Source organism: Salvelinus fontinalis, chromosome 5 (assembly GCF_029448725.1).
Source record: "Salvelinus fontinalis isolate EN_2023a chromosome 5, ASM2944872v1, whole genome shotgun sequence".
Classification (NCBI taxonomy): domain Eukaryota; kingdom Metazoa; phylum Chordata; class Actinopteri; order Salmoniformes; family Salmonidae; genus Salvelinus; species Salvelinus fontinalis.
The window spans coordinates 49,978,171-50,103,863 of record NC_074669.1 but is presented as its reverse complement, the minus strand read 5'-3'; the positions used below and the strand labels follow the sequence as shown (position 1 = coordinate 50,103,863).

At 42.4% G+C, this 125,693-nt stretch overlaps 3 protein-coding genes across 3 annotated transcripts; 2 read left to right on the top strand and 1 right to left on the bottom strand.

The window, feature by feature from the left end:
* Positions 1-30,577: 30,577 nt before the first annotated feature.
* On the bottom strand, positions 30,578-40,942 carry cnga1a (cyclic nucleotide gated channel subunit alpha 1a). The gene is given in 10 exon segments (XM_055921943.1): positions 30,578-32,228; positions 32,392-33,003; positions 33,203-33,508; positions 33,694-33,998; positions 34,137-34,243; positions 37,432-37,536; positions 37,701-37,841; positions 37,929-37,997; positions 39,103-39,165; positions 40,831-40,942. Coding segments are annotated over 10 exon segments (2,055 nt in total). The 5' UTR covers positions 40,929-40,942; the 3' UTR covers positions 30,578-31,979.
* Positions 40,943-53,083: 12,141 nt separating this feature from the next.
* LOC129855786 (zinc finger protein RFP-like) lies at positions 53,084-55,351 on the top strand. The gene is made up of 2 exons (XM_055923809.1): positions 53,084-53,247; positions 53,463-55,351. The coding sequence occupies exon 2, from the start codon at positions 53,465-53,467 to the stop codon at positions 55,097-55,099; it is 1,635 nt and encodes a 544-aa protein (XP_055779784.1). The 5' UTR covers positions 53,084-53,247; positions 53,463-53,464; the 3' UTR covers positions 55,100-55,351.
* Positions 55,352-74,262: 18,911 nt separating this feature from the next.
* dchs2 (dachsous cadherin-related 2) lies at positions 74,263-125,402 on the top strand. Its single transcript, XM_055923808.1, has 20 exons — positions 74,263-76,334; positions 83,376-83,567; positions 90,053-90,284; positions 93,013-93,249; positions 95,080-96,147; positions 97,274-97,464; positions 97,870-97,969; positions 101,447-101,604; positions 101,913-102,789; positions 103,549-103,788; positions 109,311-109,445; positions 112,264-112,473; positions 112,570-113,430; positions 113,777-113,890; positions 115,756-115,970; positions 116,340-116,491; positions 117,804-117,934; positions 118,613-118,899; positions 119,268-119,409; positions 121,557-125,402. Exons 1-20 carry the CDS (start codon positions 74,586-74,588, stop codon positions 124,148-124,150), a joined length of 9,885 nt encoding a protein of 3,294 aa, XP_055779783.1. The 5' UTR covers positions 74,263-74,585; the 3' UTR covers positions 124,151-125,402.
* The last annotated feature ends 291 nt before the right edge of the window (positions 125,403-125,693 follow it).

Below are 125,693 nucleotides of genomic sequence, written 5' to 3'. Positions count from 1 at the left end.
ATGCATGCGGTTTTCGGATACAGGTATGAAGACATATGTTTGAATAAATCACATGTGAAAAATGTCACCAATCAGACACATGATTTTTGGACACCTGTGAAGTTTCACATGACTCAGAGGTTGTTTCCCAACATTTCACATGTGATATTCTAAATTTGACATACTGTATATGCTTTGTAAATGGCAGGATTTAGCACCCAGGTCTCCCACTGGAGTAGCCAATGTCTTGACCATTAGACCAAGAGGGCCAACAATGGGTTTCTCTTCCAATGTACTGTATTAGAGTTAATGGAGTTAATTCCAAATTCAGAATTTGCTCGAATTGAGCTGTAATTTAAGATTTTTTATATCAAAAGCATTTCAAGAATATGTCTTGATTTTGTGTAAAGTATATGTTAGCAAATTTTGGTAAATTGATAAAGCACACTTTCTTTAGACTCCATGTCCATTTTTTCCCATTGCATCATTGTTTTTTGCTCTATAGATTATGTATTTTGGATGTTTTCAGTGTCTTTTAAATGCTTTCAGACCATGTGATTAATCACGATTAAAAAAGAGTGCACTAAAATTGAGTGCTGAGCAATTACCCGAAATCTTGGTTATTTTAGTTTTTTTAAATAACTAATGGACCGATGTCGGTTCTATTATTTTAATTCCATTTCGCTAGTTTTTTTTCAGTGACCGCAATGCGCAGTTTCTCAAGAGATAAATCAGATCAAGCCCAAACTGTGCGATGTAGTAGGGAGTTGTAGTTTCCAAAAGGCCAATATTCTACATAGTTTATCCCAGAAAACATGGTAAGTAATTATTTTATTTATTTATTTTATTTCATCTTTATTTAACCAGGAAGGCAAGTTGAGAACAAGTTCTCATTTACAATTGCGACCTGGCCAAGATAAAGCAAAGCAGTTCGACACATACAACAACACAGAGTTACACATGGAGTAAAACAAACATACAGTCGATAATACAGTAGAAAAATAAGTCTATATACAATGTGAGCAAGTAATTACAATGACCATAGTCCATTGCGCCCCTACTTGTCCAGTCTGAGACAGAGAGAAGAAGCTCAATCGAGAGGGATAGAATAGTTGCTTCGTGAGGTATCTCTACCTGAAATGACTTGATCTAAAAATGATAGTTGGTATTCAGCAGTCATAAAAGTATGCCTTATTTACTTTAAAGAACTACTAAAATAGGACATTTTTGTCAGGCAGCATAAGAAGCATGTCTATAGAGATGAGATGATGACTTGGAATTAAATAACATCATCAAACAGGCCTAAAACAAATGTAATATACACAACTGACATTTTTTATCAAAGTAAAGTCATCTGAATAAATGATGGTTGATAAGCAGACAGTAATGTGCAGTCACTACTATCATGGGACTGTTAATAATAGTTTTATTATGTGTAACGGATTTCGTCGGTGGAAGAAGGAGCGGACCAATGTGCAGCGTGGTAATTGTTCATCTTGTTTAATAAAAGTGAACACTCAAAATACAAAAACAACAAATGTGAAAAACCGAAACAGTTCTGTCTGGTGCAGACACACGAAGACTGAAGATAACCACCCACAAAACCCAACACAAAACAGGCTACCTAAATGTGGTTCCCAATCAGAGACAACACAAAACACCTGCCTCTGATTGAGAACCATATCAGGCCAAACACAGAAATAGGAAAACATAGAAATACAAACATAGACTGCCCACCCCAACTCACCATACTAAATAAAGACAAAACAAAGGAAATAAAGGTCAGAACGTGACATTTATGTGATGTTGCAGCATTCAACCCACGTAATGCATAGGGCATTTATTGTAAAAAAAAAATTGCGAATACCGTGTTTATTTTCTTTTAATCGAACCGAAACCGGGCCGACTTCAAAAAGCACTTATCGCTTAGCACTAACTAACTTCAATTAACAGATTAATTTTGACAGCCATAATTCAAAATTATTTATTTGCAGAAAAGCATCTGTTCACATTAATTCCAGTAGCAAACACACATTTTCAAATACATTCAAATCCATTTTATGCCTGAATATTAAATATAACAAAAACCAATGGATAGCTAACAATAACAGAAGCTAAAAATAGCTAGCTAGGACGAAATGAAAGACTAGCCGTCGCATATCACAAAGCTAGCTAGCAGTTAGCAATTAGCATGCGACAACTAGATACACATTTCTTAAAAAGTAACCTTCTAAAAAACATATCATTAACGTGGTTCATATGTGCACATGTAAATACACTCATACAAAAGTGAGCTAGCTAGTTAGCGTAGCTACACTCAAGTACAGTGCATTCAGAAAGCATTCAGGCCACTTGACGTTTTCCACATTTAGTTACGTTACAGCCTTATTAAATAATGTAATAAATACTTTTTTCTCTCATCAATCTACACACAATACCACATAACGACAAAGTGAAAACAGGTTTTTAGAATACTTTATTTATATATGCTACCGGTCAAACGTTTTAGAACACCTACTCATTCAAGGGTTTTTCTTTATTTTTACTATTTCCTACATTGTAGAATAATAGTGAAGACATCAAAACTAGGAAATAACACATATGGAATCATGTAGTAACCAAAAAAGTGTTATTCCACAAATTAACTTAAGAAAAATGCATTCCAGCTGACTACCTCATGAAGCTGGTTGAGAGAATGCCAAGAGTGTTCAAAGCTGTCATCAAGGCAAATGGTGGCTATTTGAAGAATCTCAGATATAAAATATATTTTGATTTGTTTAACACTTTTTTAGTTACTACATGATTTCATATGTGTTATGTCATAGTTTTGATGTCTTGACTATCATTCTACAATGTAGAAAATAGTAAAAATAAAGAAAAACTTTTGACCGATAGTGTAAGTGTCTACCTGTTTTCCATTGTTTTTGTATGTGTTTAGTTGGTCAGGGCGTGAGTTGGGGTGGGCATTCTATGTGTTGTGTTTCTATGTTGAGTTTAATGTGTTGCCTGATATGGTTCTCAATTAGAGGCAGGTGTTTGACGTTTCCTCTGATTGAAAACCATATTAAGGTAGGCTGTTCTCACTGTTTGTTTGTGGGTGATTGTTCCTGTGTCAGTGTTGGTGCTACACGGGACTGTGACGGTTAGTGTGTTTTGTCAGTTTGTATAGTGTCTTGTTTTGTTTAATTCAATTCATTATGTCTAATTACCACGCTGCACATTGGTCCTCTGATCCTTCTCGCCTCTCCTCGTCCGAGGAGGAGGAAGAGCTAGACTGCCGTGACAAGTTCTCATGTTTTAGGTCAGTCTACGTTGTTTATTTGTTTTGTAGTTTGTTAAAGAGTTTTCGTGTTTTGTCGTTCTGTTAATAAATATTCATCATGTATTCATCACCCGCTGCGCCTTGGTCCACTCATTCACCACAAGACGACCGTTACAGTAAGTATTCACACCCTTTGCTATGAGACTCGAAGTTGAACTCAGGTGCGTCCTGTTTCTATTGATCATCCTTGAGACGTTTCTACAACTTGGAGTCCACCTGTGGTAAATTCAATTGATTGGACAGGATTTGGAAAGGCACACACCAGTTTATATAAGGTCCCACAGTTGACATTGCATGTCAGAGCAAAAACCAAGCCATGAGGTCAAAGGAATTGTACGTAGAGGTCCAAGACAGGGGCAGGGTAGCAACACATTTCTGAAGCATTGAAGGTCCCCAAGAACACAGTGGCCTTCATCATTCTTAAATGGAAGAAGTTTTTCAACCACAAGACTCTTCCTAGAGCTGGCCGCTTGGCCAAACTGAGCAATCATGGGAGAAGGGCCTTGATCAGGGAGGTGACCAAGAATCGGATGGTCACTCTGACAGAGCTCCAGAGTTCCTCTGTGGAGATGGAAAAACTTTCCAGAAGGATAACCATCTTTCCAGCACTCCACCAATCAGGCCATTATGGTAGAGTGGCCAGACAGAAGCAACTCCTCAGTAAAAGGCACGACAGCCCACTTGGAGTTTGCCAAGAGGCACCTAAAGGACTCAGACCATGAGAAACAAGATTCTCTGGTCTGATGAAACCAAGATTGAACTCTTTGGTCTGAATGCCAAGCGTCACGTCTGGAGGAAACCAGGCACCATCTCTACGATGAAGTATGGTGGTGGTAGCATCATGTTGTGGGGAGGTTTTCAGAGGTAGGGACTTGGAGACCTGAAATAGCTGTGCAGCGACGCTCCCCATCCAATCTGACAGAGTTTGAGAGGATCTGTTGTGAAGAATGGGAGAAACTCCCCAAATACAGGTATGCCAAATTTGTACCGTCATATCCCAAGAAGACTTGAGACTGTAATCGCTGCCAAAGTTGCTTCAACAAAGTACTGAGTAAAGGGTCTGAATATGTAAATGTTATATTTCAGTTTTACATTTTTAATACATTTGCAAAAATGTTTAAAAACCCGCTTTTGGTTTGTCATTATGGGGTATTGTGTGTAGATTGATAAGTAAAAAATACAATTTAATAAATTTTACAATTAGGCTGTAACTTAACAAAATGTGGAAAAAGTCAAGAGGTCTGAATACTTTCTGAATGCACTACAAATGGGAAAATCTGGTAATTTTTTCACCCTGTGGAAACAAATAAGTTATACACCAAAATGACCAGGAAACTCAACACAGTTTAGTTAAACATGCTATATATAGATTTGTAAAACTTAACCATGTGCACAAACCGGAAAACAGGATAAAAAATAAGAATAACATGTGAACGTGAGGTTTTCATATGGAGTTTTCTTACATGTGAAACTGCAAATGTGATTTTCACGTGATTGTTTTACACACGTGAACTTGCAATTTCACATGTAAAAACATGTGATTCTCCTCACATAAGAAAAGGTGATGTTAAAACTTCTTGACGCTCGGATCCCTTTAGCGGGATCATTTTCATCAACAACCGCTGAATTGCAGAGCGCCAAATTCAAAAATAATTGCTAAAAATATTTATATTCATGAAATCACAAGCGCAATATAGCTAAACACAGCTTAGCTTGTTGTTAATCCACCTGTCGTGTCAGATTTTGAAAATATGCTTTACAGCGAAAGCAATCCAAGTGTTTGTGTGAGTTTATCGATCACTAGACAAAACATTAAGAACACCTAGCAGCAATGTAGATTGGTCACGAAAGTCAGAAAGGCAATAAAATTAATCGCTTACCTTTGATGATCTTCGGATGTTTGCACTCACGAGACTCCCAGTTACACAATACATTTTCCTTTTGTTCGATAAAGATAATTTTTATATCAAAAAAACTCCATTTGTTTGGCGCGTTATATTCAGTATTCCACAGCCTTAGGCAGGTCATCAAGGCTTGACGAAAATTCCAATAGTATTCGTAGAAACATGTCAAACGTTTTTAATAATCAATCCTCAGGTTGTTTTTAACATAAACAATCGATAATATTTCAACCGGACTGTAAACTATTCAATACTGGAGAGAAAGAAAATGTCTAGCTACCAGTGTTGCGCGCGGGAACTAATGGAAGGACATCGGCCACCCACTGACGCGATTTGATAAATCTCTGTAGCAGTTTGGGTCTAGAGTGTCACCCCCTTTGAAGAGGGGGAGGACCGCGGCAGCTTTCCAATCTTTGGGAATCTCAGACGATATGAAAGAGAGGTTGAACAGGCTAGTAATAGGGGTTGCAACAATTTCGGCATATCATTTTAGAAAGAGACGGCTGATTTGTAGGGGTCCAGATTTTGCAGCTCTTTCAGAACATCAGCTATCTGGATTTGGGTGAAGGAAGGAGAAATGGTGGGGGCTTAGGCGGGTTGCTGTGGAGGGTGCCGGGCAGTTGACCGGGGTAGGGGTAGCCAGGTGGAAAGCATGGCCAGCCGTAGAGCAATGCTTATTGAAATTCTCAATTATAGTGGATTTATCGGTGGTGACAGTGTTTCCTAGCCTCAGAGCAGTGGGCAGCTGGGAGGAGGTGCTCTTATTCTCCATGGACTTTACAGTGTCACAGAAATGTTTAGAGTTAGTACTACAGGATGCAAATTTCTGTTTGAAAAAGCTAGCCTTAGCTTTCCTAACTGCCTGTGTATATTTGTTCCTAACTTCCCTGAAAGTTGCATAGCACTAGGGCTATTCGATGCTAATGCAGTACGCCACAGGATGTTTTTGTGCTGGTCAAGGGCAGACAGGTCTGGAGTGAACCAAGGACTATATCTATTCCTAGTTCTTAATTTTTTGAATGGGGCATGCTTATTTAAGATGGTGAGGAAGGCACTTTTAAAGAATAGCCAGGCATCATCTACTGACAGGATGAGGTCAATGTCATTCCAGGATACCCCGGCCTGGACAATTAGAAAGGCCTGCTCACAGAAGTGTTTTAGGGAGCGTTTGACAGTGATGAGGGGTGGTCGTTTGGTCGCAGACTCAGTACGGATGCAGGCAATGAGGCAGTGATCGCTGAGATCCTGATTCAAAACAGCAGAGGTGTATTTGGAGGGCGAGTTAGTTAGGATGACATCTATGAGGGTGCCCATGTTTACAGATTTGGAGTTGTACCTGGTAGGTTCATTGATAATTTGTGTGAGATTGAGGGCATCAAGCTTAGATTGTAGGATGGCCGGGGTGTTTAAGCATGTCACAGTTTAGGTCACTTAGTAGCATGAGCTCAGAAGATAGATGGGGGGCAATGATGGGGGACATGTGGTATCGAGGGCACAGCTGGGAGCAGAGGGAGGTCTATAGCAAGTGGCAACAGTGAGAGACTTGTTTCTGGAAAGGTGCATTTTTAGAAGTAGAAGCTCGAATTGTTTGGGTACAGACTTGGATAGTCAAACAGAACTCTGCAGGCTATCTTTGCAGTAGATTGCAACACCGCCCCTTTTGGCACTTCTATCTTGGCGGGAAATGTTATAGTTAGTGATGGAGATTTCAGGGTTTTGGGTGGTTTTCCTAAGCCAGGATTCAGACATGGCCAAGACATCCGGGTTGGCAGAGTGACTAGGTATCCCCCTTTCCCTTTCCTTTCCTTCCCAATCAGAGCAGCAGCATCAACGTACAGCCAGCCCTTCTGTTTACAGACAGGCAAACTAGCCAGTTGAGTTATTTAGATCACGTAGAACCTCGCACTGACATGAGAAAGCTGCGTGCTTTCACCCAGAAATAAATGTTTTTCTCCATCATGGATAATTACAAAAAATATTCAGATAATAATCAAATCCAGAAAATTGCCCACATCCGTGACGATACAAATTATGTCTGACTACTCGGCACACCCCTAGCTCCAACCTGCACAACCTGACTCCAGATTGAATCAGTCAATGAAGTAAAACAATAGTAAAACATGTGATATTCAAGGTGGAAGCCAGGCCATATTACTGCACCTCCCTGAGAGAGTAAGGATTCTGAAAGCTCCAACCTGCACAACCTACTCCAGACTCAATCAGCAAATGAAGTGAAGCAGTAGTTAAACAGAGCAATATTCAGGGTGGAAACTAAGCTGTAGTACTGCACCTCCCTGAGAGAGGCAGCATCATGTCAGCGTCAACCGGCACAACCTGACAGAGTCCCCTCTAGACACATCAACCTTTCACACCAGCTCAGTCTCACTCAACCACCTATGTGCCCTTTGGTACTACCAACACCACAGCAACAGCTGGAACTGAATATAATTTGCATATCAACTAAGTGTACAAAACATTAAGAACACCTGCTCCTTCCATATGACCAAGGGAATCCAGGTGAAAGGTATGATCCCTTCGTGATGTCACTTGTTAAATCCACTTCAATCAAACCATGGAACCGGATGCTCCGAAAGACCTTCGCTTGACAATCTCTGCCTCAGTATAGTATGATCAACTGTATCAAAATCAATAAAAAGTGAGACACTGTGCTGGTTTTTGTCAAGGGCATCAGTGATATCATGTAAAACCTTCATGGCTGCTGTAATTGTGCTATGCTTCTTCCTGAAGCCAGATTGGTACATTGATAAATAGAGTTACTATATAAAAACTATTTTAGCTGTTCACTAACAAGGGTTTCAAGATGAAGGGGAGGAGACGGGTTAAAGAAGCATGTTTAAGCCTTGAGACAATTGAGACTCGGAATGTGTGAAATTAGAGGGTGAATGGGCAAGACAAAAGATTTAACATAACAGCCAGCTCGAAAAAAAACTGTGTGAAGCATTGGAGTCAACACGGGCCAGCATCCCTGTGGAACGCTTTCGACACCTTGTAGAATCCATGCCCTGACAAATTGAGGCTGTTCTGAGGGCAAGGGGGGAGGGGGGGGGGCTCCTAATGTTTGGTATACTCATTGTATCTCTCGTGTCGCCTTTTCCCCAGGCAAAGGATATATCAAATCCAATATCTGTCAGACTAATTAAACAACTAACACATGAAGCAAAAGGACATGGGCATAGCATAAAGAAAATACAGTTTGTAGTGTAAAAGTTAGGTAATAATTGGCCTATGGGCTGGTCTGGTTATGCATCCACCGTCGTTGCTGAAACTGTGCTGAAAAACTTAATGTAGCCTATAATCAAAAGTAAACCATCACAATCTCCCAAAGGGTTAGTACAACTAGCGAGTATAGATTTACAAAGCTCTTTATTTCTTTTTGATTTGTAAAATAATGTTTTACTGCAGGGGTATAGCATACACGGACGTTTCGGCTAACAAGTCTATTCAGTGTGTAGGTTCAGTAGTAGTTTGGTAAAAACAACACATTTGATATAGACTACTATTGAACAACAGGTGAGCAACATGTGCTACAGTTAGCTGATTTAATTAGGATTAGGTCCTGTATGACATACAGTATTACAGACAAAACACAAAATACAACAAAAGGATACTGTGAAAAGAAATTACCCAAGCCAGCCAGCACAGTTTGGTTCAGGTTCTCACAATGGTTTGAAAAGGGTATGATTAGAATTATTAAAATAATGGAAATAATAGGGAAGATTTATTATGAATATGATAATCAAGGCAATGATTAGGGCTGTGATTATACATTTTGAAAGGTGTTTCTCAGTGCTCAATTCCGTGTAGGTATGAATATTATGGACTCACTAAGTTTCATGGTAAAGTGCTACCAATAGTGTTTTACCATTGGAATAGAGAATCTTTAGTAGTCAGGAATCGTAACCTCACTCCCCAGCTTGAAATGTCTCCACCTGTGCTATGGAATTGCTATCTTTTTGCTGGCGCAGCTGGCTAGTGGCGAAGACGTTGTGAAGCGGGCAGTCACGTGTTTGCAAGACAGAGGATGTGAGATCAAGGACAAGTGCGGGCATCGCCAAACTATCACACTAACACCAGCATGCTGGTATCTGTTTTTTGTTGTTGTACTTTTTACCCCTTTTTCTCCTAAATTCCGTGATATCAAATTAGTAGTTACAGTCTTGATCCATGCTGCAACTCCCATATGGACTCGGGAGAGACAAAGGTTGAGAGCCATGCGTCCTTCTTGACACACTGCTCGCTTAACCCGGAAGCCAGCCGCACCAATGTGTCGTAGGAAACACCATACAGCTGGCCACCGAAGTCAGCGTTCATGCGCCCGGCCGCCACAAGGAGTTGCTAGAGCGCGATGGGACATCCTAGACGGCCAAACCCTCCCCTGACCCGGATGACGCTGGACCTGTGTCACGGCCGTCAGCAACACAGCCCGAGATCGAACCCGGATCTGTAGTGATGCCTCTATAGCGCTGCGATGCAGTGCACCACTTTTTTACACCACTTTTCGCCAGGCATAATGGGACCCATGTCATCCAAAAAGTTAGACTTTTTACTCATCTGTCCATAGACCGTTCTTCCAAGAATCTTGATGATCATCCAGGTGCTTTTTGTCAAACTTGAGTCAACTTTTTGGACGAAATGGGTCCCAGTATGTCTGCCAAAATCAAACATTGCATTCCACAGTTCTTCCAAGACTCTTGATGATCATCCAGGTGCTTTTTGTCAAACTTGAGTCGACTTTTTGGACGAAATAGGTCCCAGTATGTCTGCCAAAATCAAACATTGCATTCCACAGTAAGAACCTCATACCAATGTTCAAGCATGGTGGTGGTAGTGTGATGGTTTGGGGATGTTTTTCTACCTCATGACCTGGACGACTTGCCTTAATAGAAGGAACCATGAAATCTGCTCTGTATCAGAGAATTCTACAGGAGAATTTCAAGCGCAGCTGGGTCATGCAGCAAGACAAATAATCCAAAACACACAATCAAGTCTACATGAAAATGGTTAAAAACTAACAAATTTGAAGTTTTGAAATGGCCTAGTCAAAGTCCAGACCTAATCCCAATTGAGATGTTGTGGCAGGACTTGAAACGAGCAGTTCATGCTTGAAAAAGTCGCTGAGTTAAAGCAGTTCTGAATGCAAGAGGAGGCCAAAATTCCTCCACAGCGATGTGAGAGACTGATCAACAACTACAGGAAGCATTTGGTTGCAGTCATTGCAGCTAAAGGTGGGACAACCAGTTATTAAGTGTAAGGGGGCAATTACTTTTTCACACAGAGAAATTGGGTGTTGCATAACTTTGTTAATTAAATAAATAAAATAAGTATCCATTTTTTTTGTTATTTGTAAACTCAGGTTCCCTTTATCTAATATTAGGTTTTGGTTGAAGATTGGATAACATTAAGCATAAAAATATGCAAAAATAAAGAAAATCCGAAAGGGGGCAATACTTTTACCCGGCACAGTAAATGATGTGCTCTTCTGGCACGAGACTATCTAAAGATACAGTACATGCATATTTCATATATTAGTTAAATTATATTAATATATTTTATGTTATGTTAAACTGCTTCCCATTCTACTAGCATAGATGCAGCACCCCCTGAAAAATCTGATAAAAAAAGGGTTTGCAAAGCTGTCATCAAGGCAAAGTGTGGTTACTTTGAAGAATCTCCCATATAAAATATATTTTGATTTGTTTAACACTTTTTTGGTCACTACTTGATTTCACATGTGTTATTTCCTAGTTTTGATGTCTTCGCTATTATTTTACAGCGTATAAAATAGTAAAAATAAAGAAAAACCCTTGAATGACTTGGCGTGTCCTCCACATTCGAGTATGACGTTTCTCTAATCTAGGACTTCACATTAGTTTCACAAATATATTTTAGCCTATGAAATTTCTGCAATTAACTAGAGCAGTTAACTTTGTGAGTACGTAATTGTTCCTTTAGGAATGTTAAACCCAGTGGCGTCATGCGCCAAAAGATGTGAAGGGGCCCAGATGCCAAAATGCAGTTCTTTGCATTCATTCTGTGTATTTCTTGTATGTCTCTAAAACAAAAATATACATGTATAACAAGGTGAGGGGCAACACTGATCAAGAGGTTTGGATATTGTTGCAACCTTAACCCAACACCTAGTGACATCATCATGAGGTTTGGATCTATTGGCATAATGGCCAAGGCAGAGGTGTCATGCCCCAAGGGGCACAGGGGCACGTACACCCATTAGATTTGTCCTGTTTACAAAATATATACAGTATACACTGAACAAAATTGTAAAAGCAACATGCAACAATTTCTAAGATTTTACAGAGTTACAGTTCATATAAGGAAATCAGTACATTTAAATACCTTCATTAGGCCCTAATCTATTGATTTCACATGACTTAGAATACAGATATGCATCTGTTGGTCACAGATACATTAAACAAATGTAAGGGTGTGTATCAGAAAGCCAGTCAGTATCTGGTGTGACCACCATTTGCCTCATGCAGCATGATACATCTCCTTCACATAGAGTTGATCAGGCTGTTGATTGTGGCCTGTGGAATGTTGTACCACTCCTCTTCGACGGCTGTGCAACGTTGCTGGATATTGGCGGAGACTGGAACACGCTGTCGACCCAGAACATCCCAAAAAACATACTCAATGGGTGACATGTCTGGTGAGTATGCAGGCCTTGAAAGAACTGGGACATTTTCAGCTTCCAGGAATTGTGTAGAGATCCTTGCAACATGGGGCTGTGTATTATCATGCTGAAACATGAGGTAATGGCGGCAGATGAATGGCACAACAATGGGCCTCAGGATCTCATCACAGTATCGCTGTGGATTCAAACAGTTGAAACTGGGATTTATCAGTGATGAGCACACTTCTCAAGCATACCAGTCGCCATCGAAGGTGAGCATTTGCCCACTGAAGTCGGTTACAACGCCAAACTGCAGTCAGGTCAAGACCCTGGTGAGGACGACAAGCACACAGATGAACTTCCCGGAGATGCTTTCTGACAGTTTGTGCAGATATTCTTCAGTTGTGCAAACCCACATTTTCATCAGCTGGTCTCAGACAATCCCGCAAGTGAAGAAGCCGGATGTGGAGGACCTAGGCTGGCATAGTTACACGTTGTCTGCAGTTGTGAGGCCAGTTGGACGTACTGTCAAATTCTCTAAAACGACATTGGAGGTGGTTTATGGTAGAGAAAGGAACATTACATTTTCTGGCAACAGGTCTGGTGGACATTCCTGCAGTCAGCATGCCAATTGCAGGCTCCCTCAAAACTTGAAACATCTGTGGCATTGTGTTGTGTGACAAAACTGCACATTTTAGAGAGGTCTTTAATTGTCCCCAGCACAAGGTGCACCTGTGTAATGATCATGCTATTTAATCAGCTTCTTGATATGCCACACGTGTCATGTGGATTGTCTTGGCAAAGGAGAAAGGCTCACTAACAGGGATGTAAACAAGTTTGTGCACAAAATTGTAGATATAAGCTTTTTGTGCGGAAGGAAAATTTCTAAGATCTTTTATTTCAGCTCAGGAAACACTTTACACGTTTATATTTTTGTTCAGTATGTATATATTTTTTGTCGTCATTTCTCTGTAATACTACTAGCATACTATTACTATCCACCTAGCAATTTTATGAAGTTGGCTTTATCTAGCCCAGATAGGGTCCCAATCTCCCAACCTCATAAGTAGCTACCAATAAGTAATTTCAGGCTATCAATCAAGTTAGAGTAGGTAGCTTGTATAACTATCTTAGCTGGCATGCCTACTGGTAGACTTACTGCTGGTAGACTCACTAGTGTAAGTCGCTCTGGATAAGAGCATGTGCTAAATTATATATTTTTTATACTGAATAAGAGTCACATTCCTTTCAATATTTTAAACATATTTTAGCAGAGATGCAGAGAAGCATGTTTAGTTTCTCCCAAAAAATGACCACCAGTCAGGACGATACAGACATCTCAAGAGGTATGCTTAGATATACAGAAAAATTAACATATTTCTGACATAGAATTCAGCATAATGATTATGGATCTAGATTGCTGGAAAAAGCTGGTTCCGGTGTTTGAAAAATGTGAAATTCTCCAACTTACGGCAGGGGTGTCGTTTTTAGATGTGTAGTATTTAGAGGTGTAGTTTTTAGCTGTGTATTTCTTAGCTGTGTAGTTTTTAAAAGGAAGAAACCTCTGACCTTCTTATCCAATGGGTTTTGAGGAGATGAGGAGATGAGGAGAGAGGATGCGAGGAATCAAGGAAATGCAATTGAGAGTCTCCTCTTGTATATACAGGCCTGCATAAGGATGCATACTAAGTCACATTGAGGTCAGAATACTTATTTTACAAGAGACCTGGCCAAGAAGGTAGCTCAATAAAAAACTCATAGATCAAACAGATTTCAGTGCATGCACAGCACCCAAAACATATTAAACTCAAACTATTGAGTTGACAGTCGACATGTCTGTCAAGTGTCTACATCCCAGTTGGCCTTCGATTGGCCCCTCAGCACAACCAAGGCAACTCTGCTGCTTAGCTACAGAAAGCTAATTAAGGTTGAGAAAAACTGAAATGTTTGTGTATCACAGGAATGCATTTCCTTCACTGTCTGCCTGGCTGCATGCCTCTGGTCAAACCCGCTGGGTTGTGGGTCAATTACTCAGGATTATTCCAACATCATCAAGAGGTCCAACAGAGCAGATATGGGGGGGGGGGGGGGGTCTGATTTACGATCACAAGGTTTGAGTGCACGTGATGGATATTATCTGGGTTCAAGTCGTTATTTGTTTTCTTTAAAATACTTAGAGAGTTTCAATGAGCCTGCCTGTAGAGCCAGATGGGAGGGGTTTGCACTTTTGGGAGGATTCAACTGGTTCAATTGCAGGAGGCATGCTCAACCAAATGCAGATATTGTGTTTGAAAGATAACCAGAACGATTTGAACCCAGGTTTAGACATATGACGGTTCTTTTCAATCATTTTGGTGTAATTTTTTACAAGTATGTGATACATTTTCACAACTCTAAGCACAAAAATCGAAACAAAATGGCATCAAACGAATTCACAAAGTCACTTTTTCACTGCACCATATCACTCTTTCAATTTGGATATATATTCAATAATAGGCTGTGTTTACACTGGAAGCCCAAATCTGAACTTTTTTTCAATTATTGGCAAAAGATCTGATCTGATTGGTCAAAAGACCAATTAGTGAAAAATATATTTTAAAAACTGGGCTAGTAGCATCTGCTTTTCAAAATGCAATATTTCCTTTACTTTCGATATGTTAACAATACAATTAACTATCACTTAATCAAACTGCTCAAAATGTATAACTACTAAAGCAAAATGTAGTGCCTAGTTAACATATCTAGGTCCGTGGGGCGACGCACAATTGGCATAGCGTCGTCCGGGTTAGGGACGGTTTAGCCGGTAGGGATATCCTTGTCTCAGTATGTAAATGTAATAAAATGTATGCACTCTACTGTAAGTCGCTCTGGATAAGAGAGTCTGCTAAATGACTAAAATGTAAATGTAAATATCTAGTTTGATAACTTCTGAACACTGTAAATGTCTATATTTTTACCATAAATGTATCAATTTGGCATAATTTATTTTGGAAGGTAAAACCAAACCATATATGGATATGGCAGTAAATACTACATCCATACAGTATATGCCAGCAGCATACCACCTGTAACGTACACGCAGGGAGTCAGGAAGCAGAAGGTAATAATAAACATGACGAAAATCCCAAACAGGAGAAGCGTACTGAACATAGCCAAAACCAATACTGCTGATGACTGGATGGTGATGAAGTCCAGGTGTGCTTATTGATGGTGAGCAGGTGTGCGCAATGATGGTTGCCAGAACCTTTGGTTAGTAGACCGGCAACGCCAAGCGCCAGAGGGAGGGAGCAGGAGTAGGCTTGACATCACCCTGCATCCCACTGCTGACTTCCCTCTGAAGCTCAACAGGGTCGGTCCTGCTTGGTTCCTGGATGGGAGACCAGATGGTGTTGGAATTATAGTGTGGTGTACTGAAATGAAATGAATTTCAAGCAGAGAGACAGGCTATACTGCATCAGTTGACATGTAGAAAAGGGGATATTGTACAATGTTGCACAGGGCAGAAATGGCATACAACACTGTGTTATGTTTTTACAGTAGCCAACTGCTTTACAATACTCCTATTTCTGATGATTTGTCCTACGTTCAGTATGTATTGTTGGGTTCTGAGAATATGAAATATACTTATGCATGTCACTGAGGGTGAGAGGGTAATGTATAACGTTTACATTATGTCAGGATATGTTATTGTTAGCCATCAGGGATCCTATGGGAGGGATCCTCCCGGAGGAGAAGAGACACAGTCTGGTACCAGGCATCAGTTGGGGAGGAGTGAGCACTTTGGGGTAGAAGTTAGGTCAGATGAAGTGAGGAAGAACAGATATCACTAAGGTTCTGTCTAGCAACAGAGATGCGTTGGCTGTTCAGATGTGTAGGAGGAGACTCAGGAGGAAGGGTTAAATATCAGTGCTTGTGTGAAATGTCGTCAAATGCAGCTGGTTTTATTTTTTTACCAACAAGGGCTCATAGTGTGTATTTATTTGCATTTACACTCTTCTTATATATTTATTTTCGAAGGTTAATTTTATGGAATTTTTATCTAATGGTTGCATGCTAATTGTTAACCACTAGCTAGCCTGCCATGTTGTCGAGCTAGCTTTTTTACCTTCTGATATTGTTAGCTGTCCATTGATTTTAATGCACATGCCTATTTTAATGTATTTTTAAATGTATGAATGTGTTTTCTATTGGAGTGAATGTGAACAAATACTTTCTACAAGAAGATTAACTTGAATCGAACAGTCAATATTTTGAGATTGAGCGAAATTGATATGTGATTTTTTATGTAAAAGATACATGTGAAAACCACACGTATTTATTTATTTTAAATCTGGAGATTTTTTAAAAGTTTCACATGTGATTGTTTCATGTGATGTTTTGTGTAAGGGCAAAAACATTAAACTTAAACTGTGTTGAGTTGACCTGTCTGTCAAGTGTCAACATCCCAGTTGGCCTTCTATTGGCCCCTCAACACAACACAACCAAGGCGACTCTGCTGCTTAGCTACCCGAGGCTAATTAATTGATGAGAGTTATGAACACTATATGAGAGTATAGTGTTAGGATGAGGATGAGAGTTACAACACTATATAGACATGACATTTCAAATGTCTTTATTCTTTTGGAACTTCTGTGAGTGTATTGTTTACTGTTCATTTTTATTGTTTATTTCACTTTTGTTTTATCTACTTCACTTGCTTTGGCAATGTTAACATATGTTTCCCAAGCCAATAAAGCCCTTGAAATGAATTGAAACTGAAATGTGTACGGCCTGGGTGTCGGAGTGTGAAGGAAAAGCGCAGGAGCAGCAGGTGCAAATACAAATGTTCTTTAATGAACACGGAACAAACTAGGCCACCCTACTAACACACTGGGAGTCCACTATAAACTACCCCAGACACGGGGAAAATGAACACAGTCCAGAATAACGTGAAGCACGAAACCAACACCACACTTACATACAAACAATCCCGCACAAAGAAACGTGCGGGCCGGCTGACTAAATAAGCCCAACTAATTACATCCTCATACAAAACAGGTGCACCCAATAAACACATAGGGAGGGGGAGAAAAGGATCAGTGGCAGCTAATAGGCCGGTGACGACGACCGGCGAACGCCACCCGAACGGGAAGGAGAGCCTGCCTCGGTCCAAGTCGCGACAAAATGTTTGTGTATCACGGGAATGCATTTCCTTCACTGTCTGCCTGGCTCCATGCCTCCGGTCAAACCCGATGGGATGTGGGTAAATTATTCAGCCTTACTCCAACAATCATCAATAAGTCCAACAGAGCAGGGGGTTACTGATTTTTATGAATACAAGGTCTGAGTGCACGTGATGTAGTTATTTGTTTTCTTTTAAATACTTTGTGAGAGTTTAATTGAGCCTGCCCACAAAGCCAGATGGGGGGGGATTTGCACTTTTGGGATGATTGCATTGGTTCCATTGCACCAGGCAAAGTCAATCAAGCACAGATAAAGTGTTTGAAAGAAAACAAGAACTATCTGAACCCAGGTTTAGACATAGTAATAGTGGATGCCAGAAGATTTGCTCATGATGTACTGAATCAATGGGGTTTTGCTGTTAAATTGCCTGATAATGAAACCCATAATAAGGTTTGATGGTGTGTGAATACTGAACACAAACTCAACCAAGAGTAATCCTTAGAAGAGTAGTGCAACTATGCCAGGTGAGGAATGTGTGCATGCATGTGCATGCAAGCGTGAATGTGCATATGAGCGTGCATGTGAAGTTTCTGTAATCTGGTTTTGAAATAGCAGAATCTTCTCTTATTGTGGATTTCAGTCACACTTCACATTAGTGTCCCAAAAACCTGTGGGCCTATGCAATTAACTGGTGCAGTTAACTTAACCTGTTTGGCGTGCAAGCCCGACGTCGGTACACTTATGACAACAGCCAGCTCAAAGTGCAGGGCGCGAAATTCAAAAGATATATTTTTTTAAATATTTAACTTTCACACATTAACAAGTCCAAGACACCAGATGAAAGGTACACATCTTGTGAATCAAGCCAACATGTCCGTTTTTTTTAATGTTTTACAGGGAAAACACAATATGTAAATCTATTAGCTAACCACGTTAGCAAAAGACACCACTATTTTTACTCCATCAGTTTTTTACTGCATCAGTAGCTATCACAAATTCGACCAAATAAAGATATAAATAGCCACTAACCAAGAAACAACTTCATCAGATGACAGTCTGATAACATATTTATTGTATAGCATATGTTTTGTTAGAAAAAGGTGCATATTTCAGGTATAAATCATAGTTTACATTGCAGCTACAGTCAGAAATTGCACCGAAAGCAGACAGAAAAATTACAGACACCAACGCCAAATAACTAAATACTCATCATAAAACATTTCTGAAAAATACATAGTGTAAAGCAATTGAAAGACAGGCATCTTGTGATTCCAGACAATATTTCCGATTTATCAAGTGTTTTACAGCGAAAACACAATATAGCGTTATATTAGCGTAGCCACAATAGCCAGAAACACTTGGGCGCCGACGACCAGTTCACATGTACGACAGATATTAGAAATAGCATCATAAAATGTTTCTTACTTTTGGTGATCTTCCGTCAGAATGTTGGACAAGGTGTCCTTTGTCCAGAACAGTCGTTGTTTGGATCTGGAACGGCAAATTTCCCTCTTGATTTAGCATGGGCACTTGCCAAGTGGCACGGATCTCTCCAACGTCAACAAAGTCAGAGAACGGAACACGGCAAAACTCCCGAAAAAAATTCAATAATCTGATTAAACTATATTGAAAAAACATACTTTACGATGATATGGTCACATGTATCAAATAAAATCGAAACCGGAGATGTTAGTCGTCCATAACGACAGCTAAACAGAAGGCAAATCCATGTCCCCTTTCGCGCGCTCCAGAAACAGGAAATGGACGCTCACGTCATACAAAGAGCTTTAATTCCACCTCAGACCAAGATAATCACGAAATTTCTTCTCTCACCGCCTCTTGACAAATAGGGGAAGGTGTATGAAGTGTACGTAGACTCTTACGTATCATGCCCATGTATAGGCAGGAAGTTGAACAGAGCATCGATTTCTGACATTCCACTTCCTGGTCAAGAAATGTGCTGCAGAATGAGTTCTGTTTCACTCAGAGAAATAATTCAAACGGTTTTAGAAACTAGAGAGTGTTTTCTATCCAATAGTAATAATAATATGCATATTGTACGAGCAAGAATTGAGTACGAGGCCGTTTGAAATGGGCACGATTTAACTGGCTACTCAATACTGCCCCTTGCAGCCATAAGAAGTTGCATAATTGTTCCCTCTGAAAACAGATAATGCATTTGTACTTTAGAATTACATAAGATGTACACCAGTCCAGGCACAGTATAGGCGCTTCTCCACTAAATGAGTGTTATCTGTTCCTATAGACAAGAAAGTATATTACAGTAACCATGCTGTGACTTTGAGGTCCATTTACAATGAAAGTAATACTATTCCCTGTCCATACCTGAATCTCCTTGTTACGCCCTGACCATAGAGAGCTGTTTATTCTCTATGTTGGTCGGGGCGTGATATTGTCTAGGGTGGGTCATCTAGGTGAATTGTATTTCTATGGTGGCCTGATATGGTTCCCAATCAGAGGCAGCTGTTTATCGTTGTCTCTGATTGGGGATCATATTTAGGTAGACATTTCCTCATTGTGCTTTGTGGGATCTTGTCTACAGGTACTTGCCTGTGTGCACACCAGTAGTGTTTTGTTTGTGCTTATTTGTTTTGTTTAGTGAGTTTCTATTCATTAAAATATGTGGAACTCTACGCACGCTGCGCCTTGGTCAACTCATTATGACGAACGTGACACTCCTGCTTTTCTCTCTGAGGAGTTGTATGACTTACTGTGACATTAAGGAGAATACCCCAGCAGCCTGAGAACAATAAAATATAAAAATTCAAAGTACTACCAGCATACGTATTCAAATGGCTTTCTCACTAACAGAAGAGGTACTAATCCAGAATTCCATCAATGTGTGCGCAATTACAATGATAATTTAATATGGTAAATTTCAGAATTGTATATAACATAAACATAGTGTTGACAAGTAGGCTATGGTGTAATAATGTTTTGCCTTGTGTGGTAGGTTTTGTTGGTTTTTCCACTCTTATGTAGGTGTCATAACCAGCCATAAAACACTGCAATATATGTCACAACAGGCAGAAATATACAGTTGGAGTCGGAAGTTTACATACACCTTAGCCAAATACATTTAAACTCCGTTTTTCACAATTCCTGACATTTAATCCTAGTAAAAATGTCCTGTCTTAGGTCAGTTAGAATCACCACTTTATTTTAAGAATGTCAAATGTCAGAATAATAGAGAATTATTTATTTCAGCTTGTATTTATTTCATCACATTCCCAGTGGGTCAGAAGTTTACATACACTCAATTAGTATTTGGTAGCATTGCCTTTAAATTGTTTAACTTCGGTCAAATGTTTTGGGTAGCTTTCCACAAGCTTCCCACAATAAGTTGGGTGAATTTTGGCCCATTCCTCCTGACAGAGCTGGTGTAACTGCGTCAGGTTGTAGGCCTCCTTGCTCGCACATGCTATTTCAGTTCTGCCCTCAAATTTTCGATGGGATTGAGGTCAGGGCTTTGTGATGGCCACTCTAATACCTTGACTTTGTTGCCCTTAAGCCATTTTGCCACAATTTTGGAAGTATGCTTAGGGTCATTGTCCATTTGGAGACCCATTTTCGACCAATCTTTAACTTCCTGACTGATGTCTTGAGATGTTGCTTCAATATATCCACATAATTTTCCTGCCTCATGATGCCATCTATTTTGTGAAGTGCACCAGTCCCTCCTGCAGCAAAGCACCCCCACAACATGATGCTGCCACCCCCACCGTGCTTCACGGTAGGGATGGTGTTCTTCGGCTTGCAGGCCTCCACCTTTTCCTCCAAACATAATGATGGTCATTATGGCAAAACATTTATATTTTTGTTTCATCAGACCAGAGGACATTTCTCCAAAAAGTACGATCTTTGTCCCCATGTGCAGTTGCAAACCGTAGTCTGGATTTTTTATGGCTGTTTTGGAGCAGTGGCTTCTTCCTTGCTGGCCTTTCAGGTTTTGTCCATTTAGGACTCGTTTTACTATGGATATAGATACTTTTGTACCTGTTTCCTCCAGCATCTTCACAAGGTAATTTGCTGTTGTTCTGGGATTGACTTGCACTTTTTGCACCAAAGTACATTAATCTCTAGGAGACAGAATGCGTGTCCTTCCTGAGCGGTATGACGGCTGCGTGCTCTCATGGTGTTTATACTTGCATACTATTGTTTGTACAGATGAACGTGGTACCTTCAGAAGTTTGGAAATTGCTCCCAAGGATGAACCAGACTTTTTTCTGAAGTCTTAGCTGATTTCTGTTGATTTTCCCATGATGTCAAGCAAAGAGGCACTGAGTTTGAAGGTAGGCTTTGAAATGCATCCACAGGTACACCTCCAATTGACTCAAATTATGTCAATTAGCCTATCAGAAGCTTCTAAAGCCATGATATCATTTTCTGGAATTTTCCAAGCTGTTTAAAGGCACAGTCAACTTAGTGTATGTAAACGTCCTACCCACTGGAATTGTGATACAATGAAATAATCTGCCTGTAAACAATTGTTGGAAAAATTACTTGTGTCATGCACAAAGTAGATGTCCTAACCGACTTGCCAAAACTATAGTTTGTTAACAAGAAGTTAGTGGAGTGGTTAAAAAACAAGTTTTAATGACTCCAACCTGAGTGTATGTAAACGTCCGAATTCAACTGAATGTGTCATGACAGTGTGATGACCAAAATATGACATGTTATGACAAGTTAGGTCAGCTGTTATGACATATGACATGGTTATGACTGTGTCTTAACATGTTATGACACTGGGTGTCAAGTAAAGTGTCACCGAAAAGACAATTGGAAATTAGGAGAAAGTTGGTGAGCTAAGAATAATAAGAAGAAGAAGCATAAATTGATTTACAGCAACACCTTTGGTGCTCCATTATCTAGGCAGTGGTAGGGGCTGTCTAATCAAAACATAAACCGGTTATGCATACACTACAGGCATATAGTGGTGAGATGTTTTACTCCGCCCAAAATCTGTCCACCAAAATAAGCCCACGAAGTGAAGTCAATGAGAGAGTGTCGAATTTGGTCAACAAAAATTGTAATTGCTCATTTGCTACGTGAGGCTCATTTGATCGAATAGAAGTTTCGTAATGGTTAGATTGTTAGAAATGCACTGATATAAGTGGACTCAGGTGGCATTTCGGCAACTTTGAAAAAATGTACATTATATCGGGGTTGTGCCTGTTGTCATAGAGATAGATAGAGGACTCATCATGCATATAACTTATCTATCTTTATGACAATTTTTTCTTTATGACCTTTTTTTGCATGGACATTGCCATTGAGGGCTTTCACCATTTTAAAGTAGTCAACTGGGTGGGGATTCTTATGAGTTGGGAGCAATGGGCCAATGAAGATTGAATACTATAAAATGAGATTGGCTCAATGGCGCTGCCCATGCTGTCACAGCATTTTCATCTCTTATCAAAATGAAAAGAAACCAATAAATACATGTAATGAATAAAATGTTATATTTTTTATATTTTGGCGACCTCACTGCTGTTCCCCCACAATCCCAACTTTGAATACCACTGCCTTGGAGTGAAGCACTGTATTGGACCCTGCGTTCTATGTGGTAAGTCTATGCAGGTATGGACATTATTTTGTAGCCTGGAGGGCATCGGGTTTGGTAGGGAGTGAACATATCATATTGCCTACGTATCCCTATCTTTGTATCTGAAGTCAAGCATATTAAGTTTACCGTTACTTCCATCTCTTCTTCCCGCCTTCTCTCTCACCACCAATCAATCAGTCAATCAAATGTATTTATAAAGCCCTTTTTACATCAGCAGTTGTCACAAAGTGCTTCCACAGAGACCGAGCTTAAAACCCCAGAGAGCAAGCAATGCAAATGTTGAAGCTCGGTGGTTAGGAAACACTCCCTAGAAAGGCTGGAACCTAGGAAGAAATCTAGAGAGGAACCAGGCTCTGAGGGGTGGCCAGTCCTCTTCTGACTGTGCTGGTTGGAGATTATAAGAGTACATGGTCATTAAATAAAGGTTACATTTAAAATAAATTTTAAAAAGGCTAGATTGCTCTTCAAGATGTTCAAACATAAATAGATGACGAGCAGGGTTAAATAATAATCACAGTAGTTGTAGAGGGTACAACAGGTCAGAACCAATACATTGATGAACAGAATAGGGTCTACCCACTTCACCTAAATCAGACTTAATGAATTCATAAAAAATGCATCAGCTGTTTTCTAATGCAATTACCGAGTAGCCTACCCTAATTACAATCTCAGATTTAGCATACCAGGAGTGATGCTCACATAAATTGAATGATTACACAAGAGGGATCAATGTTTCACTGGCTCAAATGTCTTTTTCGACCAGTTCGATGGTAATGATTTGAACAATAAGCTACACGATTTAATGATTTGAACAATAAGCTACACGATTTGTAAGAGGAAAACCAATCATCAAGCACTTTAGTAAAGCAGCGCACCTGCGCTGGCTGGGACTCGTCGGGTGGAAGGTTTAACGCCATGACGACCTGTGTGCAAAGGCTTATGCCGAGCAGGTCGCGGCGGGAACTTCCCCTCCTTTCAGAAACGCTCTGGTAAATGCAAGTGACAGGGGCATTGGCAGAGATTTCATGGCTGTCACTCGGGTTCTGATGAGGCGAAGAGTTTTCTCCCTCCCTGTCTCGTTCGTTACGCACTGACTGCCCAAAATGGATATTGCCAAAGTGGAGGGGAGTTAGGAGAATAATTGCTTAAATCCCCCTGATCTAATATCCACTTACTTTGCTGCAGTGGCGCAGTCGGGTTTAAACCCATGCCTTCTGGGTCAATGTGTAGTCCATAAAGGACCCGGTACTTTGGGAGAAGCCATGCTGTACTTGCGTATAGCAGGGACAATACAATAATCTGATAAGAATCTGTTATTTTTTCTGCAGTCTGAACAGCCAAAAAGCACATGGAATCAGATATTTCAAGCCACATTTCAAACCACCTTCGTAGGTGGTTTGAAATCAGATACAAATCTGATTCCTGGCCTTGTGACTTGTGTCTGAACAGTCAAATCGGATTTAATTCCCCTCAAGTGGTTTTAGCATATCTTGTTGCTTCCTAGTTACTCTGTTGACAGTTTTGACAAGAACATGTGGTAGCTAAACTAGCTTATTAATTGTTTACAAACAAATAAGTCAATGTGCTAGAAAGCAAAACAGCTACCTAGATAGCTAGTTGACTGCTGTGGCTAGCCAAAAAGGAATATTTTTGAAAGTTGGATTATCTTATCCTTTGAGGCTTTAAAAGGGTTTTTACACTATGGTTTTGAACATACGAAGCTACTGGGAAAAGTCCATGGCAGGCATTGTTGTCACCTTAGCTTGCTACATAACTTCTGAGTGATAGGAAGCATGAGCACCACCACCAATCAGCCTACACCACTGCGCAAACACCCGTTGTTACTATGACAACTAGCGTAGCCATGTCGGCAGTGACTACTGTCTGAACCCAGATAAATCTGATTTGGTCACTTTTAACTTGCTGTTTGGACAGTCAGTATTCCAAAATGTGTTTGAAAAACAAAACTTATTTGAGCATTAAGGCCTGCAGTGTGAAAAAGGCTTAACTGGTCTTGCACCCCACTACAAAAGTCAGATTTTCAGTCCACTTCCAAAATGCTACGGTCATGTTATATTTATTCAATACATTTAAGACTCCTAAGGCCATATTGTGCAGCGGTGTGTGTTAACTCTGGTTTTCTCGCAGATATTTCAATAGTGTGATATTGCTCTAGACGCAACACCCAATCATATCCATACTTTAGGAGAACACAATTAGGTCTCCTTTGGGAAATCACCTTGTGCATACCATTTATCCTATCCACACTCTAGAGAAGCCATGATTAGGGTTGAATCGATTTGTGTCAAAAGGGGCATTTCTCAATCAGTTAAGAACACATTATTATTTACAATGACGGCCTAGGAACAGTGGGTTAACTGCCTTGTTCAGGGAAAGAACGACAGATTTTTCGCTTGTCAGCTCAGGGATTCAATCTAGCAACCTTTCAGTTACTGGCCCAACGCTCGAACCACCTGTCGTCCCTATTACCAACACAAAGGCTACTGTTCCTTTCCACAAGAAGTGTGCGAACGAAACAATGTTAGCTAACTAACCAACACACAAAAGTATTTAAATGGTTTGGGTCCTTTGCACCAATGCAGAATTATAGGTCTGAAAAAAAGTAGTTTATCGTGATGAGAATAAGGGCCGAAGAATAGGCTAGAACAGAGCCAACTAATTACCTCTTTCTATATTGTGTGTACTTTATGTGGGCGTGTATACTGTATAGCCCAGTTGTAAGCCTACATACAGTACCTATGAGAGCCTTGGTTCTATATTAAAGAAGTAGTCAAGCATAAGGTTGTGTTCCTCAGAAAGCGGACTGAAATAGGGAGGGACTACCTGGACTAAGAAATCGTTTTTTATTCTTAAAAAGTTTTGCTTTTACTGAACACCACACTTTGGGCTCCCGAGTGGCGCAGCGGTCTAAGGCACTGCATCTCAGTACTTGAGGCATCACTACAGACATCCTGGTTCGATTCCAGGCTGTAAAAATAACCGGCTCTGACTGGGAGTCTCGTAGGGCAGCATACAATTGGCCCAGCGTGATCTGGGTTTGGCTGGTGCTCTCATTGTAAATAAAAACTTGTTCTTAACTGACATGCCTGGTTAAATAAATAAAAAATCAGTGGAGGCAAATGGGTCTTCCAGGAACCACATACACTCAATCTAAAGGTGGCCTCTAGATGAACTCTTTATCAAGGGATAATATGAATGTTAATGTTGAGCTTGAAAGGGAAAAAGACAAATAAGGAGGTCTGCATAACGCATACGTAAACTGACTATTTACAGAGATAGGAGCAGGTCAGGTCTCCCTAATCCAGCGTTGAGTTTGAAAATAATTAGGATAATGACACTGGCATCCAATCCCTGCAGATAGATACGGTTGAAAGGTTCTTTCAATGTATTTTCTTGTTAACTAAAATATAATTTGGACACAAAAGAAAAGACAGATGAAGAATTAGCCTAGTCCGAGATAACAACTCTCTTCGAAATACATTTAATTCACATAACAAGCTACTGCAATCCACATGGATATGGCACCTCGGAGAACTATGTGAACCGCACTTGGCCCCAAATGAAACGTGCTTCTGATCTTAAGACTCCCTTCTAGGCTGCTTTTCATTTTGTGCTTCTGTGGTTATTACTGCGTCTCAAACGACCCCAAAACGATACATTTGTGGAATGAAATGAGTGTCCCTGTGTGTATGCTCCTTTTCCTGTCTGTTTCATTACCGTACCTTTAGCCTAGGCTAGCCTACTTCTCATTATGTCCTGCTGTGCTTAGTTATTAGGCCTACTGTGGCTCAGTTAGGAAGCTAAAATGCTACATTGGTGAGTGGAGATTGTTGTATGCTCCCTTAGGGTCTGTCTCCTGTCTGTATCATTACAGGGATATGAGATATTTCAAAGCAAGAGCTAAATTGGTAGTTTAAAACTATCTGCTTGACGCCGCTATCACCAGTCTGATTGCTGCAGAGAGACTCTGTCGGTGGAGTCTCACTTCGAGCCACCGAGAAATCAGGGATAAATGTCCAAAAAGGCTGTTAAATAGAATAGGCGTTCTTTCTCTCATAGTCAATGCTCGGCTGCACTCACGTCGGCCACCGTTATCTATACTGAACAAAATTATAAACGCATCATGCAACAATTTCAAAGATTTTACAGTTCATATAAGAAAATCAGTCATCTTAAATCAAGTCATTAATCCCTCATCTATGGATTTCACATGACTGTGAATACAGATATGCATCTGTTGGGTATTAACGGGAACTGGAACACGCTGTCGTACACGTCGATCCAGAGCATCCCAAACATGCTCAATGCTTATATGTCTGGTGAGTATGCAGGCCATGGAAGAACTGGGACATTTTCAGCTTCCAGGAATTGTATACAGATCCTTGTAACATGGGGCCGTGCATTATCATGAAATATGAGGTGATGGGGGCGGATAAATGGCCCGACAATAGGCCTCAGGATCTCGTCACGGTTCTCTGTGCAGTCAAATAACCATAGATAAAATGCAAGTATGTTTATTGTCAATTTATGCTCTGTTGCCATCTGTTTCGTTTTTCGGTCCCATGGCTTGGACCTCCTGGGTAGTGCAGCAGAAGTGCGATGCCATCTCTGATAAAATTGTGTTTTTAACCACAGTGGTGGTGGGAGATGTAATCACTCTTTCTGTTTTCTTTCATAGTCTTTGTCCTGAAGTTACCTACACATGTCTGTAACAAACTCAGTGTTGAAAATGTATTTTCCTACACTTGTCTAATGACAAAAGCAATGTACACACCTGCACAAATCTGCACAGATAACATACACACACACTGAAATAAAACACGCACACACACATTTGGCCTACACCAAGGCTAGAATAAACAATCAAATGTTTCCTTGAACAGGAAAGAATGCAGCCAGGGTGTCACCACATAAAGCAATGTACTTGTACATATTTTTTGCTGGGGGAAATGGTTTTAAACAGTCATGTGAAGTGCAAAATAATATACACACACACACACACACACACACACACACACACACACACACACACACACACACACACACACACACACACGCACACACACACGCGCACACACACACACACACACACACACACACACACACACACACGCATGCACACACCAGTTTTTTCCCTTTCTTCATTACTATGTAAACTTTAACAAGACAATTATTTGAACCAAAGGGCTTTCTCTGGTTTCTATGAATAATGATAAGGCAATTGAGGAAAAATATAGATTAATTAATGAGATTCATCCTGGGGCTTCCCATGAGATGTGAGGCAGGACCTAATGCCCTGTGTCACGTCTGTCATCATGGGTAATTGTTTTTCTCCTTTCTTCTCTCCCACCTATCAGTTCTTGCCTCTAAACACATTAAAGTTAATGGCCAAATACAGCATGACAGTAAAAGGATGTGGAGCTGAGGATAGTTACACTAACAATGGAAGCATTACCATAAGGTAGAGGTCATTATACTATGTTATTTACAGTAAAATGTGAGGCTATTCGAGCAGCATATACAGTGCCTTCGGAAAGTATTCAGACACCTTGACTTTTTCCATATTTTGTTACGTTACAGCCTTATTCTAAAATGGATTAAATAAAATAAAATCCTCAGCAATCTACACAAAATAACCCATAATTACAAAGTGAAAACCGTATTTTTAAAATGTTACCAAATGTATTAAAAATAATAAACAGAAATACCTTATTTACATAAGTATTCAGATCCTTTGCTATGAGACTCGAAATTCAACTCAGGTGCATCCTGTTTCCATTGATCATCCTTGAGATGTTTCTACAACTTGATTGGAGTCCACCTGTGGTCAATTAAATTGATTGGACATGATTTGGAAAAGCACACACCTGTCTATAAAAGGTCCCACAGTTGACAGTACATGTCAGAGCAAAAACCAAGCCACGAGGTCAAAGGAATTGTATGTAGAGCTCCGAGAAAGGATTGTGTCGAGGCACAGATCAGGGGAAGGGTAACAAAACATTTCTGCAGCATTGAAGGTCCCCAAGAACACAGTGGTCTCCATCATTAAATGGAAAAAAATTGGAATGAACCAAGGCTCTTCCTAGAGCTGTCGGCTCAGCCAAACTGAGCAATCGGGGGAGAAGGGCCTTGGTCAGGGAGGTGACCAAGAACTCGATGGTGACTCTGACAGAGCTCTAGAGTTCCTTTGTGGAGATGGGAGAAACTTCCAGAAGGGCAACCATCTCTGCAGCACTCCACCAATCAGGCCTTTATGGTAGAGTGGCCAGACGGAAGCAACTCCTCTGTAAAAGGCAACTAAAGACTCTCAGACCATGAAAAACAAGATTCTCTGGTGTGATGAAACCAAAAATTAACTCTTTGGCCTGAATGCCAAGCATCACGTCTGGAGGAAACCTGGCACCATCCCTATGGTGAGGCATGGTGGTGGCAGCACCATGCTGTGGGGATGTTTTTCAGTGGCAGGGACTGGAAGACTAGTCAGGGTCGATGCAAAGATGAACGGAGAGCTCCTTTATGAAAACCTGCTCCAGAGCGCTCAGGACAACGACCCTAAGAACAAAGCCAAGACAACGCAGGAGTGGCTTCGGGACAAGTCTCTGAATGTCCTTGAGTGGCCCAGCCAGAGATAGCTGTGCAGCAATGCTCCCCATCCATCCTGACACAGCTTGAAAGGATCTGCAGAGAAGAATGGGAGAAACTCGCCAAATACAGGTGTGCCAAGCTTGTAGCATCATACCCAAGAATACTTGATTCTGTAATTGCTGCCAAAGGTGCTTCAACAAAGTACTGAGTAAAGGGTCTGAATACTTATGTAAATGTGATATTTCCATTTTTATTTGTAATAAATTTGCAAAAATGTAAATCATTGTAGGGTAATAATAATAATAATTGTGGGGTATTGTGTGTATTGTGTGTAGATTGATGAGGGAAATAGCGATTGAATCAATTTTAGAATACAGCTGTAACATTACAACATTTAGAAAAAGTCAAGGGGTCTGAATACTTTCCAAAGGCACTGTATATTAAATTCAATAACATCAGCCCAATTCACAATTATAAGAGGAAACCATTGGGAGGGGTTGAGATTAAAATCAGATTGAAAATGTGAGTTGAGGAGTTATAGAAGTTCGTTCAATCTAACACGCACCCACAATAAGAAATTACTGGAAAAAGCAACAATAATAGCAAAATGATCAACTTAATTCTTATCAAAACATCATTAGACATGTAAATAATGTCATCTAAAATAAAAATGTACCAAAATACACAGTTATTTTAGAAAAATTCTGTCAAATGAATTCTGTCAAATGAAATATATATTTTTCCTTTATATAATGTGCAGCTTTTTTCCAAAGTAGAATCCACATAAGTACTATAAAGAAGATTTACCATTATTTGATTGTTGTATCATTTAGTTTTTAGAATTTTGTTGTAAAAACACATTTTGTTATATTTATGTGGTACAAAGGGGCGGTACACCAACATTTTAAATACACTTAATTTTATTGATCCCTCGAGACAATGACCAAATATATGTCTTAGTTTTCTTTATTTACTGCTAGTGAAGCAATGGGAGTAGTATGGTCTATGGCAGGAAGCTTCAAAAAGCATGCCCAAATCCTCAAAGTCACTTTAAACCAAATGTTATAGCAACCAAAATACCATAACAAGTTTCATATATAGAATGTTGAAGGGTATTATAGGAATTCGGGTATTTTTTTTATGAATACACACCAATACAGCACTATGTCTACATTCAGAGGGTAGTTGGTTATTGTATCACAAGTATTTATGCCATTGACAGACATTTATGAGCTGTTTTGACTGCAACTAAGCATATATCTAAGGCAATTTAGATTTTTTTTTACGCGATCGTACTTAGTTATAACCAAAGGTGAGTACATAACATGCTCCAACAGACCCCCCACCCCACCCACCCACCCTCTGAGGACATGTATAACTTAATAATATGTCTCCAATGAAACCAGAATTCAAATAAATACTTTTTTAGATTTGCCCTAGAATAACTAGTTTTCAGAGAATACACATCAATACAGCTCTCTGTGTAGATTCAGAGCGTATTCGAGTTCTGTACTGCAGTTCTATCATTTATACAGTATATACCATTGGAAGACTTTGTATACCATTGTCAGATTTTTATATGCACAAAAATACGATAATCTTGGCTTTGTACACGATATGTGGTTGTAACGGCCGTCGTATGAAGAAGGTGTAGACCAAAGCGCAGCGTGGGAAGTGTTCATGATTATTCATTTAAAAAACTGAACACTGAGACAAAATAACAAAATGTAACAACACGAAACAGTTCTGTCTGATGAAGACACAAAAACAGAAAACAACTACCCACAAAGCATCGGTGGGGAAAAGCTACCTAAGTATGGTTCTCAATCAGAGACAACGATAGACAGCTGCCTCTGATTGAGAACCACACCCGGCCAAAACCAAAGAAATAAAAAACATAGAATGCCCACTCAAATCACACCCTGACCTAACTAAATAGAGACATAAAAAGCTCTCTACGGTCAGGGCGTGACAGTGGTATAGAAAAGTACATTCTTAGGTGAGTACATGGGGAGCTACATCTCTGCAGATGATCTGTCTATCTGTAAAAATCACTGATACAGGTCCCCCTCCAACCTCTGGTGTTATTGATAACTTGTTATTATATCTACAGATAAACCTAGATTCCAAACAAGGTCCTATCTATCAAATTACTATAGGTGTAATTAGTTGTTTTTGGCTGGGGTCGAAATTACCCCAAAATACTTGCATTTTTTTAAAGTCCATATTGATACAGAAACACGTATACATAGATGTATTAAGAAAACATTGATTGACAAAGTCATGAAACATTTGAAGAATTTAATAAACTAACTTTGGGCTATGCTAAAAAATATTGATAGTAGTTTGAGAGTTAACTACAGCACAATAGTCAAGCTTGGGCAGTATTTCTTTCCAACTGGCAGTTTGCCATTTCATATCATATACTTTCTTCATGTGGTCAATTTGTGCATTACACATGGGGTCCAAACATTTAAAAAAGACCAGTGTGAAAGTGATACATGTAGTTTTTTGGCCTCTGGTGCCCTCTAGTAGTTGAATTATCTTAATAAAAAGAGTGTAATAAGTCTGTTCTATCAGGTTTCAATAATCATAGATTTCCCAAAAGCTGAAAACCCTTCAACAAGCAAAAATAGCCTTTTGTTTTGACCAATATTCAAGCAGACTTCAATTCAAGCAGTTTTTATTTTTCTAATAGTCTATATCCAGTTAGCTCAAATTGTGTTAAGACCACACAGAAAAAGTGTTTGTTTTTTCCTCACAAAAACTCTACTTCTTCTCCTCCTCCTCCTCTTTCTTCTCCTCATCCTTCTTCTCTTCTGCCTCCCCTTCTTTTTTCTCCTCCTCCCCTCCCTCCTTCTCCTCCTCATCTAGGTCCTCCTCGGCTACAACCTCTCCAGTCAGCCGCTCTATCTCAGCGATGCGTTCCCTCGTGGCCCTCTGGCTGATGCTGTAGTCTCCCAGCAGCTTCTTCAGCTTGGTCTGCATCAACTCCAGGTTGCTGTACATGCGGTTCACCTTAAATAAAAAATAATAATAATAAAATGTCACATTTAGAATGCACTTTACGTTGTACAACATTTTTTAAGTTCTACAGTTTATGCATTAAAATACTAATAACGAGAAACAGATAACTCTACAAAAAGGCAGTTATATAAAGGAAAGTTTTAAAAGTTCCAACCTTTTCCTCGATTTCTGTGGTTTCGGGGATAATTTTGGAAGGGTCCAGTTCCAGCAGGCCATCCTTCAGCAAGATCTGACGACCTTTCTCCTCCAGCATGCCCTTGGCTTCCGGGTACTCGGTCAATGACTCCATCAGGTCATCCTTGGACAGGCAGAAGAGATCTGAGTAGCCAATGCTGCGGATGTTGGCCGTCCTCCGGTTCCCTGCCTTAGAACCCTTTATCGCTAGGATACTGATCTCCCCAAAGTAGCTGCCGTCTCCCAGCACGCAGAACTGCTTGACGCCATCATCAGCCACCACCGCCAGCTTGCCCTCCTTGACAATATACATCTCACGGCCGATGTCGCCCTTCTTACAGATGTAGTCGCCAGGGCTGAAAACCTGGGGCTGCAACTTGAGCACCAGCTCAATCAGCAGGCCCGCTTCACAGTCAGCGAAGATGCGGACCTTCTTGAGAGTATCCAGGTGGACGTTAATGGCAATTTCGGCCCTGAGCTTGTCGGGCAGGTACCGCAGCGTCTCCCTTTCGTCCTGAGCCTTGTCGTTGGTCCACAGGTAGTCGAACCACGTGATGACTCGCAGCTCCAGTTCCTTGTCCACCTTCCACTTCTGTAGAGGTGTTATAGGGAGAAATTGACTCGTATTCATGATATATAAGACAACTACCTACAGTTGTGACGCACCACTTGCCCTTCCAACCCCACAACGGGCGCTAACATAATTTCTATAAAGTGTAATAGTGCACCAACATTTGAGTCAACAAATCCTCAGTACTTTGATGGCTCCATTACGAATCCCACACACGCACCTGCATGTACTGCTTGATGTTGTCGATGCGTGCCTGAAACTCGACCCGCGCGGCGCTGATGTTGGAGATCATGGAGCTGATGTTGCCCACCAGGGTGGCGAAGATAAGCACACCCACAAGGAAGTCCAGCACATGGAAGAAGAACTCTGAGTCCAGCTCCGGTGATGGCGTCTCGCCGATGGTGGTCAGCGTCAGCGTGGACCAGTAGAGGCTGAAGGAGTACTTCCTCCCCAGTTCGCCGAACTCTGGCTCTTCTGGGTCATTCAGGTCCGGGTAGACCCAGGGGTCAGAGCCGAAGCCGATGGACTAGATTCATTGATTAATTGATTACCCGATTTTTGTATAATAAATGTACACCATAAAAGCACAAAGAAATAAAAGCATTAAACAATTATTATTGGGCATAGGACAAAACAGGTCTAAGAAATGCATATGATGAGCAGATATCGACATCACAATAAATATATCCAGCAGCTGAGAAACTCAAAGACCTTAGAGAAGGAGTAGTAGAGGCAGGCGTTCCAGTGGATGATGATGATGATGTACATGACCAGGTTGGAGATGCGGAAAAGGTTGGTGTAATTGGTCTTGGTCTCGGTGCGGGTGAAGAACTCCATCATACGCGTGATTCGGAGGAGCTTGTTGAGGCGGATCTCGGGGTAGTTGATCCCCAGGTAGATGTAAAACACATCGGTGGGCAGCATGGAGACGGCGTCCAGCTTGAACTGGAGGCTGCTGATATAACGCTCCCACAGCAGCTTCTTGTCTTTGACCAGCAGGCCTTGCTCCAGGTAGGCTAAGAAAATATATTGTAAGAAATAATAAAAGTATCATGCATAATAATAGAACTGCGACATGCGATGTATCAATTTGAAAGAGCGGACATAAAACATAAAAGGAAAGGAAATTAAAACACACTCATACACACACACACCTGTCCTGGTCCTGAAGGCCATGTCAGCCAGGTAGAGGACATCAGAGATGTAGTCCAGAATCATCCAGGTGACTAGGTGATTATGCTGCAGCTCCTCAAAGCAGGCTCTGACACACAGGAGACAGAGCAGAGAAAACTGTTAGATGCTCAACCATGCTTTAATACAAGCATCTCAAACAAATTGTGACAGTGTTTAAAAGGAAATGCACTCAGTACTTCAAGTGGGAATTTACTTGCAGGTGAGTAAGAAGATAATATGAAGTTACACAAAAGAAGAATTTGGAATCATGTAGTAACCAAAACAGTGTTTTATATTTGAGATTCTTCAAAGTAGCCACCCTTTGCCTTGATGACAGCTTTGCACACTCTTGTCATTCTCTCAACCAGGTTCATGAGGTAGTCACCTGGAATGCATTTCAATTAACAGGTGTACCTTGTTAAAAGTTAATTTGTGGAATTTCCTTCCTTCTTAATGGATTTGAGCATATCAGTTGCTGTGTGACAAGGTAGGAGTGGTATACAGAATATAGCCCTATTTGGTAAAAGACCAAGTCCTTATTATGGCAAGAACATCCCAAATAATTAAAGGGAAATGACAGTCCATCATTACTTTAAGACATGAAGATCAGTCAATGCGGAAAATGTAAAGAACTTTTAATGTTTCTTTAAGTGCAGTCGCAAAAATCTTCAAGCGCTATTATGAAACTGGCTCTCATTAGGACCGCCACAGGAAAGGAAGACCCAGAGTTACCTGTGCTGCAGAGGATAAGTTCATTAGAGTTAACTGCACATCAGATTGCAGCCCAAATAAATGCTTCACAGAGTTCAAGTAACAGACACATCTCAACATCAACTGTTCAGAGGAGACTGTGTGAATCAGGCCTTCATGGTCGAATTGCTGCAAAGAAAATACTACTAAATGACACCAAAAAGAAGAAGAGATTTGCTTGGGCCAAGAAACATGAGTAATGGACATTACATCTGCCCTTTGGTCCAAATTTGAGATTTTTGGTTCCGAACACTGTGTCTTTGTGAGGCGCAGAGTAGGTGAACGGATGATCTCTGCATGTGTGGTTCCCACAGTGAAGCATGGAGGAGGATGTCTGATGTTGTGAGGGTGGTTTGCAGGTGACACTGTCAGTGATTTATTTAGAACTCAAATCACACTTAACCAGCATGGCTACCACAGCATTCTTCAGCGATACGCCATCCCATCTGGTTTGCGCTTAGTGGGACTATCATTTGTTTTTCAACAGGACAATGACCCAACACACCTCTAGGCTGTGGAAGGGCTATTTGACCCGTACACAGATAATGTGCGGTCCTCCACGGACACTTTGAACCATACTGGAGAAATGAGAAACTGCGACTCTGAGGCCAGGAGGATGAAACCTGAGAAACGCTTTGAATTTGATACCATTGTGTAAAATAAAATCATGATTTAGGATAATACATTTCATATTGTTTTCACATGTTTGTTGCGCAGAACTGTCAATGTGGTAATGGCCCTGTCATTGTCAGTTACAATCAGGGTAATTACCACTCCTGAAGGTGTTACGCAATTGGGTAGCTTTGACAATCAAATGAGTGGGTATTTAAAAGGCATGCAATTGCAATGCGTAATGACGCACAATGGCTGTTTTGGCACTGTTGGAGGATTTGACGGATGGAAGAACTCTGAGAGAGCAAATTTCCAGAGACTAAGATTTACTGGCCAATGATGATGAGTGGCTTATGAGCCATTTCCGATTACCAAGCGCTGTTCTCTTGGATCTCTGTGCTGTAGTGGGCACAGCTTTACTGAGAAGCACCAGCAGAAACCAAGCCGTGCCTGTCCCACTTCAACTCCTTGGCAACCTCGTTAATAGCGTCGATGGTGTCTCTTTGCGTTTGCAGGACTGCATCTGTGAGGACATGGTCGCTGGAAGGTTGTGACACACAAGGTGCAGTGGAGACACCGAGGCTGGGCGCACTCAGCTCCTGCTCAGCTGCAGCACCACCGACCCCACTGGATCACGCAGTGACAAAAAAAAAAAAACAATTGTTTGTGTAAATAAATGTATAGACACCAACTTCAATGCATTTGGTTTACTCCATTCAAACAAGAGAATACGAAATACATACCTGGATCATGTGATGCATCTTGCGTGCCCATGTCCCCCTCCACCTGTCACTACTCCGCTCAGGAGGGATTCCCCTATAATACCGGCAAGTCGCTCAAAAAGGGGGTTGAGCTCCGGTGTCCTCTTTCCCCTGCTTGTGGCACAAACACTTTGTCTGTGTAAGGCCTTTTGGCCTCCACTTTTATGTCGGACCACTTCTTATTTCTGAGAGGGTCCGACCTTCTGAGCCAGCAGCATTCACAGCATCCACCACATGCTACCACTAACGCCTTTTTGGCATTTGTAATGCCCACACCAAACAATATAACTTTTCTTGGTTCAACTTCCCCTACAAGAACTTCCATTTCACACTGGGTGAAATTTCTTTTTTTAGCCTTTCTGTCGGGATTTGCCGTCATTGTCGTCATGCAGTCAGTATGGATGAATATTAATTAGGGGTGTTTCACTGACTATTTATAGGCAACTATGGGAGTTAAAAAGGTGGGACAAGATGCTCGCTCGCGCCAAATTTCGAGTTGATTATGATTTATGAAGGGAAACCAGCGTGGGACGTGCGTGTGCGTTGTTATCAATCAGAGTATTTTTGTGTGTAAGCAATTTGTGTTTCGTCCGTACGCCACCTTTTGACGTGAAACCTACACACAGTTTTATAAATGAGGCCCCTGGCCTCCACAATCACCTGACCTCAAGCCAATTGAGATGGTTTGGAATGATTTGGATCGCAGAGTGATACAAAAGCAGCCAAAAAGTGCTCAGCATATGTGGGAACTCCTTCAAGACTGTTGGAAAAGCATTCCAGGAGAAGCTGGTTGAGAGAATGCCAAGAGTGCCAAAGGGTGGCTACTTTGAAGAATTTCAAATATAAAATATTTTTCAATTTGTTTAACCCTTTTTGGTTACTACATGATTTCATATGTGTTATTTCATGGTGTTGATGTCTTCATTATTATTCTACAATGTAGAAAATAGTAAAAATAAAGAAAACCCCTTGAATGAGTAGGTATGTCCAAACATTTGACTGGTACTGTATAAAAGGGGAAACTTTGTAAAAAAAGAACTTAAAAACTTGTTTTATAACCTCAGAATTGTTTTATAACCTCAGAAGCCATTCCATGCCACTAACTAACTATATATTTTAAACAAACTATATATTTTAAACAGTACATTTTTACCTGGCTATTATCATGGTCCAATTGTACATGACTGGTATTGTGATAATGAACAGCCAGTTGTAGTACAGACTGCCCGCTGGATTGATGAAAAACACTTCTTTGGGCCTGCAAGGAAAGGAAGATGGAGAAGTTAATTTAATACTTAATACTTAATACATTATACCTAATGATAATAATATACTTCATATTTAATTTAAACATAGTCATATACAGATATCAATGTTATTATCAGTATATCGCTTCGGGTGAGATATTACTATCGTACACACCCCTCCTTTTTCTCTTTCTCCTTTTTCTCCTTTTCCTCTTTTTCCTTTTTTTCTTTCTCCTCCTTTTCTTTCTCCTGCTTTTCTTTTTCCTCCTTTTCTTTCTCCTCCTGCTCTTTCTGCTTCTTCTTTTCTTTCTTTTTCCTGAGAAAACAAATACAAGTTTTTGAAGCTTTTGTGCATGTAACCTCTCTTATATCTAACTATGCAGTATTCATGGAAATGAGCGACAACTTAGGTGCTTACTCTTTTTTCTCTTTCTTTTCTTTCTTCTCCTTTTTCTTATTTTTCTTCTCCTCCCTGGGGTAAAAGGACACATCTTATGACACACACACACAGACACACACACACACACACACACACACACACTGAGAGTTGCCATGGCAGCCGTAATGGCTACCAGACTGTGCTGCTGTCTCTCTGTAAATAATTTCTGATACATTGTAACAGGCAGGAGATCCAAAAGGGTGGGCTTATTTCAGGAAAAGTGAGGGCTGCCCTTGGGGCCACCTGCTGTGGGGCCAATGTGGAGACGATAAGCAAAGGCGCATATGTCCAATGTGGGTAGCCTACGCGGAGACAATATTTTCACCCACATCGTGCCATTGTGGACATTTGCCAGGTAGCTACTATCCTGCAAACTGACTAAATAGCAGTGTTATATTTTTAAATGCCGTGGCTTGAGGTTGAGGAGAAGTCCGAAGCGGAAGGACAGTTGAGATGGCTTGCGGCGATGGGAGAGGCTTGAGGACTGTAATAGCCAACTTTGCACTACTGATAAGGGGTGAGCTTCCTGACGCCAGCGACATCACCCAGGTGGGTGCTACTTTTTGGTAGTGGAGGAGTAGCTGTCAAAGTCAAGTGGCTACGCTACGGGGTGCGCTGCTTAATGACTCTGGACCTATCTGATCCCTGTCCCGACGACTCCCCCCTGGCTGTGACCGCCATGCTTCATCCCTGTGACCGTGATGCTGCCTCCCACCACTCAGGAGGACATTGACGCTAAAAAACCAAACTGCTTCAGCTCCCATCCTGACGTTGGGGCGGCAGGTGGCCTAGTGGTTAGAGCATTGGACTATTAACCAAAAGGTTGCAAGCTCAAATCCTCGAGCTGACAAGGTAAAAATCTGTCTTTCTGTCCCTGAACAAGGCAGTTAACCCACTGTTCATAGGCAGTCATTGTAAATAAGAATTTGTTCTTTACTGACTTGCCTAGTTAAACAAAGGTAAAATAATAAATAAACTTCCTGATTTGTTTTACTGTTTTTGCTTACTTGTACGTGCTGGGTACGAATTTAGCTTTTAGTTGCCATTTATGGCCAACATGTAATGTAATAAAACTACTACTACCACTACTACACACACACGCAACACACACACACACAGTATATGTGGACTGACTCACTCCTCATTGTTGTTACTGTTGTTCACATTGAACAGACGCCCTGGGCCAGGAGAAGTTTCATCTCTGGAAACAACAAACAATGTTTAAAATACAGGCAATAAAAACACGGCGACATCAGACATACAGTTATACAGTTATACAGAAGTTGGAAGTTCATTGAAACTCGTTTTTCAACCACTCCACAAATTTCTTGTTAACAAACTATAGTTTTGGCAAGTCGGTTCGGACATCTACTTTGTGCATGACACAAGTCATTTTTATTTCACTTATAATTCACTGTTTCACAATTCCAGTGGGTCAGAAATGTACATACACTAAGTTGAGTGTGCCTTTCAACAGCTTGGAAAATTCCAGAAAATTATGTCATGGCTTTAGAAGCTTCTGATAGGCTAATTGGCATCATTTGAGTCAATTTGGAGGTGTACATGTGGATGTATTTCAAGGCCTACCTTCAAACTCAGTGCCTCTTTGCTTGACATCATGGGAAAATCAACAGAAATCAGCCCAAAAATTGTAGACCTACACAAGTCTGGTTCATCTTTGGGAGCAATTTCCAAGCGCCTGAAGGTACCACATTCATCTGTACAAACAATAGTATGCAAGTATAAACACCATGGGACCACACAGCTGTCCTACTGTTTAGGAAGGAGACGCGTTCTGTCTCCCAGAGATGTACATACTTTAGTGTGAAAAGTGCAAATCAATCCCAGAGCAACAGCAAAGGACCTTGTGAAGATGCTGGAGGAAACAGGTACAAAAGTATCTACAACCACAGTAAAACTAGTCCTATATCGACATAACCTGAAAGGCCGCTCATTAAAGAAGAAGCCACTGCTCCAAAACTGCCATTAAAAAAAGCCAGACTACAGTTTGTAACTGCACATGGGGACAAAGATTGTACTTTTTGGAGAAATGTCCTCTGGCCTGATGAAACAAAAATAGAACTGTTTGGCCATAATGACCATCGTTATGTTTGGAGGAAAAAGGGGGAGGCCTGCAAGCCGAAGAACCCCATCCCAACCATGAAGAACGGCGGGGGTGACTGCATCATGTTGTGGGGGTGCTTTGCGGCAGGAGGGACTGGTGCACTTCTCAAAATAGATGGCGTCATGAGGAAGTAAAATTATGTGGATATTTTGAAGCAACATCTCAAGACATCAGTCAGGAAGTTAAAGCTTGGTCGCAAATGGGTCTTCCAAATGGACAATGACCCCAAGCACACTTCCAAAGTTGTGGCAAAATGGCTTAAAAGCAATAAAGTCAAGGTATTGGAGTGGCCATCACAAAGCCCTGACCTCAATCCCATAGAACATTTGTGGGCAGAACTGAAAAAGTGTGTGCGAGCAAGGAGGCCTACAAAACATGACTCAGTTACACCAGCTCTGTCAGGAGGAATGCGCCCACATTCACCCAAGCTTGTGGAAGGCTACCAAAACATTTGACCCAAGTTAAACAATTTAAAGGCAATGCTACCAAATACTAATTGAGTGTATGCAAACTTCTGACCCACTGGGAATGTGATGACAGAAATAAAAGCTGAAACAAATCATTCTCTCTACTATTATTCTAACATTTCACATTCTTAAAATAAAGTGGTGATCCTAACTGACCTAAGACAGGGAATTTTTATTAGGATTAAATGTCAGGAATTGTGAAAAACTGAGTTTTGTTTGTATTTGGCGCTAAGGTGTATGTGAACTTCTGACTTCAACTGTATGTATTGTTTACATTTCATCCTCACTGTCCTCCTCTGTGTCTGTGGCCATGTTTGGAGAAATGCGAGGCGCAACCGCCAGGAACGGACGAGTGCTTGATGTGCTGATCATGGCAGCCAATCTGGGTAGCCTATCAAACACAAAGCAAATGGAGACATATTGTCCTTATGCCAAAAACATTAATGTTCCTGCATCGTAAAACTGCATGTTTAGATATAATGAATGTATTCAATACAACATGGTTTACATAATGACAACAAAGTAGATTTTTTTTTTAAAGTGAATTATAGAGGCATACTAGACATCCATATATTACTGCTAATGTTGTTATGGTTTTATCTTGACAACAGATGAAAACATATCCCAATTACAAGGACCACAACTTTGTTTACTGAATAAAATACTACATTCAGTTTCATGTAGCCTTACCTTGACGTCTAGTCAGCATAGTGCACCGTCCATAGTCATCACAGACCTCAAGATAAGCAGTCCTATAGTTCCCACTCCACACAGACACTTAATCCAAGTGTAATGTAAATATAGATAAACAGCCTATCAAGTTACATATCACACCGATATACAGCTAATTTGATGAATGGATACAAAATTAGCATGGTGCAGTAGTGGTGTCATTGAGTCCTCCTGACCCTGAGTGGGATTTGAGGATTATGGAGATGGATGAAAGTGGCTGTGGTGGCAAAGTTTTAGGGCGGTCACCCTCCTCCACTCCCTTTCTATGTTTAGAGCCCTTTGCGGCACCACTCCAGAATGAATGCATTTTATTTGACAATAAACAATCAAATACATCAAGTTGCCTCATCCATCCAGCAATACACAAAACACAGAAATTGATCTTCCCTTTCACAGCTTCTCACGCTGTCATAATAAAACATCAGTGGGGGTGTGACGTTTTGAAACTCTGGGATTGCTGCTGATACACAAAGGGGCATCACAATAGGCTAAAGGGGCTTCCTATCCCCGCCCTATTTCCTTTGTCTGAAAACACAGAGGGTAAATCTGTGTGTCGGATGCCGTCGAGGAGCCTGTGCTTTTCGCTCTCCCAGTTCATTTTAGGGCAGATGAAGGAAAGGAGTTAAGAGGAGGACACAAAAGTATTGAGATTAAACCACAGGCTTTACAACTGATACCAACCAGACGGTTGGGTTGCTTTAACATGCCTGTTACTATACCACACCTGTGTGTTGGTTAGCTCACCTTGAGTCCCTGAACAGTGGGGAACAGACAGTAGAGTAGGATTTAGTCTCAGTAGGGGCCGGCTTTAACCCTCTCTCCTGCTCTGTCAGCGCTTTCTATTCTACACCCCTAATCCTATTAAAACAAGCCAGCTGGGTAGAAGTTGCCTTCAACAACAGATCTAGGATCAGATGACTCTTCCTTAAATTCTGACATACACTGAGTGTACAAAACATTAGGAACACTTTCCTAATATTACATTTCACCCCCTTTTTGCCCTCAGAACAGCCTTAATTAGTCGGGGCATGGACTACAAGATTGTTAAAAGCGTTCTACACGGATGCTGGCCCATGTTGACTCAATGCTTCCCACAGTTGTGTCAAGTTGGCTAGATGTCCTTTGGGTGGTGGACCATTCTTGATACACAGGAAACTGTGGAGTGTGGAAAAACCCAGCAGTGTTGCAGTTCTTGACACAATCAAACCGGTGCGCCTGGCACCTCCTACCATATGCCGTTCAAAGGCACTAAAATATTTTGTCTTGCCCATTCACCCTCTGAATGGCACACATACACGATCCATGTCTCAATTTTCTAAAGGATTGAAAGTCCTTCTTTAACCTGTCTCCTCCCCTTCATCTACACTGGTTGAAGTGGATTTAACAGGTGACATCAATAAGGGATCATATATTTCACCTAGATTCACCTGGTCAGTCAATGTAATGGAAAGAGCAACTGTTCCTAATGTTTTGTACACTCAGTGTAAATTTTAAGGGTTTGAAAATACATATAATCCTGGGTCATTTTTTTGGGCATCCTCTGAGTACCTGTCAATGTGTACTAATCATCCACTGTGGCCCTAGGGCTCCTCCCGATGGTAGTATTGGAGATTGATTTCACTGTTTATTGACAGCAAGGTTTTACTAAATACGATTAACAGTAAATCCACGTTAAATAGATCATGATTAGTAAATGCCGTAATGTATTTATTTGTTTTGATACTTTTCCCAAATAGCTGAAATCATATTTTTGCAAAGCCATTTCAACTGTCGCTCTAGCTGTCTGTTTCAAACAGATTCACAAATCATGGGACTTTGTCTCTCTATGCAGACCTAGTCTCCCTCCCAACCCACCCAGACCAAAAGTTTGGACACACCTAATCATTGAAGGGTTTTTCTTTATTTTTACTATTTTCTACATTGTAGAATAATAGTGAAGATATCAAAACTATGAATTAACACATGTGGAATCATGTAGTAACCAAAAAAGTGTTAAACAAATTTAAATATATTTTATATGTGAGATTCTTCAAAGTAGCCACCCTTTGCCTTGATGACAGCTTTGCACACTCTTGGCATTCTCTCAACCAGCTTCACCTGGAATGATTTTCCAACAGTCTTGAAGGAGTTCCCACATATGCTGAGCACTTGTTGGCTGCTTTTCCTTCACTCTGTGGTCCAACACATCCCAAACCATCTCAACTGGGTTGAGGTCGGGTGATTGTGGAGGCCAGGTCATCTGATGCAGCACTCCATCACTCTCCTTCTTGGTCAAATAACTCTTACACAGCCTAGAGGTGTGTTGGGTCATTGTCCTGTTGAAAAACAAATGATAGTCCCACTAAGCGCAAACCAGATGGGATGGCGTATTTCTGCAGAATGCTGTGGTAGCCATGCTGGTTAAGTGTGCCTTGAATTCTAAATAAATCACTGACAGTGTCACAAGAAAAGCACCCCCACACATCACACCTCCTCCTCCATGCTTCACGGTGGGAACTACACATGTGGAGATCATCAGTTCACTTACTCTGCGTCTCACAAGACCCGGTAGATGGAACCAAAAATCTAACATTTGCACTCAGCAGACCAAAGGACAGATTTCCACCAGTCCACTGCTCGTATTTCTTGACCCAAGCAATTATTTTATTTTTATTGGTGTCCTTTAGTAGTGGTTTCTTTGCAGCAATTAGATTTATTTCTTTGCAGCAATTTGACCATGAAGGCCTGATTCACGCAGTCTCTGAACAGTTGATGTTGAGATGTGTTTGTTATTTATTATCGCCGCATTTGTGGAAGAGGGAGACAGAGAAGTGCAATATGAGAAGAGTGGAGTGATGAGCCAATGAGATGGATAGATTAAGCTTAAGCTGCATTTATTTTGGCTGCAATTTCTGAGGCTGGTAACTCTATTGAACCTATCCTCTGCAGCAGAGGTAACTCTGGGTCTTCCTTTCCTGTGGCATTCCTCCTGAGAGAAGGTTTCATCATAGCGCCTGATGGTTTTTGCGACTGCACTTAAAGAAACTTTCAAAGTTCTTAAAATTTTCCAGATTGACTGACCTTCATGTCTTACATAGACCTATATCCATAATGGTTATAGACCTATTTTCATCCTGCCCCGCCTTCCTGAAATCTTTGACAGCCAAGATAACAAACAGATCACCGACCGTTTCGAATCCCACCCGTACCTTCTCTACTATGCAATCTGTTTTCCGAGCTGGTCATGGGTGCACCTCAGCCACGCTAAAGGTCCTAAACGATATCATAACCGCCATCAATAAAAGACAGTACTGTGCAGCTGTCTTCATCGACCTGGCCAAGGCTTTCAACTCGGTCAATTACCGCATTCTTATCGGCAGACTCAACAGCCTTGGTTTCTCAACTACTTCTCAGATAGAATTCAGTGTGTCAAATCAGAGGGCCTGTTGTCCGGACCTGCGGCAGTCTCTATGGGGCTGCCACAGGGTTCAATTCTCGGGCCGACTCTCTTCTCTGTATATATCAATGATGTCGCTCTTGCTGCTGGGGATTCTCTGATTCACCTCTACGCAGACGACACCATTCTGTTAACATCTGTCCGTCTTTGGACACTGTGTTAACAGACCTCCAAAAGAGCTTCAATGCCATACAACAGTACTTCCGTGGACTCCAACTGCTCTTAAATGCTTGTAAATCTAAATGGAGGCTCATGAACCGATTTTTGCCCTCACCCGCCCGCCCGACTAGCATCACTACTCTGGACGGTTCTGACTTAGAATATGTGGACAACTACAATACCTAGATGTCTGGTTAGACTGTAAAGTCTCCTTCCAGACTCACAATAAGCATCTCCAATCCAAAATTAAATCTAGAATCGGCTTCCTATTTCACAACAAAGCCTCCTTCACTCATGCTGCCAAACATACCCTCGTAAAACTGACTATCCTACCGATCCTTGATAGCCTCCAACACTCTACTCAGCAAACTGGATGTAGTCTACCACAGTGCCATCCGTTTTGTCACCAAAGCCCCATATACTACCCAACACTGCGACCTGTATGCTCTCGTTGGCTGGCCCTCACAACATATTTGTCGCCAAACCCTCTGGCTCCAGGTCATCTTAAGTCTTTGCTAGGTAAAGCCCCACCTTATCTCAGCTCACTGGTCACCATAGCAACACGCACGCGTAGCACGCGCTCCAGCATGTATATTTCACTGGTCATCCCCAAAGCCAACTCCTCTTTGGCTGACTTTCCTTCCAGTTCTCTGCTGCCAATGACTTGAACCAATTGCAAAAATCACTGAAGCTGGAGTCTTATGTCTCCCTCTCTAACATTAAGCATCAGCTGTCAGAGCAGCTTACCGATCACTGTACCTGTACACAGCCCATCTGTAAATAGCACACCCAACTCCCTCATCCCCATATTTTTATTTATCCTCATGCTCTTTTGCACCCCAGTATCTCTACTTGCACATCATCTTCCTCACATCTATCACTCCAGTGTTAATGCTAAATTGTAATTATTTCGCCTCTATGGCCTATTTTTTGCCTAACTTCCCTACTCTTACACATTTGCACACACTGTACATTGATTTTTCTATTGTGTTATTGACTGTATGTTTGTTTATGTGTAACTCTGTGTTGTTTTTGTCGCACTGCTTTGCTTTATCTTGTCCAGGTCGCAGTTGTAAATGAGAAAATGTTCTCAACTGGCCTACCTGGTTAAATAAAGGTGAAATAAAAATGAAATAAAATAAATATAAAATGTTTATGAAAAATGTAATTAAAGTAATGATGGACTGTCATTTCTCTTTGCTTATTTGAGCTGTTCTTGCCATAATATGGACTTGGTCTTTTACCAAATAGGGCTATCTTCTGTATACCACCCCTACCTTGTCACATCACAACTGGTATGCTCAAACGCATTAAGAAGGAAAGAAATTCCACAAATTAACTTTTAACAAGGCACACCTGTTAATTGAAATGCATTCCAGGTGACTACCTACTGTACCTTGTCATAACACAACTGATTGGCTCAAACACATTAAGAAGGAAAGAAATTACACAAATGTGACCAACCGGCTCAAATCGGTCTCATATAGCAAAATTTGAAATTGTGACTTTTACATTGGATAAAAGTAGAGACTACATAAGCTACAAAATGGTATATCATACACTGCATTTTTGAGGAACAATGGGTAAGTAATTCTGCTTTGAAAGTTTATCAACTTGTAAACTCACTTTTGAGAAAATGGCCTTTAAATGTTTTGGTACCTACTGGAAAGCTCTCCTTTGTCTACACCCATTCAGCATTGTTCACACCCTCTTCAAAGCCAGCCCCACCCATCTCTTTAAGGATTCAGATGTGCGGTCATGTGCTAAAACAGTGAGTAGTGTAGTAAAGATTAAGACTAAAAGTCGTAAAAGTAGTAGCCTACAATAAGGGCAAATTCCAGGTAAACAGAAAGTGTCCAGATAAAAATATTTAATAAATATTAGATGACGCTTACCCAGACACACTTGTCTAAATTGATGGGTCATGTGAAAGAAATGCTAAAACCCCCCAGCCACATCTTGCCAAGTGGATGGGTCTCTACAGAAGGTGTAAACGGTACAGCCAAATGTTTACTTGCATAGTAGCAATATCAGAGATAGATAGTGTCAATATAAATAAAATAACATACAGTATGTACAAGAACAATATCAATAACAATAGCAGTGGTAGATGAGGAAGTTATATGCATACAAGCAGGGGTAAAGTGGCTGAACAGCAGGATAACACAATAGTAGCGGCAACGTGTGTTTGGAGAGAGTCATTTGAATAGAGGCACTGCAGATAGTGTTAATGACTGGTCCATCCGAAACACGCATTAACAAGGGAATCTATATTTGGAGAGCCTGTTTCTGTCCTCCCCTCGACTTTGGTGCAGGGCATGTGATGTCCATAGGCTCTTTGTCGCAAAACTCCCATATCTTCTCAAAAACATACATTTGTCTAGCTGTGTCCAGTCCAGGTGGTGCTTGTACAGGCAGACCATCTATGGGAGGAAGGATGTCAGTTCAATTCAACATCAATTTAGATAAGAAGGATAACCTCATACAATGCAATGAAAATTATATTCACCTTAAGTGCTGGTACTGCTTGAACAGTGGCAGCGGCCTGAAGTACGGAGTCAGGTGTTGTTGCCAGCCATAGCTTTCTACCAGCACCGTACCATCTTCCAGTCCAACCAGCTGTTGGATGGTGACCCCTGTCACAGTGCTGTCCTTCACAACACCAGCAATCTCAGACAAAATGTTCACTCTGGTCTTTCTGAAGCGCTGCTTGATGAGGCTGAAGCACCAGTCGGGGGCAAACTTGGTGTGGCCTGTGATCAGGAAGTGAAGGTCCAGATTGTAGTGGAGCTTGTGCATGGTCCGCCAGGCACAATACCAGAGCACAAACTTGTTCTTATTTTGGCCACTGCAGTTGAGAGGTGTTAAAAACTAGATGGAACCTGTCTGCATAGGGTCCGAAGGATAGTGCACCTGCAAACAACAAAATAACATTAAGACAAGTTAATGAAAAGAAAATGTAACTTAAAACGTCATATCATTTTTTAATGCATCATTATCAAGTAAGTTTCGCATACCTACAAATGTACAGAGCAGCAGCACTGCATACAGCACATCATCTTGGAAACTGAAAGTTAATAACACAGAGCCCAACTCCACGTGCCTCTGGAAAATACAAAAATAACGTGAGATCAATAAAAGTAGAGCCAATCATGTTGGAGGTCCATGGTGTTTATGCTTTACATACCAAGTGTTGTCATCGAATTTCTTGTAGAGATGCGACAATGCTGCTTTGTCACATGGGATGGCAGCAGCTTTCCACCAAAGTGTTTGTGTCCTGAGTGGCATCCTGGTAATACTATTGCATTATCGTCTACGTAGTTGTTGATGAAGTTCACAACTCGCTGCAAGTCCTCATGCTTCAGGTGTAACCTGTGCTTGCTTGGGCCAGCTCTCTTTTTTATGGGAGGCATTAGACCATTCTCAATGTATGACTGGTGGAAGAGAGTCAGGCGTGTTCTACTGATGCTGAAAGACAAATTCCAGATACAAATATTTTGGCATTATTATACAATAGATAGCCGTAATCACTGTCAGACACACCTGGCTAACTCGATGGGTCGTGTAATCATCTGGCGAAGTGGAGTCTGTTGTTAGACATGCTAGCTAAACAATGAACCATAATCCTAATCCATAGAGTACTAGCAATACAAACCGATTGTCATAGCTAGCTAAAGTTAACCAAATAGGTTCAATGTTAGCTAGTTAGCTAGCTAACATTAGGCTATAACTAGCAATGTGAAATGGCATTCTGAGATAACATTACTACACACAGATCTTAAACGTAATGTTAGCTAGCGAGCCAGCCATCTAACGTCAGCTAGCTAGCTAACAGTCAGCTTTAAGGAGTCTTTTTTTATATTAGAAGCTAGCTAGCTAAACAAGAACCATAATCCCAATCCATAGAGACAGACAAGATGAATATGAGATGAGAGAGGCATTTAGATAATATGCACATTTTCTCCAACACTAAACTGAAACACTAAAATAATGTGTATTTTACAGTTATAAGGAAGGTGAACTATTGTATTTTGTTGTTTAATAATTTAATTATACTACATTTAGAAAGCATATAAGTCATTTCAAGCCTTATAGTTTTGTTGAATAGGAAATACATCATAAAATATTTCATATTTTCAGTTTGTACTTTTGCGCTTGTGGTTGTGTCCTCAAAACTGACTACACCTCAGCAATTTATAACTATTATTACAAGAAAGGTGAGATTTTGAACTTTCTCGGAGTATGCAGCATTACTAGTTATTGTTTACAGCCCTCTCATAATAAATAATTACTTTAGAAAATTAAGTGGATTACATTTTCGATTACATTTAGTTACATGTAACTGGTTAATGAGGCAATACAAATGTGATGTAACTAAAATGAAAGAGCATTTACTTGACTAAAATGGCCAACTGTTTTTGTGATTTTGACAATAACTAAACTAAATCATATTTGAATCAAAATAGTTTCCACATCCTTTCAATGAAATGAAGTTGATCCAACATGGAATAGACGTTGAATTTACGTCTGTGCCCAGTGGGTAGCACTTTTGTCAAAATTACTAAGACTAGACAAATTCTAAAAAAGAGTGCCAAAATTAAAAGTGTAATATTGGCACTATTTCATTAAACTGTTGACAGACAATTTTCTCCTAAACGTCCACTGGGATGCAGACACCATTCAAATGTGTGCAGACTCATTACAACTTCAGCTTTAAGCACGAAGTGATTTCATACATCTGTGACCAAGAAAATGTGATCTTATTTCAATTCGATTAAATTATTTAGTATTTTTTCATGTTGAGAGCTCCAAAATCCAGCTGAAAATATCACAGCGAGATGAATCAGTAAGATGGCGTGAGATGGGGAGAGCAGGGAGAGCAGTGAGATGGCGTTTTCTGGCACTGTAAGACACGGGACCCTATGACACACGCAGGGTGCATTGTACACCAAAATGTAAGTCGGAACCAGTCCAGAACCACTTAAAGTCCCCCATATAGGGGACTTAACATCTAAGAGGATGTCTTAGAGGTTTAACATCTAAACCTGTTATATTAAATGAAGTGCCCTTTAATGTGAACCACATGGAAAATTTGATAAATCTCATTTCCTCTGTCCTGTTTATAGGACTTCTAGAAAGATTTTAACTCACTTAACCCCAACATGTTTATACGTTTTCACCATCATTGTAAAGCCGTAGTTATTTTATTGCTTTGACAAAGTCATTTCTCAAGATTATTCTTTAGTTAAAGTGATTACTTAATTTACATTTCCCTAATTATAAGGTCAACCCTATTACGTGAACTGAACTCTCATTTTATTATGGTGCAACTATTGCTTTTCAAAAGAAACATAGTGAACATTTAATAGTCAAATTATAGTGTAAGAGCAGGTGAGCTGGTTCTACTCTTTTTGGCAATTTTCTTGTGTTTTGTAGGGAAAACTGAGCACATCGAGCATAATACGTCAAGCCTGTTAGATAGGCACATTTTGTAATTAACAATTTCAAAAAAATGTTTAACTAGCATTCAATTGCCATTCTCTGTTACACAGAACAAGCTTTCCTTCCCCTTGTCACAAAGGGATTTATGGCTGATTCGAGATTAAATCATCAACCTTTGTTACTATCAACTATGTTACTTTAATTGGCCCTTAATTGACAGCTACTATAGTCTTTCTTTCTCTCTCTTGAGATGGGAAAACATGTTTTATGAAGTTGACGTTAAACAGAACATGTACTCTTTCAGACAAAGTTAAAATGAGGTGAAATAAATAAACAGAAAATATAAATGTTTTTTTTGGGAGGGCCTCAACTGGTAGTTGGTATAAGCTAAAGTGAGTATGTGTAAAGACACAATCTAGGATATAATTGATAAATCTACCTAGACTGACACTATTTGTTCATCCCCATGTGGAATTTGAATTCTGTTGTTAAATGTTGTCGGAAACCTTCCATACATCTGCAATGACTACTTGTTTAATAACCTCTACTGGATCAGGCCCACTAAATCGGGATAGTTGTTGCTCAATATGCGATAATGTGACTTAAATGAAGTTGTAAACAACAGCCAACTTCCCAGGACATAGACATGTCTTATATTGCCAGAAAGCTTAAATTATTGTTAATCTAACTGCAGTGTCCAATTTATAGTAGCTATTACAGCGAAATGTAGGAACAGTTTGACCCCACTGCTCTCTCTGGCTCCACACCCACCCCGCCCGGCCATCTAAATGTGTGAAGGTTAGTGTCTTTTCTGTAGGGAAGCTAATGATCCATCACGTATGACATTCCTAGGAGTACTCTACACTTTAATTTTGTATTACCATAGCATTTTTGTATGTTCTCTGTAGTTGTGTAATTGAAAATATATCAATTTACCCATTAGGCACATTTGGGCGAACTCGTGAAGGACACCTGGCAGATTTGATACAAAATATTGTGTAGTGATGTAATTCTTCAATAGATCAGTCTGAAACGTTCTACACACACTGCTGCCATCTTGTGGACAACATCTAAACTACACCTAGAATCTACACTGTTTGGCCTTTCCCTTGCATTTCAAAGATGATGTAAAAAATATATATATTATGTTGTTGACCAGTTTATAATAAGAATAAGGCACCTCAGAAGTTGGTGGTTTATGGCCAATATACTACGGTTAAGGGCTATGTCCTAAGAACAGCCCTTAGTCATGGTATATTGCCCATATTGACCATATATCACACCTCCTCGGCCTTATTGCTTAATCACAGCAGTCAAAACAAGTTAAATCGACATCCACTGACGTAAAATGATCTGGAGAGTTTAATAAGGCCAAGTTGTCTTTTCTCTTGTGACATATTCTTAAACTCGAAATAATTATTATATTGATGGAAAATCAAATTTTGCTTCTTAGCCTACGTTGTTAAAAATGACTTATTCCTTATTCCGATATTATTCATATATTCCTTCTTAATTTGCTCGATAACATTATGGAAAAAGGGTTTCATGGAAAATGTGTCAAATCCCCTCTACCTTTTTGGGCTAGTTTTCAGGCCTCGTGGGTGGGTTTTCAGGGGATATTGGGCTAGAAATGTTAGTTAGACCTGGCAACCCTGGTGGCTCCTCCTGCAGGCAGAAGCTATGGTTACTGTAGTGTAGTACTGGCTCCCTTTTGAGTTGCATGTGTCATCTCACAGTCAAGAACAGGGAATGCTTCAATTTGATTGTTTGTTAGTAGGCCTAAGAGGCAGATGTATGCAGCAGAACTTCAACCACAGTTAATGACTAGTTTCAGCAGCATAGCTAACAAACTAGCTAGCTAACTAGCTGATTTACATCATCTACCTACATTCACTATGATAACTGATAGCCCACCCCTCTTTTCCCTCTCTTTGAGCATGTCACGCTCTGACCATAGAGAGCCTTTTTATTCTCTATGTTGGTTAGGTCGGGGTGTGACTAGGGTGGATAATCTAGGTTGTTTTTTTCTATGTTGGCCTGGTATTGTTCCCAATCAGAGGCAGCTGTTTATCGTCGTCTCTGATTGGGGATCATATTTAGGCAGCCATTTCTCCACTGTGTTTTGTGGGATCTTGTTTATGTGTAGTTGCCTGTGAGCATTCCATATTGTCACGTATCGTTTGCTTTAAAAAATATATATATATTTTGTGCGTTTCACAAATAAAAAGATGTGGAACCCATATCACGCTGCGCCTTGGTCCGAATGTTATTTCAACGATCGTGACAGAGCAGTAAACTATAAGCTGCTTACAGTTGTATTTTGCAGAAAATAAAGCCCTATGCTAAACAAATAAATGTTGAAAATTGGCTACAGGAGTGTTAGATAATTAGCTATGAAGGTAAGAAATGTACATTGCCACGATGATATATTTGTTCATCCTCATGTGGAATTGGAATTCTGTTTGTTGTTGATGTCTTTAGAAAACCTTCCATACCTCTGCAATTAGCCTTTGTTTAACATCCCTAAATCACACTTCATTCATAATTCATAGTTATATATTTCATAAGTTATATTAATTATTAATACATTTCTTCCAAGATTAGTGAAAATGAAAACAGTCCGGTTTATTAAACTATTCTCTTGTTTGATTTTAAATGGTGAAACATTCTATCAGGAATGAAGAGAGAGATCAGCCGGGTAAAGGGTTAATTTTGTTCCAGAGCACATGCTGTACATAGAGGTACTGGGTGGGGAGGAGCATGTCAACTAAAGTTGATAGATCTATTGGACTGTATGTTGCACACGTGAGCAAACTATGTCAAACTCTTTAGAAATGTGTCTTTATTTTTGTTGCTAATACTGTTTAAACTACAGACAAAATCAGAGAACGTACCCACACTCTCACAAGCACACACAGACAGGTGAGTTGAGATTTACAAGTACCGATTATTTTTACTGTGTTCATTCTACTGTAGTTTCTTGTTTTTTATCTACAGTACCTATGTTTACCTCACTTTGGTAATTTAGCAAGTTTAAACTGACTTTTATCACAACTTTATTCAATCTGATGGCACTAAAACTATCGAGAGCTGACTCATTCCAGGAAATGATTTACAGTTTCACTTTCTCTGTCTAGATATGGCTTCCTCCAGCAGTCTCCTAACTGAAGAGCAGTTCCTGTGCTCTATCTGCCTGGGTGTGTTAACTGAGCCAGTATCCACTTCATGTGGACACAACTTCTGCATTGCCTGTGTCACAAAGTACTGGGAAAGCAATGACCTGTGTCAATGTCCACTGTGTAAGGAGACATTCTACACACGACCTGAGCTTCGTGTCAACACAACGTTCAGAGAGGTTGTAGATAATTTTAAAAGGATGACAGACAAAGGTAAAGATGATTGCCCTGCCAATCCTGGAAAAGTGGCCTGTGATGTCTGCACTGGGACGAAGCTCAAGGCCCTGAAGTCCTGCCTGGTGTGTCTGGCCTCTTACTGTGAGACTCACCTGGAGCCTCATCAGATAGCCCCACCCTTAAAGAGACACAAACTGATTGACCCCGTGGAGAACCTGGAAGACAGGATTTGTAAGAAGCATGACAGAGTCCTGGAGCTGTTCTGTAGGACTGACCAGGCGTGTGTGTGTCAGTTCTGCGCTGAGACAGACCACAAGACTCATGACACTGTCCCTATAGATGAAGAGTGTGGAGAGAGGAAGGTTCAGCTGGGGAAAACTGAGGCAGAGTTCCAGCAGATTATCCAAGAGCGACTGCAGAAGCTAAAGGAGATCAAACACTCAGTAGAGCTCAGCAAGAGAGATGCAAAGAGAGAGATAGCAGACAGCATGCAGGTATTCACTGCTCTGGTGCGATCCATTGAGAAAAGCCAGGTTGAGGTCATTGAGGTGATTGAGAAGAAGCAGAAATCAGCTGAGAGGCAGGCTGAAGGGCTCATTAAAGAGCTGGAGCATGAAATCACTGAGCTGAAGAGGAGAAGCACTGAGCTGGAGCAGCTCTCTCACACCGAGGACCACCTCCAACTTCTCCAGAGCTTCACATCTCTAATGTGCACCCCTCCATCCACCAAGGACTGGTCTGAGATCAGTGTTCACAGTGATCTCTGTGTAGGGACTGTGAGGACAGCTGTGTCTCAGCTGGAGGAAATGCTGAATAAAGAGATGGAGAAGCTGTTGCCTGAAGTCAAACTGAAGAGGATTCAGCAGTATGCAGTGGATGTGACTCTGGATCCTGACACAGCACATCCCGATCTCATCCTGTCTGATGATGTGAAACAAGTGAGATGTGGAGAAACACTACGCAATCTACCTGACAATCCAAAAAGGTTTGATCGTTTCGCCATTGTCCTTGGAAAGGATTGCTTCTCCTCAGGGAGATTTTACTATGAGGTGACGGTTAAGGGGAAGACTAAGTGGACTTTAGGAGTGGCCAGAGAGTCCATAGACAGGAAGAGGAATATCTCACTGAGCCCTGAGGATGGACTCTGGACTGTGTTGCTAAGGAATGGAAATGTGTACAAAGCCGGTACCTACCCCCCTTTCCTCCTGTCCCTGAAAGAGAAGCCCCAGAAGGTGGGAGTATTTGTGGATTATGAGGAGGGTCAGGTCTCTTTTTATGATGTGGAGGCCAGGTCTTATATATACTCTTTCACTGGCTGCACCTTTACTGAGAAACTATATCCATTATTCAGCCCCTGCAATAATGCTGGTGGTAAAAACCTAGCCCCTCTCATCATCTCTCCTGTCAACCACACAGACTGATTAAACAATGGAGTTTTCCACAACAAGTCATTTACAATTTATATCTACAAATCATTACATGTAAAAATATTTTTACAAATATATTCAGTCAGGTTGACATGTCATATGATTAGAATGTCCATGGAAGTCCTTTGAGATTGTATTATCAAATGAAAATGGAAACTGTGTACATCTTAATATAAATAATTGCATTTGCTGAAAATTTATATTATCAACTGGAATGACCTTAAATAATAAGTAATTGAAAATAAATGATGTTGTTTTTTTAAATTATTCATATCCTTTATCTCTAATGCTGAACTGCCCTTGAGCAAGGCAGTTAACCCCCAACAACTGCTCCCCGGGCTCTGATGAAGTGGACGTCGATTAAGGCAGCCCCCAACATCGCTCTGATTCAAAGGGGTTGTGTTAAATGAGGAAGACACATTTCGGTTGAATGCATTCAGTTGTGCAACTGACTAGGTATCCCCTTTCCCCTTCATTGACATTGACTATCCCACAAAGTGGTATTCTTTTTCTCAACCTCTTATTCTCTCTTTAAGTGAATCTGATAAAGCAAAGCACATTCTTAGCCTATGAACTGCTTTTGGAGGTAGGTGAATGAGATAAAGAACGTACTCTAAGCTGGTTCTTGATACTTTATAAACAAAAAAGATAAATGTCATACTCAGCCTTTGAGCTGGTTCCACAGTTTTGGATGTAGATGAGAACAATAAACAACAGATCTGTGGATCTACGACAGTGAATATAATAAAGGACACACTTTTCCTTTGAGCTGGCTGTGGATCTAGGTTATTGTGATAAAGGACTTTGCGCTGGTTGTTGGTTTAGGACAGTGAATATGATAAAATTAGTCCTTTTCTTTTGAGGTGGTTGTGGAAGTAGGTGAGGATGAGGGAGTAATCTCCACCAGGGTGGTGATGAAGGAGCCGTTGGGGTGGTAGGGGCCCAGATGCAGCATAGACGACAGGATGGGGGACAGTTGTAGCTGAGAAGAAGAGGAAAAGAAGAGTTAGAAATAGTATAAGTGATACGAGACAGACCTGCATTCAGCTATTATTTGTTTTCTGGGTGGGTTAAATGCGGAAGACACATTCCAGTTGAATGCATTCAGTTGAACAACTGACTAGGCATCCCCATTTCCCTTCCCGTTTCTTTCAGATACTTTGAGTGTTTGATTGTATGGAGTGCCAGAGTGGTGGGGTTTACACTTTGGGGACTATTTTATTCACCACATAGCATTTCATTACACTTACCACAACACTCTCTCCTGACCTGGTGAAGTAGTAGGTGACTACAGCTCCGGCCACAGTCATCTGCTGGCAGGCCAGGATGAACTGACTGATCCAGATGTATTTACTTTAATTTAACCAGGAAAAGCCCATTGAGACAAGAGTCTCTTTTGCAAGGGAGACCTGGCCAAAAAGGCAGCAGCTAACATTACAAAATGTGAAACATACAACACGATTAGTACAACAATACAATCCGACCTACAGGAAACGTTTACACTCCTTCTGAACAGTTTTTTTAACGCGAGTTTTAAACTCATTGAGAGTTACAGAAGAAGCCCACAGTGTGGTACCATAACATGTACTGACACGTACTACACCAGCACTGTCTCCTCACTCTGCACTGGGCTGCCTAGAGGGGTTTACACACAGCCAGGGTTAGGGGTCGCTCTGCACAGTGCTCCCTATTGGGGCTCACAGCTAAGGTTAGGGGTCAATCTACTCATTCTTTACTGGGGTCCTAATGGATAGGACATAATAGACAGGGCTAAGGTCCGATCACACCTGAGCTGTATTCATTTTGTGACTTGAAAAGCTCCTGGTAGAAAAAGTATTGAAACATTTGCAATTAATTAATTGACTGGAGTCAAATTGCAAATCCAAACATTTATAGCAACAAAACAGCAAGGTGGTGCCATTTTACAGCAACAAAAAGACTTCAGCTCCGATGAGTTTGGTATGGACCCTCTCTTATTCAATCTTATCTGGTTTATCAGACTGACACAATAACGCTTTGTATTTAAGGATGCTCTTTGTTGTTGTTGATGATGATGGATTTGGATTTGGAAAACAGACCTGCTGTTTTCAACTCTCTAGAGACTGCAGGAGCGGTAGAGATACTCTTAATGATCGGCTATGAAAAGCCAACTGACATTTACTCCTGAGGTGCTGACTTGCTGCACCCTCGACAACTACTGTGATTATTATTATTTGACCATGCTGGTCATTTATGAACATTTGAACATCTTGGCCATGTTCTGTTATAATCTCCACCCGGCACAGCCAGAAGAGGACTGGCCACCCCTCATAGCCTGGTTCCTCTCTAGGTTTCTTCCTAGGGAGTTTTTCCTAGCCACCGTGCTTCTACACCTGCATTGCTTGCTGTTTGGGGTTTTAGGCTGGGTTTCTGTACAGCACTTTGAGATATCAGCTGATGTACGAAGGGCTATATAAATAAATTTGATTTGATTTGGTTGAAACAAACAGTTTCTTTGACTCTGCGCCAGAACTGCCACCCACAGCATTAGACTGACCCAAGAATCCAAATAAGAGTGGCTGGTTGAGTCGTGTCCGTGGCAAAGCAGGAGAAGAGCATGTCCATCACGATCTCAAAGACAAACAGAAGCAGTTGGCCACCAGCAAGGTGAACAGGTAAATGATTATCAGGGGCAGCAACCACACTGTGTAATCCCCTTACAGAGACTACACACAGACAGGGTTAGAAGTCGCTCTACAGGGCTCCCTATTGGAGCACACAGCTAAGGTTAGAGGTCAATCTCAATCTTTCCTGGTTCTCTATGGGGGCACACCATATAAAAGTCATGGTTAGGGGCTGATACCAACCGAATTTCATTCATGGATCATGATTTTGTACCAGCTCCTGGTAGAATTTAATAGACTGGAGTCAAATGGAAATCCTGATAGTTACAATACAGCAAGGTGGTGCCATTTTGCAGCAAAAAAAGACTTCAGCTCAGATGAGTTTGGTATGAACCCTCTCTTATTCAATGTTTTCTGCTTTATCACACTACAGCACAACAACGTCCATGTATGGCCAAAAGGTAGGCAGGGAGAAAAACTGGGCAGACCAAAATTCAACAAAAACACTTTGTATTTGAGGTTGCTCTGTTGCTGTCAGTGATGAAGAACATGAAGAGAGTCGGTCGATTTCAGAGATAAGTTGTTTCTTTGACTTTGAGCCCGAGCTGCCACCCACAGCACCAGACTGACCCAAGAATCCAAATAAGAGTGGGTGTTGAGTCATGCCACTCTATCCATATGCTTTCAGGTCCAAAATGTCACGAGTGTGTTAAGCAAAACTAGGAGGATGAAATGCACCAAATAGTCCACATACAGTATCCAAACGTTTGGCATAAAATTCTAACATTGATAAGAATCTGAAAAATGTGTATTCTCGCCACAATGGTCTATTTAGTTGTAAATATCCTATTGAACGGGAAAACAAAGACATTGACAAAAGACAAGTTTCTGTTTCATAATGGGACAATAAAGTCATATTGGATTATATTCTGAGCTGTGGGTCTGAGGAAGAGCAGCACAGCAGACTAAGACATCCAGAAGAGTATGAGGCTAGGATATAAATGAATGGTATGCTGGCTATCTGAGAATAGAGAGATGAGTAAAGATGAATGGGCTATACAGTATATTTATTCAGTGCTAGTTATCAAATGAAGGTAGGAGTGGTGGCTCAGGTCATTTCTGTTTGTGTTATAGACCAAACAGTCTGAGAACATGTTTTGAGGCTATATATACAGAGTCGATTTACAATTGCATTGTTTACAAAGTAGTAAAACAAGCTGCTATGACAAAACATTTGTTTTTGCTGTTCTAATCACATTGGTAGAATAAAAAACACGAGCAAGCGCACATCCAGAAAAATTATTTTGTGTGGAGGTGCTGACTAATGGCGAATAAACTACAAAAATATACAATATAGTCGTACACATAATTTATTGGGTAAATCAATGTTTCGGCATCCCTGTGCCTTCTTCAGGGTAATGTCATTAATACTTGAACCAGGTTATGTAGACAAACAGTGCAATTAGTGCAACCAATGACAATATCAGGGCACAAGGCGAGACCCAGATGCAGACACAGGAGGCAGCTGGTTGGACTCTTAGATGTTTATTGATCCAAAAAGGGGTAGGCAAGAGAATGGTCGTGGACAGGCAAAAGGTCAAAACCAGTTCAGAGTCCAGGAGGTACAGAGTGGCAGGCAGGCAGGCAGGCAGAATGGTCAGGCAGGCATGTACAGAGCTCAGAAACAGGCAAGGGTCAAAACCAGGAGGACTAGCAAATAGAGAAGGCAGGAAACCCACACTGCTTGACTTGGACATACAAGACAAACTGGCACAGAGAGGAAGGAAACACAGTGATAAATACACTGGGAAAAACAAGCAACACCCGGAGGGGGTGGAGACAATCACAAGGACAGGTGAAACAGATCAGGGTATGACAGACAATAGTGAGGGGTGTGTCATAATGATTAAGTTAATTAGAATGAATTGAGTGAAACTGTTAAAAAAAACTATAGTTTATGGCATATTAAATATATTAGGCTATTGGTATCATATGCAAACATCATTTAATATTGTACATAATACTAGCATCAACATACATCATTGTTTAATTCAATTTCACATATTTAATTGTTTCCTATTTCATTTATATTTGTTACATGTAATCTTTTGGTTCAACCTTAATGCATAATAAGCATCATCAACAGGGGGAACATATTAGGTGTACGCTAATAAGCTGTAGGAAGAATCTATCAATTTATAAGACTTGTTCATAAAAGAGAGAACTGAGGGGTCTGAGATCAAAGTCAATATTCAGACCACTAGGCATCAATGTTGTTAGACAAGATATCCAGTAAGCCTCCCTTTGTAGGCTTTTCCACATGAACAGCTGATGAGATAGATTACTCCCTTGGTCTTGCATGAGATGATACCCCTTACAGGGATTTTTTGACCTGTATGTGGGTGTCTAAAGAAGGATGTTTTTATAGTGCTATTGGACTGTGCGCATGAGCCATGTTTGTAGTTCCCATGTCAGGAGTGTCTGAGTGGGCTCAGGAGGCATGTTAGATCTCACCATGCTATCTTCAATATTGCAACCACGCTTATAGACCACCAGTGTGGGTACCTTGAAGAGGTGTGCGATTATTTTGTTGTTGTCTGATTGCAGAATATTCCAGTGCTAATTACATTGGTAACCAGTTTATAATAGCAATAATGCACCTCAGGGGATTGTGGTATATGGCCAATATACCAGGGCTAAGGGCTTTATCCAGGCACTCCGCGTTTGTTCGTGCGCAAGAACAGCCCTTAGCCATGGTAAATTGGCCATATACCACACCTCTCGTGCCTTATTGCTTAGTTATTATATGTCATTGAAAAAATGTATCGATAGGAATTGCATGTGGACATGGCCTCTCAGTCCCGGTCTGAGCTGCTGGCAGGCCCGGTGGCGCTACAGTGTCAAAACCGGGCATGGTTTATGGTGAAACAAAACTGGGGGTGCACAAATTCTGTCTGAGTGGGGTGAGCCCAAACCTTTTGGGGGCCCACCCACCTTGCTGGCAAAGCATTTTAGTCGACACCCTCTTGACGGCAGAGAGAGTAAAAAGCAAGTTTAGAGTTCATTTCCTGCAATTCTCTCTGTGCCATGGGGCGCAGAGAAAATGTTAAAATTGTTTAACTAATTTCTTCCAATTCTACTCAATTTGCCATGGGACGGACATAAAAATGTTGTTTTACAGCACCTTTTCTGCAATTCTACATATTTTGCCATGTTAATATGATATTTAAGTGAGAGTGACTAACAAAATCAATGGGGGCCCCCTGGATGTCAGGGCCCCTGGGCACATGCCCTTCTTGCCTGGTCGATAATTTGACCATGATTACTGCAAGTTTAGATGGCTATCTAGACTAATTTACCAATCTACTTTTTTTTTGGTGACATTGGCAGATTGAGGAACTGTCAGTTTTTTTCCTTCCCATACCACTGGGCCTGGATGAACTAAACAACCAGTAACCATCACATAATGTGACACACCTTTACAGTTGAGAACTGCTTTCTGTTTCAGCTATTCTAATCAAATGTTTGCGCAAACTCTAAAGTGCCTAACGTCAAAAACCTTTATGAATGTGACTGACTATTTTCTGCACTGAAACATCCACGTTGTAAACTGGAGACAATGAGGTCAGTACTTTTGAACAGGCCTCAATGGGATAGGAACCCAAATATAGTTTGACAGTTTGTCAATCAAAGTTAATTGTTTTTACATGCCTACAAATGCCTGAATACTATGTATGTACATGTTTTATTGTAACATAAACCAGATAGGTGCAGTGAAGTGTGTTGTTTTACAGGGTTAGACATAGTAGTACAGCACCCCTGGAGCAAATGAGGGTTAAGTACCTTGTTCAAGGGCACACACACATATTTTTCACCTTGTCGGCTCGGGTATTCGAACCAGCAATCTTCAGTTACCCACCCAATGCTCTAACCACTAGACTACCTGTCACCTGCTGTTATGAAAATGTTGACGTGCTGAATTACATTTTTCTGAGCCCCCGTAGAAACTCAAGTTAATGTACAACGCATTCGGCACAGTCACAAAGGTTGTGTGATGTCATAAGGTGAATGCACCAATTTGTAAGTCGCTCTGGATAAGAGCGTCTGCTAAATGACTTAAATGTAAATGTAAATGTTGTGAAAAAACTATCATGCCCCCCCACATTCTGACATTTTATTTTGGACGTTTTATCATTGGAATGTGATATAAAACGAAGCACCGGTGTGCTTTAGGGCCACGCGGACACCTCCAAGCGGTTGGGTAAGTTGTTTGGAGTATTTGCCCGACTGGATAAAAACAATAATAATTATGCCCCCCCCCCCCACTTCTAAAACCAAAGTTGCTCCACTGACTAAAACTGTAGCACAAACATTGTGTCGAATGTGTTTTACAATAGTGTGTACAGGGCCTCAGATATACAGTATCTTATTCAGCAGATTCTGAATACAGCAGGCGTCCCAGTCCTGCACTGTATCACATTCTGTCTGAATAAATTATATGTTCTCTGTTTCAGACTCTTTACCCACTAGTCAGAGATGGTTTGGACAGCTGATCTCCTCTCCAATCAGTAGACTCAACTCTGAGAAAGCGGGACCTCAGCAATATGAAGCTGTTTACCGATAATCCTCATTGTGATTGTCATCATCATAATGATGATGAGGAGGAGGATGAGGAAAATTATAATGCGGACTGTGATGAAGATATTGGTGATGGTGATGACTGAGGGTTCTCTTAACGGCATTGAAAGGTCCACTCTGTAAATTACAGACACTGAGGTCAGAATTAGTTTTCCAATAAAAAAAACATGTTCTGACACATTGGGTGTTTCTCAATATGCATACTAGCGTGCTCCACACTCTCATACTCCGAGTGCATTCTCCGACCACGTTCTCTTGAGTACGTTCTTGTGACAATGAGTGTGGAGAATGGCTAAAACAATATATTTGAGAAGCACTCGCACTCCCCTTGCTGTATTACCTCACGCCCATTCACTGGACCTTCTTCAAGCCAGGTCAATGGCAACAACAGACAAAACAAGATATACACCAAGCAAACGTTTTATTTCATAATTATCAGCTAGAGATCCTAATAATGTAGCTAACCAGAGTTTAACAGGCAGAAATGACCTAAAACTAATATTAAGCAAGATAGATGTCAATATTTTTTGGGTAGCTAACTAACAATTATTTGTGGCTATATGGCTAGCTAACAGTACTACTAGCTAGCCAGTTAGCCCTATTGACTTATTATGGGCTTGCTATCTATGGTACGTAGGCAGGTAAACATGCCAAAATTAACACAGAATATATTTATTAACATATCAAGATAAAATATAGTTTTCAGGCAAAATATGAGATGTGAATAGGAAACATTTAATATCGAGGTTGGAGTGTATTTTCTCTCGCTTCAACTCAAATAATGGCCGCCAAAGATTTCATTATATTTTTCATAATTTCTTACATGGTTGCTTCATATTTCTTTGCATACTTTCTGTTGAAGCTTGCATTGATGCATGCCTCAAAATACAGTGCCTTCGGAAAGTATTCAGACCCCTTGTCTTTTTTAATGTTACAGCCTTATTCTAAAATGTATTAAACAAAAACGTCCTCATTATTCTACACACAATATCCCATAATAACAAAGCGAAAACAGGGTTTTAGAATTATTTGCAAATGTATTAAAAGTAAAAAACAGAAATAGCTAATTTATATAAGTATTCAGACCCGTTGCTATGAGACTCAAAATTGAGCTCAGGTGCATCCTGTTTCCATTAATCATCCTTGAGATGTTGCTACCAATTGATTGCAGTCCACCTGTAATACATTTAATTGATTGGACACGATTTGGAAAGGCACACACCTGTCTATATAAGGTCCCACAGTTGAAATTGCATGTCAGAGCATAAACCAAGCCTGAGGTTGAAGGAATTGTCTGTAAAGCTCTGAGACAGGACAGTGTCAAAGGCAGATGATTACGGGTCTCGTCCCGTGTGATAATCATTGTGCGCATGTGTTATTTATTCGAGGTACTCCTCGCTCTTTTGTTTGGCATTCAACCCTGTGTTTTTGTTATGCGTATGTTTGGTCTTCGTCCCCGTGCCTTTACACGGCACGCCGTAAATTGGGCTATATTTTTTTTTAAATTACGCATTCCTGAGCCTGTCTCCCGAATCTCTTCATACCAACGGGACAATGAAGATGTTTCAGCCTCAGAGCAGAAGCTAACGACTCTTCTCCTACAGCTTTTTGTCTTGTTACTTGTGATCTATTGTCATTCTGTGTTCATCTGTTTGTCTGCCTGCGCAAACAGCAGAGATCAGAACGTTGGCGTTGAAACAGTCAACCATCACCCACAGAAATAGCTCATAGGATTCTAAAAAGCAGATCTAGGAGCTGCATATTTAATTGTGTTTGTTGAAGTCAATTTGTACAGCTTGTAACAAACAACGATCACTATTAGACAAGAACATTGAAATGTCTGGGATGAAAATTAATGATTTGAACCTGTTCTGTTCTTCTCAGATGACATTCGTCAAAACACTGGATGCATTCAGAGGGACAATTTCATTTCAAAAGGGTACAATCTGTGATAATTTAATACTTCTTCAAATGTAATGTGACAACCAAGTGTGCTATTAGTTTCTAAAGATTCGTTTCTGAAGAAAGAATGCTATTTAATTGATGTAATTGTTTTAACAATTCAATAAAAAATCATATTATTGAAAATTGTCTCAATGTTGGTTGGCGGATGCCATTTTTACTGTACTATCCCCTTGTTTGTTTACCAATAGACCAAAAGGAATTAACAAGAAATCACATTCACACAATGTGGTCAGAAATGACAGATGCTATTTCTTGAACAAAGTGTGCACAGGTATTGTAGGTTCACTCTGTCTCAAAAACCCTGTGTCGGAACACTTAGCCCCATATATGGTTCCATTTGTGTGGTCCGCCACTGAGTTTTCTTAAAAGAGTGTGTACATGCACTGAATGAATTGGTTTATTCAGGGTCATGTAATAAAATATATTTTGCAGCTGCACCATCGAGAGCATTCTGACCGGTTGTTTCACCCCTTTCGACTGGAAGACCCTACAGAGGGGGGTGCAGACGGCACAGCACATCATTGGGTGTGAGCTCCCAGCCATCCAGGACGTACATGCCAGGCGGTGTTTGAGAAAAGCACCAAAAATTGCCAAAGACTCCAGCCACCAAGACATGGACTGTTCTCCATGCCGGCAGGTAGTACCGGTACATCAAGGCTCAGATCAGCAGATTCCTAAACAGCTTTTATCCCTTCTATCTATAAGACTGTTGAATGGCGAACAACTACTGCTCCCCTCACACCGATGCTGCTGCTAAAATTATTATTGATTAGATTCTATCCTATTCTACTGTATCTTAGTCCATGCCGCTCCGACATTGCTCGTCCAAATATTTATACATTCTTAATTCCATTCCTTTACTTTAGATGTCTGTGTATTGTGTGTACTGTTGTGTAATTGTTAGATTTTACTTGTTAGATATTACTGCACTGTTGGAGCTAGAAACACAAGCATTTCGCTACACCTGCAATAACATCTGCTAAACACGTGTATGTGGTAAATAACATTTGATTTGATTTAACACACACACACTTACATACACCCACTCACCACCATGCACACACTCACCCACCACTTATGCTGCTGCCATACTATTTACTATTATTATTATTATTATTATTATTGTTATTACTATTATTATTTATCCTGCAACCAGTCACTTTCTCCTAATCTATGCCTACATATCTACCTCAATACTCCAGGATCCCTGCACATTGTACATTTGGTGCTGGTACTGACCCTGTATATACTGTAGCTTCCTTTCTTATTTCTTATTACTCGTGTTTTTTTATTTATTTTTTCTTATTAGTTACACATTTTGGATATTGAATACTGCATTGTTGGGTAGGACTTGCAAGTTAAACATTTCACTGTACTTGTGCAGTGACAAATAAAACTTGAACTAGACTGTATATAAATAGGTAGCCACTGGTTTGGTGCTGGATGTAATGAGGTTATAAAGTGATGAAGTGTCCCTTTAAACAGACCATGGAAAAATGTAGATATGACAATGTGCTCTCCTGCTGATGTGGCATGATGGAACAGCAACGTTTTCCTTCGCTGTGCTTCACTATTTGAAAGCAGGAACATGATGTGCTGGTTACTCACATGCCGCTATCCTCATATCTTCCTATTCTGCCATAATCTACAAGAACTGTATCTACAAGAGACAAGCAACAGCTCCATATGTTTTTTCCTAGACTTGGAACTCCAGTTCCAAATGTGAACCAGAGTCACATTAGAGTCAAAAGACTATCTGGCATTTCACTTAAAGTGGCCTTCTGTAGTTCAAACAATAACAAAGCGGCCACCCCACCACTGATTTGGTGAACATATGAGTGGAAATGTAACCTCTCAAATTCATGGAGCTATGGATGCAAGGACTGACCATCCATGAGATGAAATGTATAGTTTTAACCATGTTTTGAGACTATACAGTGTTTGTTTACAATTACTTATAAACATTGGAGTAACAAAGCTTCTATTTTAGGTTCTGACAGTTGGACTAAGTTCATGAAGCATTCGTAAGTTATATTCTTCAAGAGTCCCTGGTTATATACTGTAATATTAATATTTTTTTTAAATGGACTTGCAATCGAAGTTTTACCACAGAAAGGGGAAGAGTTTCAATGGTCGTTTGTAGCTCAGTTGGTAGAGCACGGTGCTTGTAACACTGGGGTAGTATGTTCGACCCACCCATACGTAAAATGTATGGTTGCTTTTGGATAAAAGCGTCTGCTAAGTGGCATATATTATATTTTTACTTAGATGCTGTGAGGATTTCAATCATTTCAGTGGAATGAAACACTTATTTCAGGATATCTTTGGCTCCTAAAATGGCAAATAAGTAAATTATACTGGTTAAAGGAATGGCAACTTAAGTGTGATTAAGTATTAATTTTAGCAACATTATAGCACACGGGTGGGTAATAAGGAAATCGGTCTAGTTTTGGTGATGTGAAACAAGGGTATTTTAAAACTGGCATGGTTTATGGCTATAAATATGACACTATGTTTGGGGCATAAGTACAGGCATGAAAATGAAAGCTGTGTGAATGTCCTGGATGTCTGGAATATACAAACAAGTCCTCTTGTGTTTCCTTCTAAAGCCTGACCATAGAGTCTGCTTTTAATCACATGACTTTAAATAAACCAGTTCATTTAGATTTCCCCTTTATCTTTGTGTGTGTGTGTGTGTGTGTGTGTGTGTGTGTGTGTGTGTGTGTGTGTGTGTGTGTGTGTGTGTGTGTGTGTGTGTGTGTGTGTGTGTGTGTGTGTGTGTGTGTGTGTGTGTGTGTGTGTGTGTGTGTGTGTGTTAAAAACCGCAGCTTTTGCACTCTCCTCTGTCAGCCTTGTTTGACAATCTGGGCCCCCTGTTACCACTGCCCACTTCCTCTTTCTTCCTCCAGATTTACAGGAGACTTGTCATGTGGTTGTCATGTTGTTCCCTTTCCTCCTATACTACCCGATGAAACACACTGACCTTTACAAAACCCAGTGCATGTACACACTCTTTTAAGGAAACTCAGTGGCGGACCAAGTGGAGCCATATATGGGGCTAAGTGTTCCGACACAGGGCTTGAGACAGAGTGAACCTACAATACCTGTGCAGACTTTGTTCAAGAAACAGCATCTGTCATTTCTGACCACATTGTGTGAATGTGATTTCTCATTAATTTATTTTGGTTTATTGGTAAACAAACAAGGGGATAGTACAGTAAAAATGGCATCCGCCAACCAACATTGAGACAATTTTCGATAACATGATTTTTTATTGAAGCCTTTGTTTAAAAAATTGCATACATTTAATTGCTTTCTTTCTTCAGAAACTAATCGGTTCGTTTGATAATAGCACACTTGGTTGTCATATTACATTTGAAGAAGTATTACATTATCACAGATTGTACCCTTTTGAAATGAAATTGTCCCTCTGAATGCAAACACATTTACATAAGTATTCAGACACTTTACTCAGTACTCTGCTGAAGCACCTTTGGCAGCTATTACAGCCTCGAGTCTTCTTGGCTATGACGCTACAAGCTTGGCACACCTGGATTTGCGGAATTTCTCACATTATTCTCTGCAGATCCTCTCAAGCTCTGTCAGGTTGGATGGGGAGCGTTGTTGCACAGCTATTTTCAGGTCTCTCCCAAGATGTTTGATCGGGTTCAAGTCCGGACTCGTGGGTTGTCTTGGCTGTGTGCCTAGGGTCGTTGCCTTGTTGGAAGATGAACCTTCGCCCCAGTCTGAGGTCCTGAGCGCTCTGGAGCAGGTTTTCCTCAAGGATCTCTCTGTACTTTGTTCCATTCATCTTTGCCTAGTTTCTGACTAGTCTCCCAGTCCCTGCCTCTGAAAAACATCCCCACAGCATGATGCTGCCACCACCATGCTTCACCGTAGGGACGGTGCAAGGTTTCCTCCAGGCATGACATTTGGCATTCAGGCCAAAGAGTTCAATCTTGATTTCATCACACCAGAGAATCTTGTTTCTCATGGTCTGAGAGTTTTTATGTACCTTTTGGCAAAACTTCCGTCTGCCCACTCTACCATAAAGGCCTGATTGATGGAGTGCTGCAGAGATGGTTGTCCTTCTGGAAGGTTCTCCCATCTCCACAGAGGAACTCTACAGCTCTGTCAGGGTGAACATCGGGTTCTTGATCACCTCCCTGACCAAGGCCATTCTCCCGTGATTGCTCAGTTTGGCGGAGTGGCCAGCTCTAGGAAGAGTCTTGGTGGTTCCAAGTGATGGAGGCTACTGTGTTCTTGGGGACCTTCAATGCTGCAGACATTTTTTGGTACCCTTCCCCAGATCTGTGCCTTCGACACAGTTCTGTCTCAGAGCTTTACAGACAATTCCTTCAACCCCAGGCTTGGTTTTTGCTCTGACATGCACTTTCAACTGTGGGACCTTATATAGACAGGTGTGTACAAACGGAGTACGCATTCGAGAAGTGCCCTCTATGCTCCGTTTTGCATACTTCGATTTGGACTCATACTCCGATCCCTCCCGTGCTCCAATTTGCATGCTCAGAGCACGGTAGTATGCATTTTGAGAAACATCCATTGTTATTATTTTCTGTTACAATTATTTTACTGGGCAGTGGGCACTCATAGGCTTACAGATACATATGTAGCCCTATGAATGCATACGTCACATTAAAATGTTAATACCCTGATTACTGTCTAAAAGGAAAGAACATATAAGACTCTGTGTACAACAGGTACAGTATGCATAATATCAAAACCACAACTATTGTATTCACTGGGCATTTACAGCCATGTAGATACAGACATACAAGATTAAAAACGACCCAACTTGTTGACACTTTGTGTTGCCTCGTGTTCACCAATCATTTGTTCTCATATTGACACATGCACTGCTGGGAGCAAACTTACCATAACATTTCAGATAGACAGGAGCTCCTAATTTCATTGAATTTACCACGTGTATTGCGCTGTGTAATAATTAAACTCCTTATTGAATACAGTATAAATTATGCCGCAGATATGCCCTATGTGAGATTTTATGATTATTATATAACATATATATATTTATATTAAACCGGTGAAGTAAAACAACACATTTCAATTAAATGGTGCTTTCTCTGTTTTTGTAGGCTTGCCGGCTGTACACTTACAGAGGAGTCTTGTGAGGATTTGGTCTTAGATCTCACTTCAGAACTGGATCTGAGTAACATTGACCTGCAAGATTCAGGAGTGGTGCTGCTCTCTGCTGGAGTGAGGAACCTGGAAATACTGAGGTCAGGGCTCATATTAAAAAACATGTAGCTTTAAGCCTAGTCCTGGACTAAGAAGCACTTAGAGTGGTACTTTTCTAGGCAGAACTAGACGGTAACATGAAGCTTATTAGGCCATAAGGATCAATATTTAGGAAAAATCGTGCGCTCATTCACTTGACACTGCTAATGTTTCCTCAGCATGCTATTGGCTGTTCCTCAGCATTCCGGACACATTCAATCGACATCATTGCGTTTCCTTTACTTTAGTAGAAATTGTCATAATCATTAGCTGGAATGTATATTGCTTTACCTCTGCCTGAACAGCTTCATAATATGGTCCTGGTATTTTAGTCCAAACGTTGTTTTTACCCTAACTCTGAGACGTTTGATGATTAGTGACCCAGTTTTCATCACCAGAAGTAGGTTGTTGTAAAATCATGATGATCTCTCTCTATAGGCTGGCATTCTGTAGAGTCACAGAGGAAGGTTGCGCTTTCCTGGCCTCTGATCTGATCTGATGTCTTCTCCCACCTGAAATAGCTGAAACTGAGCTTCAATCACCTAGGAGATGCAGGAGTGAAGCTGCCCTCTGCTCGACTGGAAGATCTACACTGTAGAAACTCAAGTTAGTAAAGTGACTTTTCAAAATGTTTTGTTTGTGTGTACCTTACTTTCCAACTTGTTTCACAGTTATAAGAATTCTGATCCAATTCTTGTTGTGGCAATCATGAATTGTGACATAAATAATGTCATCTTTCTAATAGAAATAGTGTAACTGATGCTGTAGCCTAACTTATTGAACTGATATTGTGTCTAGAACTCTTACTTCCCACTGGGCACACACTGGTTAAATCAACGTTGTTTCCACGTCATTTCAATTAAATGACTTTGAACCAACATGGAATAGAAGTTGAATTGATGTCTGTGCCCAGTGGGTTTGTCATTCTACTAAACTGCAGTTTATACACTGGCTGTGTCTGTCACTCACTGTCTGTTCTACTGCCTCTCCCACAGTATGGATAATAATGAAGAGTTCTGGGTGTAATCACAGCTGCTTAGGACGTGTGTTCGATATAAGAATTACAAGGCAATAAAAGCCTTTGCTTAGTTTCATACACACACACAGGTTCTGATCCAGACAATTCTCTCTTCTCTAACTTATTTTCTCATCAACAGAGGCTTGTGATCTCACACTGGACTCAAGCACAGCCTTTGATGGCATCTTTCTGTCTGAGGAGAACAGAATGATGGAGATGTTGTTTACACAGAGTTGGTGATATCCTGATACTGTAATCCAGAGATATTTGACTTCTAGGAACAGGTGCTGTGTAGACAGGGTCTGACTGGATGCTGCTACTGGTAAGTCGACTGTGAAGTGCCAGGGGTTGTGATAGGAGTGACATACACTACCGTTCAAAAGTTTGGGGTCACTTTGAAATGTCCTTTTTTTTAAAGAAAAGCCAACAAATTGTCCATTAAAATAACATCAAATTGATTAGAAATACAGTGTAGACATTGTTAATGTTGTAAATGACTATTGTAGCTGGAAACGGCAGATTTTTTATGGAATATATACATATGCGTACAGAGGCCCATTATCAGCAACCATCACTCCTGTGTTTCAATGGCATGCTAATCCAAATGTATCATTTTAAAAGGCTAATTGATCATTAGAAAACCCTTTTGCAATTATGTTAGCACAGCTGAAAACTGTCGTCCTGATTAAAGAAGCAATAAAACTGTCCTTCTTTAGACTAGTTGAGTATCTGGAGCATCAGCATTTGTGGGTTCGATTACAGGCTCAAAATGGCCAGAAACAAATAACTTTCTTCTGAAACTCGTCAGTCTATTCTTGTTCTGAGAAATGAAGGCAATTCCATGTGAGAAATTTCCAAGAAACTGAAGATCTCGTACAACGCAGTGTACTACTCCCTTCACAGAACAGCGCAAATTGGCTCTAACCAGAATAGAAAGAGGAGTGGGAGGACCCGGTGCACAACTGAGCAAGAGGACAAGTACATTAGAGTGTCTAGTTTCCACATGACTGCGCAATCCACTGTCTCATCAGCTCAGCCAAGCAATTTATAAACTCTAGACATTATCTCAGATTACTTTAAGACTAACATTTATTTTTCAACAGCAGAGATTTGTATAAACCTTGCTGTCTGTCTCTGACATTTGCAACATTGTTTCAATATTCAAATTCGATCTTCAGCTGTGCCATAGCAATGCATGTGTCGGGGGTTGGGATGAGACAGACAAGCAGGCAGGGTTTCTTAGCCAGTCGAAATCATGAATCAGCTGGCATCATTTTTATGGATATAAACAAAGAAATGTAATTTGAAAAAAGCTAAAACGAAATGAAGTGCAGCTAGTTTGCAGTATTTTTAGCTTCTGTTTAAAGTGATTGTGTTTGCTGTGTTTTTGGCTAGCTCCTCTGAACAACAGTGTCCTGACTGAGTGAGCATAGTTTCTATGCCAGTAGAAATCGCGCCTCATTTGCTCATTGTTATGGATGTATTGAAATAAATGTCAGTAGAACACAGCTTAAACAAATGCAAATGCAGCTACTTTGTTGTTATTTTGGCTGCACCTTTGACGTGACTGTAAGTTTGCCGTTGGCTAGCTAGCCAGCAAGGGATAAGAACGTTGCCAGCCAGTATGACAATGTTAAATGTAAAACGAACTACTGGGTCGCGTCCATTGATACAGAACAAAAACACTGAATGACTAGCAACCGAACCGATAGAACTAACTACCAGCTGGCTTGGGTTGCAACTCTAGATTTGTGTTGGGACTATATCTTGTGGAAGGATGAAATAGTATGAATAGATTCATCAAACTATATTTTTTTAATGAAAATATGTTGATCATTATTTGAATATGTTGGTAACCTGTTACATAAAAGTGATAATGCCTCGACTTCGTCTCGGGCCTAACAACGCCCGTGCCAATATATCCTCCAACACCGGTTTCGAGGGCATTATCACTCAAATGACATCTCCACTGATACAATGACCCAACTGTACACATTCCAGACCACAATCACTGAGCCACTCTACCCAGCATTTGGGGGCAGACATGATGCGTCCACTGTAGAGCTAATGTTCATACTCCCTCCCTGCTTCTCAGTGTCCCTGTGTCAGGTAGAGTAGCCTCCTGTGTCCTGTAGAAAACAGTCTCCATGGAAACACACTCTTGTTGCTATCCAACCGTGTGACATGATAGGGTGTTGTTGACAGTGTTGACTTCAGTTATGGACGTTGTTCCAGATAAAGTTGTTGAGAGTGATCATGACACCGGATATGGACATAAATAATCACAATGAGGTTGTAATGACATAAATGATTGTTATATTCCTGTGACTGTGCATCCCTTTTCTGAGGTGAAAGGCCTTTATATCTAAGTAGGAGACATTTAATAATTGTGTTGTTGTTAAATCAGTGACATTGATCAAATCTATAGTTTGCAAATATTACTGTTTGGCAAATGACTATGTTGAATAATACAGACAACATACAACATACACTTCTCTGTCTTATTACCGCAAGAGAAAAAAAGCTTTTATGAAATAAACTGTGTGTGTGTGTGTGTGTGCGTCCGTGTGTGTGTGAAATCTTCTGCCCTCTTCACCTCTTCTTAATGTACAACATTTTTCACTTGTCCAACTCTTTCAGATCTTTGTAGATCACAGGTGTCAAACTATTTCCATAGAGGGCCGAGTGTCTACTGGTTTTTGCTCATCCCTTGTATTTAATTGATCAATTATGGTAACTGAGCCCCTAGTTGTCAAGGTCTTAATTGGAAATAACAAAAAACAGCAGACACTCTGGCCATGGAGTTTTTACACCCCTGGTGTAGATGAAGGTAAGGAGACAAGGTGAGGAAGCCACTTTTGACATGGTGGAAGATGGGTTGGGCAGGACGCCTTTTGATTGACACCCAAAGTGGCAAATAGCCGGTGTGGTGATACTGATGTTTTGTCGGGACTGATGATTTGTTGACAACTGCAGAATTTTAGCTAATCCTAACCCAGGTATGGACAGACGTGAGTTTACGTAACATGTTAGGAGAACTAACGCAGCAGGTTAGGAGAATGAGGTTAAGGTTAAGAAAAGGGGTAGGGTTAGGCTTGACTAAAACGGTACAGTTGTCAACAACTGTTATCCCTGACATGACATCTAGATGGAGCTATACTCCATCTAGACACAACCAGACAAAAGCATTTGAACCCAAGTGCCATGACAGAACATATCAGTAGATATGTTCTCTACAGAAAATATATTAGGCACAAGAATATTGCTAGGTTAAGAATATTGAATCTATAACAGTAGATGACAGGTTATCTTAATAATTATGATTAGACAATTATGAACAGCAGAAATAATACGTTTAGGCCTACATTTAAGATAATACACTTCAAATGATGTGACTAATTACAGTACCATTTTTTATGCATTAATATTACTTGTTTCAAGTAATTTTAGCATTAGATTTTCTGGGGACTTTGACATTTTCTTTAACTCTATTTAAACACAATGTATTCAACATATTTTAATCTGATTAAATAATAGCAACAACTAACATATGTGCTGATGAATTTAACGTTATTTCATTCCATCTGGATGTTTAAAGGTTAAATACTGTACCTCACGTGACCTAATTAGAGCTGACAGGCAGTCAAGGCCACCGACACTCGGGTCATTGAAGGTGCGTGCTGCGCGCTCTAGTTGGGTTGCCGGTAGTACCAGCGCGGTTTCAGTGTGTATTCCTGCCCGACGGATTTCGGCGCATTACTATTTTTCCAATATTATAAATATTTCGAGGGACCTAATCATATTACGTTAATTAAACTGTGTAACCATGTTTTACATGTTGAAGAGTGAACTTTCCTCTAACCGAGCGCAAGAATGTGTTGTTACCTGTCCTCATTTTGAGTATCTGTCTGAAACGTGAGTAACGTTATCTTCAAGACTCGCCGTGTTTGAGATTCATTTTACACGGAAATATGTAAATTTAACTTCGGAATATAAAATGTCGAGGGCAAGAATTAGCCGTCGAAATGCTGCGACTTTATTTAAACTATTTGCTGTGTGTCTTTTGTGGGAGCGCTCATCTGCTCAACAGGTGTACAACCTCAGTCTCTCAATTGAAGAGGGACTACCTGCAAGGACTATTGTTGGGGATATAAGAGCGGGGTTACAGACTCCAAGCAGTGGATTTTTTATATCTGAAAGTAGAGATTCTTATGTTTTTAAAGACTTGGAAATAGATTCAGACACTGGAATAATTTCAACAGCTGTGGTGCTGGACAGGGAGAGCAGAGACCAGTATGAATTTGTGGCAGCCACTCTCACAGGTGATGTGATTAAGGTAAAAATAGTGGTTAAAGATGTGAATGACCATTCTCCTGTATTCTCCACTGAAAAGGTGGAGTTGAATGTGTCAGAGTTAAGTCCTCCAGGAACTCGCTTTGAATTTGAGGGGGCAAAAGACCAGGATGATGGTGAGTTTGGAACTCGGGGTTACCGCATCACTGAAAGTGAGATGGGAAATATTTTTAAGGTGAAATATCGTGAGGGGGTTGGAAATCTATTCAACCTGGACCTCATCCTCACTGACAAATTGGACAGAGAAACAAGAGATCTTTATTCCCTGACCATTGAGGCATTTGATGGGGGTATCCCGCCTAAAACGGGGCTGCTTAAGGTTTATATCCACGTCTCGGATGAAAATGACAACCCACCTGTGTTCAATCAGACTGAATACCAAGCTTCAGTGTGGGAGGATGCTCTGGTAATGTCACCTGTGTGTCAGGTCTACGCCACAGATCTGGACCTCGGAGACAATGGGCTCGTAACCTACGAGATCAACCGACGCCAGAGTGACCCGAATGAATTCTTTGTCATCAACGGAACTTCTGGTGTCATCCATGTTAACAAACCCTTAGACTTTGAGACACAGCCATTTCATGAGTTGATTGTCAGGGCGAGGGATAATGGTGCCCAGCCGGAGTATAGCAGCACCTTTGTAGCCTTGAGGGTACTAGACATCAATGACAACAGCCCCATTATCAACGTATTGTTTCTGAGTGAGACTGGGGAAGCCGAGGTGTCGGAAGGGGCAGGTATGGGGGAATACGTTGCGAGGATATCAGTCTCTGACCCCGACCTGGGAGAGGTCGGGAGGCTCAGGGTAACCCTCGAAGGTGGCGATGGGAAGTTCACCCTGAAACAGACTGATGACTTCCTGTACGCCTTGTGCGTGGATGGTGAGCTGGACAGGGAGAAAGAGGGGCTGTACGAGTTAAAAGTGGTTGCCTCGGACTTCGGTAGCCCACCATTGAAGAGTGAAAGCACATTGTTGGTGAGGGTCACCGACACCAACGATTGGCGGCCGGTTTTTGACCAGGACGTCTACACTGTGTCTGTTTCTGAGGATGTACCCCAGGGTAGTTCCCTACTGAGTGTGCAGGCCAGAGACTCAGACGACGGGGTCAACGCAGCCATCCTCTACTCCATCCTACAGTCAGACCAAGACCACCTGGTCAACGTCGACCCAGAATCAGGCCTCATTACCACGGCAGCCAGGTTGGACCGCGAGAGGGAGACAGAAGTGCGGTTCCTGATGGTTGCGGTCGACGGGGGGTCACCAGCCCTGTCCTCCACAGCCACCATCACCGTTACGGTTGAGGACGTCAATGACAACGAGCCTGTGTTCCAGCAGCAGCTGTATAATGTGTCCATCCCGGAACACACCCAGATTGGGAACTGCTTTTTACAGGTATGTTGGCTAGTTTAGTTTGTGTGTGTGTGTGTGTGTGTGTTGCATAAATGAATATGTGAAAAAAATATTCTGGGCAATTTCCATGTAAAAGGACTCATGAGCATCAACGTGAAGTTCATAGGAGCACACAGAATTTGTCAAATTAAAGCAAAAGCTTTAAGGTATTTGAAATGATTCAAAACACAATGTTAAGGCCCTTGCCAACCAATATCAACATTTTATATCTAATTTTGCAGAAATAATTTGCCTTCTGTAAGTTAAGAAATTTTGCCTAGTGTCTTGTCATTCTGTTACAAAACCCCACATACAGTTGAAGTCAGAAGTTTCCATATGTTTAAACTCAGTTTTTCATAATTCCTGACATTTTAATCCTAGTAAAAATTCCCTGTCTTAGGTCAGTTAGGAACACCACTTTATTTTAAGAATGTGAAATGTCAGAATAATAGTATTCTGTATAATAGTATTCTGAGTGATTTATTTCAGCTTTTATTTAATCACATTCCCAGTGGGTCAGAAGTTTACATAGACTCAATTAGTATTTGGTAGCATTGCCTTTAAATTGTTTAACTTGGGTCAAATGTTTCGGGTAGTCTTCCACAAGCTTCCCACAATAATTTGGGGGAATTTTGGCCCATTCCTCCTAACAGAGCTGGTGTAATTGAGTCAGGCCCTTGCTTGCACACGCTTTTTCAGTTCTGCCCACAACTTTTCTATAGGATTGAGGTCAGGGCTTTGTGATGGCCACTCCAATACCTTAACTTTATTGTCCTTAAGCCATTTTGCCACAACTTTGGAAGTTGGTGTCATATGCTTGGGGTCATTGTCCATTTGGAAGACCCATTTGCAACCAAGCTTTAACTTCCTGACTGATCTCTTGAGATGTTGCTTCAATATATCCACATAATTTTCCTGCTTCATGATGCCATCTATTTTGTGAAGTGCACCAGTCCCTCCTGCAGCAAAGCACCCCCACAACATGATGCTGCCACCCCCGTGTTTCACGGTTGGGATGGTGTTTTTCGACTTGCAATCCTACCCCTTTTTCCTCCAAACATAACGTTGGTCATTATGGCCAAACAGTTCTATTTTTGTTTAATCAGACCAGAGCACATTTCTCCAAAAAGTACAATCTTTGTCCCCATGTGCAGTTGCAAACTGTTTTGGAGCAGTGGCTTCTTCCTTGCTGAGCGGCCTTTCAGGTTATGTCGATATAGGACTCGTTTTATTGTGGATATATATACTTTTGTGTATATATATATCTCATTCCTGAGCGGTATGAAGGCTGCGTGGTCCCATGGTGTTTATACTTGCGTACTATTGTTTGTACAGATGAATGTGGTACCTTCAGGCGTTTGGAAATTACTCCCAAAGATGAACCAGACTTTTGGAGGTCTACAATTTTTTTCTGAGGTCTTTACTGATTCCTTTAGATTTTCCCATGATGTCAAGCAAAGAGGCACTGAGTTTGAAGGTAGGCCTTGAAATACATCCACATGTACACCTCCAAATTGACTGAAATGATGCCAATTAGCCTATCAGAAGCTTCTAAAGCCATGGCATCATTTTCTGGAATTTTCCAAGCTGTTTAAAGGCACAGTCAACTTTGTGTATGTACATTTCTGACCCACTGGAATTGTGATACAGTGAAATAATCTGTCTGTAAACAATTGTTGGAAAAATTACTTGTCATGCACAAAGTAGATGTCCTAACCGACTTGCCAAAACTATAGTTTGTTAACAAGAAATTTGTGGAGTGGTTGAAAAACGAGTTTTAATGATGGAGGAACCTTTGGCTTTCTCATCTAATGGGTTTTGAGAAGGAGAGGAGGAGAGTGCACACTTGGAGTATGCGATTGAGAAAAGGCCATAGGTTCTGTTTGCTCCTAGCAGAACTAGGCAAAGTGAACGTCTGTGCTCGCAGACTCCCTAAAGACCTTGGCTTGAAAAACGGACATGCAATATTAGTTTTTTCCCTCTAGAGCCACTGTAGCAACAACAGCTAGTCATAATACACTACATGGCCAGAGGTATGGGGACTCCTGCTCGTTGAACATCCCATTCCAAAATCATGGATGTTAATATGGAGTTGCCTCCCCTTTACTGCTATTACAGCCTCCATTCTTCTGGGAAGACTTTCCACTAGATGTTGGAACATTGCTGCAGGGACTTGGTTCCATTCAACCACAAGAATTAGTGAGGTCGGGCACTGATTTTGGGCGATTAAGCCTGGCTCGCAGTTGGCATTCCAATTAATCCCAAAGGAAATTTGACAAACTGACTTGTAGGAAAGGTGGCATCCTATGACGGTGCCACGTTGCAAGTCACTGAGCTCTTCAGTAAGGCCATTATACTGCCAATGTTTGTCCATGGAGATTGCATGGCTGTGTGCTCGATTTTATGCACCTTTTAAAAATGATATTCTATTTTCCTTGTGCATAGTTGGTTGATTTAACTTTGCAACCAATGGCTTTAGTTTAGCATGCATTTTAAAGTGAAAAATGTGAGTCTCGGTGTCATTGTTACCATGGGATTACCCTATGCACAGCAGTATAACATTAGTTTTTTCGAATTCCCACAAGTATGTTTCTATGAAATTAAGTTATTGTTTAAATAATATGGCCCTTTATTTTAAAAAGTGAGGCCTATCAGCCCAAATAACATGACAAGATTGTGGACAAATGAATCATCAACTCTTGCGGGTGCGAGCACACGCACTCTCTCTCTGAGGGGACAGTGGCATGCTTTCTCTGTGTTCACAAAGCCACCAGTGTTGCCCTGAGGGGCCCAGTGTTGTCCAGGCTGGATCCAACACACTGACCTAGTCCAGCCCAGTGTTTATGTGATATGACAGATCTGATGCTTGGTACCACCTCCCTAGCTTGGCACAAGTCAAGGGCCATGACAATGAACCATTAATCACAAAGTCTGTCTGTGTAGTTGCCAATGGGCAGGTTTGAATGGTGGAAGAAACAAGGACAACAAAATTCAGTTTCAGCAATATTGGGATGCTATTAAAAGCACCGTCCTTAATTTGTTTTCAGCCAAACAGCACTTGCTTTGCTGAGGAATGTGGTTGAAGAAATAGACATTAACACTCAAATTGTGTTCATAGGTTGAGCAGTAAGACAGCTGTTATAAAGTGCCACTACTGGGCATGCTGATCCTGAGCCCATACTTATTTTTTGAATGGAGCTGTCCCTCATTAGAATTCTTCTGAGTAGGACAATCTGTTGACAAATTAACTTCCGAAACGTAATTGCGGAAGACTAATTGCTATCAGAGGGGAAGACCGTGCACAATAAGTAGAAAAACACAAATTGGAAAATAAATGGCAGTGAACAGGGGTATTATGAAAACGAGTAAGGAGTCTGTTTTGCCTGATTCAAGGTGCACTATGCTCAAATACATACATACATACATACATACATACATACATACATACACAGTGCCTTCGGAAAGTATTCAGACCCCTTTTTTTGTTACAGCCTTATTCTAAAATATATAAAAAATCCTCAGCAATCTACACACAAATACCCCATAATAACATATCGAAGAAAGGTTTTTAGACATTTTAGCAAATGTATTTAAAATTAACACAAATACCGTTTATTTACATAAGTGTTCAGACCCTTTGCTATGTGAGTTGATGTAATTGTCCGTAGAGCTCCGAGACAGGATTGTGTCAAGGCACAGATCTGTGGAAGGGTACCAAAAAATGTCTGCTGCATTGAAGGTCCCAAGAACACAGTGGCCTCCATCATTCTTAAATGGTAGACGTTTGGAACCACCAAGACTTCCAAGATCTAGCTGCCCGGCCAAACTGAGCAATCGGGGGAGAAGGGCCTTGGTCAGGGAGGTGACCAAGAACCCGATGGTCACTCTGACAGAGCTCCAGTGTTCCTCTGTGAAGATGGGAGAACCTTCCAGTAGGACAACCATCTCTGCAGTACTCTACCAATCAGGCCTGTATGGTAGAGTGGCCAGATGGAAGTAAAAGGCACATGACAGACCGCTTGGAATTTGGCAAAACTCACCTGAAGACTCTCAGACCATGAGAAACCAAGATTGAGCTTGTTGACCTGAATGCCAAGCATCACGTCTGTAGGAAACCTGGCACCATCCCTACGGTGAAGCCTGGTGATAGCAGAATCATGCTGTTGGGATCTTTTTCAGTGGCAGGGACTGGGGGATTAGTCAGGATCGAGGCAAAGATGAACGGAGCAAAGTACAGAGAGATCCTTGATGAAGGACCTCAGACTGGGGCGACGGTTCACCTTCCAACAGGACAACAACCCTAAACACCCAGCCAAGACAACACGAGTGGCTTCGGGATTGGTCTCTGAATGTCCTTGAGTGGGCCAACCAGAGCACGGAATTTAACCCGATCTAACGTCTCTGGAGATACCTGAAAATAGCTGTGCAGCAACGCTCCCCATCCCACCTGACAGAGCTTGAGAGGATCTGCAGAGAAGAATGGGAGAAACTCCCCAAATACAGGTTTGCTAAGCTTGTAGTGTCATACCCAACAACACTCGAATCATCTTTGCCAAAGGTGCTTCAACAAAGTACTGAGTAAAGAGTCTGAATACTTATGTAAATGTAATATTTCAGGTTATTTTTTTAATTAAATTAGCAAACCTTTATAAACCTGTTTTTGCTTTGTGATTTATGGGGTTGTGTGTGTGTGTGAATTAAGGAGGGGAAAAACTATTTAATACATTTTAGGTTACAGGCTTATTCTAACAAAATGTGGAAAAAGTCAAGGGGTCTGAATATTTTCAGAAAGCATTGTATATTTCTACTTCCACATTGTTTTTCATTTATCATAGCCCTGTCTGACACACGACTATACTCACCAGTAAATGAACAACTTTATAGCTTATATACATTGCAACAACAAAAAAGTCCCTAGAACCAGTATTGGGGAAATGCTTGTAGTATTTCCCCTTCATTTCCATCAATTCTATGTATACAGTGTCCCAGCTGTCAACTGTAATACAGTTGGACACGGTCAAAGAAAAGAGCCATGCAATGTCACACAACATGAGGCAGAACCTCTGCTTGGACTTTTCAATGTGATTTCATTGTTGTGTGTATAGTGTTTGCTGGCTTGTCAAACAATGGGGTAGTTCTCGTGCCAGTGTGCCCTCTGTGTACATACACAGCAAGGGGTCATTACATTTGCATGCATATGAGTAAGCAACAACTATAAACTGTTGCAGACCTTGACCTGTGTCTCTAACACCTCATCTCACAGTCAATAAAGCCCGGCATGATATCACTTTTATGGTGGGAAGGGAAGGGCATCATCAAATGGGGACGGTGAGATGAATCTGTCATATACGTTTCGAAACGTACCTGCAATCTCACATGTTTTGCGTTGGGTATATGTGTAAGACAAACGGTCATAAACTTCCATCAAAGAATCCCCAGGTTCAAAGGCGGTCTTTATCTAGCTTCTTGGCTCCACTTGTTATTTTACGGCCTGTATGTGGAATCACACTCGATATTTGCTGCAGACATTGTGCAAGTCCTTTACAAGTGAGTAATGTCTCACATGGTCTTTGCTTTGATCCAGGTCTTCTGCTCATACTCTTTGCCCCTGGGATAAGGATGGCTATTTATAGTCTTGTCTCACTGTCTCCCACCAGCTCACTGTACCTAGTGCCACCACTAGTTATGGGAGAAGAAACTTACGTACCGACAATGTTTTTTAAATGCTTCATTCAGAAATATGACATTTGTCAACCCAGTGTGTGTGTGTTGGTTATAATAGATGGCGCCACATACACAGAGATGATACAATAACATCTAAGATGAATCGGTCAAGGTGCACCAAACACCCCTGCCTTACGCCTGGGTTATATCATTAACTAACTAATGTCCAGCTAATGAGATGTGCATACTTGTAAAGGAAAGGGTATCTGTAAAGTGGAGATTAATACGACAAGGTATATGGGGAAAGAACATCCGATTTAGGCAGACCTGCCAAGTAGACAAGTCATTGTCAGACTTTGTCCGAGGTAGTAACACTGTCATCATTAAAAATGTAATGTATAACATAAGTTGCTGAAACTCTTTTGTACTATTCCTGAATTATGCTTTTCCCCCCACATAAAGGACAGTAGAAAGTGTTGCGGTGTCTTCCCCATTCAGGTAGATGTTAGTTTATGGGATGCTAACTTGATGTGATGCCATCCTCTGACCTCCATAATGTGACCTTCCAAACATGTTGTGATTAGGGTCTTGGCACCATTCCACCCAACTCCCTGGCTTTAGCGCTAAACCCAAATTCTAAAGCGATTTGCAGGTAGAGCTCCTGGAAAAGGTGCCCTCATCCTCTACCTAAGCAACTTACTACATTTGCCAAAACCATAGAAAGCGTATTACGCACACCTTTTGTATGGCCACAGATTACTGTAATTCCTCCGTCAGCCAAGTCGAGGTTTTCCTGAAGAGCTATACTGGCGTAAACACGATTTCGGTTACAACCACATGTTCAATCCCTTCACGGTTCCGCTAACGTACAGGCAGACTCTGCTGAGGTAATCCTTGGTGGTCATGATCCTTAGGGTCATTATCCAATTGTTTTGTTATGTGTTTCCTGTGCCCCTTGCCCCGAACCCTCCCCCATAGCTAATGTCTTAACGAGATAAAGGAAGCAGCCCAGATGGGCAACCTGGTATCTCTCGTCAACCAACACATGGCGTCGAGATTGAGCCCCATCATAAAGGTCATAGGCCACATAGGACCTTATGGGTCAGCAGCTAAAATACTGGGCCCTGAATTCTTCCCTGGTGGTCCTGTATGGGGAAAAATAAATTTGAGAAAAACTAATGGTCCTTACCTGGCCAACAGGTAAAGGGAGTGAGTCACGCCACACTCCCTTTAGTTTGCGACCACAAGCTGAATTGCTAGAATTGGTTACATTCCTATGGATATTTTAAAATATTCAAACTACACAGACCTATATCAACCTGTGTTTAGAACTTTGACTTCCAACCCATGTGATGGAGGATGTTTCCTTACCCTCTGCAGGTTGTGGCCACTGATGTGGATGGCAGGGATTTCGGTACGGTGCGCTACTCCATCTCTGACGGCTTTGATAAACAGGACACGCACCCTCTCTTCCAAATCAACCCAGACTCTGGAGAGCTTTGCATCTCACAGGATATCGACAGGGATTCAGGCCTGGCGACCTATGATTTATTAGTGAAAGCTGAGGATCAGGTGAGTTGAGAATGATCAAGTAGTTATATTAGTAGTTATACACTGTGTACAAAACATTAAGAACACCTTCCCAATAGTATGTTGCACCTCCCCAACAGCCTCAATTGTGGACTCTAAGCATGGACTCTAAAAGGTGTCGAAAGTGTTCCACAGGGACGCTGACCATACTTCCCACTGTTGTCATGTTGGCTGGATGTCCTTTGGGTGGTGGACCATTCTAATATATACAGTAACAGTCAAAAGTTTGGACACCTACTCGGTCAAGGTTTTTACATTTACTATTTTACATTTGTCTTCACTGTTATTCTACAAAACTATGTGAGAATGCTATTCATTGACTACAGCTCAGCGTTCCACACCATAGTTCCCTCAAAACTCATCAATAAGCTAAGGACCCTGGGACTAACCACCTACCTCTGCAACTGGATCCTGGACTTCCTGACGGGCTCCCCCCAGGTGGTAAGGGTAGGTAACAACACATCTGCCACGCTGATCCTCAATACAGGGGCCCTGAGCGGTGTGCTCAGCCGCCTCCTGTACTCCCTGTTCACTCATGACTGCACGGCCAGGTACGACTCCAACACCATTAAATTTGCCGATGACACAACAGTGGTTGGCCTGATCACCGACAACAATGAGACAGCCTATAGGGAGGAGGTCAGAGACCTGGCCGTGTGGTGCCAGGACAACAACCTCTCCCTCAACGTGATCAAGACAAAGGAGATGATTGTGGACTACAGGAAAAAGAGGACTGAGCATGCCCCCATTCTCATCGACGGGGCTGCAGTAGAGCAGGTTGAGCGCTTTAATTTCCTTGGTGTCTACATCACCAACAAACTAACATGGTCCAAACACACCAAGACAGTCGTGAAGCGGGCACAACAAAACCTATTCCCCCTCAGGAGACTGAAAAGATTTGGCATGGGTCCTCAGATCCTCAACGTTCTACAGCTGAACCATCGAGAGCATCCTGACGGGTTGCATCACTGCCTGGTATGGCAACTGCTCGGCCTCCGTCCGCAAGGCACTACAGAGGGTAGTGCGAACGGCCCAGTACATCACTGGGGCCAAGCTTCCTGCCATCCAGGACCTCTATACCAGGTGGTGTCAGGAAGGCCCTAAAAATTGTCAGACTCCAGCCACCCTAGACATAGACTGTTCTCTCTGCTACCGCACGGCAAGCGGTACCAGAGCGCCAAGTCTAGGTCCAAGAGCCTTCTAAACAGCTTCTACTCCCAAGCCATAAGATTCCTGAACAACTAGTCAAATGGCTAACCAGACTATTTGCATTGCCCCCCCCCCCTCTTTCCACACCACTGCCACGCTCTGTTGTCATCTATGCATAGTCACTTTAATAACTCTACCTACATGTACATACTACCTCAACTAACCGGTGCCCATGCACATTGACTCTGTAGCGGCACCCCCCTGTGTATATTATTTTTTACTGCTGCTCTTTAATTACTTGTTATATCTTATCTGTATTTTTTTGCAACTGCACTGTTGGTTAGGGGCTCGTAAGTAAGCATTTCACTGTAAGGTCTACTACACCTGTTGTATTCGGCGTCTGTGACTAATAAAATTTTGATTAGAATTGCGCAAAGAAACCGCTACTGAAGGACACCAATAAGAAGAAGAGACTTGCTTGTGCCAAGAAACACAAGCAATGGACATTAGACTGGTGGAAATCTGTCCTTTGGTCTGATGAGTCAAAAATGGTGATATTTTTTGGGGTTCCAACCGCCATGTCTGAGACACCGTGTAGGTGAACGGATGATCTCTGCATGTGTGGTTCCTACCGTGAAGCATGGAGGATGTGGTGTGGGGGTGCTTTGCTGGTGGCACTGTCAGTGATTTATTTAGAATTCAAGTCCCACTTAACCAGCATGGCTACCATAGCATTCTGCAGCGATACGCCATCCCATCTGGTTTGTGCTTAGTGGGACTGTTATGTTTTTCAACAGGACAATGACCCAACACACCTCCAGACCGAAGAAGGAGAGTGATGGAGTGCTGCATCAGATGACCTGGGGTCTCATTTATAAATGTTGTGTAGGCACAAATGAAGGCATACACCACTTTCTAAGCAAACTTTGAGATTTATAAAAAACAAACTTGACAGGAGAATGTGCGGTCCTCCAAGGACACTGACCCATACGTACGCACATAAACTGGAGAAATGAGAAACTGCAACTCCGATGGCAGAAGGATGAAACTTGAGAAACGCTTTGAAATGAACAAAATATTACCTCTCACAAACTCAGCAAAAAAAGAAACGTCCTCTCACTGTCAACTGCGTTTAATTTCAGCAAACTTAACATGTGTAAATATTTGTATGAACATAAGATTCAACAACTGAGCCATAAACTGAATAAGTTCCACAGACATGTGAGTAACATAAATGTAATGTGTCCCTGAACAAAGGCAGGGTCAAAAGTAAGTCAGGTGTGGCCACCAGCTGCATTAAGTACTGCAGTGCATGTCCTCATGGACTGCACCAGATTTGCCAGTTCTTGCAGTGAGATGTTACCCCACTCTTCCACCAAGGCACCTGCAAGTTCCCGGACATTGCTGGGGGGAATGGCCCTAGCCCTCACCCTCCGATCCAACAGGTCCCAGACATGGTCAATGGGATTTAGATCCGGGCCCTTCACTGGCCATGGCAGAACACTGACAGTCCTGTCTTGCAGGAAATCATGCACAGAACGAACAGTATGGCTGATGGCATTGTCATGCTGGAGGGTCATGTCAAGATGAGCCTGCTTTAAGGGTACCAAATGAGGGAGGAGGATGTCTTCCCTGTAATGCAAAGCGTTGAGATTGCCTGCAATAACAAGCTCTCCGATGATGCTGTGACACATCATGACGGACCCTCCACTTCCAAATTGATCCCGCTCCAGAGTATAGGCCTCGGTGTAACTCTCATTACTTCGACGATAAACGAGAATCCGACCATCACCCCTGGTGAGACAACCGTAACTCGTCAGTGAAGAGCACTTTTTGCCAGTCCTGTCTGGTCCAGCAACGGTGGGTTTGTGCCCATGGGCAACGTTGTTGTCGGTGATGTCTGGTGAGGACCTGCCTTACAACAGGCCTACAAGCCCTCAGTCCAGCCTCTCTCAGCCTATTGCGGACAGTCTGAGCACTGATGGAGGGATTGTGCGTTTCTGGTGTGACTCGAGCAGTTGTTGCTATCCTGTACCTGTCTCGCAGGTGTGACGTTCGGATGTACCGATCCTGTGCAATTGTTGTTACACATGGTCTGCCACTGCGAGGATGATCAGCTGTCTGTTCTGTCTCCCTGTAGCGCCGTCTTAGACGTCTCACAGTACTGCAATTATTGCAGTACGGACATTGCAGTTCTGGCCACATCTGCAGTCCTCATGCCTCCTTGCAGCATGCTAAGGCATGTTCCTGCTGATGAGCAGGGACCCTGGGCATCTTTTGGTGTTTTTCAGAGTCAGTAGAAAGGCCTCTTTAGTATCCTAAGTTTTCATAACTGTCAGTAAGCTGTTAGTGTCTTAACGACCGTTCCACAGGTGCATATTCATTAATTGTTGGTTCATTGAAAAGCATGGGAAACAGTGTTTAAAACCTTTACAATGAAGATCTGTGAAGTTATTTAGATTTTTACGAATTATCTTTGAAAGACAGGGTCCTGAAAAAGGGATGTTTCTTTTTTGCTGAGTTTATTATATATGAAGAGTTCCCTGGAGTGCATACACAAAAAACACACAAATATAATTTAGGACAATAAATCTGATCTGTTTTTGCAAAAGAACCCCTCATATGTTGTACAGTTTAATCGGGATTCATATTTAATTGGATCTGTAATTGAACAATACTTGCATGTTATGAAATGTATTCTCATGAATAAGGTGAACAGTAGGACAAATTATGTTTAAACTGATGCTGTTTTCGATGCCTCAGGCGGGCAGATACGAGTGCACAGTTTCATATTGTTTTCACATGTTTGTTGCGCAGAACTGTCAATGTGATAATGGCCCTGTCATTGTCAGTTACAATCAGGGTAATTACCACTCCTGAAGTGTTACGCAATTGGGTAGCTTTGACAATCAAATGAGTGGGTATTTAAAAGGCATGCAATTGCAATGCGTAATGACGCACAATGGCTGCTTTGGCACTGTTGGAAGATTTGGTGAATGGAAGAATTCTGAGAGAGCGAATTTCCTGAGACCAAGATTTACTGGCCAATGATGATGAGTGGCTTATGAGCCATTTCCGATTACCAAGCGCTGTTCTCTTGGATCTCTGTGCTGTAGTGGGCACAGCTTTACTGAGAAGCACCAGCAGAAACCAAGCCGTGCCTGTCCCACTTCAACTCCTTGGCAACCTCATTAATAGCGTCGATGGTGTCTCTTTGCGTTTGCAGGACTGCATCTGTGAGGACATGGTCGCTGGAAGGTTGTGACACACAAGGTGCAGTGGAGACACCGAGGCTGGGCGCATTCAGCTCCTGCTCAGCTGCAGCACCACTGGCCCCGCTGGAACACGCAGCGACTAAATACAATAGAAAATGGCACAATTGTGTAAATAAATGTTTAAACTCAAATTGAATGCATTTGGTTTACTCGTTTTCAAATGGGGGAATACTAATTACATACCTGGATCATCCGGTGCATCTTGCATGTCTGTGTCCCCCTCCACCTCCGTCACTACTCCACTCAGGAGGGATTCCCCTATAATACTGGCAAGTCGCTCAAAAAGGGGGTTGAGCTCCGATGTCCCCTTTCCCCTGCTTGTGGCACAAACACTTTGTCTGTGTAAGGCCTTTTGGCCTCCACTTTTATGTCGGAACACGTCTTATTTCTGAGAGGGTCCGACCTTCTGAGCCAGCAGCATTCACAGCATCCACCACATGCTACCACTAACGCCTTTTTGGCATTTGTAATGCCCACACCAAACAATATATTGTTTTCTTGGTTCAACTTCCCCTACAAGAACTTCCATTTCACACTGGGTGAAATTTCTTTTTTTAGCCTTTCTGTCGGGATTTGCCGTCATTGTCGTCATGCAGATATCATAAGGTGAATGCACCAATTTGTAAGTCGCTCTGGATAAGAGCGTCTGCTAAATGACTTAAATGTAAAAAATGTAATGTAATGCAGTCAGTATGGATGAAGATTAATTAGGGGGATTTCACTGACTATTTATAGGCAACTATGGGAGTTAAAAGGTGGGACAAGACGCTCGCTCGCGCCAAATTTCGAGTTGACTATGATTTATAAAGGGAAACCGGCGTGGGACGAGTGTGTGCACTGTTATAAATCAGAGTATTTTTGTGAGTAAGCAATTTGTGTTTTGTCCGTACGCCACCTTTTGACGTGAATCCTCCGCACAGTTTTATAAATTATGCCCCTGGCCTCCACAATCACCGAACCTCAACCCAATTGAGATGGTTTGGGATGTGTTGGACCACAGAGTGAAGGAAAAGCAGCCAGGAAGTGCTCAGCATATGTGGGAACTCATTCAAGACTGTTGGAAAAGCATTCCAGGAGAAGCTGGTTGAGAGAATGTGAAGAGTGTGCAAAGGGTGGCTATACTTTGAAGAATCTCAAATATAAAATATATTTCAATTTTTTTAACATGATTCCATATGTTGTTTCTTAGTTTTGATATCTTATTATGTAGAAAATAGTAAAAATAAAGAAACCCCTTTTTGACGTGTGTGTGATATATAAAATGGTGTACATTTTACCTGTCCCCCCCCCATTTCATGATATCCAATTGGTACTTAGTCTTGTCTCATCGCTGCAACTCTCGTACGGCCTCGGGAGAGAAGAATGTTGAGCCATGCATCCTCTGAAACCCGACCCTGCCAAGCCACACTGCTTCTTGACACACTTCTCGCTTAACCAGGAAGCCAGCAGCACCAATGTGTCGGAGGAAACACCATACAACTGGCCACTGAAGTCAGCGTGCATGCGCCCGGGCCGCCGCAAGGAGTCGCTAGAGCGTGATTGGACAAGGACATCCCGGCCAGCCAAACCCTTCCCTTATCCGGACGACGCTGGGCCAATTGTAAGCAGCTTCATGGGTCTACTGGTTGTGGCTGGCTGCAACACAGCCTGGGATTGAACCTGGGTCTGTAGTGATGCCTCAAGCACTACGAAGCAGTGGCTTAGACCGCTGCGCCACTTGGGAGGCGGTGGAGCATTCTTGATACACACAGGAAACTGTTAAGCGTGGAGAAACCCAGCAGCGTTGCAGTTCTTGACACAAACCAGTGCAATAACTGTGGAATCTGGTAGTTTTTTTCCTTAACTAAGTTGAATGTGTTCACTGTAAGTCACTCTGGATAAGCGGTTATGCTAAATGACAGTACATGTAAATATCTTTGAATATCGTTTGTCTGATATTGAAACATGGTACAAGATTGCTGGTGTTTGTCACTGTCCTGAACGGTCTACTGTTTGTTAATATTCTATCCCTATAATATTCTTCTCTCCCTCTTTGCCCAAAAGGGAGGTTTGAGTGCCCAGACGTATGTCCACATCGAGGTGGATGACTTGAACGACAACCCGCCGGTGTTCAACCCGGAGACGTACGTGACCAGCGTCAGCAGCCATGCACAGCCCGGCACAGAGGTCCTCAGCGTCATCGCCACCGACAGGGACTCTGGGGACTACGGTCACATTACCTACCAGATCCTGGCTAGGGACCTGTCCTCCCTTTTCTCAGTGGATAAAACTACAGGTAGGATGACAGCAGAGATCTCTGGGGTAAGAATGAAGCGGGGTTGAGGTGAATTTTTTTTTTTTTTAAATGAATTAAGTCCTCGTAGAAAACCATGGGCAATTGTCTACTACATTGTCCCCAGTCCACCTGGCCTTGCTGCTATTCCAGTTTCAACTGTTCTGCCTGCGGTTATGGAACCGCCACCTGTCCCAGACCTGCTGTTTTCAACTCTTAATGATCGGCTATGAAAAGCCAACTGAAAATTATTCATGATTATTATTTGACCATGCTTGTCACTTATGAACATTTTGAACATCTTGGCATAGTTCTGTTATAATATCCACCCGACACAGCCAGAAGAGGACTGGCCACCCCTCATAGCCTGGTTCCTCTCTAGGTTTCTTCCTAGGTTTTGGCCTTTCTAGGGAGTTTTTCCTAGCCACCGTGCTTCTACACCTGCATTGCTTGCTGTTTAGGGTTTTAGGCTAGGTTTCTGTACAGCACTTCGAGATATTAGCTGATGTACGAAGGGCTATATAAAATAAACTTGATTGATTGATTGAATTTTCAATACAGGAAGTGAATTGAAATTCACTTCTTGAATTGACCACAAATCTAGGTCTTAGGTTGTTGTGTCGTGGAGGAACACAGTGTTAAGGGGCTGCTTATTGTAAAACTATGTTGCCAACTGGTGTTTACGAAGTCCCCTCCCGCCCTCTACTGTATACCCAAACCACTTAGTGTTCTTACTGGACTAATCGTGCCACAGCCCAACCCCACATCACAAGCACAACACAGGTAGTTTTACCAAGTTCTAATCAGGTTTTGCACTGAACTGTGTCTACTACATCTATGTCTACTACACCATTTTTACCAGGGGACACATTTGGTCTTCACCATGATCTGGAGGTGAATATTATTGCCTTGCTGTCAAAATCCACAAAATACCATGCTCTGTACATTATCTTTACAAAAAAATATTTATTCTCCCTGACTGTTTAGCTTGTGGTGATTAGCTTTCTGGACACAATGTTAATTACGATTACTGAAATATTAAATTATTACATGGTCCAATATCATTTTGATCTCGTTTGTCGTTCAAGTTTAGACTGTAGTAGGTTTTTTACTAAGACAACCACTCGCCGCATTAAATTGGCTTGCGGGCTGCATCTTGCTCATGGGCTGCCAGTTTGAGATTCCTGTACTACACCTGTAATGTCAGTCTTATGTCAATGAATTCAAATTATTAATTTGTACACTACTTGTAGGTATGACTTGTGTCAACCTTTGAGCTTTCTAAACGCAAAAAAACAAATCTGATACAAAATTAACAAATACATTTGTGGATGACTTTGACAATGGAGTATTTTTCTTGCTTCATTGACTGTATTCACCTGAATTCCTTCACGCAGCTGGTCAGTCACATTGACGATGCACGTATAACATATAACCTGCAGCTAGAAGTCTCACTTGCACCCTGGCATCATTTGATGCCAGCAGCCACATTGCGATTAGCAAGTGCTTACTCGGCATAAGCCCCCAGTAGTGGACATGATTGCTATAGTCACCTCACAGCAGGGATGCTCAGATTTAGGAAGGCATGCCCTTGAAGTCTGCAGTAGATACCATTGTCCTAAATGATGGCACACTACCATGATTAAGACAATTGAATGCATTCATAATGGTACAAGCCGGTAACCATTTGAAAGGCACCATACAGCCGTGGTATTGTAGGGGGAGTTATTGCAGTTTGACATGTTTGTGTCATGGTGTCAGAAAGCACATGATTTTTACAGAGCCGAGTGAACTCATACACATGATGTCGTTTTAACAAAATCATTATAATAATTCTAACCAATAGTTTCCAGAACAATGTCTATTTGCATTTTACTATGACGCAGGCTCATAAAAATAGTTTTTGAGGGTACATTTATTAATAAACTACTGCTAAGCTAATTGTTGCTATTGCTCCAGCCATCTGTGCAGGCCCTGTGGGAGCCCTTTTATTAACTGAGGCTTTCCAGTACAATACTGCCTGAAATCGGTGAGATTTGAGGGTGAATTCGGGTGACAAAATTAGCTGACCCCAGGGCCATATGTCCTGTGTCTGTTGTGCTCCACACATAGTCTACCATTTCAAGAGAAGCCTAATTTTGAAGGTGCAAAATGCAGAAATCATTCCGCCATTTCCTGATTGTTCAAATTCTAATAGTTTTCCTAATTTCAGTTTGTGTGACAAAACAAGCACTCGGTGTAAAGAATCATTGTACAATCCAGACTGCTGTGAAATATCTTTTCAATAACCAAAAATATTGTATGTTCAGCTGTTTGAAGCTGGTGTACAAAACCGAAAGTAAAAGACGCAAAAACAAAATTTAAGACCAGGACGCATAGAAATAGGACACATAGAACAGATCTACCGCTTCATAGACTTGCTTTTAATGAGAATGACAGATCTATAACTCACATTTCCATGTGAATTTGGTCGGGTCGCCCAAAAAGTTACTTATTGCGGTTTTAAGAGGCCCAATCATGATGTGAATAATCCTTCCCTACCATGGCAACAAGTTTAATATAGATTCATACCCCTGATTTAATTAATAAAGAAATCGAAATTGATTTGAATTATATATATTTTTCTCCAAATTTGCTAAATGACAAATGTAACTCTAGCAATTGATTTTCCCCTATTACTTCAAACAAAAAATCCAAAATGTTGACCGTCCTCATCCTTTTGCCTCTACAGGTGTGGTCTACCTGACCTCCACCCTGAACCACCTTGGCACTGCGAGCATCAAGCTGTCTATTATCGCCCAGGACAGTGAGGGTGTGACGTCGGCCCGACCCGCAGAGGTCACGGTGAACGTCCTGCGCAGTGCCCAGGCACCAGCAGTTTTTCAGAGGTCACGCTATGCCTTCACCGTGCCTGAGAACGCCCTCCCTGGCACCCCGGTGGGCATCGTTGAGGCCCTCAACCCTGCCAGTGAGTAGTGGATGGACGGGTGTGAGATGTTGATTGGGCTCTTATTGTGTGGGTTAAATCAGTGTAAACCAGATGGTAATGGCTCTTTCTTGTCCACTGGAAGACTAGGTGCAGTTCAACCATGTTGCTTAAAACAATCTAATCCATTCAGATGCGAAATGAGTCTAGTGGCCCAGTCACTAGTAAGTGGAAGTAATCCATGACTTGTTTTTTTTGTCCATTAAAGTGAGACTTCTGTCACTCCCCTTTTTTTTAACTGTCCATCTTATTCCTGACCAGGTTTAGTGCAGTTGTCAGCTGAGGTGGATGTAGGGTGAAGTTGCTCTTAGATCCTAATCTCGGTCAGTTTAGCATTTTCCCCACTAATGGTTAAGTTTAGGATTGGGGGAGGGGAAGCTGATCATAGATCTGTACCTAGGGGGAAACTTCACCCCGGAGCGCTTAGGTGAGTGCTGAGCAAAAGGCTGTGGAGCAGGCCGCCTGCCAGGGCTGGTGGGAGGAAGGGGAGTCGGGGGGGTAAGTCTCTCCCTCCTTGATGATCACACAAAGGGGATTTGGTAGGCTTTGGTGCTCTTCAGCACCTGCCAGGCCCATAGGTGAATGGGCAAATGATTGTGATACAATGTGAATTTTTTGGCCTCCTGTTAACTTCTCACTACCTATGGCTCACAACACCTTGCTATTAAAATATAAACACAGGGATATTTTGTTATTACCCTTTACTGTGTTCTACCTTGTTTTGACTTGGTTGATAAGCAGGTGTGTTAGTCTGTTAGTGGATTGACTATATAAAGACTACAACTGGCAATGAGGTATTTGCCAACAAAGGCAATGAGTATTAGAATGATATGAAAACCTGGCGTTTTGTCCTGTTAATGCTGCATGACCAAACTGAAATGGACAGAATGGCACATTATCCAAAGTGAATTCCAATATACTGTAGGCTACTGCAACTTGCAACTTCTTCCCATGGACACTGTAGTGTTTAAGAAAAGTTGCAAAATAAATTGTAAGATGCAATGTTTAGAATCGCCTCCCGTAATGTGCCATCACATCTTTTTTTTTTTTTTTTAAGTATGTTTTTCTCACGTTACGTGATTTTCACCTCATATTATTTAGCTGTACATGGGTAGCTGACAAGGGCCCGTATTCGGCGTCCCAGAGTAGGAGTTAAGATAAAACTGATCCTACTCTGAGATTATTTATGAATACGAGCCTGATCTTCAATAATCCAAGTGAACTAGCTTTTTAGTAAGACCTGTACTTTTCCAGGAGGAATTCCTTGGGGATTCCCTTACTGTGGAGAGTTTCCCACTTTTTGATTTCCCTGGTTTATCACGTCACTGGCCACTCAGAGCAGTGTCCCTCCTAGCTCTGGTCCAAGGTGTTAGTGTGGCTTGCTAACACCTGAAGGCCCAACGTTAGCATGCACTGCACTAACGCCCTGGACCAGAGCTATGTCACTCCTTTCAGTGTTTCTAAACGACTAAGCCTTTCTTCAGTAGTAGACAGTCATTTAAGGTTGTCTCGTTGGTTAACAGATTAACCCCTTGGAGATAAAACTGTGAAACATCAAGAATGTCTGCTTTGAGGGAGGGGAGGGAAACCCCCCCCTCTTAAGCCCTCCTCAAAGCTTTACTGTTCCCCTTGGCTGTTAGGGTATAGTTACTGTTAAAACACGAATTGAATTGGTTGTTCGATGAGTTATCGATTTGTTTATTGATTGACTAAATAGGAATAATTATACAGGTCAGCCAAAAATACCTGATATTGTAGGGCCTAGTTTTATTTCAATATTTATATCCATCCATGTTTTTCTTGTCATCCCAGACTCAGTGGACTCGTTGTCGTACCGCATCTCGTCGGGCGACCCCCACGGTCTGTTCTCTGTCCACTCCAGTTCGGGCCTGATCAGTACCAGCCACCCACTGGACCACGAGTCCCAGCCCTATGCCCTCCTGGTGCTCCAGTGCCATGCGGGCACCGCCTCGCCCGTCTACAGCAGCACCCAGGTCAACGTCACCATCGCTGACATCAACGACAACGCTCCTGTCTTCCCCAAAATGGCAGACACTGTTGCCGTTTCCCAAAACACGCCTCCCGGAACGGTTCTGTTCATAGCCCATGCCCACGACGCAGACAGCGGCGCAAATGGGAGGGTGCGGTATTTCCTGTCACGTGGTAGTGCTAGGGGGAGTGTGCCATTTTATGTGGATGCCGACCAGGGCACAGTGTACTTAAACCAAAGCTTCTCTCGGGACCCTCGACCAAAGTACACCTTCGAAATACTGGCGAAGGACATGGGCGAACCTTCGCTCACCGCCACGCTGATGCTCACGGTCAACGTGGCGCGCAGTGCCACTGAAGACACCCTGGCCTTCGAGACACTAGTCTACCAGGTGGAAATGGGCGAGGGCACCCAGATAGACACCCGGGTCATCCAGGTGAGGGCGCATCGAAGCCGAGGAAGCAGCAGCCGCCAACAGGGGTCCAACCCCAATCCAGTTCTCTCCTACTCCCTGGAGCCTGACCCAGACTTTCCCCCTCCGCCTCTCCGAGTCCACCCCTCGAGTGGGTGGCTCTTTCTCTCCCAAAACCTTGACTACGAAACAGAGCCCATGTTTCGCTTCAAAGTCCTCGCCACTGTTCAAGACAAAACAACACTAGCTATGGCTAACACTACCGCTACAACCAATGTTATCGTGCTTGTCCTAGATGAGAATGACAATGCACCAGTGTTCACCAGCCTGGCCTACTTCTTCACGGTCCAAGAGGGGCCTTTGCCCCAGGGCCTGGTGGGGACGGTGCAGGCGGTGGACCGAGACTCCAGGAAGAACGCGCAGCTGTCCTACATCCTGCTGTCGGACGGGAAACACTTCCGCATCAACACCAAAACAGGTAAGAGGCCCTTTCCAAAGACTTGTGCATACTTACTTTCATCCCTTCATTGAAGTAATCCCTGATCTGACATGACTGGATGTGTTAAAGCTAAGAAGTGGGACCTTTGCTTTCACCAATCCATTTGTGATTTATTTCTCTTAGGAATGGAGCAGGTAAGGATTAATTTTAACAGCATTTCAAACTGGGCAGAGTGATCATAGATCATGTTTAAACCTATGATAGAAGAGGCATTAAATGGTAGTTTCCCTAGAATATGGATTAGCCAGTCAAATTGAAAGCGTAGCCTGCCATGGTGGTCCGGGCTGTCTAGTATGAAATCAAATGTGGTGCCCTCTGGACCATTAATACATTGATTTCACCCCAAATACACAGCTAAATTCTCAGGTCTATTTTTATTCAACTAGGCAAGTCAGTTTAGAACATTCTTATTTGCAATGACTACTTTACCCCCCCCCCCCCCCCCCCCCCCTGCTAAATGGCATATATTATAAGATTATTTTCTCACAAAAACTGTTTGGGCTAGCTAGAGGCACATCTAGAGGCACATTTTCAGTAATGTAATTTTCAGTAATTCAAGTAAAATTGAAACCATGGCAGTTTTTCTTCTATGGCACTCGAGCTGTGCAAGGAAGGCAAATCATTATTGTAATAGATAGTTTATGACTTTGGAAAAAGTAGCTGGTTCAAAATGAGTCTTTTACCGGCTATTTGGCCGATGACCAGCGCTTACGGAAAACACTGATTTTAAAGCTGAGATCAGTAATGGTAGATTGCCACAGCCTACCCTATCTATGGTAATGGGGTTGCAGGTAGCCTAGCGGTTAGAGCATTGGTTAGAACTGAAAGGTCGCTAGGTCAAATCCCAAAACAACCAGGTGAATAATCTGTCAATGTGCCTTTGAGCAAGGGACTTGACCCTAATTGCTCTAGGTTCGCCGTTGATAACATCAGACCCTAGCTGTGACCGGGGGTAGTTAGTATATGCAAAAAGACAAATTTCCAATTCACACATTCATATTAATACTCACTTGTACATGTAAAATAGGACAAATTTAAGCACCCACCAAATTATTATTTATAACACTAATGCTTTCTCACTCTCTTGCCCATCCTGCTCTTCCAGGGGAGATAATCAACTGGGTGTCTCTGGACCGGGAGCAGCACGCTGGGCACACCCTGAAGGTGATAGTGACGGACCAGGGCCAGCCCCGCCTAAATGCCACTGCCACCATTCACATCCTGGTCACCGACATCAATGACAACCCACCCCAGTTCACCCACCTGCCCGCCTCCGGCAAGGAGCTCAACGTCCAGGTAGAGAGACACACGCGCATTTTCACCAGGCAGCACGTCACATGAGCTGAAACAAGTAACACTTAAAATCGTACTTTCTAACTAATATTATTAGATTATAAATGGCTGTGATAACCTGATGATGATGATGATGATTATTATTATTCATTAGTACAAGTTAACTGCAGATTAACAACTGATGGAAATTTTAATTTTGAAATATGATAAAGAAAAGTAGTAGTAGTAGTAGTTTCTGTGAAGTCACGTGTACTAACTCAAAATATTCAATTTGACTGCATGTCCATCGGTATAGTATTTTAGAATGACCCGCTATTATGAATGTTATTAATTATGCATGCAGTAGCATGTACACGTTTTTAGTAACACTTGTTTTGTTCATTCATTCTCTTGTTGGGGTTCTTTTAGGTTTGGGCAGGCCTCCCCACAGGCTCATTGGTGACCACCATGTTTGCCAAAGACCTCGATGCAGGAGAAAATGCAACAGTCAGGTTTTCTCTCACCACAGGTAATGTTTTCAAGTCTTAACACAGAATTGTTTTACATAAACTCAACAAAAAAAAACGTCCTCTCACTTTCAACTGCGTTTATTTTCAGCAAACTTAACGTGTAAATACTTCAACAAGATTCAACAACTGAGACATCAACTGAATAAGTTCCACAGACATGTGACTAACAGAAATTGAATAATGTGTCCCTGAACAAAGGGGGGGTCAAAATCAAAAGTAACAGTGTGGCCACCAGCTGCATTAAGTACCGCAGTGCATCTCCTCCTCATGGACTGCACCAGATTTGCATGTTCTTGCTGTGAGATGTTACCACACTCTTCCACCAAGGCACCTGCAAGTTTCCAGATATTTCTGGGGGGAATGGCCCTAGCCCTCACCCTCTGATCCAACAGGTCCCAGACGTGCTCGATGGGATTGAGTTCCGGGCTCTTCGCTGGCCATGGCAGAACACTGACATGCCGTACTGCACAGAACGAGCAGTATGGCTGGTGGCATTGTCATGCTGGAGGGTCATGTCAAGATAAGCCTGCAGGAAGGGTACCACATGAGGGAGGAGGATGTCGTCCCTGTAACGCACAGCATTGAGATTGCCTGCAATGACAACAAGCTCAGTCCGATGATGCTGTGACACACCGCCCCAGACCATGACGGACCCTCCACCTCCAAATTGATCCCGCTCCAGAGTACAGGCCTCGTTGTAATGCTCAATCCTATTACGATAAACGCAAATCCGACCATCACCCCTGGTGAGACAAAACCGCGACTCGTCAGTGAAGAGCACTTTTTGCCAGTCCTGTCTGGTCCAGCGATGGTGGGTTTGTGCCCATAGGTGACGTTGTTGCCGGTGGTGTCTGGTGAGGACCTGCCTTACAACAGGCCTACAAGCCCTCAGTCCAGCCTCTCTCAGCCTATTGCGGACAGTCTGACCACTGATGGAGGGATTGTGTGTTCCTGGTGTAACTCGGGCAGTTGTTGCCATCCTGTACCTGTCTCGCAGGTGTGATGTTCGGATGTACCGATCCTGTGCAGTTGTTGTTGCACATGGTCTGCCACTGCGAGGACAATCAGCTGTCCGTCCTGTCTTCCTGTAGTGCTGTCTTAGGCGTTTCACAGTATGGACGTTGCAATTTATTGCTCTGGCCTCATCTGCAGTCCTCATGCCTCCTTGCAGCATGCCTAAGGCACGTTCACGCAGATGTGCAGGGACCCTGGGCATCTTTCTTTTGGTGTTTTTCAGAATCAGTAGAAAGGGCTCTTTAGTGTTCTAAGTGACCTTAGTTGCCTACCGTCTGTAAACTGTTAGTGTCTTAACCTGTCTAGGATGAGTGTGCCGCTAGCGGCACTCCCCCCCCACCCCCACTGAAAAACCAGTGCCGCGAAATTCAAAAAAAATATTTTTTTTAAATATTTAACTTTCACACATTAAAGTCCAATACAGCTAATGAAAGACACAGATCTTGTGAATCCAGTCAACATGTCCGATTTTTAAAATGTTTTACAGAGAAGACACAATATGTAAAGATGTACATCTATTACCTAAAAACACATTAGCATAATCCACCATCTTTTATTTGTCCACCAACACCAGTAGCCATCACCAATTCGGCTAAACTAAGATATTTATAGCCCCTAACCAAGAAAAAAACTCATTAGATGACAGTCTGATAACATATTTATGGTATGGGATAGGTTTTGTTAGAAAAAAGTGCATATTTCAGGTAGATGGCATAGGTTACAATTGCACCCACCGTCACAAATGGAATAGAAAAACTACTTAGAGCAACGTGTTTACCTACTTACTAATCATCAAACATTTCGTAAAAATACACAGCATACACGAATCGAAAGACACAGATCCTGTGAATACAGACAATATTTCAGATTTTCTAAGTGTCTTACAGCGAAAACACAATAAATCGTTATATTAGCATAGCACATAGCACATAGCAGCCCAGCATTGATTCTAGCCAAAGTGAGCGATTAAAAGTCAACATCGCCAAAATATATTAATTTTTTCACTAACCTTCTCAGAATTCTTCAGATGACACTCCTGTAACATCATATTACACAATCCATATAGAGTTTGATCGAAAATGTTTATATTTAGCCACCAAAATCATGGTTAGACAATGTGAAATGTAGCTCAGCTGGTCAGAAAATGTCCTTGATAGACAATTTAATTCTTAATACAATTGCGGAATTACATTTTTTAATTTATCCTTACTTTTCAATACAGTTTGCGCCAAGCGAAGCTACGTCAAAAAACATGGCGTCCTAAGCCACTAAAATGTTTCGACAGAAACACGATTTATCATAATAAAAATGTCCTACTTTGAGCTGTTCTTCCATCAGTATCTTGGGCAAAGGATCCTTTCTTGGGAGTAATCGTCTTTTGGTGGAAAGCTGTCCTCTTGCCATGTGGAAATGCCAACTGCGTTCGGGATGAACTGAAAGCGTGCCCAGCTATTCACAGCGTTAAAGAAATAAATGTCCCAAAATCGCACTAAACGGATATAAATTGCTATAAAACGCTTTAAATTAACTACCTTATGATGTTTTTAACTCCTATAACGAGTAAAAACATGACCGGAAAAATATAACAGGCTAAACTAACGCTTGAAAAATAGCAGGTCGATGTCCTCCACGCGCATTACGCAGCAAGAAAAGAGTTCCTACCTACAGGGTTTTTTTATTTATAGGGCCTGTGAACGCGCAATCGACCCCATTCAAATCGTCATCACGTAAAGGCATCCAGGGGAAGACGTAAGCAGTGTCCGTATAGTCATAGCAATAACAGTGCCCTTTTAACTGACTCCAGAACAGTGGCCAAAATTTCTGAAATCTGACTCCATGTCAGGGAAATTGCTGTAGAATGGGCTCTGTTCCACTTAGAGACAAAATTTCAACTCCTATAGAAACTATAGACTGTTTTCTATCCAATAATAATAATAATATGCATATTGTACGATCAAGGATTTTGTGGGAAGCCGTTTCAAAAATTACACGATTAGCATAAATAGTCTCAACAGCGCCCCCATCCTCAACAGGTTAACAACTGTTCCACAGGTGCATGTTCATTAATTGTTAACAAGCATGGGAAACGGTGTTTAAACCCTTTACAATGAAGATCTGTGAAGTTATTTGGATTTTTACTAATTATCTTTGAAAGACAGGGTCCTGAAGAAGGGACGTTTCTTTTTTTGCAGAGTTTATTTTAATTGGTCTTACTCGGATACCATTTGACTTAAAGGGACAGTTCATCACAAAGTTAAGATTTAGGTTAGTTCAGGCCCTTTAGGGTTAATGTTTTTGGAGCTCAAAGTTGGTCTTATGTTGCCCTCATTCCAGGCCATTGTGTAGATCCAGCTATACCCATCAATCAAAAATAAGGAAGATGTGCACCATATAATTTTTATCTATGTCTGTATGACGTGTAGTTTCTCTCTCCTCTTTCTTTCTTTCGGTCTCTTTCTCAGATGAGGAACAGGGCCACTTTGAGATAGACAGTCAGAGCGGAGAAATACTGAGCACGGAGCTATTCACCCAGAACGCCAAGACCCAATACACTCTGACAGTGGTTGCCACAGACAATGGAGTTATCCCCCTAGAGGAGACCGCAGTCATTCACCTCCAGGTGCCCTGACCTTCCTTTTGCATAATGGGATTGATATTGGCCCAGTTCTCACGGAGTAGTACTATGACATGCCTCTACATGTTTGTAATTTACCTTTACCAGTTGCTCTTGTCCAGGGTATCATGCAATTAAGATACATTATCTTATAATATGTAATAGACAACTGATGATTACTGTGGATGGTTTGGAATTCTAGTGTAATTACTATAATTTAGTAGCATTTGTGACATGATTTGCACTACTTGAGTCTGCATTGGCAATTAGACATTTAATGGTTTGAATTGAAGTTGAATTCAACCCATTTCCAGGTTCAAGCTGCAGAGAAACAACACGGCGGCACCCACCCCCAAAGTGTGCGACTCTTCTCCGTGAGGGAGGACACCAAACCCGGCACTGTGATCGGCTCCGTCCACCACTCCCCATCCCCAACAACCAATGGCAGGCTACGTTACTCCATCGCCGAGGGCGACGGAGTCCTTCACTTCGGCCTGGACAGCTCGTCCGGCGACCTGTACCTCAACCAGCCACTGGACTATGAGTCTACAGCACGCTACTTTCTGGTTGTACATGGCGAGGACGCCACCAGACCAGGGACGAACGTAACTGCATTTGTGAGCATAGCGGTGGAGGACGTGAACGACCACGTTCCCTGGTTTCCCTGCGAGGTGATCACGTTGGGGTTGCTGGAGGACGTAGAAGTCGGAACGCGTGTGATCGCCTTCAATGCCAAAGATGGCGACGGGAGCCTGGCCAACAGCGGCCTGCGTTACTCATTGACCTTTGATCCTGAACTGGGCAGGTCAGGAGGGTCATCGTTGTCCTCCACAACATCATCATTTCCTTTCCGCATCCACCCACTCACCGGCACTCTCACCACGACCACTCCCCTGGACCGCGAGAGGACCGTGAGCTTCACGTTCATGGTCACCGCCACCGACCAGGCAGCAAGGGCGGTCGACCGCAAGTTCGCGACTGTGACCGCTCAGGTGTTCCTGCTGGACGTGAATGACAACCGTCCGGCGTTTGTCTCCCAGGACACGGTCCTCGTGATGGAGGATGCAGAGGTGGGGAGCCTGGTGCATCGTGTGGTGGGCGTGGATGATGACGTGGGTGAAAGCGGCCAGGTCACCTATTGTCTTGTCTCTGGGAACAAGGAAGGGTTCTTTACTTTGGAGGAGAAAACAGGTATGCTCTTGGTAGTATTTCGATGAATGACGAAAGTATGATTCTGGAAAATGTATGAGGAATCATTTACCTCACTACAGTCTTTCCGTAGTTTAATTTCCAGGCGAAGCACAAAGGCACCCAAAGCAAAGCATCCAGGTAGTCTAATGAATCACACTAAATTCTTCCGCTGCTCTGATGTTCGCTCCATACTTTAGTCTGAGACTGCCATCAATTCATTTGTTTGTGTTGACAAGGGGCGTTGTACAAAAAGTCCTCAGAGATTGGATTGTCTCTAACCAATCAGAGTATCAAAGCCAATGATGAATTTTCAAACCGCCGCTTTACCCCTGTGTGTTCTGGCTCTGGTCTGACCAACCTAATTGGTGATTGGACCAATCATACGGCGCTGAATGTGTTTGCATTCGGTGAAGCGGTACTCAGATCCAAACTCATTGCGAAGAATAAAACCAATGTCCTTTGGCGTAGCGTTTGGCCAGAGCAAGGAGTCTGGGTAGCCAGGCAAACATCCAGATCCTCTGACATCAATATTGTCAAATTAATCCCTGATCGATGAATCACTTTGCATCCTAAACAACTGCAAATGATGTGATCATGGCTCGATTCTGCGCCTTGCCTTGCTCTAACTGATCCCTTCAGACACACTGAATCTCTAGGTGGGGGGTAGCAGCGCTAGATAGTTTCCCGCCCTATCAATACAATGGGAGGGGAACACTGCCACAGTACATCAGTCTCAACTTGCCTCTTCTCCCCCCGTAGGTCTGCTGTACCTAGCATCCCCTCTGGACTACGAGCTCCAGACCTCCCACTCCCTGACCATCCAGGCCTCGGACCAGGGGCTCCCCTCCCTCTCCTCTATCCAGACCCTGATGCTGGAGGTAGGGGATGTGAACGACCAGCCTCCTCTGTTCCAGCAGGACGTCTACACAGCCAGCGTTGCCGAGAACAGAGAGCCTGGGGAGAGCGTGGTCACTGTGTCCGCCACAGACAAGGACTCTGGTACGTGCCACTCTGGATACTGTTATTTTTTTCAAATTGTGTTTCATTGTTCAGTTCAGATGGAGAATACAGAGCAGAAATACAGAGCAGAAAAACAAGTCACACAGTTTTCTCTCCATTTGCAGTGCTTCAATTATTTATAGGAGATATTGTTCTGCGCTAGCTAGTGCCTCATCTCAAAGGAAGAAGTAAGCTTTGTCTGAGCCAAAAGGGTCCATAGGGAAGTAGCCTCATGTTTCTGTAGCATAAGGCAGTTTGGTGTAGAAGTACACCCCCTGGAGATCACAAGGCCTACCTACCCCCTTACCCCCAATCCATCTCCTTAATGCGACGTGCCAAGCAGAGGCATCAGGTCCCATTTTTAGAGTTTTTATGAATCGACCCAGGATCAAACCCCCAACCTCAGGGTGGTCAGGACAAAGAACAATAGGCAGAATAGTTCTCTAGATAACCTAGAGCCCACATCACTCATTGTAGACAAACCCATCCACAGTTTAGATGTACACAGTGTCACATTTCAGTTTAGCCTCTAGGTGGCAGCATCAGCATATCTTACCTTATCTTACAGTTGTTGTGCTGAGTCTGATCTGTCCTTCGATTTAGTGGTCAACAAACACTGCTGATTATCCTTTCTAACCCAAAATCCTGACCATAAAATTGCATTTGATAAAATAACCAAGTTGGCTATGGTTTGGATTTCGGTTTGGGACTTTTGTTTTTATACTCAATTTTGATTCTTATGTTGCTCTCTAACTGTACACTGTCCAATGGCAGTTTAAATTATTTTTGATATGACATACTGTATCTACAGCAGAAAACACACAGGAATCTCAAATGTTTCCATAAACTATCTCAAATAACTATTAAGTAGGTGCAACTATGTGGTAACCTTGTTTGCCAAAAAGCCACACAAGTCTACCATAACCCCCCCCATTTTCCCTTTCGCCCACCTGTCCATACATGGTTCATGTCAATCACCAGTATATCACACTGACAGGGGCACCATTAACCGACAATCCTCCTCAATCTGTGAGTTTTCAGTAGAGCCCTAGAGGCCTGACAGGTCAAGAATTTCTACTTCTCTGTTGGTCCCATTCCATTAGGGCTGCGTCCCAAATGGCACTCTGTCCTCTACATACTGCCCTATGGGCCCATGGCACCATATTTCCTATGGGCCCTGGTCAAAAGTAGTGCACTACATAGGGAACATGATGCTATTTGGGATGCATCCTTTGGGTTTGATTGAAATTGAGGGAGAGCCGCAGTGCGCTCCCCTGATCTTGTCTTCTACTATTTGTTTTCTCTCTGCACAGGCTAGTTCAAGCGTACATCCCACTGAATTACACTCACGACCCAACTTAATCACGTTCGCACATCCACACGTTGGCCCTTGTTTATTGTAACACTTTTCCCCGCAGTAGCCTGCCATCTCCCAAATCACGTTTCTTAATTGCTCTCCCAAATATTGAAAGTTGAGGAAGAAGGTGAAGCGAGGGAGGGTGTGTGCTCTTTTTCAAACACCAAGGAGGTGTGTGTCTGTGTCTCAGCGTGTGTCCATGTGTGTGTATGTGAGACATTCTTGGGGGTGAGAACCAGTGTCTAAGAAAAGCAAGCAGACAGAAAGCCCCCCGCTCCTCCAGGAGATGTGAAATGTCCCACCGACAATGAGTCCATAATCCCAACCATCTGTGCTAATAGGCCTTGAGTGTTCATCTGTCTCCTCCAATCACCTCTCTCCGGAGTGGCCTGAATCTGTGGCGTGCCTCAATGGCCGCTCTCTCTCTCTCCATCTCTCCCACAATTAAGTTGAGGAAAGTTGTATTGTTTGTTATATATATATTTATTTTTTTGGGGGGGGGGGGTGTTGATCTTTGTCTTTTGCTTCAGTGTTGGAGAAATTGTGAGGAGAGAGAGCGACTGGTTGTTCAGTACTTCACTCCAAACTTTGTAAAAAAAAATGAATGGCCAGTGGCCTTCTTTTACTTATCTCTCCTTACAGTTGAAATCGGAAATTTACATACACTTAGGTTGGAGTCATTAAAACTTGTTTTTCAATAACTCCACAAATTTCTTGTTAACAAACTATAGTTTTGGCAAGTCGGTTAGGACATCTACTTTGTGCATGACGGTGATTTTTCCAACAATTGTTTACAGACAGATTATTTCACTTATAATTCACTGTATCACAATTCCAGTGGGTCAAAGTTTACATACACTAAGTTGACTGTGCCTTTAAACGGCTTGGAAAATATCATGGCTTTAGACGCTTCCTATAGGCTAATTGACGTCAATTGGAGGTGTACCTGTGGATGTATTTCAAGGCCTACCTTCAAACTCAGTGCCTCTTTGCTTGACATCATGGGAAAATCAAAAGATATTAGCCAAGACCTCAAAAAAAATTGTAGACCTCCACAAGTCTGGTTCATCCTTGGGAGCAATTTCCAAACGCCTGAAGGTACCATGTTCATCTGTACAAATAATAGTACGTAAGTATAAACACCATGGGACCACGCAGCCGTCATACCGCTCAGGAAGGAGACGCGTTCTGTCTCCTAGAGATGAACATACTTTGGTGCGAAAAGTTCAAATCAATCCCAGAACAACAGCAAAGGACCTTGTGAAGATGCTGGAGGAAACCGGTACAAAAGTATCTATATCCACAGTAAAACTAGTTCTATATCAACATAACATGAAAGGACACTCAGCAAGGAAGAAGCCACTGCTCCAAAACCGCCGTGTAAAAGCCAGACTACGGTTTGCAACTGCACATGGGGACCAAGATCGTACTTTTTGGAGAAATGTCCTCTGGTCTGATGATATCAAAATATAACTGTTTGGCCATAATGACCATCGTTATGTTTGGAGGAAACAGGGGGAGGATTGCAAGCCTAAGAACACCATCCCAACTGTGAACCTCGGCGGTGGCAGCATCATGTTGTGGGGGTGCTTTGCTGTAGGATGGACTGGTGCATTTCACAAAATAGATGGCATCATGAAGCAGGAAAATTATGTGGATATATTGAAGCAACATCTCAAGACATAAGTCAGGAAGTTAATGCTTGGTCGCAATGGGTCTTCCAAATGTTCTATGACCCCAAGCATACTTCCAAAGTGGCAAAATGTGGCAAAATGACTTATTGCCAACAAAGTCAAGGTATTGGAGTGGCCATCACAAAGCCCTGACCTCAATCCCATAGAACATTTTTGGGGAGAACTGAAAAAGCATGTCTGAGCAAGGAGGCCTACAAACCTGACTCAGTTACACCAGCTCTGTCAGGAGGAATGAGCCACAATGCACCCAACTTATTGTGGGAAGCTTGTGGAATGCTACCCAAAATGTTTGACCGAAGTTAAACAATTTAAAGGCAATGCTACCAAATACTAATTGAGTGTATGTAAGCTTCTGACCCACTGGGAATGTGATGAAAGAAATAAAGGCTGAAATAAATCATTCTCTATTCTGACATTCCACTCCTCTTTCTATTCTGGTTAGAGACAGTTTGTGCTGTTCTGTGAAGGGAGTAGTACACAGCATTGTACCAGATCTTCAGTTTCTTGGCAATTTCTCTCATGGAATAGCCTTCATTTCTCAGAACAAGAATCGACTGATGAGTTTCAGAAGAAAGTTCTTTGTTTCTAGCCATTTTGAGCCTGTAATCGAACCCACAAATGCTGATGCTCCAGATACTCAACTAGTCTAAAGGCCAGTTTTATTGTTTATTTAAACAGGACAACAGCTTTCAGCTGTGCTAACATAATTGCAAAAGGGTTTTCTAATGATCAATTAGTCTTCTAATATGATCAACTTGAATGAGCTAACACAAAGTGAGATTGGAACACAGGAGTGATGGTTGCTGATAATGGGCTTCTGTACGCCTATGTAGATATTCGGTTTAAACTCTGCTGTTTCCAGCTACAGTAGTCATTTACAACATGAAAAATGTCTACACTGTATTTCTGATCAATTTTATGTTTTAATGGACAAAAAAATTGATTTTCTTTCAAAAACAAGGAAATGTAAGTGACCCCGAACTTTTGTGTGTGATAACTGTACAAAACCGTCCACTGTAATCACTGGGCCCGCTAGACAGGGAAGAGAATATATCCCACAGTCACCCCTGACAATTAGTGGTTGAGTTATATTTGTCCCGTGAAAGTGTATGGTGATGTGAACCACATGCGAAGACCTACGCTGGCTGGTTCCTGATGGGGCTGCTCTACCACCCGACCTCTATGTCGGGAGGGCTGGAGGGGCTATAACTAGGTCAGGGACAGCAGTCTGTATCTGTTTGGTACTCTACTAGCAGCACTTTCCCTACTGCCACCTCTCCCTGTTCTTCCTCGAAACCACCAATCTGGGTTGTGTTCATTAGGGCACGCCGTAGCAAAACGTTTTGCAATGGATAACAAGTGTTTCCTATTGGACATGTACCTACCTGTTTTCATCCGTTTTGTGCCTGGGACTAGGGGGAGGCGAGTGAGATGTTGGGGGGGATTCGAGGTTGTGTGCATGGGTGATCCACTAGCATTGAATCATACCGCAGCACTTGGTGGGGCTCTTGTGAAGGTTAGCTAAATATTTTCATTTGTTTTTTTCCTTTATTTAAGTGACAGATCATATCTCGAGGTGATTTACCCCTGTTAGCACTGGTTTCAATCTGGGAATCAGATAAGGCCCCTTGTCCCAAACGCCTCTTTTTCTCCAGACGGGCCCCTAAACATGGCACCGTATTCCCTGCCATTTGGGACGCGTACATGGGCTGACCTAACGAGATGCTAAACGGCGGCGTCAGAGCGGAATGTTTATTAATGCGCACCTAAACTTCAAGTGTGTGTCCCAAATGGCACCCTATTCCCTATGGTGTAGTGCACTTCATTTGACCTATTCTGTATATAGTGCACTACTTTTGGTCTGGTCAAAAGTAGTGTGCTATAAAGGGAATAGGATGCCGTTTAGGACACAACCCAAGATGTCTAAAAGGAGCCAAGTGGAATTTGCTGGGTTATCATCCATCATATTGCCAGAAGAAAAAAGTAGTTCATTGGTTTTGATGGAAAGCATGAGTGAACTTTGGTGGAAATGTTGAAGGCTGGAGCGCTAGACTAGCCGTAGCAAGGGTTGTTAATATTGAAATGGATGGTTTTTATGTGCATACCTGCCATTTATTGAACAATGTCCTATTTATTACATGTTCCTTGTTTTAAATGTCTTTGATTCAAACCATGAGCTGGATGGATGGTGCCATGGCTACGTGCCCTCAGTCTTGATACTGTTTTCGTGTGTGTGCCAGACCAGAGTTAAAATAATGTTTTCTTTCAAATACTTCATTTTTGCTTGATTGAGCTTATGTGGCACAATGGAACCAAAGGTCCAAACCCTGCCTATCTGGCACTCAAGGCAGGCTCAAGCAAACGCTGAAAGTATTTGTAATATTTTATTATTTTGTGTACCATGCATCTGATATTGATGTGAACAGTACTCCACCTGTAACCAACATTGTCCATTCATCTCTCTACCACAGAAGAGAATGCTGCGGTGTGGTACAGCCTGTTGCCCGGGCCGGGCTACGACTTCTTCTCCATCGACCCCCATTCTGGAGAGATGAGTACCACCTCCCAACTGGACAGGGAGCTGCAACAGCACTTCACCCTCAGAGGTTATACACATTACACACAGCAACTCATTACTGTTAAATGTGCAGTTTGTCACTTTCATTTCAGGTAGCAGTGACATCCTCTGTACTTTTTCGTAAATGGAGGCGTTGAGTCAATCTTGAATGATTATTTTTGTGTGTGTGCGGACTGGCTTGTGGTTGGTTCATTGAGTCTCTGGAAAAGGTGAAGTTGCAATGCACATTTCAACAACCGTTGAATTACCATGAAAGAACTACAGAAATATACTGTAACTAACAGTCATAGCGCATTTTGAAAGTCAACCGATGCTCATCTCAATTACACGCACCTGCGCGTGCGCGCGCACACACAGAGTATGTCAGTAACATAAATAATTAGTCACACTCACTTTAGTTGGTTGATATTTAACAAATTGTTTCTCTGCAGTGAGAAAGTTCCACCCAAAGACTGTATAAGGGTGATTTGCAGTTCAGCGTCGTCTAGCGTGCGGGGGGGGATATCTGTCTAGGGGGTGGGGGGCATATCTGGGGATATCAGCCAGAGAGTGTAGCACCATTTTCAAATCAAATTGTATTTGTCACATGCGCCGAATACAACAGGTGTATTCACCGTACAGTGAAATGCTTACTTTACAATAACTGAAGTTAAATAAAAAATAATTAAAGAGCCACAATAAAATAACAGTAATGAGGCTATATACAGGGGGAACTGGTACAGAGTCAATGTGCGGGTTAGTCAAGGTAATTGAGGTAACGTGTACAGTACCAGTCAAAGGTTTGCACACCTACTCATTCCAGGGTTTTTCTTTATTTTTTACTCTTTTCTACATTGTAGAATAATAGTGAAGACATCAACACTATATGAAATAACACATGTGGAATCATGTAATAACCAAAAAAATCTATTTGATATTCTTCAAAGTTGCCACCCTTTGTCTTGATGACAGCTTTGTACTCTTGGCATATATTTTGATTCGTTAAAAATAAATTGGTTTACTACATGATTCCATATGTGTTATTTCAAAGCTTTGATGTCTGCACTATTATTCTATAATGTAGAAAATAGTAAAAATTATGAAAAACCCTTGATTGAGTAGGTGTATCCAAACTTTTGACTGGTACTGTACGTCCCCGATATCTGTCTCTTCATGCAAATGACGAGGATTTTTGGGCCTTGTCTGGTGCCTGAAGTAAATCCTTTGCATCCAACTCACTAATATTTCAAAGCCCCACCATGCGATACGTGGAGACAGTTATCCCATATGGCAGTCCTCTCTCGTTTAGGGCACCTCTCAGCTTGTCACATCTGTTTCCACCATAGGGCTTAATAAAATATCTAGATTTTTTCCCCCCTCTTGCTCATTCTCTCTCCCCCTCTTTGTTGCTTTCTCTTTTGCTCCCTCTGTTTCTCTCTTTCTCGGGTTCTCTCGCTCCCTCATTCTCTCTTTCCCGTGCTCACGCCTTCCTCGCTCTCTTGCGCTGTCCCTCTCTCGCGATTTGCTCCTCTGCTCTCTCGCCACTACACTCTCTCGCCCTCTTTCAATCTCTCTTTTTGTTGTTGTATGGTTCACAGCCAGAGTCATAAAGAACTCGGTCTACCCACTTTTTGAAAGCAACATTATTCACCAGATTTGATGTTGAGGCTAGACGTTACAAGGGTACGTCCAAAATGGTACCTGATTCCCTACATAGTCCACTGCTTATAGGGAGTAGGGTGCTATTTAAGACTCTCAGCTTTGTGGGTAGACTCATGTTCCACGGACTGTTTTATGCCTTGGACTAGGGTATTTTTCGTGTGCTCCCCCAGCCCCCCCCCCCCTTTACAAGAATACAATTACATCCAAAATATGCAATAATATTTTGTGATAAACTGCTTTCAGATGTGCACATGACGATATTTGTACAGTCTGGAGGGAGTTTGAACAATTAAAATCTAAGGAAATATAATCACAGGAAAGCCGTGATGATTTGAAGTCGTGCCAGAATCGACCCGGTGATGATTGTGAAATACCAAGAGACGTCGGGCCAATTTTCCACTGGTACGGTCAGATTAAAACAAGGGGGAAAATGAACCCTGAAAAACAATCTGTTTCATATCAGCATTTTGGGGGGGAGGGGTGGGTGGGCGGGCAGTATAAGATGTTGGTACAATGTAGAGAGAAGCTGTGAAAGAAGTACGTCTTCAGTTATGACTTTCAAAGTACAGTCTATTTTGCTAAGTTATTGGTCTGTTAAATCTGTGAAGGATACAAAACATAGAACTCATGAAATAAAGAAAATCTGTGAAGGAGCCGGTGTTTGTTCATGCCGATGTTTGTGGGGTAAAAAAAGAGCATTCGAATGACTGAAGCGGTGAAAACCACAAAGTTGATCCCTTGCTCCCACCTTTCCAACTGTTAGTTCAGCTATCACATCAAGGAGGGGTGGCACACTGTTGCATTTTTATTCTATTCTCAGTAGTACTAACAGAACTGTCTATTCATCAAACCGCAGCTTTTCTCGAGCAGTGCTTTACTTGCAATGGTCGTGATATATGGCCGTCTTACCTACTGGATAGGATAGGTCTCCAAAATGACACAAATTTAATGAAGAAAGTTTGAACAATATTCAAACAAAGTATTTCAAAAATTCCTTTAAAAAAAATTTAATCCTGGTTGGGGGATTCTGGATTTCCTTCTCGTTCCCGTATGATTCAGGGAATCTTCCAACTGGGATTTCTGGAAAACCTAGGAATTTTGCAACCCTATTCAAACAGGACCTAAACCATACCCTCCTCTCCCTAAACCCTCACCTTCCTCTCCCTGTTGTCCCTCTGCATCATCTCCCTCGTCCCCCTCACCAGTCCAGGCTCGGGACAGCGGCGTCCAGCCCCTCTCCAGCACGTCCACGGTGCTATGCTCGGTGCTGGATGACAACGACAACGTCCCCGAGTTTATGCAGGCGTCCTTTCAGCTTAGCCTGCCAGAGAACCTGCCCCCCGGGGTCATCCACACATCCCAGGCCTCGGACCCAGACCACGGAGCCAACGGCACCATCACCTACGCCATACAGGGTGAGATTCCTAAATGGAGCACCTGTGTTTCAGTGGAAAATTACTTGGTTTCAACCAGATTTAATCTAACCGGAGTGTATTGACTTATCCCTCCAGGCGAGGACTACGGCGGGCGTTTTACCATCCATGCCACCACGGGCGCCGTCAGTACCACGCGGGCCCTCGACCGGGAGGAGCGGCCCAGCTACACCCTCTGCATCCAGGCCAGCGACGGCGGCCAACCCTCCCCCCTCAGCTCCTCCACCCAGCTCCTGGTGCTCCTGCTGGACCAGAACGACAACAGTCCCTCGTTTCACCGCAAGAGTTACCGCGCTTCCTTGGCTGAGGGGCTCCCCGCAGGGGCAGAAGTGCTGCGTCTGGAGGCCCGAGACCCGGACCAGGGCCCCAACGGCGAGGTGACATTCTCTCTGGCCGAGGACACCCTGGGGGCCTTCTCGGTAGAGCCCGCCACGGGCGTGATTCGGACCACCCGGCCCTTGGACAGGGAGAGCCGTGCTCAGTACACCTTCAGTGCTGTGGCCACCGACGGCTGCGCCAGAGGTCCACGGAGCTCCGCCACCGCGGTTACCGTGCAGGTGGAGGACGCCAACGACAACGCACCCGTCTGCACGGAGAACCCCATTGTCGGCTGGGTCACCGTGGAGACGATCCCAAACAAGATTGTCGCCACGGTGACGGCAGTGGACAGTGACCGTGGTGAGAACGGGACTGTGTGGTTTAGCTTGGTGGAAAACAACCCTTTTTTCACCATCAACGGTAAATCGGGAGACATACGATTGAATGGTTCCATTAGTCAGAGTTTCTTGGGTGCTAACCTGCAGGTGTTGGCTGCAGACCAGGGGAGGCCAGCTCTCACCTCTACCTGCCTGGTCCTTATTCACTTGAAGGGAGAGGACGAGCCACTGCACTTCACTGAGACGCTCTACGAAGCAGTTGTGGTGGAAAACAGCAAAACTGGTACGGAAGAACTGCTCTAATATCAGTATATGAAGAACTATTCAAGACAAGTGCATTGATATGTACCAGATCTGGTTTCAACTAGTATTTGTTTTCTATCATATATGTGCTTGATTGAACTTGGCTGCTGCAATGGAGCCAATTGAATAGTCCTAAAAGTTGGGACCCAGCCTGTCTGGCTCTCCAGTCAGGCTCAATCAAACACTTAAGTCTGCTGTGTATGTTCAGTACTTTATCCAAACTCTTTACTGGCGTCACGCTATCTATCAAACCCTTTGAGTTCAGGTTAGGGCTAAAAGCCATTGAGAGATATCTTTTTTTCCATCTCTTCTCCTTTCACCTCCAGGCACGTGGGTGGGAAACGTGGTGGCTCACGACCGGACCGACGACAGACGGCGAATCGAGTACAGCATTTTCAACGGCAACGAGAACGGCGCCTTCGCCATCAACCGACACACGGGTATGAACCTTTCCAATACTAAAAAACGATATTTCTCGTGTGGTCCAGTCGTTAGTGCCACCATCCCCGGCACACATATACCAGAGTCAGAATGTGTTTAAATCCACCTTTTTGATTCACAATGTCTCCCACCTTTTTTGTCTCCTCTTCACTGTCCTAATCTTCAATAAGTACATTTAAAACCCTAAAATAACTTGTTCTCCTCTCCAAAACACTTCTCTGAGGCTGGAATCATAGACATAGCTTAGGCTCCAGTGTGCTTGTTGGCATAAGCCAGCTAGGACTCTTTCCTTAGTTGCCTGCAGCAGGAACTTAAAACCATGCTTGTCTTTTCTTCCTTGTTCGTTTTTCAGGTAATTTTTGGACTCCAGGGACACACCAAAGCCAGAACCTCCGCCTATCCCTGCATCCATCTATCTAGTTTTCCGTATCTCCATCCAGGCTAATAACCCCGGCATTCCAGACTCCTCACATCCATTTCCCAAACAAGACTTTACTCCTTTTTCTTCCAATTAGCACGACTAGCCTCTCAATCCCTTTGGACCATCGCTCGCTCTCTCTCGCTCGTTCATTTTCACGTAACACATTGGGGGCGATGAACAAAGGAAGGAACTGAAGAGGGCGGTGGGACCGTTGGGCAATACGAGCATGGGTGAGGGAGTGTGAATTGGGTGTAAAAACACCAGTAAATCAGCTCAAAGTGACTTATTTAAGAAATCTATTCCCATGCACAAAAAGACATGATCATATACAAAGTTTGAAATAAAAAATAATAGTTTTAGACAAACATATCTGTTTGCAGTCTACAAATTATTTTTGTATTATCTTCTGGCTCCCCGACCATCTGCTCAAGAAACAAATCGGCCCACGGCTGAATCTAGTTGATGATTCCTGCACAATAGTTTCCAGCCCCTACTGGATTTTCTGTAGATGCCTAGCCTGCTTACTTGTGTAAACAACATCACGCTGCTTAGCGAGTACCACTTCCTCCTGATTCGGACCATACCTGGCACAAACTCGGGACCTCTGCCTCACAAACACACATGACCGTCCTCCCTCAAGCATCTTAGCTGATCGCGCCACCTCAAAAGCTAGCTAATGAGGCTACACAAGCGGGACACTCAAGGCTGAGGAGTATGTGTCTAACATCCCCATGTGCTACACTAGCACACACATGAGGGCGACGCTATAGTGGCTATCCAAATTATCGTGTGGAAATCCCCTTTTAGGGTTATTGAAGGCATTGTCTACTACAGCAGTCAAGAGGTTGTTTTCCCATATCCCCCTGTTCAGAGAACTGGAGTTGTATCCCAAATGGAACCCTATTCCCTATGTAGTGCACTACTTTTGACTAGGGCACATAGGGCTCTGTTCAAACACAGTGCACTATATAGGGAATAGTGTGTCTCATGGGACGCATACAGTCTTTGCTGTGGATTATGGACTGCTTGCCTTAGCCAGCATGGATTCATTATGGCCCAAACTCTCCCTGAGCCCCTATATAAGCAGTGTGGCTGAAGTGGAACGGGTGGGGGGGAACATCAAAGTCCAGATTACATTCTTGTTTGGAGACTGAGAGGAATCAAGTTGTTAATGGAATGTGTACATATGTTTTGAATGCACAACTGCAAAACATGGATATAATGTAGTGATAGAATACACGCAGGCGCAACGTAACTCCCTGTGAATTCTAAGAACTTTTTATCATACATCCATCAAACAATCTTTCTCATTTGCACTCGCCCTCTCCATCTCTTCTCCTACTTTCCTGTCTCTCTTTCTGTTCGCTCGCTCGCTAAATCCCTATCTGTCTGTTCCCTCTATTTCTCACTTTCTTTGTCTTTCCACCCCTCTCCCTCTCCCAGGTGACATCACAGTGTGGGACCAGGCCAGTCTAGACTACGAGGCCAACCGGAGGTTCCACCTGGTGGTGCTGGCTGACGGCGGCCCCCTGCGCACAGCCCACTGCCGGGTCACCGTCACGCTGCAGGACGTCAATGACAATGCGCCGGCCTTCGAGCAGGGCCACTACCGCACGGCCGTGTGGGAAGGCCAGGTACACAACACCTACGTCATGCAGGTATGGATTGGAGGCCAGCCAATCGAGTTGTTACTTTGTCATTTTGAGCTAAGGCAGAAAAATAATTTGTCGTTACCAATCAGTTTCTTTTGAGCTAGGTTTCTTCCATCTCTGGAGTTTTTCCTGGGCTTTTGCTTTAATTGATTGATTGAAACATGGCTGTAAAAAAAAGTATTACAATCCATTTCAAATAACAAATGTATAGCATTATTGCGTAGTTTTTCCATTAAGTGTTGTGCGGCCTGTAACAGTCTGAACTGACTCTTGCAAATGTTATTTTTACATTTGCCAATGTGCCATGCTTACGCTGGGTATTGGCTATGTAGAAATAGGCTTCCCTACTCTATAATGCTTTTCTTCCTGTTGTAGGTGTTTGCCTCTGACGCGGACAGGGGTGTGAATGGTCAGATTGAGTACTCCATCTTGTCTGGTAACCAAAACGAGGCGTTCATCATTGACTCTGTGCGCGGGATCCTTGCCACCAACACTGTTCTAGACCGGGAAATCACTTCCTCTTACAAGTACGCTAGCTTACATTACACTTTACGCTACTATTAGTTGTCACTTGCTATGGCAATGTATTGTGAGTTGTGTGTATCTAATCCTACATGCTAGACAAAAGATTTCAGTGCCCTTGAACGGGGTATGGTAGTATGTGTCAGGCACACTGGTCTGTGTCAAGAACTGCAACGCTGCTGGTTTTTCATGCTCAACAGTTTCCTATGTGTATCAAGAATGTTCCACCACCCAAAGGACATCCAGCCAACTTCACATAACTGTGGGAAGCATTGGCGTCAACATGGGCCAGCCTCCCTGTGGATCGCTTTCAACACCTTGTAGAGTCCATGGCCTGATGAATTGAGGTTGTTCTGAGGTCAAAAGGGGGTGCAACTCAATATTAGGAAGGTGTTTATAATGTTTGGTATACTCAGTGTTTTTCTATACTGAACAAAAATATAAATGCAACAATTTCAACAATTTTACTGAGTTACAGTTCATATAAGGAAATCAGTCAATTTAAATAAATTAATTAGCCCTAATCTATGGGTTCCACATGACTGGGCAGGGGCGCAGCCATTTGTGGGACTGGGAGGCCATAGGCCCAGCTACTTGGGAGCCAGGCCCCGTCAATAATAATTCGTTTTTCACCACAAAAGGGCTTTATTACAGACAGATATACTCCTCAGTTTCATCAGCTGTCCGGGTGGCTGGTCTTAGACGATCCCGCGGTTGAAGAAGCTAGATGTGGAGGTCCTGGGCTGGCTTGGTAACACATGGTCTGCGGTTGTGAGGCCGGTTGGATGTACTGCCATAGTCTCTAAAACAACATTGAAGGTGGCTTATGGTAGAGAAATTAGCATTAAATTCTCTGGCATCAGCTCTGGTGGACATTCCTGCAGTCACCATGCCAATTGCACACTCCCTCAAAACATTAGACATCTGTGGCATTGTGTTGTGTGACCAAACTGCATATTTTAGTGGCCTTTTGTCCCCAGCACAATGTGGACATGTTTAATCAGCTTCTTGATATGCCACACCTGTCAGGTGGATGGATTATCTTGGCAAAGGAGAAATGCTCATTAGCAGAGAAGTAAACACATTTGTGCACAAAATTGGAGAGGAATAAGCTTTTTGTGCATATGGAACATTTCTGCGGTCTTTTATTTTATTTTCTTGAAACATGGGACGAACACTTTGCATGTTGCGTTTTCTATATTTTTGTTCAGTATATATAATATATGTCTATCGATCTCTACGTCGTCTACCTACACTGGCTAGTTGGAGTCCTAGTAATGTAATGGTGTGCGTTTCCTTGTGGTGTTGTGTTCCCAGGTTGGTACTGCAGGCGTCAGACAGGGGTAGCCCTCCCCTTAGCAGCACCGCCACCGTTCGGGTCCAGGTGGTGGACATCAACGACAACAGCCCGGCCATTCCCCCCATGGAGCCTGTGGTCATAGCAGAGAGTAAGACACCACCTCTCTCAAATGGCACCCTTTTCCTGTTACAGTACACTACTTTTGACCAGGGCCAATGGGGTAACCATTTTCAGTCTAAATTTTCTAATCACATAAAAAAATAAAAGTTTGTTTATTTAAAGCATCTTCACAGCAGGCCAAGATTTGGTAGCTGGCACTGAAAGGAAGTACCTCTTTGTAACAGTCCCACGGGCTGTTGTGCCTGAGGCAAAGCTCTATCCTAATGCCACTGTCCTGAAGGAGTGAAGATCACTTCCTGAAACAAATTGCTTGGGAGACAAGACCAACCAATGAGCAAAATTAGTTGAAATCGGTATTTCCAACCAAAAGACGTGTTTTCAATATCTTTCCAATGTATTTTCCTCATAAGGCAGTTCCCAGCCCTTCACTGATTCAGCTAACCAAAGTTGTTATGATTAGTTGAATCAGGTGTTATAGCAGAAGTTTTTATTGATTGACAGAGACTTTCAAGAGAATTGTCAACTTGAGATAATGTTTCAGTTTAATTTGTAATTCTAAAAACCTGTAGAGATGATGTAGGAACCGTACACACAATTGCTCTTCGGCTCAGGCCAGGCCAGTACCCCCTAACAAGTTGTGTGCGTTTGACTATATAGACTATTTGGTACTAAATACTTCTTACACTGTTACCTTGTCGGTCACCAGACCTCCCAGTCGGCTACATGGTGACCCAGGTAAGCGCCAACGATGTGGACCTCAGCTCCACCGTGACCTACAGTTTTTTGGACAATGCCAGCGCTGCCGGGAGCTTTGCCATTGACCGCTACACGGGTGTGGTGACCCTGACGCAGAAGCTTGACCATGAGGAACAGACGACGCACAGGCTGGTGGTGTGGGCCTCGGACTCCCTCCACCAGACCACGGCCGAGGTCCTGGTTCAAGTGCTGGATGTAAACGACAACGTGCCCGTCTTCTCCCAGGACTCCTACCAGGTAGCTAGAACTGCAATCGGTTTGGTATTTCACTAACGATGCATTACAAGACAGTTATAGTTATGGAACACAAATCCCTCACCACACACACATCTACTTTGTGGTGAGCCTTTACACATTAGCAAAAAAATATTATATAGGAGGCAGAAATGAAGTCGTTTAAAATGTAAACATGACTGACTCACTGGGAGGATGAGGGGATTTGAATGTCAAGTTGGACAATGTCTGATCTATCCATTTGACACCATTGTACTCCCTCCGTGATGTCTTGTGACTCCAAGTTCTCCTTGAGTCCTCAATGAGATGTTTATAAATGTATTTATTTTCTCCTGGAAATTGACATGAGATGTGTTTGTTTGCACCATCAGGTGAAGTTGCCAGAACTGTCTCCTGCCAACATGTTGATCCTGACTGTGGCTGCCACGGACCGAGACTCTGGGCTTAACGGCAAACTCGGCTACAGACTCCTCTCGTCACCTCTACACGGCTTCTACATACACCCAGACAACGGTAAGCATTATTAGATTTACCAATTAGATTAAAGTTAAATGATGTAAAACAGTACATGAATAGCTTTCATCAGAATTAGCCAGATATAGTCAACTTGCCTGTTCTAATTACAAAATATATATTCTTTAGTATTTTTATTAAAGAGAAAAATGTATGACCGAGATTGGAGGGAGAATGTGTCATTGAAGAATGTGTAGGCCGGATATAACCCAATGCCGACGTGTACATACAGTATGCGTACCAGAGACTACGGCCCTAACTACTGTCCCATCCAGTCCATTCTAAATCAATTTTAATCAAATTGAAGGGTAACAATGGAAGAACTTATTTAGGCACGAAGTCTCTAAAGTGCGAACTCTTGGCAGAGGCCTTGTAAAAATGTTTTTAATGGATCCGGGACCATTCTCCCAATCATACCCAGAGTCCAAGGACGAGTCAGTCAGAAATTCCAAGGCTGAATCTATATGGCTGCTGCTAGGTCTTGAAGAAATAGGCCTAATCCTCCCGCGATGCTACAAAATGTGTTTCTCTTAATTCCTACGATTCAGACTGTCAAAATGTAGTAGGAGAAGAAAAGTTACCGCCACATGCTTTCCAAGGTTCACGTCTTAAGACTGTCTGGTAGCCCGGTTTTCATATTCATCTTTTATATTCCCTTGTTTAAAATTAAAACATTTCTGGCGCGACGCGCTTATTTTACGCATGTTGGCCAAGAAATGGGGGTTTGCGCCAACAGTAAGTATATGCCCAGTTCTGCATGGTTCTACACATCAAGAGTTATTCAGAGTATTCACACTGCCAGTAGCCTCAGTTTCTCCATCCATCCTTTCTCTTTTTACGGGCTTGGATATGTGAAGGAGTGCAGTGGAGGGGGGGAGAGAGAAAAAAGAAGGGGGGAGTGGGAGAGATTGCTGATGAGAGGTCACTAATATTAAGGTCTGCTTCAGAGCCGGATCTGTCCTGTTATATCCAGTCTCGGGAAGCAAAGTCTTCGCCCTCCCCAACCCAACAAGTGAAGAAGACTAATTGAACCCGACGAGGCTAAAAGAGACCACTACATTCTCAAAGCTCTTTTTTTCTTTTCTTTATTGAAACATATTTTTTGGGGGCCACCTTGTTACTTTAGAGGGCCAGCGACTTTAATATCTGAGAAATGTGTTCTCCATGTTTTGTGGTGCGAGTAACTAATGGGAAGTGAAATTTGGATTGTCGTCAATATTAGAATTGAGCTTCTCAGATTCGTGTGTTAATCCTAACTCGAACCAGAAACTAGATACTGGCTCGTTCTTTTGTGTTTCCTCATGTTTCCAGCACTCATATGTTTTAACTTATGTGAATTATGTGTTTCAAGATAAGTTTCAATATTACAGGAGGCCGGGCGATATCCCAAACTGATTGACTATACAGTAGTGTTCTATTCTTTATAATGAAAAATACCAATCTTGCTCGTTTTCAGTCTAAATTTACTGTGCTCACATCAGTAAACTCATTTGATAGTTCAACGTTCTCAAAAGGAACTTCAGCAAAAAGCCTACAGAACGCACTTCTATAGAGAGCATTAAAGACACAATCCTGAATTTGGGTTTCAGTCAAAAGGCGGCCCCGCCACTCGGTTTGCTATAAAGCTGAGGAATCGGGCGGGATAAATGTAATTACGCTCAGATTTCTAGACTAAGCTATGGCTGCAACTCATGAGGTAGTGAGTGATCTTATTCTACTGTACAGGTTTTGCGGTTGCCAGGTCTCCCTTGTATAAAAAAAAAAGTTTTAATCACCAGGGACTTTCCTGATTAAAGGGAAATTCCACCAACGTTGCTCTATTTGATAGGTTGTTCTTTACCATAATAACAGCTAGAGAGCTGTGCGTTATTGACAGTCAGCATGGTAAAGCCTCCCTGATAGTAGCTGTAGATTGAGTGGACAGCTGAAACCCTACATTAGACAATGTTAAAATAGATCAGTTTGAGTGTTTGTCTAATAATTATGATAACATTTTTATTTTTATAGCGCTTTTAAATTCTGCATAGGAATAAAGCAATATCTAAAGGATCTGCAGCCCTTTCACTTGACTAAAAACACTAGTAAGATGTTTTTCACTGTTTTCAAATTGGAGATGATGGCTAACTCCAAACCCATTTGTCTTGTAGGGTCAGTGTTCACCAACAAGCCCTTGAAGTATGTCACCAACGGTAATGTTATCCAGCTCCTGGTGGAGGCCAGAGACTGGGGCGACCCAGTCCGCTCTACAGTCACCTCCGTGGACATTGTGGTCCTGGACGCCAACGACCACACCCCGCTCTTCCAGCATGACGCTTACACGGTAAGCCCCCTTGAGGATACCCCCATCGGCACCACCTTGCTGACCCTCTGGGCAGAGGACCTGGACTGGGAGTACGAAAACACAAACCTGGACTTTGTCATTGCCAGTGGCAATGAGGACAGGAAGTTCTGTATAGAGGTAGGTGCGGTCCAAACGGAGAGCCAGCAGAGGACCGCTGGGAGTCTGGTTCTGTGCCAACTCCTGGACCGCGAAACCACTGAGGGCTACATCTTGACAGTGATAGTTTCTGACCGTGGCTCGCCTCCGCTCAACAGCTCGGCGGTTGTGGCGGTGACCGTAGCGGATGTCAACGACAACGTGCCGGCTTTTGTCAGCGCAGAGTACCACGCTCAGGCCAGCGAGAGCAGCCCAGCAGGCACCAGGTTGGTTCAGGTGACCGCCCAGGACCCTGACCGCGGAACTAACGGTCTGGTCCGGTACGACATCATCTCAGGCAACAGCAAGGGTCACCTCAGGTTAGACCCCCACACCGGCACCCTGGAGGTCAACCACAGTCTCGACTACGAGGAAGACTCCAAGTACGCACTGACCGTCCAGGCTTCCGACGGGGGAGAACCTGGAAACCGTAAAGTAGCTTTCACCGTGGTCTTTGTCATGGTGTTGGACGAGAATGACAACTCACCCTACTTCATCTTCCCCGTAGTCAACTGCTCGGTGCCGGAGAACCTTCCAGCCTTCACCCCCACCTGTTCAGTCCATGCCATCGACCAAGACGCCGGGCCCTATGGCCAGCTCACCTACTCCATAATGTCCTCCTGCTTCATGGACTACGGCAGTGGCAGCCCTGACAGGAAGGAGGCCTTTGCCATTGACAACCTCACTGGGGACATCCACACCCGGCAGACCTTTGACTTCGAGCGGGAGAGCGACTACTGCTTCATAGTGGAGGCCAGGGACAAAGGCGAACAGGCGGCCACCGTGCGGGTCCAGGTGGCCATCGAAGGGGCGGACGAATTCAGTCCCGTCTTCACCCAGAGGCAGTACCGTTTCATCCTCCCAGAGAACGCCAAGGCGGGGCAGACGGTCGGCCACGTTATGGCCATGGACCATGACGGAGGCCTGGATGGCATGGTCGAGTACTCCCTTGTCAACCCCTCACAGTTGTTCTCCATCAACAAAACAACAGGCGCAGTGTTCGTCTCGGGCCCAGTGTACCGCAAGAGAGGAAGTTTTTCCAACGAGGACGTGGTGGAGCTCTTGGTGACAGCCGGCAGTCCCAGAATGGACTCCAGGTCCACCACCAGCCTGGTAACAGTCAATATCTCCAATTCGGCTGAAGCTCTCGTCGGGGTGGCCCTCGGTGTCCAGACAGTCACTCTGGGCGTGTCGCTGGCCATCTTCCTTCTCCTACTCGTCAGTTTCGTGGCCCTTGTTCTGAGGTACAAGACCAAAGAGGCCGCCATCAAGAAGGCCGCTGCCCTTGCAGCCAACCTAAACACCGGCACGTTCGGCAGGACCGGCGGTGCCCAACAGCACAGCGGCATCGGCTTGCGGGAGCTGAGGGCGCCCATCACCATCCGAGTGAAGAGGGAGATATCCTTCCCTATCCGGAACTCTGACTCAAGCGGCCGCGGCTCGGCAGAAGGTGAGACGGCCGAGGACCATGAGATCAAGATGATCAATGCGTACCCATGCCGCAAGAGGGCCGACTCGGCTCAGAGCAGAAGGGTCCCTGACTCTGGCGTGCCCAAGGACTCGGACCAGCTTTCCTGCCATTCAGAGGATGAAAACCCAGGGACGGTCGTAACCACGGTCTCCAGCACATGTCTGGCCACAGGGATGCAAAGCTCCGAGAGCCTCCACACCTTTAAAGAGGAGGGAGGGGGGGAGGGGATGCTGCCGCGGGTCAGGATGAGAGACATGGAGGAAAGCATGAGGGGCTACGTCCCTCTCTCGGATAGCCAGGCCTCGGTGGACGGATCCTTCAGCTCGCTGTTGTGTCCGGAGGAGCAGCTCCGGGGCAGCTATGGCTGGGACTACCTGCTGGACTGGGAGCCGCGCTACCACACGCTGGCCTCAGTCTTCACCGACATCAGCCTGCTGCCCGACGAGGACCTCCAGGGGGGCAACGAGGGCCTGGCGTCCGAAGCCTGCTGCCTCATGCATCCACCACCCCTCATCACGGGTGTGGCGCAGCCAGGCCTCAGGGCCGTGCCCCCCCGGATGCCCCTGCGCAGCATGCACACCCTGACCCGGAGGCCCTCCTACCCCAAATACGCCTATGCGCCCCTGGCCAGGAACACAGGGCTCACCCCGTCTGCCATGACGCCCAGTTTCTCTCCCTCGCTGTCGGTGCTCACACTGCGGACCCCCAACGCCTCCCCGGTGGTCTCAGAGACTGGGCTGGGGTTCTTCAGGCTAGACGCCGGCAGCCTCCTGGAGGGAGAAATACAGGTGTAGACTTGCGGACCTTTTGATATTGACTTTGAAAAATATTGTATGATAGATGCCAAATACTGGCATTTAAATAATTTGGTTCTCAAGCTTATTTTAAATCTGATTTTAACATCACATCACTATTCAATTAGTTTCTTCAATTAGTTTCTCAACATAAAAGATCTACAAATCAATATTGGATCATGTTGAACATTTGGACAATATTCTGTCATCTGGCACATCTATTAGTATGGACATTATACAATGCAGATGCATGGGTGAAATCAGACATTTATTAAATGTGTTTGTACAATTAATGATTTGCATTGTGGTGCATTTAATATTTTCATAACTTGCTTTTGTAATAAGTTATATATGCAAACGCCTGAACTCTGGTTTGCATTGCAATAGCACAATGCAGCACTCTGCACACGAGTGGATGTTTGAATCCACAATTAATAAACAAATGTATGGTTGTAAACATGTTTGTATGCTAAAGACAATGAAATGCATTGTTATAGCTTTTTGACTTGGCAAGTATTTACATTTACATTTACATTTTAGTCATTTAGCAGACGCTCTTATCCAGAGCGACTTACAGTAGAGTGCATACATTTTATTACATTTTACATACTGAGACAAGGATATCCCTTGGATACCGGCCAAACCCTCCCTAACCCGGACGCTATGCCAATTGTGCGTCGCCCCACGGACCTCCCGGTTGCGGCCGGCTGCGACAGAGCCTGGGCGCGAACCCAGAGACTGGTGGCGCAGCTCGCACTGCGATGCAGTGCCCTAGACCACTGCGCCACCCGGGAGGCTGAAGTATTCTTGTTGTTCTGTAATTGTATTATGTCAGAGTACCACGAGCCCATATTCTGTGAACTACTACATTTCAAATACCTACAGTATTTTGAAATGTCATTAACAGCTGTACAAAGAGCCAGGGCAGTTGGTGTGGGACCAGTCTTTTGATATTGATGTGCCCTGATTGTGTACCATAGATACTAACAGCGCTTTTATGTGTGTAACATTTCAAAATGAAAAAAAGTGTTTTCTCTCAATTGTAAAATGTATATAAGCAAAGGTCAAATTTAAGTAGGTTAAACAATGTCCTGCTATCTTTTAGTTCTGATATGGGGCAGTTCTAACTAACTTGAACAACAATTAGTGTACGATTCAATTCTACAATGGTTTGTGACTTTCTCTTCATTCCTTTTCATCGTTGAACTGATTTGTTAATGTGGTTCATAAATTAAACAATTCCAATGGAAAATGTGTGTTGCTTATGGAGCAATCATTTTTCCAGACTCCCTTTGCAATTAGGATATTCTAAATAAGACTAAACTATCACATTTCAGAAACCTATTGATACCACATGGAGAACAAATCCCCATAAGCCTTTATTGTTGTTCTTCACATGGTGGATCATGCTTGTTAAGAAACTGGAAGTCCCACTCTTTAGAAATGTCTTGGAATCACGATCGAATAGCATTTTGGTTCCTTCCAACATTCTTCCACAAACCCATTTTCCACATGGCCACCCTGAGTGTTTCCTTTAACCCAG

Bases quoted from the DNA above. Each gene is read 5' to 3' on its own strand.
- LOC129855786 (XM_055923809.1), top strand. From the start codon at position 53,465: ATGGCTTCCTCCAGCAGTCTCCTAACTGAAGAGCAGTTCCTGTGCTCT.
- dchs2 (XM_055923808.1), top strand. From the start codon at position 74,586: ATGTCGAGGGCAAGAATTAGCCGTCGAAATGCTGCGACTTTATTTAAA. The intron at 113,891-115,755 runs GTATGAACCTTT...TCCCTCTCCCAG, and splicing joins CGCCATCAACCGACACACGG to GTGACATCACAGTGTGGGAC. The intron at 115,971-116,339 runs GTATGGATTGGA...TTCCTGTTGTAG, and splicing joins ACAACACCTACGTCATGCAG to GTGTTTGCCTCTGACGCGGA.